Genomic DNA, 105,337 nt, shown 5'->3' on the forward strand with positions numbered 1-105,337 from the left:
TTTACTCACCTGTAAATAACGGAAATAATGAGAAAAAAAAAGAAAAGGAATTCATGCTAGGCTTTTAATTGTTGATTTTTCATCTTGCTTTTAATGCAATCCAACCACACATTTTAACTAAGAGGCTCTTAGAACAGTTTAATTTAAGTAATAATCTTGTGGGCTGGATTCTGAGCTTTTTAATTAAAAGGACACAAAGAGTGAGAGTGAATGGAACCCTGGCTGACCAGGTTTGCTCCTCCACCGGATCCCCACAGCCTGCTTTCGCTTCTCCTGTTCATCTACACGAATATGTGTCACAGCAGCGGAGAGGACGGAACCATTTTAAAATACGCTGACGATTCTGTCAGTCTGCTGCAAGACGATGAGACTAATCACGGTCCAGTCATTCAGGACTTTGTTGAGTGAGGAATCCTTCCTCCTGATGAACATTTCCAAAACCAAAGACATGGAATTGAGTTCCGAAGTAATGGGAAACAACAAGAGAGAAATAAAAACACAAACAAACTAAGAGATACAAAAACAGCTTTGTCCTTGCAGCCATCAGTGAGATGATCAAGACATAATGCAGAAGCAACCTTCTTTTGGAGCATTTTTACTATATTTATTGATCTCTGCACTTTTTATCTTGTCTTTCCTTTATCGGGTTTTTACTGATGGCTCATGTCGACCTTGCTTTTATTCACCATGTTTTATTGATCAGTGGTAAAATCCTATTCTTATCTTGCTTTTACTTTACTTGATTGAGGGTATAATCTTATTTGTATCTTGTTTGTATTTGTATTATTCTTACGATGGGTTACTTTAGCTTTGTTTTTTACTAAGGGCTTTTCTCTTTAGTACTGACCACTGTTGTCACTTTATGTTTTGTCCTGTGCCGTCGTTTGTATGCAAAAAGGGGCCGACTCACGCTGCAAACCAAATCTACCTACAGGTACAAATAAAGTTACCATACCTATGTCAGTCCGTTAATGTTTAGATGATTTGTTGCCGCTTTTACTATTATTTATATTCTTTCAGTTTTTGATTCTGTTTCCATTGTAGCATTTATGACCCCTGCTATGAATGTAACCAGTTTCTTCAAATCCACGCAAACTTTCCCCTCTTCCGTTTGTTCTAGCTGTTTGCTCTTCTGGCCTTCCTTCTGCCTATGTGATTTTATTGTGCACTCTGACTTGTTGCACCTGCACCTCCCTTTTCATCGCCTCACATCCCCCATATGCCACACTGTGATTTCCTCCACAATTACAACACTTAGATGGCATACCTTTTTTACTGTGCTCATACTCATGATCCTCCCCACACGTTGCGCAACTTCTCCTTCCTTTACATGTCTGAACAGTGTGTCCAAATCTTTGACACGCATCTCATTGGTCTTGGTATACTCCCTTACATTGTAGGTCATATATCCCAATATAACTTTCTGTGGGAAAGCCCTGTAGTCTCTGTGCATTCCTCAGTTTCCCTTCTGTTAGATTAGCTTTTAGTTCATCCAAAAAGAACCGCAGCTGGTTTTCCCCAGATCACTCCTTTATTCAACACATCAGCCGATTCTTTATCTAATCTTACTTTTAAACTCTTAACCATGAGTTTGTTAAGGTGCTGTACGCCAGTCAGTTACATGACTCTGTCTGCTTCCTCCTTGGTGGAACTTCCCAGGTGGGCTCAGCCAAATTCCATCCCAATCAGAGGCTGTAACTGTGATCAGCTGATATGTAAGAACCAATGAGAAGCCAATGCGATCAGAAATAGATGTCACAGCCTGTTGTTAGCGCAGAAATACAAAAGAGAGTGATTTGAATGGATTCATCCCATTCAGCTTATTCCAATTTCGGTTGATCTGTGCTCCTTTTATAAAAGACGTCTTAAAAATACAAAAGATAGAACTGTTTTGAATCGTTTCATCCCATTCCGCTTATTCTATAGTATCAGTAGTGCTCTTGTGCTCTGTGCTCTTTTTACAAAGAGCTCTAAATGTGTTGACTGTCCTATGCATTTAATAAATACTTTTGACCTTCCAGAGGAAATTCCGATGGGTACAGACACTCATCTCTTGCAATAATGGAATAACATTTTAGACATAAAGCGTCTGGGGATTTTCTTAAATAGATGGCCAGGGTTTTTGATCTTTGATATCTACACTGTTTATTTCACTTTCCCCTGATCACCAAGACATAGGAGTTCTCATTAAGGAGGCAAAATGTTGCACATATAGAAATTCTGATTCCCCGGGTTGTCCTGAAAAACAAAAGATGTATTTCACATGGTTGTTCATTACTCTGGTGATATTATACATGCCAGATGTTAAAAAAAATTGGGAAATATGCTTAAAGTCAAATGTTGACTTTCCGGTGAGTGAAAAATAAAGATGTTTAGTCAAGCATTCTTATCAAGGTGTGACAATTCCACAGTCCACTGAGTACAGACAAAAGCAAGCCTTAAGAATTAGTCACGCTAAATTCTGCCACTGTGACATGCAACTGCAGTTCACCAGTTCACAGTTGGACCCCAGACATACACAGAAAGCATTGACATTGACTATATATAGGCTACATAATAGGCTACATAAACAAATAAATAAATAAACAAACAAGACTAATATATTTTTTTATTCAACAAATGTTTTTATATTATTATTTTTTAGTATTTGTAAGAAGTTTTTATCTGGTTATTTAACATACTGTTTAAAAGTGTTTGCTTCTAAGTGACATACAAAAGCAAACAAGACCATCGGGATTCATTTTCTAATCCTGTCACTGCTGCTTCTTTGTATGGAACGATCATTATTATTATTACGAGATAAGATCTCTTTTTTTTTATTCGGTGAATGCAATGCGCTTCCATACTTCCGTACAATAGGCCTATCAAAAGGATTTTTGAAATGGGGAAGTGTCATGGGCGGTTCTAGGCAGGGGCCAACAGGGGCCAGTGCCCCTGTGACACTGAGCTTGGTCTCCCCTGTGGCCACCCCTCCAAAAGGAAGAGCCCCCCTAATAACACATACACAGTATTTGACTCAACAACCGGACTCACAATCTAGTATTAAATACTGTTAATTAAACAAATATAAATCATGGTATTTAATGATGTGCGCTTTTATTTGGCATAATATTTAGATATTTTTTCTAATATTTGTCTATTTTTGACCTGGGTTTAATGTTCCCCTCTGACAAAACATCTGGCCCCCGTTTGGCCCCCTCAGTAAAAGTGGACTAGAACCGCCACTGGGAAGTGTTGAGGAGATAAGTGCTGTAATTGCTTTCTTAAGAGGCTCTGGTAAAACAGGAAAATGAATGAAAATTTAAACTTTACTGTGGCATTAATGAATGCATGGGCTACCGTAAATTTCCATAGAAGAAGAAGAAGCGTTATTTTCTTTTAAGCTTTGCTTGACTAACATGAAAAAGAACACCTGATTGCAAAAGCAATGATTCATTTCCAACATGCCACAGGATTACGTTGAAGAATTGAAGTTATGTAACGTAGCATGATTTAGTATCTGAAACAGGGGACAGATGTGATGTTCATGTGGGGTTCCAGCACATTCAGGTATAGCAGGAAATGAAAAGGTGGACAGGTTGGCAAAGGAAGCTGTAAAGAAAGAGAGGATTGATATTAACATCAAATTATCTAAGTCAGAGGGGAAACGAGTCACATGGAGTAAAATTAAACAGGAATGGCAACAATATTGGAACAATCAGACAAAGGGAAGACATTTATACTCAATTCAGAGGGAAATAGATAAATACAGAGGGAGCAACAGAAGAGAGGAGGTCGTAATGACCAGGTTAAGAATTGGTCACAGTAATTTAAATAGCACTCTACATATCATTGGAAAACATTCATCCGGTCTTTGTGAGATATGCAATCTAGCAGAAACAGTTGAACATGTAGTTATTAAATGTAGAAAGTATGAAGCACATAGACATAACATGATGTCAGAAATGGAGAGAGAGGGACTCGTAAGAAGAGATTTCAAAAAGTATTTTGGAGTGTGGGGAAAGGCCGAAGATGCTTGTTTAAATATCTCTTGACAACAGGTTTATTGAGGAGGATTTAGGCATATGAGTAATAATTAAATCCAGAAATTGAAATTAAATTAAATTAAATTGAAATTAAAAACAGAAATTGAGGAGGATTTAGGAATGTGCGTAATAATTAAATCCAGCAGATGGCAGTAATGCAACTTTTTGGATGCCAGCTGCCAATAAAATCCAAAGAAGAAGAAGAAGAAGACGATTTAGTATCTGTCTACCTATGGAGGGCAGTAATACGCTTGTACGCGTCTAAACTGCCGGGACTATCTAAACGAAGAAGAAGACGAAGCGCTACCGGCGGAGTGATACTCTAATTTTTGCACAGCACGTCGAAGCCGGGCAATTCTGCATCACCACAATACGTTCTCCACATTTTTTTTTTTACCGAATTAAATATTATAACAGATTTGGATATACGTTTAAGTCAATTTGTAAAGTAGATATCTCCTTTGTAAAGAAGAAGAAACCGTACCCTGGGTGTTTTATCATCTTTAAGGAGCTTGAAAAGTCTACAGGATGGTGAGTACAGAATGCTAACGTGAACGTGACTACCGTTAGCATTGTTAGCTCATGATTGCACTGTTTTTCATGAAATAATAACAACCACACATGATCGTTGTTGCATTAAAGTTTATATTCTGAAACGTAATTACGTCAACTTCTTCCTCCAAAACGAGCAAGGACAGCCTTCTTGCGGATTTATTATCTTAATAAGTAACAAATACTGACATTAATTAACACGTAACGTTGCAGATAAAACAGTTTATCTCGTATTTTGTCCGGTGGTTTGCTGCACCGAGGACACCAAGCAGGAGTAATGTATTTAATATGTTAAACTGCGCAGCATGCACGACGTGATACAAGCGGGAACAGGCCGCTCGTTTCCTGATTTAATGTAATATTAAGAGTGTTTGTAAATACGTGTTTGATACCTCTGATGAAGGTTAATTATTTACAGCGTTTTATCGGTTCTTTGAGTCAATAGTGGGCGTGGTGGCGAAGTGGGTGCTGTGTTAAAAATAGACCCCCCCCCCCCCCCCCACAAGATTTTCAATCCCTCTCGTTAATCTTCAGAGATTGACATCAAAACTGACAACTGCACTACCATTTTGACATCCAACTAGTTGTTGCAGCTCTCCCAGGCAACCCCAGCAGGATGTTTTGACATGCGCAACAAGCGAATAATGGTTGCCCTCGCCGTCAATTGCGATTACATAAGAGCAATGCCCGGCGTTTAGCAACAATTGTATCGCTGTGGAGATTGTTGCATCGTCTTCGACTGTTTGTTCTTGCAGCACCACAATGACAGCATCTCTTCCGTTACGTATTGCGCCATAACGTTGCACCGCATTCTGCTCCTGCTGAATTCTCCTCTTTGCAACCCCTCCCTTCCCCCTGCATTAAACCAAACCGTGCTTGGTGCAATAGGCTGTCAAGACCTGCAGTGCACCCTCCAAAATGGTAACTTAAGTATTTGGGGTGGGGGTGGGGGGGGCACACACTGCCTCTGTCTCTGTGTGTCATCTCTCATCATCTCAGTAGTGTCAAAGAACAGACACATGGTCTGTGATAGAAAAAAAAATCCTCTTTAGTAAGAAAAGTTGGCTCCTGCGTGCTACAATATCGTTTTCAGTGACAAGCTGGTTGAATAGAATTCTGTATCTTCACTATATTATCAAGCCCCTGTAGTTTTCTGTGCTCACTAAAGAATATTTGGTATGATCTCTTTTTTTTTTTTTTACTGCTGAATCTGAAAGTCAAGGAGACTGTGTGGCTTACAAATCCTCTAACACTCATCTGTGCTCTGATCCACACACTGCTTGCTTCAGCACCACTGAATTGGTTGGCAGTACAGAGAATAGATACTCCGCAGTCTGTCCTGCTCTCTTCTATTTTTTCCCCCACCCCCCTAACCCCCCCCTCGCCCCCACCCCCACCCAACCAGCACCACCAGCAGCAGCAACCAGCATGGTGACTCATTGAAATTGACTCGAAGAACACATGGCATTGCTACCACCTCGAGCTACTGATGTGTTAGCTTTAATCTCTTTGGTTTTTGAAAACGCAAAGGTGTGTTTGAAAAGATATTGTTAATTCGTGAAGTAAGATATCTGCTGCTACATGAGATTAACTGCCTTAGTTGTTTATATACAGCCTTTTCTCCAATAAAAATAATCATTTGCTTCAGCAGTAGTGTAATCAGTTTATCCGCGCCACTTAAATAACATCAGAACCAATCTTTCAGTGAATTTGTTTTATGCAAGCTCACGTTTCAGCTGATTGCCAGTTGTGTGTCAGAGACATCTTAGAATCACTTGCGGACATAATGAGGGAGCACACTGTCATAAAGCAGCAATCAACAGTTTCCACAGAGGTTTGTCTATGATGATAAACTGAGTTTCACATCTGTTCATGAAAAAAGGCACAACGAGGTGCTTGCTCGTGGTGCTACTCAGTGTGCTACATTGGCGACCCTGTTCGAGTCTCACTAATTATAGCAGGCGTGCGTATTTTAGGCCGTAGAGTATTTTTACCCGTCCCTCATAACGCTTTCTCAGTCTGAAGTGGGCATGTTCACTGACTTAGACAGGCCCGGTGAGGCCTCATGTGGACGGCAGCATTATGTCTCGGCTGAAGTTTGAAATGAATGGAGTGTGTGAGAATCAAGTAATGGTAAAAGCAGTCTTCAGAGGAGAGCACATGAGAGCGTCTGTTTTATGAGCTTCCTGCTGTGCTGCAACAAGTCTTACATTTGAGGTTAAACAGAAAACAAGACAAGAGTTTGTCAAAATGTGGATACTTTCTTGTACTTTTTGATACCAGGTTTTATAACAATAGAATGACTGTTTTAATAATTGATTATAAAAATATATTCATTCTTATTTTTAACCCAAAGCTGCCATGAGAGAAAGAAAGAGAGAGCGATGTCTTGAATGCACAAATACTTTGGCGAGAGTTTCAAGAAGTTACCCAATACTGAGTGCCTAGGGCTTTTTTTTTTTTTTTTTTATGTTGCCATGGTATCAAAGAAAGCAGATATCAATATTGTTTAAATTTAACTAGCATTGTATCGAAATTCTAGAACAGTGATTACCCTATTTGAAAATATCCGCTTTATAAAGAAAGAATGTCTGTGTCTAGCTGTTTCATAGTTTCCAAGAGATTTTTTTAGATAGTTGTGATCTACTTTTGTGTAGATAACAGAATATAACAACAAGCATGATCAAATCTATGTCCAGTTGTGGTTTAAATGTCACATGTTATACTTTATTTCAACAAGTTTAAATTAGTCTCAGAGCTCCCCAAAACATGTCTGTGAAGTTTGTTGCCAAAAATCCACTCTGATCATGTATTTTATCATGCCAATAAACCCGTCTATTTCAGCCCTGCTCAGAACAGGCTGTTTCTGCGTCTGTAGCTTTAAATGCAGCTGTTTGACCGCGCCCCTCTCTAGAAGAGGATGTGGCTCAAGCTTTCTTGCGCCATGCCCTGTTGTTGACGGTAAGAAGGCAGACTCGGAGGGCAGAACAGACACATAGCTGTGGGTGTGTCTCCCACCTGGGGGAGGGGTTACTGTCTCTGATGTCACAAAGGAAAAATCTATGTTTAAATGGTGACAGATTGAGCTGTTTATGTAGTATTTAGTTTATAATCATGACGTTCGCAATGCTGAAAACACAATATAAAGAGACAGAATCAACCTGCATGTCTAGAATCAGTGTGAAACTTGATTATTGCTTCTGAACAAATGTAGAATGACATTTTTCTTATATCACTAGAGCGTGATATTTGATGATTTTCTTCTTGTAAATGTTGACCCATCCATGTGTACTTGTACCACCTTTACTCTATTTTTACATCAACCACCATAAGGGCAGTAGCTCAGTCTGCAGGGACTTATGTTGAGAACTGGAGGGTCAGTGGTTCAAGTCCCATTGTAGAAATTGGGCTGGTACCTGGAGAGGTGCTCTTTCCAGTGCCCATTTCACTACCTGAGCACTGCAGAGGTGCCCTTGAGCAAGGTACTAAACCCCCAACTGGGGGGGCTCGGGCAGTCTTTCATGTACAGACTGCAGCCATGTTTGAGCCACTAGTATTTTCTGGTCCTTTAAAGCCCCCCCCCCCCCCCCCAGGTAACTTGGGATCACTCCTGTTGCTCCAGTTTGCACACTATTTCTGACCTGTTGAGTCTGCGTCTGCAGACATTTTTCCCCTCGATGTATCCAGTATGGTCCAGTATCCTCTTGTATACACGGTACACAACAGGGCAACAGCTGATCAGTGCGCTGCAGGCAGAAGAACATGTATGCGTCGTAATTAGATTAATAAATCAAGACATGAGAAATAAAGAGGAAAAAGTGAGAAAATAAATATTTACATGAACAAAGATTCCCTTAATCTGAGTCTTATCGTTGACTACCTGTGTTTTATTAACGTCTTATTCTTTTAACAGGCTGATCAGCTGACAGAAGAGCAAATTGCTGGTGAGTGAACCTTGTTTGTTTGTTAAAATTCAGCATCTTTTAATCACAACACCTCCAGGTTAGAGGAACCAGAGGGGGCTGTGAGGTGTTGGTTCAGGTCTGGTCCTGTTCCTGATACTGACCACGTTCCCATTCTGAAATCCGCCTGGAGTTCCACGTTGTGTCCTTTGTAGATTTAAAGTAGTTATTCACACTGTCAATAATGAAATGTTCATTTATTCTTTGAAATACGTTAAGTAGGGTGTCTGTATCAAGAACAATCTGCATGGGATACTAACAGTGTTATTTGTTGTATACAGAGTTCAAGGAGGCTTTCTCGCTGTTCGATAAGGACGGTGATGGTACGATCACCACCAAGGAGCTTGGAACTGTGATGCGTTCTCTGGGACAGAACCCCACTGAGGCGGAGCTGCAGGATATGATCAATGAGGTGGATGCTGATGGTGAGGATGGCGTTAAACTTATTACAACATTGTTTTTTCCCCACTCATCTGTATTTTTTTAATATTCCTCCTTCAGTATGGTGTTATAAAGGAAGTACAGATTGTGGGTTTTTCTTTTATACTTTTTGTTTAAAAAATCAAACTCAAGTCTCACTCCAGAGTGAAGTCTTGTTTCCTTGGTTTATCTTCCTTCTTAAAGAGAGGAGAATACATTTTTTTCTTTTTTACTACATTGTTACCATAGTCGTGTTTTTTCTGTCATCAAACAGCTTTGAAGTTTGGTTTGAAGACTGAGCCCTAGAAGTGCTTCTTGCAGTACCGTCCTTTCTAATGAACTTTGACCTGACCCCTCAGGTCACTACAGCGAGCCTTCACAAGCTCTGGAGTTATTTATGACACAGAGTTTCTACCGTAGTCTGATAATATTGTTTAGTTTTACCAGCTGAATGTGTACCTGGTGAAGAATGTATGCTATTTCTCAAAAAACAATTAGCAATCAGTATATGTACTCCACATTGTCGGGGAATGACTATGAAATCTCATAAAAATTACAATAACACAGCAGATGGATTTTAGGTCCTCTTGGATTGATTCTCTTTTTTTTTCAGTAAGATTATGTAATGACTTAAGTAACACAACAGTTCTAACCTCTTTGTATTTGTTGGCTGTGTAGGTAATGGTACGATTGACTTCCCTGAGTTTCTGACCATGATGGCCAGGAAGATGAAAGATACAGACAGTGAGGAGGAGATCCGAGAAGCCTTCAGAGTCTTTGACAAGGTACCTCAGGGTTAAGTGTTACAATTCCCTTTGCAGACGCTTTTTATCCAAAAGTGGTCTGAGAATGTAGGAAATGACAACAAAGACTTTCTTTTCAACTCTTTTTTTTTTCTATTCTATCAAATGTCACAGCCATTTCATCTCTGCCATGGCTAGCTTTTTTTTTCTTACTACAAAACACGTTCAGACTCGTTCATGTAATATAGGCTTCTATATGTAGAGGGAGATTTATACATAATACTCTGCTAGTCCATTTGGTTTTCCTTTGCCCCACTTTAAGGTATATTTATGGTCACTGCTGTCACTGCTAGCAGGATTATAATCTATTGCATGCTCAGAGGCATATGTGTCAGCATTTAGCTGTAAATCCAGGTGAAGCGGAAGAAGTACAGTTTAAATGCTTCTACATTACTGCATCTTTGTTTTTTCTTCCCTTGCCAATAACATACCTGATCTATGCCATCAAATTTACAGGCATAAACACAGAAAACCAGTAAACTCTTATTTTTGGCACTGTACAAACTTTGAGATCACAAACTTTGACTTAACTGTCCCAGGACATGAAAGGGAATCTGAAATGAATGATAAGTGATGCTCAGCTATAACTACAGTGTAAACAGGGGAAAAAAACAAGCACAGTAACAACAGCTCTTCTATGTCCATCTGCAGGATGGTAACGGCTACATCAGTGCAGCAGAGCTACGACACGTCATGACCAACTTAGGAGAGAAGCTCACTGATGAGGAGGTGGACGAAATGATCCGTGAGGCTGACATAGACGGTGACGGCCAGGTCAACTATGAGGGTGAGATGTCTTTTTTTCTTCTGTTGCTTCAAAGAAAAATGTGTTACTTCAGTTTAAATTTGAGCAAATTGAAAATGATGCACTACTACCACCGTGAAATAGGGCTGATCCTCGTCTAGTCATCGCATTGTTGAAACAATTAATCGACTTATCGGATTATGTTTTGCAATTACTCAATGACTCTTATTTCTCTATTAGCAGTCACACTCAAAATATGACATTAAAAAGCCTAATTCAGCCGTCTTTTAAACGTAACTAGTTTAATGAGGGGGAGTGAAAAAGAGAAAACATTCTAATTGAAAGGTTTTAAGGGGCGGGGCTGAAGATGTAATTAATAGAAAAATCACAGCGTGGCTTAATCTTTGGACTGTGAATATCAGAGATGATTTTTAAAAGATAGACGTCCAGGGTGCTTTCTCTTCAAATGCCCGCACATTACCAACATGCTGCCATGACAAGCAAGGTCTGCTTTATAGATCCTGCTGGGATCTTTTTCCTCTACTGGGGGTAAATCATGTAGGTGTATATATGTATTTATATTCAAGTCACTGAAGGAGTCGAAACAAACATGTTTTTTTTTTTTACCTTCAGATTTGTCTGGATGTTAACCTTGCAAAATTGTATGAGAAAAAATACCAATGTATGCACTAGTGGAGGTGAAAGGGTTCATCTTTGTCTTCTGTTCTTTTCACAGAGTTTGTCCAGATGATGACTGCCAAGTGAAGAGAACAGTGAGATTTCTCTCAGCGTTGCTTGTCCTCCTAAGATACATGTCTTTAAGAACCAAAAAAGGAACAATTATCAAAATAGAAACACCCAAATCGCCCTTGAAAAAAAAAAAAAAACACTTCTCTGTCAAATTTTCCAATTTGTGCTTCAGTGCAGCCAACTACGTCTAAGGTATCTGTTTAGCAAACACCAACAGAATAACCCCTAGAGAAGCTAATGGACCGAGCTTTTAGAGGGCTGAAGCCCCCGTACTTCAGACCCAAGATTCTGCTGAGTCACCCTGCTCCTGATTAATTTAGAGGAAAGAGCAACACTGAAAAGGCAGCGGGATAGAAACCCCAAGCCACAGTTAGTACAAAGAAGTTGGCTGTTTTCAATCTTTCACATATTCAACGTAACAAACGGACTCTCTTGCACCAGTGGTGACTCTTTAAATACTGAAATGAGTACTCTTCTTGCATGCACCCTTTCTGTGGCGGTCTCTTGTCACAACAAGGAGGCTCTGATGCGGTCAGAGGTAGTGGTCAGATCGTGTACACACTGGAGGTATATACATTACTATATAGCTATATATCTGTAACATTTGTGTCACTATGATTATTGCAAGAGCAAATAGCTGCAACGTAGGGCGTTCATTGGTGCTCGGTCAGAGATGAGCACCGAAGAGTTTGGACAAGGAAGAAAGACTGGAAATTGCTGATGGTTTTTTTCCCCCCTCGGGGATGTGATACTGTCTTGTTTATGGAGGGGGGGGGTGGGCTGTATGTTGCCCACAGCACTGATTGGAGACAGCAGTATGTTGTCATGCTTCAGGGGGATGGTTGTGAAAACACACTCGAGGACTGCAGTTGAAACCTTTTATTCTTCAAACAGATATCCTGATACTATATTGATGTAATGCTTTATATCTGTGTTCTCAAATATTAATGTATTGATGACAAACTTTGGTCACAAAATATATATATATCGATCTATATTAGTGTGTCGTAAAGTTTGCATTGCCTATTGTTGTAGTAAATGACCTGTGACATGTTTTCTCTTGGTTTTGAAATGTGCCATAATACTCTTGAACGCCTCAACCTTCTTGCAAGACTTGTAGTTCATTAGAATATAATACATCTACTTAATATAATAACATGTAAAAAAACATGCAGTTGAACATATTTGCACTTTGGTATAAACCACGTGGATATATATAAAAAAAAAAAAGGTTTGTTCTAGAAGAATAAAAGAAACCAAATGTCACTGCTGCTGTTGCCATGACAAACTCGTGTTCTACTCATTTGTCGTCCTTGTTGGTGTCTGATCTTCAATTTGTAGTCCGGTGATTCAAACTTCAACCTGCTTGCTGTTTATTGAACAGATTAAAAATACTGTATATTAACGAACACAAACTTGTAGTGGAGGTGATTTCATTTGGGCTGTAAGACCGGGGATTTCAGAGACGGAGGGGGTGTTGCAAAGAATTCAGCTTTTAGGGGAGAGATTGGTTTCAGTGTTTGGAAGAGGTTGGGTCAAAATTTAAGAAGCGGGTTATCTGAGGTATCACATGATTCCCTCTAAAACATCATAATTAGATATTGTTGGAGGCGCTTTAATTGGTCATCTTAGATTCAGATGAATGGAAGTAAAAGGTAACTGGACTGTTAACTTCTGAAGGTGTCTCAAAAATGTAAAGATGTGATATATTTTCCATAAACCAATAAACTGACTGAGCTTTAGTTGATCTGCGTTTCATTGTCATGTTTATGGACTCTTAAACATCCTGTTAATATTGTCTTAAGACGATGCCATTTACAAAATCCACTCTTCGATATAACAGTTGTGGCACTGTCTCCCATCCTTGCCTGTGTCCCAGTGCCGGAGAGAGGAGCTCTAATCCCAGACAGTCTCAGACTGGGTCGGTGCAGGTCACCCTGGCCCTTCACTGGAGAAACTAACCCAGGCACAGGCTATATTTAGCGGCTCATTACACTGCTCCAGGAGCCTGAGGTAATCCAGGTCAACCAGGGTCAAGACCCCTAACCCTCGTACTCTAAATGCAAACAAGGAGTACTTGCTTTTTTACTGACAGGCAGGTTCCAGAGCAAATGGGATGAGGTTTTATCTGGGCCAGGTAGATGTGATAGGCTACACGCTAATCGTGTGGTTAAGTAGATAAGGTAAATAAATAAGGAAAAGGATGAAGCACACTCAGCAGAACGATGATAACTGCAGGATCACAGGCATGGGGAGGTGTGATAATCTCTCTGTGTGGTTGTGTAACTGCAGAAGTTCACTGGTTTTATCTCCCACTGTGTTGTGCAATAATTCTCACGGGGAGCAGTGAGGATTACAGACTTTTTTTTTTCCTTCTCTTTACTCCTTTATTTTAATCTTTTATAGCTAAGTTTATCTGGTAACCGTACGATCTGAATGTTATGACAATACAGCATGTTGCATAATAACCTACCCAAGAATAAATAAAGCTATTCAAATGATTGAGTATACTGCTTAGAGCTCCTGTGAGGAGGTTTTAGATAGTTATGAATCAGAGTTAAATTGACATTGATGCCTCTTTATCACCTGCAAAAGCCTTTTATGACATTAACCATGAAGTACCACTGTGTCCACCGGGGGGCGCCAAAGGAGCTTTAAATGATATTGCATCAATAATGACGACACTAACTGTTAATAGGTAAGTAATGTAATAATAATACAGCGCAGTTCACATCTTCACCCAAACTTTTACTTTGATACACAAAATCGTGTTCCGAGTACGACTGGGAAACACAACTGTCAGAAATGTAGTAAAAACATGGAATTTCCATTTGAACAATAGTCAAGTAAAAGAAGCAGCACAACACTTTTGCTGAACCGACACTCTACAGTGACCACAGAAGTGTATGACATGTCGCATACTCACAGAACTTGTACTAACAGGATATGTTTTTCTTCACTGTAATGGAAAACATGTTATCTTTGGCATATTAACTGCACTAAGGTCAACAGGGAAGTCCCACAGCATGATATTGTAGAAATGATCGACTCCAACACTAGGTGGTGCTGTTTCATCATCCACAAAACCAAAGTAACGCTCTCTAAAGAAGGACAGGTGCAGCACATACAGTGTGGACAGGACAGGAAGAGATCTCCCTTCCTGCATCTTATCCCATCTGCTTCTTGTAAAGTGTCTCGAGATAACACTTGTTATGAGTTGACGCTATACAAATAAAAATTTATTGATTGATTGATTGATTGATCAGGCAAAATGACTGAACAGCTCATTAAAATGTAGGGAGGGTTTTTTTTAATGAAAGGTGATTAAATGCAGCTTGTTTTGGGCCGCACACTTTTCTTAAAATGCAGACACGAGGTGTGTTTTTGAATGTGTGAACATGGGTGTGTGGTAGGTTATTAATGTGCTTGCTTGGTGTGCACCACACCCTGTGCCCATAGTTGTGTCCAGGTTGCAATGTAACCTAATAGTCCTTTTGCAAACACTGAGTATTCCTTTTTTTTTGTCTCATGCTTTGAAGAGGAGGCTGTGTAGTATTACAGTATGTAAACTTTACCAAACAATGCAACTGTTCATAGGAGTAACAGATACGTGCAGTGCATTTAATATAGTTATAGATCTTTGCATAATTCCTCCTTTCTGAGAAAATGTTTATATAAAATTGTTGTTTGGAGGTTTTTGCTTTATTTGCAAATGACCCTTACTTTGCACATGACCACAGCAACATTGTGAACACGTTCACAAGATTTATTTTTGGGCTTTTTGTGCCTTTATTGCAGGGATAGGATAGTGGATAGAGTCGGAAATCAGGGAAAGAAGTCATTTAAGGATACCTTTCTGATAGAAAAGGACAGCTGTCATTAAAAGTAACCCATGAACACCAAGATTCCTCCCCCCCCCCCCCGAAAACCTAGGGGAAACACTGGGTGTCCATGTTGTGTCTGTTACTGAGCAGAATGCAAAAACAGAATAAACAAAGACTAATAGAATTAGTACCTGTTTGTTAAGTTAGCCACAGCAGTATCGGGAAAGGATCCACAGCATTGCTTCTGCTCATCATCTAAGTCTTGATGAATCCGTTTTCTAGCTTTCACAGAAAACAACATGGCTCAAAGTAATTTGAAGGTGTGGGTGTGTTGATTCAGCCCTTACATGTGTACATCCTGTACACTCACAGTGTGTGTGGTCATGCCCATCATGATGCATGACCACATTGAATAAAACTGTACTGTTACCTTTAAGGATACCTTCCTGCATAGTGGCCTAAATATGCAGATTTCCTATATTCTCTTTTGTTTGGACTTATTTTTCTATCTTTCTATAGTCACAGAAAGGTTGATAAGAGGCTGTTTTTTTTTTTTACATGTAATACACAGGTTCCTGCCTGAAGCAAACCGGGGAATTCTGCGGTTATGTGGTATCCTACTAGGAATATTCTCCAGAATGACACACAACGCTGCTGTCATTTACAGTATTCACCACTGAACTGGAAACAGATGTTCATAATAAAACATTTCTCAGAGACTTTATTTTTTGACTGAGTGCGTATTGAGTTATTTGCATTTATTTTTATTCTCTAAAACCTGTGTTCAAAAGATTGAGCAGTAAAATAAAAAATGAAAAACAGTGTTTTTTAGGTTTTCATTAAACTGTAAATATTCTTTAATAATGATTAAAATGTCAAACTAAAAATGTGAAAGCAGTTCACCTTTGGAAGTTTAGATAGTTTTTTAGGGCATTGCATTTAAGAATTCAACAGTACTGTTTAGATAGAAGTTCTTTATGTGCTTAAATCGTGTTATTGAGGGGAAAAAACTCCTTGAAAAGTATTACAGTAAACTAGACTGAGACATTGTAGCCTATATGTGTAATATGGTATCATATGTCATGATGTCACGATGGCCATTTGAACATGCTTCTATGACTTTCTCTTGCAACATTTCAGTTATGAGTTATTCAGTCATGTGCTGCAGTACTTTCCTATGACTATATACTGTATATCACTACCACAAAGAACTTTTATTGGACAACCTAAAAAAATCTGCTGAACAAAATCATCTCATACATTTAAAATCAGAAATTAGTCTGGGTTGTAACAACAATTGAGCCACTGTCTACAAGACGATGATAATATTTTAAATAGGATAAAGGACGAGTCACTCCTCGAAAACTTTAGAAACAAAGATTTAATGTGGGACACTCGAAGAAAAAACTTTCACTTTTCCAGAAAAATGTTTCCCCTGGCCTTTCAAGGCTGGTTGGTTCATACAATGTTTTTATTCTATCAATGCAAAAAGGGAAGCGAGGCTTTAATTGGGAAACTCCCTCATGACACTTATTTCACTGAAAATGATGTAAAAGACTTTCTGTTTTTTTCTTGGCTTAACTTGATTTTTCTCCTAAATCAGCGCCACAATAATGTACAGTAGGGAATCATGACCGAGCAAGCTGGACAGATCCATTCGCTCAGTTCCTGATCCTCACTAACTGTCAGTCTATCAATTACTGGTAAGATTAAGCAAAAGGGAAGTGAAAACGTATTTCTTTCAACACATCTACGAAGGGAAACTACAATAAATATAAATGTTTCTCTCTATCCTAAAGAGAAAAAAAGTGTCAAAATGGTATTTCACTTTGGTCGTGTTTCATTTTCCCCTTTAGTGGGATATGACGAACAGCTACCCAAGAGTTCAGCAGAAATCCTCCGAGTGTTGAATTTGTTATTTCTTACTTAGTGAATAATAACCACACCAACATTCCCCTGGCGTTTTTTCTTTTCCTGTCTGGTCTTCCAGTTAAAAGGGTGTGCTGAAACAGTACAACCTTTCATGCAATCACTTCATTAAAGCGTTCAAAATGAGCATCTGTTTTATACACGCATACCAAGCGACATGAGATGTGATGAATGAAAAAGAAAAGGTCAACCCCTGCCTGTTTGCACACTGCAACACACCTATAGTTTTTACACTTCATGAAGTGGCTTCTTAATATTTCAAAATCAATCCGACAGATCGCCCTGTTTCATTCTAAGGTGATTTTAAATCCTTTAGATGAATTGACAACATCTTTAAAGGCCCTGTGATGAGTTTTAAGCTGGCTATGAAACATACTTGAATGAATGTTGATGGAAGTTTATCACCTTCAAAAGCAAATGGGACCACAAGAATAACAAACGACTATTTCTATCTGGTTCTTTTAAACGCCAAGGCACTGCCGCGGGGTAGGTGTCTGACAAAGATATTTACTGCCAAATCAAATTTTCTTCTACATTTTCCACAGTAAGAATCTGAATAAGGGACACATTTGTCTGTTAGCTGAGATTTTTTGTCAAAAAAAAAAAACCCACAACGTGCACATGTACTATACAAGATCAGCAAATACATTGGAGATACAGTTGTGTCCACCACAGGGGGCGCCAAAACCGCCACAAATGAAAGTTCCTCATAAGAGCTTTAAAGAACACTGAGGCCTTGCACTTGCAAAAAACACATCTTGAAAGTTTAGCTCTAAGAACCAAGAATCACCTAGGTCTAAGTGTTCTGTATTTACAGTTCTATGTTCCATTTCATTCTTGTGCTCCCAAGAGAAACTGAGTCTGATGGTGATGGAATTCAGCATCCTAAATGTCAGTCTGTTGGCAGAAAGCAGAGTCTGAGATGACGCCATGCCAGCCGAGGCCTGTTTGGACACAGGCCGCAGCAAGAAAAGCTTCTGTCATCAGAGAAACATCTACAGATTCCATTATGGTTGATCTGCATCAAACAAGGTAAGCTAAAGCAGAGCTGGCCCATTACTTTTGCATTATAGGTGTCTGTGTATCGTCGAGATGGTTAGGAAAAACCTGATCTGTGTCAGTTTCCACAGCACTGTGAAATCTTTAAATGACTCTACAGAATATTATTTTTAGGTAAACAGTTCAGACTTTGGCACACTACTCCTTTATAAAGTATCGAATTAAAAAGGAAAGTAATGGATGGGCTGAGGAGTTAAACATTGTTTTTATCTCATTTAATGAGTCTTGGATAATTTTTCTTTTTCAATTCAGTTCACAGAACTTACAGCTTCACTACTGTAGGTCAACAACATTTGAGGAAGTATCTTTTGGAATACGTGGGAATAGTGGGGTAAAAAAGCCTAATGGGGTTTTAGCTCATCACCCACTACCTCATTTCACTTTATATTTAGCACAACCAATGCACACATTTATTGTGCAAGTTCATTCCACTGTTGCAGACCTGAGACCACTTTTTACCATCCTCTCTTTTATTTATTTGTTTTGGCTTGATCAGTCTTTTGACATTATCTTTTTTTTTTTTTTTTTTTTTATCTTTTAAGATGATCATTTCAACAGATGCTGATTTAACAGGGCAACAAGCTATTGTTTTAACTGCTAAAAATTGTTTATTTTCAACAAGAAAAAGTCTTGTATCTTTAATTTAAGCTTTCCAGTTGTGTTGGAGCTCTTACTTGGTTTTTGATTAACACCAGTTGTTCTGAAGACGTCAAGCAGTTGAGCCTTATCTTAAAGATCAAACTGCAGGACTGCACAAGTAAGCACTGTTTATGGAAAGACTAAATACCATTGGTAATAACTCCCAGACTTCAATACAGACGGTGACGCTTTTCATCACTACTCTCCAGGTCAAAATAAAGCATGAGGTAATATTTAGAATCATGCATGACCTAACCATCATTTGAAGGTCAAATCCAACCTAAATGATTTAATCAGTATGTATGAGTTTGTCCCTGTCCACCCATACTTTTTATATCTGCGCTGAAAACTAGTTTTTGTCTTTGCTGGTTTTCTGAAAGTAATTACAAACAAAAATAACTTGGAAGTCCCTGAAGGTGAAAAACCTCTCAGACATCTCTATGTGCACATCTGAATGGCTATTTGAATGATTTGGTGATGACATTTCCAGGACTGATACTTATCATCAAAGAGGTTCTTCTTTTACTGACATCACAGCCAGTTTCACTCTGTTTTTAAAAAGGAATGAATATAAAAAAGCAGCCAAAACCGAGTCTCCCTGGGCTCCATATGTTTTGAAATTGTGGTCAAGAGAATACAATGCGTTATAATCCCAGTGTCTTGAGTTCTGATAAATGTAAAAGTTATTTTGGAGAGTCATCCATCTACATCAGTTACTTTTATTCTGCTGCTATGTCAAGTGACTTTCAACAGTCATCTCCAGACCAGCAAGTAAACTCTGATGCTTTCCAGAAGATAAGCTAAATAAACAAACCAAACAATCAGATTGAGATGTGACACCTTCTTATGTTTACAATAAGAGAATAAAAGCCTGGAGCTGGGAATCCCCTGAAGGACTAAATAGAACAAGACTGAACATATCCATATGATATCCAACAAGTTCAACAAGTTCTGACGAAACACACACACACACACACACACACGCGCACACACACACGCGCACACACACACACACACACACACACACACACAAACTTGTTGTTTCTTGCAATACTTTTGCAACTTGTCTATTCTCACGAAAAACAGCTGAATTCATCTGGAGTTTGGATTTTCTAATCATCATTTTTCATTCTAATAGAGCATGCACTGTCACCACGTATGTGTTTTTGATTGTTTTTTGATTTGTTCGACGTTTGATAAAAGCATTCTATTGGTGTACCATCACTTGTTTTTGCATTTCTCAGTTTTTTTTTCTTCTCAATTTGGGGAGCTGCTTCTTTCTTTTATCTCCATCCATATTTCTTTTTCTTTGTTCAACCACTGATGCGCCAACCCTTTTTCAATCACTACCATCCACTATTACTGTTATGACTCGGCACGAGAGTACGGACCCAAAAGCAAAACTCCGGACACAGAGGCACAATCCAAACAGTCTTTAATGTGCGACAACATAAAACACAATGCCAAAAGAGCATAGGTAGCGAGAAAAACAAAATCCATAAAGGTAGAGGCTTCCACGAGTAGGCGGGCAGGCACGAGCACAAACACCAGGCACTGAGGCAGAGAGACACAGAGGTTAGCAACACACTAGTAGTTCACACAGAACAATACTCAGAGATGTTTGGCCAAAACGAGGAAAATAGCACAGAGAGATATTGTATACTCAGGCGACGAGTGGTGAAAGGACCGGAGTAGATAAACTGGAGGAGGTGAGGATGATTGATTGCACCTGGGCTGCCTGGGGAGAAAACCACGCCCACCAGCACTCACACACACCTGACACACAGGGGAGGAGAAACGGAGGGTAGAGACAAACAGAGGAAAACTAACAACAAGGAAAACCTGCAAGGATGAACCATAACAAATACATTCCTCCATTTACCCATCCATCCATTTTTCTATCCATCATTTATCATCACTTCTTAAATCTGCCATCCACTTATCTTCCATTGGTCAATCATTATGTTCATTTATCAATTGTTTTGTCAAGCAATCAACTCATCATCCATGGCACCATTTTATTACCCATCCATCCATCCATCCGTCCATCTAATGGTTGATCCATCTGCACACCTGTCAATCCATCAATTTATTACCCATCCATCCTGATCCAATGGTCAAGCCATTCACAATTCTATCAATTTATTCTATTCTATCCCCAATCTGTTCTTACATCCATTATCAATCTATTCATTGATCATCCCTCATCATCCATCTATCAAACTGATTGGGCCATCCATTGAACCATCCATCGTCCATCCATTATTCTGTTCAGCCTTCCATCAACTTTTTCATCTGTCCCTACTTTCACTCATCCTTCCATCCATGCATTACATATCCATACCAACCGCTTAGGTATCATAAAAGTGTTTTAAAACCATGTGTTGTGAAGTTTGTGTCTACAGTAAGGTGGTATGTTCACAAACTTTGGGAACTGTACAAATACATCTGCGTCTGTGCGCGATGTTTATTTAAAGTTGCCAGCCTGCTTTGTTTTATGAGCAGGGCTTCTGTAAACACCCCACATGCCATCTTTGCCACAAGGTGCCTTGTTGTTCAAAGCAGAATACATCTTTGTTTTCCAGGGAAGGACTAAGGGCTGGAGAGAATAAACGAAACTGAATCGGAGATTTGAAAAAACCCCCAAAGTATTTTCATGTCTTTGTTTAATATAACAGCAGTTAGTGCCAGCAAACTACCATCCGCTCTCAGCCATGTGACTGTGAATCATCACTTCAATTTACAGTGAAACAAGGAGAAACCTGGTCTGCAATACTCTGTTGGACATAATTATATTCTGTCAATTACAGCAACAGCAACAGGAAGCAAGCATGTGGAATAACTGAGAGTGGGTACTGAGCAAACAAATGTAATTACTACGTAAAAGTATTGTCTGGAGACTTTTACTGGTGCTAAGTCTCATTTTAACTGTCATGAAATAAAACCATTAAGGACTCAGGAACTTCATTATTACATTCTGTGACTGCGGAAATGGTAACGTTTTCATAATGTGTCAGATGGGTTAACTTCAAACAAACCTTGTTTCCCACTGTTGCTTTCATCCTCAAATCAATTTAAACAAGCTTTAAAGAAATCAGTCAGTGGTGTCTTAGTCATCACAGGTCACACGCGGGTGAACACATGAATAAAGTCAATCTCCCGTGGTACTAAAAATTTAATTAGGGAATTGCAAAACAGCAGAACACCAGCCCTCTCAGTGTAATTATTCTACTAATATTACCCTACAACATTTTAGAGGTAAACACAATTTATATTTTAATAATACTTAATAATACCTTTCATCTGATGATCAATAATGATGAATGTGATGCACAGGTAAGATTTCCAAACAATAAATGCTCTACCTCCATCAGATGCAACATTAAATACTGTCATGTCCAGCTCTGTGTCTTAGGTTATGTTTTAATTTCTACTTGTATTATTTTCTGTTTTGGGTCACTAACCTCTCCTCTCATTTCAGATCCTTCACTTCCTGCCCTCATGTGTTTCCCACCTGTGTGATTGTCTGCCCCGCCCTGATTGTTCCCAGCTGCATCTCGTTGTCTTGTCTTCCCCCTCACCTTAGTATTTAGTCTGTGGCTTCCCTTCCTTCTGTGCCAGTTTGGCTTTGACCCCTGTGAGAAGCGTACAAGCCTTTTGTTTCCTCTTGGATCACTTTTATTGGATTCCGTCTGCTTGTAAGAAGTAAAGACTGTTTTTTTGAGTCGTGCTTTTGAGTTCAGTGACCTGTGGTTTTGTTACAAATACAAGTTCATGTTATACATATTAATTCAAATGCTATTTATATAATCATACAAAATGGACCAATTTATGTTGTGATTTGTTTACTCTTAAGTCTATTATAATAGCTACACTGTCCTTCTACTTTGGCCACTTTTTGAATGCAAGAGATTTACTTGTGAATTTTTACATCAGAACTTTTTCATTTCAGCATTTGTATGTTTTCCCCCCAAGTGCGCCTAAGTGCTGTCACGTGGGCAGTACTTGTATTTTCTGAACAGCTCTTTCTCTGGTGCACAGTCGTTGGCCTCTTCTCAAGAGGGTCAGACAATACTCTTGAACCCAAAGTGACACAGGAAGCGTGCAGTCTCCTCCAGGGTTGTTGCTCCACATTGTTGAGAGGTCTTTCAGCAATCAGGGTTTTCACTCTGAGGATGCACAAAAAGTTAAGATTTCAGAAACATCGAATAAACCTATTGGTCAATGAAAAAAAAAAAAAAAACAGGGAAAACTTTCTTTAAATGTGCTCACCCCTTAAACTACCAAATACATAGGCCAAAATTAAATTTAAACTAATAGAAGTTAATGCTATTCAAAACCTTAAACCAAGGAGACTAGACGCTGCAAAAAAACAAACATTACATTTTAACATTGTTTTTATTACCTCACAATAAGCCAGTTCTAAGCACACTAGAGGCACGTTTGGGCTATTTATAATGAAAATATTAAGACATTTTTTCTTAACTTCTTATTGGATCGGTTGTTTACGTCAAATGCCTTTCTTCTTCACTTGCTCTTGTACACACAAAGGTCTTGTGGTAGACTGCGGTTACTCTAAGTGAAACCATTTATAAGGATGATTTTCGTGATTTACATTTACTTCCCATTTTCCTAACGTAAGATTGAAACAAAAGTTGAGCGTCAGTAAAGTGGGCGGGGCTTCAGACAGAGACTGGGAGGTGCAGTGACAAAGAAGGAGAAAGTCAGCGGAGGAGACCCGGAGCTCGTGCAGTCACTCTCTGTCTCGCGGTGGATGAGCGTGCATCAGCTACTCGTTACCGGCACGCGGCACTTTTAAACTTCACATCCGGGTTTCGGCTCAGGATAAACTTGATTTTTTTTTTCGTACGGAGAGTCTGAATCGTTCGAGAAAGAGGGGGAGAAGAAACAGAAGAAGAAACAGAAGTGTACACTCGTGTTGCTGCCGCTCTACAGCCTTACATGTGAGTGGTTGTTGGTCATCATGAGAAAGGAGTTGAGTGATTGACTTTTAGCAGAATAGCTTCATCAGAAATGTTTTAACTCTTTGTTTAATGAGAGTTTTATGATTCTTAGTTTTTTTAAAGGGTCTAGTTAAGCACTAAGATAATATTTTCTTATTTGTTTTTCTTTGTTCCACAGGAAGAATTCAAAACTCTGTTTTGTAAAAGAGACCCAGACAGTCTGATAATCATGTTTTAAGTCAACGCAGCATGATGGGTCTCACCAATCCCTGCCTTCTCTGTGGTCACATGAAGGTATCGAAAGGTCAGACTTCAGCTTTGTTGTCTGGGGATTCCTCGTTTCTTCCACACTGAGCAGCCATACTTCATCTTCGTGAGTTTAACATGGAATTATGCCATAGCTGCAATGCCACTATGGAGGTCATCGAGGAGGGCAAGCCGGCTATAAGCATCATCATGTTCTTGGCTGGCGTGGTTGGAAACCTCCTGGCTCTGTTCATCCTCGGCGTGCACCAGAAGGAACATCGCTCCAGGTCCTCAGTCTTCTGCATCCTAGTGACCGGCCTGGCCCTCACTGACCTGCTGGGCACCTGCCTCCTCAGCCCACCTGTGTTCATCTGCTACGCCCGCAACGTATCCCTGATCGGCCTGGGTGATGAAACACTGTGCAAACTTTTTGGCTTCGCTATGAGTTTCTTTGGCCTAGCACCCACGCTCATCCTGTGCGCCATGGCTGTGGAACGCTGTCTGGCCATCAGCCACCCTTACTTTTACTCTGTGCACATCCGCCGCAGCTTTGCCAAATTCACTCTTTTCTTTATTTACCTCTTCTCTTTGCTCTTCTGCCTCCTGCCGTACGCTGGCTATGGCAAATTCAGACAGTACTGCCCCGGGACGTGGTGCTTCATCGACATGGATGCGACAGGCGACGAGTGGGCCAGCTTGGTGATGGCGTTCTCTGTGTCCTACTCCTCCCTCATGGCTCTGCTGATCCTGGCTGTGTTCGTGTGCAACGGCTCAGTCATAGTCAGCCTATGCAAGATGCACCGGAACCAGATGATGCGGCGGGGCTCGGCGGGTTCGAATGTGAGGAAGCGGAGGCTGAGCCTAGCCTGGTTCGGACAGGGGGAAGAGGAGATGGACCACCTGGTGCTGCTGGCACTCATCACAGTCATCTTTGTGGTCTGCTCCCTGCCGCTCACGGTGAGATCACTTTTGACATTCCCACAGTGTGTGATGATTTCCCTCTTTTGAATTTCCGCTCCATCTGTTACACTCTTCAGATTTGAAATCTGAATCACAATATGTCAGCATCTTATGAACTAAATAAACTGGAAAAGGAGGTATTTGCTGACACCCGGATGTGTCATAGTCAATTTTCGAAATACGAACCAAACCTCCTCACCAAATCAAAAACAGACAGTTTGCATTTAAAGGGGAACAGAGGACAGAGTTTTTAACCATTGTTTTTGTTGTGTGCTCATTAACATAAGTCTCAGACTGTATGTATGTCTGCATACTGACAATGATGGCTTTTGACTTTTTTCCTTCTAATACGGATACTGATACTTGAATTTGGGACTAGGCCAAGGCTAGCACCGGTCCCATACCAATACTTGACATCATCGTCACACTGGAATGCAAATTTAAAGACAAGTTGAAACAACGAACGAGCAAAGACATAAAACTGTAAACATAAACTGTAGCTTCAAAGCTAGCATGCTGTGTGAGCCATGGCACATGATAAACACAGATTTTTAACATTTATTCAGAGTAGCACCGTGAGAAATGATACATTTAAAATTGAAATTAAATCAGTTTAAAAAAGTTGATTAAAGATTATTTAGGGGGCCTATAAATAGTGCCCAGACTTGTGGATACCAGGTCCCGTAAACATTTCTTAAACCGCTCTATCCTGATCACTTTAGAAAAGAATAGGTTTGTATAAGCCTTGAAGATATTCCCAACCTCTTAAGCTCATAAAAATAATTCCTTCCTTCTTCCAGTAATCATTATGTAAACAGAGAGCTCAGCTGGCATGGTGATGGTTGTTGTTTTTGTCTGTGTGCCTTGTTGGTGTCTTTGTTCTTAATGGTTTGTGTTTGGCTCTACTGACTCGAGCAATAAAAGGTGTGACTGAGAGTGCAGCCTTCACCACGCATGGCACGCTGTCACTGTGTGTGAGTGTGTCTGTGTAGTGCATTTATCTTCTTAGCGCCATTCATTTGCCTATTTGAGAAGAGTGTGCGAAACCTGGGGGATTGGTCCGGCCCTGCCTTCCCCAGTTGGCTCTTTCAGGAGGCTTAGGTATACCCTTCTCCAGCGTTTGCCCCCTCTCCACGTTACACACCAGCTGGAGGATGTGATTAATGCTAGTTATTTCATGAAGGCATCCCTGCTTTATGTTATTCACGCCAGACTTTTTTTTTTTTTTTTTTTTTTACAACATTCCTCTGATGATGAGTGTTTACAGGAAGCAATAAGAAGTGTTTGTTCATGCTCTCGCTCTTCACCTACGACTCATTGTCTGCATCTGGTTACTTTGTAGTAAGTCTCTGCCTGCAGGTCTGACTTAGCCACAGTGCATGCAGCGGTTGTGACTGAGAGGGCCCCGGGGGAATGAACAGTGATGAGGCGATACACTTGTCAAAACTGTCTGAGTAAGAGTAAAGGAAACTGAAACCCCAACTTCATCATTTACAAATGGTATTTGCAATCTAGCTGTGCAGATATATGGGTCGCATGTGTGCTAGTTTAATAAGGAACAAGGTATTTAATAGGGAAAGTAAGTGGTGAAGACATAGTAAAGGGTCCCTTTTTTATTTAGCAACTTCCATTTTGCTCCTTTAAGACTTGGTTCCTTTTTCTTATACATTTATTTAACCTTCACAACCTCAATGTTAGACATTCTCATTTTCTCTACCAACCTGATCAGCAGTATATCACTGTGAGTAATTCAGTACCCTATGATTAAGTAATTAGTGATTCATTTCTCATCTCAGCAGGCGTGTGTGCGTGCGTGTGTGCGCGTGTGTGTGTGTGTGTGTGTGTGTGTGTGCGTGCGTGTGTGCGTGCGACCTCTGGAACTGAAAGAAGTGAGACTATGGTGATGAAGTGTTTAAGTGCATGTCAGCAGACCTACCTTGTTTCCAGACAGATTGGGTCTTATGATTAACATGGGTTGGTTTGCCTGAGGCACAACAGATGTTCATGACCAAAAAAAAACTGATTCTGTTGAAGTGCAATGAAAATGTTTTTATTTGGCATATTTCATGACAGATGTTTTGACTTCTGACACCTTTTTGATACAAATGACATCGAGTCATTATGTACTGTAAGAATGCGCCAACACATATGTTGCAGCACCTGCATGGAAAAAAAAAAAAGATGAAAAATTGTGGACTCACAAATCTCTCACATCTCATAGGAAAGAATAACATTGCACATCTGTATTCACCGATCAGGCAGCCAAATGTCATCTTTGCTATGTGGCTTTTTCCCCCGAATGAAAACATATGAGGATGTATTCACTCTTTTGTTAAGAGTAACTCTTGTTAAGCAAGATTTTCCATCTTTATGGAGACATAAGTTTACATGTGGTTGTGCTATCAGGGAAGTGGTGGAAGACAATAATCAGATGTGTGGGAGTTTCTCAGAAAAGTAAATGTTTTTTTTAAGGTTGTATCTGGTGGCTTGACCTGGTTTCAAGAGCTAAATTCTTTGTCTGTAAATGTTTCACTGGCACGAGTCACACCAGCTTACCCTGGCTTGTCACGCTGCAGCGTATGGCCTTGGATGTTATATGTATCGCCTCCCACACATTTAAACCTGCAGCATTGTGGGTACAGTAGAAAGCTGGAAAAAGATAAGGTGCCATTAACCAGTTAAAGTTGGTGTGATTAATTATATCCCTGCTGATGTCCCATGGGGGAACGTTTGATTTGTGTGATGTGGCGTGAAACATGCAACTCCTTTTGGTTTGTTCTGGCAACGACTGGAAGTTGATGCCATATGGAATAATTGGTTTGGCATGTTAAACACATGAATATACAGCCACAAAAATCCATCTGGAGCCGTGGGATTGGACTCAAAACACCCTCTTACAACACTGTTAGAGCTCCATTATGGGAGGTTACACCACTGAGTTAACAAAAACAACAATCATGAATTAAGAACGAAAACAGTTTGGCTTGCTTGAAATGAGCGCAGAAACATCAAGTTGATTCAATGACAGTTAACTGCTAACTGCTTATTGCTAATCTTTTGCTTGTTGAAGCTTGAAATGTGAAATTTGACATTGATCAATGAATCAATGTTTAAGAACATCATCCTCATTTGAAGCTTCATGTGCAATTACAGTGCGGTCCGTGAATGTGTTCTTTCTATTTCTAAGTATTTCTTGTCAGTATATTTCATGCGTCTTGATGGACGTTTTCCCTTTTTGAAAGGAAAATCAACATCAGTCCATTATGTCTTTTCTTTGCTTCTCTTTGTCCTGTCCTCTTCACTTTCTAAATGATCAAAACTATTCTCCCTTTGGGGAGGACAGGTATGGTCTGATATTGTATTTTGTCAGTGACTAATCCCCCCCAGGCCTCCCAGGTGTTCCCATGGGAACCACAGGAGGTGCTTTGGGAACCATATGATGCGGGTCAATACCTGGATCAATAAAGCACTGCACTCCTATCACAAGCTATTATTAAATTGGAAGTGATTGTATCACTGATTTTCTCCTGTTGTTACATTGATCAGGATAGTTTAGTTTATTAGCTGCAGCATTGGTGTTCTTTGCTCTTCCTCCTGGGGTCCACAACAACCATTACAGTGTGACTGTCATCTTACAACTTCAAACCAAATAACACTCATTAACATAAACAACATTAGATACAGCTTTCATCCTAACACATTACCTTACAGTACTAACAGACGTGACAAAACATGAACACAATGACAGGGTGAGGACAGCTTCCAGCAAATAATATTCAAATAATAAATACGATTGTTCAATTCATGGCAGTGGCATTTGAACCTGTTCATTTCCTATGTACACAATCTACTGATGAATTAAAGAATACATGTAAATATGTATACATGTACCTACAAAATACATCGGCCTAAATATACAGACACATCAATAAATAAATACGCAAATACAACAAATAAAATAATAAGTCCAATAAAATGTATAGCTTGTTGAATGGCTTTCTTCTTCAAAGGGTCTTTGTAACATAGCAATAAGTAAGGTACTCTTTTGTAATGTTAAAAGACAAAGAGTAAGGTATTTTATCTGCTTTTTGTAAAGTGTCTCGAGATAACACTTATGAGTTGACGCTATACAAATAAAAATTGATTGATTGAATGGCAATAGATGAGATTACTCTGTCAAACGATACTGCTTAAATACAAATTTGAATCTAATTTTATTGTTTTCACTGATCCCCTTGTCTCATTGAGTCTGCTGTAAAAAAAAAATGTGCACATCTTTTAATAATAGAATCCCATCTTGGCAACTGTATGGTCTATCTATTTCTTGCATGATAATTTACTAGATGATGCCCAGGAGCTTGTTTTCCTTCACTTGGTTAATATGTACATCATGTATGCAAAGATTCAACACAGGTTGTGACTTGAGCCCAGAACCATACCTTTTCTCTTAGTGATATTCAGAATAGTTTATTATTTTCTATCCATTTAACCACTGATTTCAGTTCTGTGTGTGATTCTAGGTTTAACTCGCTTGATGTGAACACAGCTACCTTAGCCCTATTTAAAACATGTTGGCAAGTAATTTGTAAAATAAAAAAAAAAGAGTACACCCATTGACCCAGACAGCTCCAGTAGCTAGATAAGTAAGAATGTGTTATGGGAAGCCCTATAAAACCTCCCAGCAGCACTCTTTGTTATTTGGCAACTATTATTAGGAGCAGCACTGTGTGACAGATACTCTGATAATGGTTTCTAGAGTAGCACACTTATATTGACCTGTGTTTGTGTGTGTGTAAGGTAAGTTGGCAAAGAGTGTAACACCTATGGGCTGTTAAAAAATATTGTAAGTAGCCGCTGTTAGGAGAGGATTTATTGATTTAAGTGTTCATAAAAAACTCAATCCTTTGATCAACAAAGTGAAGAGTCTACATACAAATAGTGGATTGGTGGTCTGGATGCTGGAAAGGAAATGAAGAATTAAAGAAACCCTGTGGAGTTTGTATTACAAAGTTTTGTTTACATCCAGTGTTCTTCACTAATACACTAGAGTGTCTCCTTCAAAGCACTTTTGCATGCATGTACTTCCTCTGAAAATAGTTTCAAAGCCAAGTTTTGGAATCATGTGAAACTTTCATTGTTTATTTCTATATTTGGTCCCCAGCTGTCTTCTACACGTCCGTGCCGCAAAAATATCAAAGCACGATTTAAAAAAAAAAAAAAAAAAACACACAATACTTGTGCACTAATGAAAAGGAGAAGCGCAAACACATCAACGCGGTCAAAGACGTATCTTTGTGAAATCGTTACAGTTTCGTCGAAGCACCGAAACAACTTGTTTGGCTTCAGGAGACTCGTTCATGGAGCATTGCGTTAAGACAATAGTCTTGGAAAATCCGTAAATGAGCTCTTCAGTAACGTTGTGTAGCCTACAGATGAAGCCACCAAAAACGTCCCCTATTTCCGTGGTGGGACGTTGACTGTACCGTGCCGGGTCCGTGCTAGGACCTGGCAGAGTTTGTGACTGTAAGGCGATCCCCCGCGGTGACGTAGTCGATGGCCTAGTCAACACGGGCGGACCGTAGACTGTAAATATTACGGACTTGTAGCGCCCTTAAGCGCCACTTGTGGAAACTAGTTCCACCCTATCTATCCACCAGGAGGAGCAGTGATAATGGAAGCTAAAGTGATTACTGCGTCTGAAAACAGCTGCGTGTAATCCTTTTTGCGTGCCTTCATCGGTTTGTGATGTTGTGAATGTGATGTTTTGCTTTTAAGGAGAAACTTCTGGTTTTGGATTGAACCCAGAGCTCTTCTACGTAACCCTTTTTGTTGTTATGACTAAAACGTCAACACGGACTGCCAATCCTTTCTCTTTTCTTTTTTTTACATGAGGTAACCTGACTTATGACGCCATGATTACTGAGGCCAACAGAGGTCAGACATAGCGAGTTGCTGGATCTATGAGGGTGTTTTTTTGTGTGCGTGTGGAAAATGTTGGCTTATTTGTACACTTGTATGAGGCGGTAATAAAATGCCTCTCCCGCTTCACTGTGGCTTCCTAATAAAAACTGAAATGCGAATCCCAGGGTTTCACAAGAGCACGACACACTTTGGGATTGGGGGGAAAAGATCAAACGGAAGCAGCAAACCGTTTCCAAATGCCAAAATGGCAGAACAAACTTGGGGAGGGAGAAGTTTGTCATCAAGAAGATGAACACACTTAGAGTCAAAGGGCATCATGCCTTCAGCAGGACTGTGCAGCACTTGATAAATCTGGGGTTGAGTACGTGACAGGCTAGGCAGAAGGAAACCATTCTGACATAATCGCACATGGAATTAAGTTTTAAAAACAACGTAGAGCGGTACGAAGCACAACACTTTTTTTTCTTCTGAAATACAAAAACGTAATAATTCATCTGTTATGAACTCTGGAAAGAAGAATGAAACACTTATGTGTAGCTGTATTAACGTTAACAACTGACACATTAAGAAATTAGTGGCAGTTATATATACTCAAAGGACTCTAACCCTAAGCGCATAACTAATCCTCATTACAATAGTTACATAACAGCCTGGAGCTCTTGAGTCCATCTACTTGCCCTGACTTGAATGCGACGAAAAATATGCAGAATGACAGGATGACATAGACACTCCCCGGTGTCCACATCCAAGACCTAGTAAAGTAAGTGTGGAAAATGGGGAAAGTCCCAAAATCCAGACGCATCCAAGATGACTCAAAGCTGAAATCCCTGTAATACCTCCGAGAAGTTGGATCATCTGATTGTCTGCCTCTGCAACAACTGGAAATGTTGAAATCATTTCTGAAGTTGGTCTTTGTGTAGTCAACGGTGACCTTTGCATATGTTTCAGCTGACAGATGAGTCCGCACAGCACGGGAGTGTTTCATTTTGACATGTAAAGACACACAGGCACGATAAGAGGCAGCTATTGTTTCTCTGCTGTCTGTTATCGTGCCTCAGGTGCTGCAGGAGGATAAATGTCACTGCGAGCTTTCCAGGTTTCCAGAAGGAAAGATGATGCTCTGCAATCAGCAGCTGGCTTTGTGTGCTGAACAATAAGGACTCCTTTTGAATGCTTTATCCTTTATTTAACATGTACACCACACACGCAAACTAGGATGATCATATATACATGCACACATTGTACTCCTCTTACAGCAAACAAGGCTCCAGCTTTTCTGGTATGTGGGATTTTATGTAGTTTTGAAAGTGGACAACACAGGAAAGCAATAAACATTAAGTTAAAAAGGAGCAGATATGGAAGCCCTTTAATGTGTCATTTTGGTGAGCTGAAGAACATGCAGGGCTGCAGGGCTCAATCAGAGGGGAGCAGGTGCTGCAGAGGCTTGTAATGGCTGAGGCTGTGAGGATGATGAAAAAGAGGATGAAGACAGATGTGTAGAGCACAGCGGAGATGAGGACAGCAGAGGTTATTGTTCCAGGTTGTGTTTTGGGTTATCCAAATGAATGGCTACATACATGAGTCAATGGGTATGTGCTGACCTGATCAAAGCAGAATAGTTTGCCTCTGTTTTGTTGCTCAGAACAGACTACATCCTCTGTTGTCTGAGGGCAAATTAACCTTACTACCTTCACTGTGGATTTTGACCTAAATCTGTGTTAACTGAAATTGCTAGCAACACGGTGCAAGCAAACTGAAGCTGTAAATACTGAACATCGTTTATATTGCAAACTCTGTGAGCAGACGGTTCCTATTTACTCTCCAAGGAGACACAGAGAAAAATTAACAATCCCTTCGAGGCTTATTTATGGCCACTTCTTTAATGCTGGTGCAATATTCACCCTCTTTTTGCTCCATATTTGGTCACCACCAGCTATTTATTGTGGCACAGAAGGTGTACAGGGAATGTTTGGAGCTTTTGTGCTGAAAGAAGAGTTGCCTGGATACTTCAATGTTGCTGGAAAAGTTTCAGGCTGAAAAAAAAGAATGAGCTAGAAGACAGTAAAAACACACATTTCATCACAAATGTTTTCTCAAGGCACTTTACAACATAGAAAGTAAAAGGGGAAGCTGAGTGTGAAAATAATCCCTGGTTTCTTGACTAAGCTTGACCCTTTCATAATTCTTATAAAATATTCATTATAAGCATATGAATGGAATCTGGCGTGCTCACTGTGTGTTGGGTAATGTTATTAACTTACCTTCTTACAGGAAGCTGGTTCGCTGTTGTTCTTTCAGTCATCCATTATAAGGATTTTGTTTTAATCATTCTCCCCAAAAACATCTTCAAATTCTTCAGTCGCTATATTTTTTCTATCTCACTCGTGTGTAGTGAAATTCTTTCTTGGACCTTGTGTCAAATCTTTTGTTCAGAAACCAAAACTATTTTAAATGGCGCACTGCCATTGCAACATCCTGTTTAGGTTTTTCACTAGGCGGTTCTTTTTTTCTGTCCATTAAATGATTTCTGTTCATTCAATGGATGGCTTACCACATTTTTCTCTCTGAACACTCACATTGAAACCATTACTGGGGCTGTAAAATGCCCCAGTACTGAACCTATCAATAACCCTTCACACTACAGATCCTTAAGTGCTGAATCTCATTAAAGCCAAACACATGGCGTCATTTATCATGCTTGGTGTCTAATATTACTTAACAGATTATCAGCCATGGGTTTCTGGTTTAGTTTTGTATTTCTTCATTTCAGAGTTCAGCGTTCCTTTGTACTTTTAGTTTGTCTTATTCTTCCCTGGTGTTGCTTGTTTCCCTTGTGCATTTCCTAATTTAGTGTTTCCTGTTTTATTTTGTCATTTCTTATCCTTGTGTTTCTCTTCGTCCTATTGTGTATTGTCACGTTAACATTCTTGAGTTCTCTGTGTCTTTAGTGTTTCCTGTTTTATTTTTTAGTTCTTGTCCCCAGTGTTTCATGAGTGCCCAACCTGTGCGTCATTATGTGATGACAAAGTCATCAAAGTATTTGATGACCAATTAGAAGGTGCTGGTACAAAATCGACTCATCCAGGGCCGTCATCAAACAGGTTATTAAATTGACCAAATGATAAATGTTTTGATCTTGGTAAATGTTATTACTTTTGGGCCTAGCTTGCGTCTTCAATAGAAACAACAATGTCAGTTCATCATAAATCTGTCTTCTCTAATCGATAGCTGCCTCAGGCTTGACTGCCCCCTCGCCGTAACTAAACATGTGCTCACATGAGAGACATTTGGTGGTTTTCTTTGAAATGATGTATAGATTACAGCCTACGTCAGGCTCGCTGATGTGATGCAAACAGTAGGCTGTGTTCTTGTAGCTGCACAGCTTATTTCTGTGGCATTACAAACGAACATTATGATCGATTATAAAAGTGTCCGTGAACACATTCCTTCAGATGAAGATAGCAGAGAACATTTCCAGCTTATAATTCATAAAAATACAACAGTTTACGGCTGATTTTACTCTGAACTCTGATGAACATACCTGGTGTCCACCAGGCTTACAGTAAGTAACCATGGTGATTCAGCCAGGTTAAAAGAGAGTCAGCTGTGGAAACCTCTGACTTTAGGCTTAACAGACCTGGCAACAAAATAAATGTGTTGTTTGTGTCTTTGTATCATTGCGCATGTAGATTTCTCTCTTTTGGTTTTCTTGCGATGCATGTCCCCAGTCAGACTTTTCCATCTATCAACCCCGGCTTATGTTCACAATCTATTGTGGGAAAACGTGCTCCACACCCAAGCGTAGAGTTTCACAATCTCATGGGGTCAAGTTTTTGGGTTAGGGTTAGGGTTGTTATTTTATACTAGAAAAATCAAACTGATATCGGCTTGGGCTACGTTTTTCAATCATCTATTTTGAGCTCCTTAGGGTGAGCAAATGTGATAAAAGTGTTCTATATGTACTAGCTTTAACAACAATTTGAGAAATATTGGTCAAAAATGGATCAGGATCAAAGCGTTAACGGCCACCAAAGCCCTTCCCTGTGATAGCTTAGTAGTTAAATCTTCTGGGATTTAACTGACGGAGAAAACAATAAGATTCTTGTTTCATACCCCGCCTTGTCTGCTGTCTCTGCATATTTATGACCTAATAAAACTAGGCTGGGACACCGCAGTGAAATACAACACCCTCACATCAAACAAACTGCAAGTGGAGCAGAACATCGGGGTCACCTGTGGACCTGCAGCCCGACGTGTGAAAAAGGGAAACAGCTGACATATAGTTCAATAAAAGTCTGATAACACAAAACACGCAATACGACTAGGAATCAGTCGAGGAAGAGAAGTTTTTATAAAGTGTTATCTTTTGTAGATTGTTTAAAGGGAGCATTGGTGTTATTGGGTCCAGCCCTGAATCTTTCCCTTTTGTTCCATGAAGTTGTTTTTGATTCATGAAATTTGCACCGAAAAACACGAGCTGATCAATCGTGTGGTTTTAGAGCCTCGATGAGTATTCCAGTTTTTCGCAGCTAAACTAATCAAACTAACAAACAAACAAAGTAATCCTTCTGATTGAGTGAAACAGCGCGCAATGAATCACTCTTTCTTTTTTTTTCAACAGTTAATCATTCCTGCATGCAGGTTCAAACAACAGGACACACTCAGTTTTTTTGTGGTTTGATTTAGACAAAGCATTTTTTATTCATCGTTTGACATGCTTCACGTTTTTTTTCTTTCTTTTTTTATATTCTGGGAACAGTCCATATGATATCTCCTGAGTGATTTGTCCAAAATATGTTGTGATCCAAAGGAATGGAGATTGGCTTTCAGCTAGAAGAATGCGGTCTCTATAAGAAAAAAAAAAAGAGAGAGAGATAATTGTTACCAGACAGTCAGAGCAGATTCTGATTCAGATTCTCATGTTTACAAGTGCGAAGAACCTGAAAATATGTGATAGGAATAAGCCCCCCCCCCCCCCCCCCCCAATAAGTAGGGCTGGGCGATATGAACAAACATGTTATCACAGTAATGTTCATACCAGTCGATATCTCTAGTTATCACGATAAATCAAATCGTTATTTCTTTCAGAGTTAAAGGCTGATTTTTGCTCCTGTGTCAAAGTTGAAGAACCCAGGTGGTTAATTGTGCTTTAATCATTCTTTATTGTCTGAACATGGCAAACTCTACTTGAACAGAGGAACGGTTCACAACCATAAGCACGGTGCACAGTGCTGGAAAACGCTGAGAAAACTCACGTTGCGATAAGTATTTTTGTCTTGACTGAGCTGGCAACTTAAATTCGAGACATTCAAAGAAATATTTTGAAAAAGTTGCAGATAGTAAGATGAGAATGTAAATATCACTGTTAACTCTGTCGGCTGCTCATTCTGAAGCTTTACAGCCAGCTACTGTTAGCTTAGCACAAAGACTGAAAACACGCTCGCTTAGCTCTGCCCAAAGACATCCAGGTCATCGCTTAGCTCACTTCAGAATATGTGGCATCTCATTTGTGTTGTGGAATTGTGGAATCTTCGACTATTGACCAAAATAATTTAACATATATGCTTCTATATGATTCTGGCAGGTATTGTATATATTTTTTAGGGACGTCTTGTGTGATATCAGGTGTGGGCTTAATGTTTGTCAGGACATTTACTTACCCATAATAACATACTAACACTTTTATGTATGTAGTTTAAGTAACATATGGCCTTAGATGGCTGTACAATCTATTTTAGATTAAATCGGTCTGTGAAGGAAGTCGCTGCCTTACGTGTCCATCCTTCTTAATATTCAAGAGTTCACCTCAGACCCTTGCTGATCTCCAGCTGGCGTCCACCCAGTACACAGCCTGGCTCAAACATTTATAGTCCCAGCAGCACAAAAAGAAACCCTCACAGTTGGATGTTGACAGATAGGAAGGCTGGACAAAACAAATCTCCTGACAGATCATTTTGAAAAAAAAAACAAGGGAACTAGTCAACTTTCCCAGGACAATAAAAAGACGATAAAAAACATTCACTTCTAGCTGCTTGTGAAATTTTTTCAGCGTTTACTTATGAACTTTAGGATTCTCATGGAGTACTTTGTTGTGTGTCTTGTTTCACTTTGGCAGCATAAAGAGGAAACAAAGTCTGACTTTTGCATGATCTGCACACTGCCTGCGAAAAGTAAACTTTGTGTATATGAAACATGAATGTAGTGCATTTTGCAGAAGGTTGTGTAACTGATGCAAACTGTGATGTCAGCCAGGTGGTTTAACCTGCATTTATCCTATTGATTTATCCCATTTTAGTTTGATCAAGAGTATCATGTCGTGTTTGTTTTTGTAGGTCGAAGACAACCGAAACTCTGAAATGGCATTTGTTTCTATCTTGTTGTTTCAGCAATTAAAACCACAGACCCGCAGCGTACCTACAGTGCTTCTGTTCTTTTGTGACGTGTGCACAAACGCCTGCTTTTTAATTAGCCTCTTAAATTTGAAAGTGTTGTTCAAACTCACTTTACTTGCATTGTTGTAAGCATACCCATCCACAAACTAGACAGAGCTGTAACACATAATACGAACATGTTAACAGCAAGTAGAGCCACAGTACACGTGCCAGTTTCAACATCTAACAATAATCCACCATCGGATGACAGAACACTGCCATGTTTTTACCCAAAAGGCTGCACATTGTAGCTTTAACTGGCTACACATCCAGGATATCAGTCCATATGGGGTAAGGAGTAAAACCAGTCAAACATAAAAAGATAATCCCTGTTCAGCCACGTGCACCATTTCTTTTGGAGTCGCTCTGTGTGTATTTCATTTTAAAAAGCTACTTTTTTGTTCAAGTTTGAAATTTGCCACTTAAAATCAAGTGTTTTGAAAGTTTACAAAAGGAATTCCTTAAGTGCCAGTCTGGTAGTCTTTGCCATTTTATTGTCCTATAATGAAGGTGTAACCAATCAGGACGCTGGCTTTAACTACAATGACAGGACCCAGATTTGAAGTCAGAATTATTGCAAGCTCAAGTTGTTCACTGCCGAAAGAGACATAGTTCACGTTGGTCAGTTGAGCTGAAATGTATGGCCCGACTGATAACGATATTAGGGAGAGGAAAAATCAGATACAGATATATTGGCCGATATCTTTTTCAGATCTATCTTCACTCTTTAGAGATAAATAGAGTACTGTTGCATTTTAGAGATCAAATTAGTTGATGCTGATAGTCACTTGATATGTTAATATTATCGGCTGGCCGATTAATCTGTCGAGCTCTATAAATAAGAAGAGTAAGTGTACACATTGTACCACTGGAATCAGAAAATAGGATGTGGCTGCGACAGGATGTGTAAACAACGACAGAAACCAATCTAAATTTGAATCAGTAGTGGAAGTAAAAACAAGATTAGCTGAGCAATAATTACACAAATTCAAATGATGACCTACATAACGGATAACATCACAGTCTCCTTGTTTTTCAATAGATAATCTGCCACTATGTCACAGGGCCAACATAGAGTCAAAACCAGACACCAGCAACGCCACACAGTTACAGTGTTGACATTGGGTTCTTGTCGCTTAATCTCTGTTGAAGGGCAGCCGCCGTCAACGCCTGTTGGTGTCTCAGTTACAAAAGAAAAAAGTTTTTGCGAAATCATCATTGACAACATATTCATCAGCGATCTTTATATTTCACTATCTGTAAGTGGAATTTTCAACCTTACACCGCTGCTTCCACTTCCTGTTATTGTGCTGTCTCTGTTTCCAGTTGTCAAGAAAACAGACACTTGTGTGTGTGAGATTGTGATGTGTGTGACTCTGCTAACGATGACAGTCAGTCAGACCCTAAGTCTTCATTTTACAGTACTAATGAGATGAAAAAGATGATACTTCTAGATTCTGTGCACATACAGGCTGTTTAATAAAGGTATAGATTATGCTATTTTTGCGCAAATAAAATACAAGCATGATTTGTAGCGGGGAAAATGTACAAGTGCATCTTAAAAAATCCGTCATCCTGCTCTTTGGTCATTTGTCTCCCAACATAGTTGACTGGATTCAATCTCAGCAGTCCTTTTCTGCACAATGCTAATGGCTGCAGGTAACTCACTGCAGCCTCAGGCATTTCTTAAAGAGGAAACTCACTAATGGACATCCAGACAGAAGTATTCCCCTGATGAAACTCCCTCTGCTGCCACTTATGAATATTTGATGTTTTCTTTCTCCTGACATATAGCACATTTACTTCATTATCTTTACCAACAGCTTAATACCTAAACGAAGCCTAAGGAGAAACTTCACTAATGAACACATTGATTTCATGCACCAGATGCACGTAAGCGCCTACCCACTCATTCTTCCTCCCTGCTCGTTTTTATGTTCCTCAGATTGCACAAATCACCTCCTCACTAACTTCCTGCTGCCTGTAGCGCAAAGAAATTTCCATTCAATGTAGAAACCCTCCTGACCTTTGCATTAAAGTCTGCACCGTATGAGTCAAAGATGACGCATCCTCAGGTCCTGTAGGAAATAAATGTGCATGGACAGACAGCTTAGGGGTTCTATTTGATTCTCTGACTCTGTGTGGAGCTCAGGGCTCAAAGGCTTTGTCAAGAAATCACTTATTATTGACAAGTCGTTGGCTGGAAGCAAAGATAATGGGAAAATTCGACTTGTTTGTGAGGATGCTGGCTCTTTTTTGTACACATGATAAATTCTAGAGAGGAGTTGCGTTGCGTGAAAAGACCTTTGAATTTGTAATGAACTTGTTTTGCACTCTTACAAGAAATAAGAGGTGGTTAAGTAGATTCGAAAGATAGTGCAGCAGTACACTGGAAAAACTGAGTAAACATTTTTAGGTGTGAAGATAATTGAGGTGTGAGCACAGGGGAAGGAAAGCACTCAATGTTAAACTGTTGATCATTTCAAAGAAAAATTCTAATATTCTTTAAAATATTATCTTTATTTTTTTCACTGAGTGAGAAAAGAAAATTACAAAAAATATTTTAAGCAATTGGGAAAAATAGCTTACCAGCAACACAAGTGATAACCAAATAGAATCAGTTGAGTCACATTTATGGTTTGTGCTATTGGACAATCAAAATGGAATTGACCGTTTTCAGAGGTGTCAATGTCTGCAGGTTTCTCAGAGACTCAGATGAAACACCTGCCGGCCAGAATTAGAAACGGCTTGTTGTGTATTTTGTCTGTGATGTGAAACACAGGGCAAAAAATAATTGGAAACAATAGAACATTGTGTTTATAGCGTCAAACAGGATAGAGATGTAATAACAGATATCCACCCGTTTGTCCAAATACGATCACCGTTGGTCCAAACCAACTGTTGTCATTTCATGGGGTTGACTCAATGTCAGTCGGCTAGATTCACACACATTTTATAGGTGTAATTGATCCTGATTGTTTCATTTCAATTAAAAAAAACCCCTGACTGTGAATTTCCTCTCTCCTAAAGCATATTGTTTTGTTTTTTCCGACTTGTTTCAATTTAAAGAAAACGTTTTCTAACACCACGTTTCCATCAGCAGAAGGCAGAGCTTAACAAAGTAAGCCACTTAGTCAGTATATATATATAATATACTGTCACAATAGTCAGTATGAATACGTGTTTCTACAAATTCACAACTCTAAATAAATGCTTCATGTGTGTGAATAGGCGACTGCTTGAATAACGTTTGCCATTTCAGCAGATGATAATATTTCAATGCTGAGTTCTGCAACTTTATTCAACTGCCCCCAAGTAAACAAGAAAAATATCTTATTGCTGATTTCATAAATAAGACTGAAATTAATATTCTTATTTTACTCTCTAGTATATTTAACGTACTGTTTTGATTATTTCTGTAGCGCTGCAGCAAGTCTTTCTCTCTCTGTGCACACTGCTGTGCATAAACAGTCGTCTCTGAAAGGCGTGCTGTAATCCCCTCCCTTCTTTGCTCTTAACCTCGTATAACGATCCTGAAGTGAAACAGGAGCAGGGAAAATAAAGGTTTGGGAAGACTCCTCCAGGACCAACAAGATGGAAAATAATTAGCCGTCGAGTGTAGACATCCATTACGTGGGTTGTTTCCTGAAAGACACACCAGCCATCCGCCCTAAATAGGATCTCATGTGTCTCTGCCAGGATGTACCCGTTTACGAGAGCTGGGTCCAGGTACATGAAGAGTCATCAAAATATCTGGAAGGTCTCGACATAAAGAGGTTAAGACCTTATAAGATTAGAGTTTATGAGGCCATCATTTTACAGACAGAAAAACAATGTGTGTATTTTGATAATGTAATATTCATGTGAGTCTAAACTGATATAGTTTCAGCACAGCAAGTAAAATAACTCTCTGCTTTTCTTCACCTAAGATAGCGAAACCAAATACTGTCGACAACGCGAGCTATTTCATGATATCACTTTTGTGATTTAGGTTTTTTTAATGTAATTTCACATAAAAACCAATGAATCTTAAATGAAAAAAACTAAAATGAAAATGAAGATTTGCAGAGCAGTAACTGGTGATCAGCATGCTGCTGTTTATAGACGCACAGCCTGCTATGTGTGATGGACCGTTTATAGCTGTTTGTACAGAACATGAGGCTTTGCTGGATTTATGTCTCTATAAGCAGACTGACAGCATCTTCTTTATATCTGTCTGCATTGACATGATTCTTTGTTCTTCTAAATGATCACCATGATCATTGGCTGCTGCGTTCTGTCTCTGGATGTCTCTTTGAACACTAGACTTCTCCATGCTCCTGTTTAAGGAGACCCAGACACCTCATCAGTATTTTTTTGGCCGTGCAGCCGGGCGTGCTTGGAGAAGACAGTTTGTCATGTGTCCTGTGTGCTGAGAGGACCATAAGAGGCAGGGTGGCATGCAGGAACAGAAGCTACGCTGAGGGTGGTAGTGTGTAGGCGAGGATGGTGGCACAGTGTGATTCATGTTTGTTTGAAACGTTTCTTGCAACACTGCATGATGGATAAAGTGTATGTTAAGCACAAGACACGTTTGTCATTGTGTTTGTTAGTGTGTTTTATGCCAGTAACCGAAGCATTAGTCTTACTTAAAGTTGCATTTCCAGCAGAAGCATTTTCTGAGTCGTAGGACTAAGCCAAGAAAGTGAATAGTTTCGGGATGATGGGCCAGAAAAAGTAATCCTTTGTATTGTTTCAAGAGCCTTTAACAGGATAATGTCTTCTGCTGATTGTTTATAAACGCCCCATGGATATGGAGCCCCTGTAGTTAAATACACCATTTAAATAAGATATACAAACTATTACTTGTGCAAAGGTATTTTGCCTTTTTATATTTACCTTGCCAGGTGTTGTTTGGTGGGTTTACTGTAACCCACTGAGCAAGCTAAGGTTAGCTGCTTATATCTTAAACTTTAAAACTAAGAAGTCATACAGAGGTCATAAATGATGTTGTAGGCCTACGATAATATTACTTAGATTTGTATGATACCTGTTAGGTGGGGGTTATTTCTGTAGTAGATGGAGACACAGACTGTGGATCATCTTAGATTTATTCAGCCATGGTCAGACAACACAGAAACACAACACACATATGGCTGACAAAGTGCAGACCATCGCTGACCCATGCTGATCTCACAATCATTGACAATCATTGGCAAAGTGTTCATCTTCACAGTGTTGCTTATATTCTGCCAGAAGGTACAGGACACAAATTCCTGGCTGCCTCGGTTCATCTCTAAAAGGCTAGAAAGAAGGCATCACCTCGACTCTTAAATATCAGACATGTGCATTTCTTCAGTCTCAGAGTCACATTTCCTTCTCTGCTCACGACAGACACTGGGCTCCAATCCAAATATAACTCTGCTGCTATGAGGTCTCTAACACATGTATTACAGCTTCACAAACCTAAAAGAAGAATTACTCTTAGATGGTTGACACAATTTAAAGATATAGCCACAAAATTATCAAGATGAATGAATTCATGAAAATATGTACTAACAAGACCTTTCACAAAACCATTATATCAAAAACCATAGGGCAATGACTTTTGACCTTACAACTTAAGCTAGCTTCAGTTAGCGTTGCACAATGCTTGCTACTGAATCTCAACTTCTGATTCCAAAAGAACTTCCTGTTTTTTAATCAAGATGATTTGTGTTATCAGACAGTGCCAAAATCGTGTTGTACACATTGATGAAGAAATTGCAACAAGTAGGGGGAACATTTACATACTTAATCACAGACTTGAAATTAGCACATAAAAAACATGCAAAGTAGTGTTAAGTGAATAATAATGATAATAATAGTCTATAGTAGTTAATGCGTGTGCCCCATGTACGGAGGCTGTATAGTCCTCCAAGTGGGTGGTCCGGGTTTGAATCTGACCTGTGGCTTCTTTACCGCACGTCATTCTCCACTCTCTCTCTTCCTGATGTCTGACTCTGTTCACTGTCCTATCTCTAAAATAAAGGTCCAAAAAGCCCCAAATGATCTAAAAAGTAGTAATGATAATAAAGGGGAAAACCCGTCCTCAAACTTAAAACACACAACTCGATTATTTGACCTTTTGGTTAAATTCCAATCATTATAAATGTAGGTGGAGTTAACAGGGAAAACTGACTGACTGTTTTTCTCAACAACAAAAAAAAAAAAAAGTTGCTTAAGGTCAAATTAAGAAATATTTCGTGTAGTTTTGTGATTATGTCGCAATCACCATTTAAAAAAAAAAAAAAGTGAACAGGTGCATTGGAAGTAAGCTGTAGCCCCACCTTCTCAAAATGTACAGATCCGGACTCGGACTGTGTGTGCGTGTGTCTGTTTATGTGTGTTTGTGTGTGATTATAATCCATAAGCACTAGATGCATAAAAACCGGTGAAATCAGTGGAAGGTCAACATGGTTTGACAACATCGTTGTTGTGAAATTCAAGAAGTTTCACACACCCTCGAATAACATGACTACTTCTTTAATAGTCACGAACATCTGGTTGCGTTTTGTTGCACTCTGGACTGCAACCACTTCTGACACATCCGAGATGACAATGCTGTTCCAGGGTTCTGACGATTTCATGCAACTGAGCTCAACATCTTTTGAGAACATGATGATTGCTGTTGTTTTGAGTTTTGCATATACTCAGCCTCTTACTTTCCCTTTCTCCGTCTTTCTGTTGGGTGTATCAGTGCATCATTAGTCTATCAGAGCGACCACATCCTTGTTAGCTAAGCCAGTAAATGAGCAAAGAGTAAGATGACTCTTGTCTGGTTTGGCCTGGCTCTGGACCGGTTCTCTCTGTCAGCAGTCACTTTGTCTCCAGCTTATTAGTTTTCAGTCCAGGCCCTAGCAACAGGGAAACATTTACAGCAGTTCACATACTGTGGTACTCAATTAGCACAAGCCGTTGATGAGGTCACAGTTTGTTGGTCATTTCATGGAGGAAATGGAGAACTGTTGACGGAGATGAAGAACAAGGTGACAAAAAAAAGCTCCTGCGTTCCAGCTGATGCTTCTCTCTGTGCGTGATGAAAAGCATCCGTTGCCGTGTGGACCAAATGTCTGCAGCCTGTCATACCTTTATGCACCAAAAAAAAGCTGTGGTTTCACCATGTAGAATTTATACATCTGTTTTCAAGACACTTTGTACTTCTGAAAAATAAATGCATGCTCACAGAGACTGTTTTTTTCTTTTTTTGCTGTTTGTTTAAAGAGCCTGATGATGACATTTTGTAAAGCATGGCATAACAAGACGGACCACAGTCTCAACCGACTCTGAAACTAAACACTCTGTCACGTGTTCTCAGTTTGTTAAAACACCAAAGGGCTGAAAAGTCCATCGTCTTCTGATCTTAGAGCCCTGAATCAGGTTTCATTTGGCTCCAACCAGCAGACGAAATGTTTCATCTTGTGTAATGACACTTTTACCAAAACACTGTCTAGTACACAAGCTTCCTTTTGATTGGTTTAAATACCGGTAAATAATATTTTCTTTTAATTGTAATTTAATATTTCGGTCCGAAAAATGAAAAATGATGTTCCCCATTTACCATAGCTCTATGCAGGGTCTTCAGCTGGCTCACAAACAAGAGTTCAAAAGTCAGAATTTTTGTAGATTTAGGGTTTAAAAATAGTAACTCGTTATGAAACAGTCACTGATTAACTCTATTTCAGTAGAGTTTGTTGAGCTGAACTTGTTAATCCACATAACTTTAGTCAGCTACATTAGTCCTAATTTGCATATAACTAGCTAGCACAAAGCACACATGACCAAAAGACAAAAACACCCCGCTTGTAAAGGGACAACTCCTATTTTTAATAATAACCTCTCCAAGCCATTGTGTATCTAATAACCAAATAAATACCATTATACTAAGTAACTCACATAGGCAAACTAATACAAGTCCTGATCAGAGAAAGAAATCCTTCAACTGACAGGTGTGAGATTGCAAAAATGCACAAACCAGTGCAATTCCTTGAGAGGATTCCTTTGAACACATAGAAATGTACTATAGAAATACACCATCAACATCTAAGCTTAGAAACGACAAAAAAACAAGAAGAAAGAGGGTTTAGTAATGCTCTACAGCGAGTTGTAAAAGACCTGATTTAAGGAAGTAGGAGAGACATGTAGATGAGTTGAAAGACAGATGACGATGAAGAGGGAGCATGAATGTTGACACAAAGCTACAGAGGTGTAACAAACAAAACAATAATACAATTATATTTCAGGGTGTGTGTCTAAACTACGCCATTCACCCAACCTGCTCTGGATATGTAAAGGTTAAAACCCTTCAGCACCAGAATGCAACATACCTGACTGACAGTACTGTGTGTACAAAAGCACCATTTTCTTGCTCTACAGTTTTAATAGTTCACTCTGTCTAATGTCTGTTCTCTTTTTTTTTTTTAGATTGCAGGCTTCATCAACGCCATTGAACCATTTTGTGGTGACACACAGAACCTGACTGCCTTCCGTTTCTACGCCCTCAACCCCATCGTGGATCCCTGGGTTTTCATCATCTGCCGCAAGTCTGTGTTTCGCCACCTTTACTCTCTGCTCAGCTGCCGCTTCAGCAGAGGAGCTGTGAAGACGACATCACACTGCGCCCTGTCTTTACCCCTGGACCATCACATACAGCATAATCCCCCTGATATGAAACTTCCACAGTCCAACATATATCCCAATTTACCTCTGTGACCCAACAGGAACCCTCTGCTCCGCAGGGTTCAGTGGAGGCCATGAGGCTTTCATGTCTGATAAAACAGTGGAACAAAGATGTGAAATGAAACATTTGACTCCTCCACTCGACTCTCCTAGGCAAAAGACTATGACAAAGAAAATATGGAAATCATCTATTTGGGGCAGGTAGAGTTTCACTATGAACTTCTTTTGAAAAAGTGAACACTCACACTGACCAATCACACTGTATCATGTCTTTGAATAATATATTGTAACTTCAGAATATATGCACTTGGATATAGCTTTATTGTTAAATAATTTGCATGAATGTATACAGACTCCTTTTTTCTCTCTAGCCCTTCTTTAAAGCACCTGTGGTTAAGTGGTACGTCTCTCTTTGCTGATTGTGTAAGTCAAAATATTATCCTGCTTTATTTCACCCGTCAAATGTATCACTAATTGTCTGCAAAAAAAGAGGCAATTTCTGCAGCATTTCACTCGTTTGACACAGGTTTGGCAGGTAAGGGTTAGGACAATATAGAAATAATAAATCTTGTTGCTGGTGGCCTCATTTGCTCTTGTAGGTCATGGCGAGCTATCCATTTATAGTTCAGACTGTTTCACAACTAGCTTCAAACTCCTCACAGAAGCTGTAAGACACAGAACAGTAGGTCTTTGTAATTGGATCGTCCACGTCTGAGTAGGCTATGTAACAATGTCTACATATAAATTACCAGCTCGTCAATTTCCCTGTCATTGCTGGATCAGTGACTAAAGAATTACAAGTGTAGTTGTGACAGGTGAATGTGGTCTTTAAGAGAGACGTTTATCCAAGTTAAGACGAGCAAATAAACAAAATGAAAACTAACGAGAAGCGACTTTCCCCTCCACGATGTTCAGTATTTTAACATGGAGACTCCCTGTCTTGACTGTCTGTTTCTTTTTCATAAAACGTTTGTTTCCAACCCAACTTTGTATTCTCACTGATATCTAAGCTATCTGATAACCTGTGAATCTTTTTTTAATGCTGCAAAATGCACTGTGAGAAATTGTCTTTTGTCATGAGATTAATGCTGTAGCTGCATTGAAATGTAGTGTATTTATGCCTTTTACACTGTGCTATGATGTTGTATATCCTAACAATTGTGTTGGTTTGGTTCATGCAGTGGAGTGCAGAGATAGAAATGGATAACAGATGTGGTGATTCAAGTTTTTTTTTTTTCTGTGTGGCACATTCACTTTTTTAAAAAAGTCTTTAAAGTCTTAGTCATGCATGTCTCGAGGTAAGTCAGACTCATTATGACTCGCACATATGGTCTTTGAGGGTCTAAATATTTGAATTGATATAAAATTATTCATTTTTTTAAGGGAAAAAAAATGTATTCACTGTACGGTACACAGTTTGTTCATGCAGAATAAAATACCGGTATGAGAAAAATATCTGTTGTTCATCTTATGGCTATGCATGTTCCCAAAGAGAAACTGAGATTTAATAAATGTCCACAGCGATTTTGTGATGTTTAACAGTCCTACCTATCCAAACACAGCGTTCAGTATGACCGCCATGAGACCCAAGCATGTTTGCTGGACGTGTTCAGATTATAAAAAAGAAGCAATGAAAAGATAAAGTGAATATGTTTAAGTTTAGATTTGTCATTTGTTCTGGACTTGTTACAATCCTAACATGTGCTTTGAATACAGGAGGAAATGTATACACAACTGTAGTCACCAGGTAGTGTCAACTGTAACATTCATAAATGGAAAATGACATGCCAAAAGATGATTTTTCAGAAAAGAGGAAGTGTCAAAGTATACATTTATTCACATTATTGCTTGGTGAGCTTCTTCAAAATTTAGCAGCATCTACCTTCCTGCTAGATTGTTTTCTTATCCTTACGTTCACCAACATGGATGAAATTCAGTTAGACATATGGAGGGCGTTGCATTGAAGAAATTGTATTTCTCTCAGGGAAATTATTTTTATTCTAATAAATTCATGTAGAGCAGAGGCACATTGTATTCACTACAGAAAGATACAGAATTGGATCCCTTATCGTCTAATTACGAGTTAATGATGTCATTCTTATGAGATCTTTTTTCGTAATTACAAGATCAGGAAATATCTGGTTATGAGATCCTTATCTCATAAGAATGACATCAGGGGTCCAAGTTTTTTTTCCATGGGTGGATACAAATGAACCCTTTCTGTTATTTTTGATGTTTTGGCAGCTAAAGTTGTAACTTGCAACAATACAAGAGCTTTAGAATCAGCTTGAGGAAATGGTCTTTCACTGTATGTGTGATCAGTTTGTCATTAGAAACAATTGATTTTTATACATACCCAAAAGGCTCAATTTTATTTTGAAAGCCCAGGAGAGTAATGATGGTACTGTAGCACCACTATGTGGTCAATAATGTGCACTTCAACACCTGAATGTGCAACTCAAAGTCACAAGTTCCCCAAAGGTCACCTCCCTTCAGTGACGGCACAGCGGCAGAAAGGATTGAATTAATATGCAGTAAATCAATACAACTGCAAACCTTTATTTACTATCCAGACGGCTGTTGCTCAACAAAAGATTGCCCATGGGGCTCGATGACTAAGAACACACATCCAGGAATAATTGTAGCTCACATTGTGGTTGGTTTCCTTGGCAGATCAGATAAGGGATTGATTTATTGGCTCAACCACTGCAGATGTTCCTCTTTGTCCATTAACCAGGCCACATGTTGCAAAGTAATACTTCCCAAGAAGTAACTGTGATATTTGTGGTGATTAGAAATATAATCACTCATGCAAAGTTTTTAGTTCTGCTCCAAAATGAACTTTTTTTTTTTAAGGAAATAAAAATGACGCATATATGCCTGGCAATGTTGAAAACATGACCGTCGCCAACCATTTTGTTCAGGGTGTTTCCACATGATTTAGTTATTATGAGTAATAATTGCTCAATGTGCTCACTGACACAGACAGACTCCATTCAGTTTAAGAGTTCACTTCTTTTACTGACATGATGCCACACAAACCATTGTTTTATTTCAGTGATCTCTGAGCACATGCTTTCAGGACCATAAAAGAAAAAGTCAGACATTTGTTATTCTATGAGAGTCTCTCAGGCCTCCACACGGCTGACCACAGAGAGGCTCTACGAGTAGCTTCCAGACTCAAACAGCTTGATGACGATGGCTTCATGAGGTTGCAGTTCCAGCGACTCCAGAGCGGTCGTCCCCAAACGGTCCATTTCTGTGCTGGTCATGAACACTCCGGCTTTGGGCAGCCTCGGGGCCCAGGCTGGATCCAGGGCATGAGGCTCAGACCCGACGTTAAGCAGGACAAGGAAGTGGACACAACCCCATGAGCGCAGGAAGGCCAGGATAGGAGGAGGTGAAGGAGAAGTAGAGTTTGAGGAGGAGGCGTTGGTGGTGGAATTGAAGGGGAGGAAAGTGAAGCTGCCGTACAGGAGGGCTTCTTCTCTGGCTCTGGAGTGACTGAGGGAGCTGAAGAGAGCTACAGCTAAACGCTTCTTCTTCTCTTTGTCCTGAGGGGAGGACGGTAGGAAGAAAGACATTTCAATTTGACACGCGACTTGATTGGAATGAAAAACAGATAACTTTTGTATTTTAAACTCACTGTATCGCTTTCTGATGGCATGTTTTCTCCAGGTGGAGAGACGACGCTCACCGACACATTCTGTTGAAGACAAACTTTCATTGGGCAAAGTTGGATTTTTATTGAGAATGATTGGATTCAAAGTCTGGAGCTGAAAGTCACCTGTCTTTGGTCAAGGTCTTCATCATACTGAACCGCAGGTGACCCGGGCAGTGTCATCATCAGCACCAAGAGTAATTTCTTCAAGTCAGGAGATGCTTTACCTCCAATCTGCAGAGAGACATGATGAGTTTTATGATAGCACCCTTCCACAACCCGAGTGCTATAAAACTGCACAGCAAACGACTTATGCCATGCCGTTAAAGCTGAAACATTTGGTTAAGAAACGTGTTATGCTAGTTGGTGAATAGTTTATATTTACTTTAAATCAAAAACACCAACGTCTTTTGTTTCCTTAAAGGTTATAACACAGTTTACTTTCGCTTTATTTGACACATTATAGGTTAGCCAATTGATCCTCTTTGGATCGTTATGGGGCACAACAAGATATCGGAAAGGATCCCTTTGGGCACTAGGACACAGTGATGGGCATGTCTCACTTTTCTTTATGTGAGATTTGAGGTTGATTGTAAATGAATCTCAAGAATGTAGTGGGGAAAGACTTAGTTTCATGCACTGATCTGATATTAAAGAAGTCTGGAAACTATAAGGTATGCTTTGCATATTTTAAAATCTCAGTGTATGCCATTAAATATGATATAAATAAGGATAGTAAAATGCATTTTTAATAGAAAATGTGTCTTGAAAAGGATTTTCCACACCAAACAAAAGGCACATGAACAAAACCTCATGTGTGTATTCTGTTTACTGTATTCGCCTCATGCACGTGTCTTACTGTCCAACTGGGCCATGTGTCTTCTTCTTTTCTTTGCAGGTCTTTCTCTATAGCATCAGCAACGTCTTTTGTAGACACGAGGCCATTTGAATGAGGCAGAATTGACCTCATGACCACATCCACCAGTGTAGCGTTGTTTAGAGGAGGCAGAAAGTCTCTGGTCTGTTTTACCACAACAATCCTGAAGAGACACAAGAGAGAGAACAGGCACACTTTAACAAGCTTTGAAACTAGTTTTAAATATACAAAAACCATCCACATCTGCACGTATACAGATACCTTTCCTCCTCCTGTGTGTTGAATTCTGTGAAGACTGCCCTCCACTCAAGCAGGGTCTGAAATGGTAATATTTCATGATGTTGTGAAAACTCTGCTTGCTTAAGAAATATGAAATTCTTCAGTATTGAGTTACCTTCTCTGAATACGCTGCATCTGTATCACAGATGGCGAAGCCTGCCACGCCCTGCTGTAACCAGAACCGGAGTCCCTGCTGTAGAAAAAGTCAAGTTTTTAGGAAATCCAACATCTGTGAGAAAAATTCATTATCTTGAAAAGAGTCCAGGTTCTTACATGTACTGTGGCTGACATATTTGAAGGCCTGTCTGCATTCCCTTCTACATCCTGAGGAGCCACGAGATCCACTTCACAAAAGTCTAACACCACTTTGAGACCTGCAGGACCAAGAAAATCCTCATTAAACAAGTCTGCCTGCGTTGGCTGTTTGACTCAAATAATTCCTTTAGTCACCTGCTTTGTTGCTCTCGGTGATCAGATGCTCGATCTGAGGCAAGGTCCCCAATCTTACACCAGACACTGTGACGTTTAGCGGAGACGCCCCCTTATCAAACAGTCCGTCCAGAATAAGAGCCCCTATACCCAGCGACTTGAGGTAGGGAATCTGCTCACAAAGCGCTGGAGAGAAACAAACAGAGTCTGTATAGTTTCTCATTCATGTCATTATGTTTACGTGCTTCATCTCTACACTGTATTTTCCCCAGTAAGGTTATCATCTATGTTTTAAGCTGTTTTTCTTTTGTGTACATGCCTTTTTTTTTTTTTTATGTAAGAGATGCTCATACTCGTACAAGGGAATAGCAAAGGGAACTCACAATACAACACGTTATACATGGCCCAGGATAACGATGACAATCACAATTGCACCTATTCTGAAATAACTGAGATATTCCAAGACAATTCTAAAATGATTCAGAATGTAAAAGTATAAATAAAAGGCTAAATGTATTTATTCACTGAAATTTGGAGTCAGTTTCATTTGCTTCATCTCAGAATTTCTTTTTAGTCCAAAATGATCTTGCTGTCAACTTCATTCATCTTTGGCCAATTAATTTCCATTCACGTCACCCTCATTCGTGTCACAAGTGTGAGATGTCATGAAGTAGTGATGTGGTGATTCAATAATTGAATAGGAGGTCAGGAATATGGTGTATGGTTGTATGGATATTTTGTCCTAGCCCTACTAAGAATACATGTCGTTTTATGGTTTAAAAAAAAGATATCCACTATTTCAGGGCAAACTCAAAACCATTGCTCTCTTTAGAGCCTTACTAAATCTGTTGCAGTCATGTTTTAAATCTTTCAAATACAAGTAGACACAGTGGTATAAGATCAAGTTATATTGCTTGATGAAAGATCTGTTGTGGTCGTCAGACTGATTGTTCTCATACAGTGTGGATACATAAATCTGTCATTACTGACAGCCAGCTGGTTCTCACAGGAAAAACCACCACTAATTAAAAAAAAAAAAAAAAAAAAAAAAAAAACTCTTCAGGTGCTTGCTGAAATAAAGGTGTGTATCCCAGTCTCTGGTTCTCACTCAGGCCTTTTTTAAAGTGAAATAAAAGACAAACATTTGAGCCATAGAGCTGCATGTCCAATAACTAAAATAATATGTTTACAGGGTCTCAAAGTTGTCAACAAGCCGCTTGCAGCTTCTGATCACAAAAGGCTGAAATAAATTGATACTCAACCTTTCACCACCAACTGAAAACATGTTGCTTTCCCCCCATGAATAGACACCGTCCTACGTTTGTCAAATTGTAAGTGTGTTTTTTTAATTTTAAATACGTCAGGAAATTGCAAAAAATAAATAAATAAAACAGTATGAACTGTTGTGAGCCTATGTTTTGTTTTACATGAGCCTGAAGCCCTGTTGTTAGGAGGGTCCCTGTATCAAATTTACTTTAAAAGCTAATCTGGGACTACATGGCCATCTAGTGAAAATACGTTTTTACAAAGTAGTGTGGGATCCCATGAGTACACACCATGGCTTATAAATGTCAGCATTTTCTTTTTACATGTTACTAGTAGGTTTTTGGAAGCATGTTTTGCAGAATCTAAAAACAAACCTAGCCTTTACAGGTTTTTCAAAGATGATGTGGGTCAATCTGACCACCAGGGGGCAGATAACCAACTTGAAATTACAGAATTCTTGTTGCATATTTTGATATTTGCATATTATAATTATTAGTTGTTGAGCTAAAGACAAACACCCATTAAAATATAATGCGTTTTGTTGTGATATGGATATATTTCCTCACCATTGATGCCCTCTGACCCCTCGGCCTGCTTATCCGTCGACACATCTGGCTGCAGCTTATAAAACAGCGACTTTTGCCACCACCTCAACTGCGTCGGGACCGGCCGTGGGCTCATCACTATGATGGCTATGGAGGTGGCGAGCATGGCCACCCAGGCCAGCCAGAACAACACAACCAGGTAACAGCGCACCTTCCTCCACCCAGGGCCCCCAGCGGCCGCCTCCAGCTCCTCCTTGGACATGGGCTTCCACAGCTGGACCGGCTCCGGTTCTTCTTCAGGGATGAGCAGCGGGGCTGACTCCGTGTCCCCGACAGTGCCCACCAGCCCGGGGCCTGGCACGCTGCCGTACCCGGTGTCTCCTGCGTTCAGCGGCATCCTGCCCGGCTACAGGTGGGTGAGATTAGTTACGAGAGTTAGTTTGAAGTGGGTTAAAGTTTAATCTGGACAATGTTTGTTCGGTCTGTCAGCACACCTTGCTAACTGTCTCCTCGGCCTCGGAACGTGTTTGTTCCATGTGAAACAAAAAGGACTACAAATAATAACACCAGAGGACTTCACGTTTCTACGCAAAAATGCGAAGACATTCAGCGTTCAGCACCGCCATGACGGGAACCCAACTTTACCTGGTTTACTCAGGTGTTTCAGCTTATTCATTAGCTGCGTTGGCATGCTGGTGACGTCGCACCATCACTGGTATGTGATTGACAAATTGACAAAGGAATTTCACAACAAAACAGATTCACATATATTGAACAGATTTCTATAAACATTGACTTGACTGTATTGTATTCATTTTGTTTTTGGAGGGGATTTTGGCTAATTAGAGGTCACTTATTTTGTCCATGGCAATGAAAGAAAATCCTACACATGGACTGTTTTTGGCCTGTTCAGCCAAAAAACAGTCACTGAATCATTAGGCCAAAAGATAGTATTTAAATACTGTGAATAAACCCATAAGTTTACCTCTTGTGACTATAGACAAAAATGGGCTTTAATTGTATTACTCTTTAGATAAATGCAGTGGTAAAACCTTGAAACAGTAAACTCCCAAATTCCCTTTCTTACAAAATATGTAATGCATTGAAGCCAAATGCTTGTGTGCATATTGACTGCTGTTACAATATTAATCTGATTTTGATGTCATTGATCACACCCCTCCTGTTTATGATTCATCTCTTTCTTCATATTTGATGTGTTGTTGTTTGTCTATTCATTCTAAATCCTGCAGAAAAGGCCTGTGTTAGACGCATATAAAGTCTGTAGTGAGTCTATTTTAAATCATTAGACTCATAAAACTCCTCCAGAGAATGCTCAGATTTTTCTATGAGCTCCTTTAAAAAGTTAGCGTTATGCACAAACTAGCTTTACTTGACAGCAGCTTCTCAAATTACACTGTAAACGAGAGCATAGTGCACTACTATGTCATGGGTCTGTGTGAGAAATCAGAGCACCTTGCAGAAACTCAAAATTCCACCCCAAAAGGCTCATTACTCACATTTTCTGTCTGATGTTTCCGGGCTTTCTCTCAGATCCTTTTCTTCTTTTTCCAACTTGTCTTTCCTCGTTTTCTTTGTCCACAAGTGATCCAAGCTGAGCCGTGCTATCCTAAGCTGACTTGGATTTCTGAGTCTTGGCTTGTCAGGAGTGTGACGAGAAAGGCTCTCTGTCCAAAAAAAAAGAAGCTCTACACAGTCAATTAATACTGAGGTGACGAGCCTCGCCACACCCTCGCAGCACATTCTGAAAAACCCATGACCGCTGAGGGGAGCCATCTAAAGACCCTCATGATGGAGTCACTTGAATTGAACTACCTGGAAAAGGCTAAGCAGGCTGTGAATAGGCTAAGTGGAGAATTGTCTCATGTGCTAACAGAATTTGTCTTTAACTCGTGTTTAGTTTTCAGTCCGTGACCTGAATATCAAGAAAATCAATGCAGGATTATAAATTCAAAACCCGAAGGTTAAAAGGCCAAGAAGAAAAGATTTTAATAAGGAATAGCTGAAATTAGTGATTGGAAATGATTAACTATTTAGTTCATTTGTTATCAATGTTAGAAACTTTTTGAGCAAAAAAGTCAAAGTACTCTTGGTTACATCTTTAAAAACGGAGCTGTCACAATTTGGGAGTGTGATTTTGTATTTTCTTTTTATTCTGAAATGTTGTAGACCAAACTAAAGTAGCCCTATAGGTCAAAACATGTCAACGTTTTCAGAAAACCAACAATATTTTACAAAATGCATCAAAATCTCAAAAAGCACATCATTTCACAAAACACACAAAAGCATTATTTCCGAAAACATTACAAAATGAAATAAAATGTTGTCCTCAATGTTGTTGTGTAAAATGTTTGTATTTGTGAAATACTGTGTTTTTTAAAAAATGTTTTTGTGAATTGTGTTTGTGTTGTATTGAAATGTCAGCGTATCAAATGGAGTAACAGTGAGAGGTCTTTGTGTTTTGTGAAATGCTGGTTCAGATAAAAAGGCTTCCATAAAGTTGGGGCCTTAAACTGTTTATGCCATCAAAGTACAAGATAAGAAGTGAAATGGAAAATGTTTAGAAATCAGAAATAACTATTCCATAATTGAAATATATTATCATAGAACTATTTTTACTATCAGTGAGCTAAATCCGTCCACACTAATCTGCTTCCTGAAAAAAGATGGCTTTTAAATAACCCAGTGACATCACACATGACACGTCCACTCTAAAGTCCCACAAAGGTTCAAATTTAATGAGCTATGTGTGTGCTAAATCCTGGGAACATCTCATCCTCCTTCCAAGTACAGACCTCCTCCACCCCTCCCCTCCTTCTTCAGCTCTCCCTCTCCTGCTTTCTTTATCCTGTCTCTCCCTCTAGCTTCCCCCTCCTATGCCATATGTTTATGTTTATGTTTTTACTCTAATAAGTCATTGCTATCCATGTCAACTTTAGTACCTGACAGCATTGTGCAAATTACTTACTTAGGGGTTCTGCATACTGCAGTCGTTTACGAGAGGCTCTAACATGCATGAAGCCCACGTGTGCCTGTAAACATGTTGTTTGAAAGAGTGGAATTATTTTCTGAATGTGTGATCAGCTTCTTAAGAATTAGCAGTGGTATCTTTTTTTCTGTATGTACAGTTTGAATACCAAATATAAACACTCATAAACTGAGCTGCTTTATATAACCCTGTATGTGCAGACAAACAGTGCCCCAAGGCACTGTATAGATAATTATTCCTAACAAATGATTAAATGTAGTGCCAATATTACAGAAATACATTCTAGATATTTAATTAGACTTTACTTTATTTGACCACAAAGCAAATCTTCAAGAGAGCATGTTACACGCAGAATCACCCTCATTTCATAGCTCATCTAAAAAAAATCAAGCTTCTTGTTGACGGTGGTTTCCACGGAGACCGCGATGATCATGCAGGTGAGGATTTTGTTGTCATGGCAATAGCTTTAGTTTGAATCCTCCGACGATCCTTCAATGTCCTGAAATGCCACAAAACACAACCATGCTGATTTTTGGTCTCGCTGATTAAAATAATTTCTTAGTTTTTTTGCCTAGTATTGGATAAAGCAAGACATTCAAATTTTATTGGCGTGAAGTGAAAAAGGATTAACAGTGGTAATGAAACGAATCGTTTATTGCGGTATTTTGTGTCTTACCATGGGCTCCTGAGATCTGAGAGCCATGACATGTTTCTGATACGCAGAGATGATGCAGTCTCGCCTACAAAGAGAAAAAGTGGTATTATGTCAAAAGGATTTAAGTTTTACATTCCGTCATAAGAATAGAGTTTCATTTAGGAGGATACAATACTCAGACTCACTTGCTAGTGATGCCGCCTCCTGGTGGCAGCCCTGGCATCTCTTCTGCAGCCAAGGATTTGATTACATACAAAAGGTCAGGGTCCTCCTCTCTAGACCTCATGGTCTGGATTATTTCTGTGGAGAAATGAGGAAGACAGTCAAAACCTTGAGATTAAATTAAAGAGGTTAAGGGTAGTTTAAAATGTAGAGTGTGTTGTTTGGCTTTGAGGTAACAGCAGGAAATCACCCTCCACTTTGATATCGATCATTAGCTCCAAATTTGCCTCCTGCTGCAGTGCCTCTTGTGACACCTGGGGGGAGCCAGGGAAGCAGATTATGATGATGCTGATGTTATCCAAGCTGCCCTGCAGGGGGAGACAGAGTGCAGAATGTTTTCTCTTAATTTGTTTGACACTAGTTCTCACTAATCCTGCAGGATACAAAAATGTTACATACATGACACATTATGCCTCTCTTTCCTGACACACATTTTATAAAACAAAAATACAATCCTCCTCAAGCAGGTATTAAATAAAACTGATATGTATGAGATGGATGTCATGGACACTTCTGTGTGCATAATAACAGCTTTTGCTTTAGATGCCTAAAATAAATCTTGGTCTTTTTTTTACACTATAAATGGTAGTTTTACATCAGTGAAGCATCTTTTTCCCCTCTTACAGAAAAAGTGTATTCTAACAGACCTTTTGATAAAGAAAATTGAAGGGGACTGACAGATATGTAATTTTTTTTGTTAAATAAAGTTGTGACTTTCTCAAACATGCCTGGCTTACAAAATGCAGACAACTTTGTCAAACATCCGATTCATATTACGAAAGTTAATCTTTTCTTCGTATAACAACTACCATTCTTTGATATTGTAGTAGTATAGTGAATTTTTGATCCTTAGTTGGATATCAGTATTGGCCTCATAAATCAAGTGTTGCTCAGCTTTAAGTTTCAGCAGGTTTCTACCATCAGCCTGTTGGTTATGACATCAGAGATGCTAGCTGTGAGGCTCAGTGTGTACTGGTACATAGCAGTCTTTCAACTGCAAGCCTTTTTAGGTGAAATAAATAGCTGCACATCTTGGCCAGGATAATGCCTCTGAGCTGGTATGTATGGATTGGTAATACTGGACTGCCGTCAACAGACTCACATTCAGAGTTAATCCGAGCCATGTGTAGCATTTCTCCCCTGCTATCCCATATCCCTTCATGCCTTAATACATCTATTTATAGGGCGTGCTCGTCACTGTTCAAACAGGCAGTTACTAACAAGCATTAAGACGACCTGCAGGACAAATCGACTTACATAACAACAGCGTTGTAATTCCCCCAAGCAAAGACCCTGCCCACAGTTTACACCTGCCCACAACACTCGGCTTAATCTAAAGCTTCCCATTCAGAAATCCACCTGCTCTAACACGGTTTGCCCTGGAATAACCCTGTGCACTGAGTGTGGACAAATGGATGCTGGGTGATAAACAACATGTACACAGGTTTTGGGTAATTAGGTAAATTAATCTAAATATTTACGTGATATTCCGGAGTAACTGCCTTCTGTTAGTTGGTCAGTAAAGCAAACGTATAAGACAGTTAACAGATGAGGCCAGAATTAAGAATTAACTCTGTATTTAGACCATCTGATATAAAAAAGTGCTTGTGGAGACTAAACTTAATGTGTATCTATCAAAATTTCTTTACAAATAATCCATTTCCATTATTAAGGCATGTTTCCATCTTGTTATATTCACTACATGTTCTTTTGAGATACATTTGGGTAGCTCTTTTTGTCTTTCACCTATCAATTCCATGAGAAGATTGACCGAGAACATATCATTCACATGAAAGTTTAAAAAAAAAAAAATTGTTCAACCTGTCACCACCTATGTAGGTGAGTGTTTGGGGACTGAGTCTGAATGTTTTGTGGCAGAAACTAAAATGTAGTTGTTGCGCAATGTATCAAAATGTGTGCCTGTTTGTTTCTTATTTCAGTCTTGATTTTGAACCATTCTGTGTACTAATATTCTACATTGGTAGTTTTGTGTGTTAAACGTTAAATATTCTGCTATTGGTGCTGAGAGTCAGGTATCAAATAGGCACAAGCATTGCATCTCTGTATAACAGTCTGCATGTCGTTAAGTCATTCTTCTTCCTGGTGCACTGTCAGAATGCTAAAGTTAAACAATATTTGATCATTAATTCATATTTAAGTATGAATCCCACAAAGGTTTAAGTGTATCTACTGCAGAGTATTTTACCCAAGCCTTTCTTATATTTTCATGTGTTTTGTGTGTATTCTGTTCTGAACAGCTCACCTTATAGAGACAGAGGTCAATGACCTGAGTACAGATCTCTCTCAGGTCATTGCACACCTGCAGACGGCTGCGCACAAAGGCACACAGTTCCTCATTACCAATGGCGTCCCACACGCCATCGCATGCTAGAATAAGGAACTCATCTTCAGGCGTCTTCTCCAGCTCATACACCTCTGGCTCTGGCGACACCAGCTGCTCTGTTGGAGGTCTCCAGTCCACCTCCTTGAAGTCAAAGTCCCCCAGCGCCCTGGAAACAGCCAGTGAGCCGTTGACTCTCTGCAGGGTCACGGAGCCTCCAGCATTCTGGATGCGCTCCTTTTCTCTGGGGTTGAACGGTTTGTGGTCCTCGGTGTAGAAGACGACCTGGCCGTTCCGGCAGAGCAGCGTGCGTGAGTCCCCACAGTTGATAAAGTAAATGTGGCGCGGCGAGATCATGACAGATGCGGCGGTGGTGCCACTGCGGTCCCAGTTGTCCTGGCGAGCCAATTTGTGCATGTGGAGATCAATGTCGAGGAAGCCTTCACGGATCCCCTCCTTCACCTGCCCGGGGTCCTCACTAGTTTTGATCACACCTGTTGGAAATGGTTTGAATACAATTATTTATTTATTTCTCAGCACTGACAGAGAGGACAACTAACATTGAACCAAGTTCCATATAAATTAGTATCGGTGTGTTTTACATGTGAAAAATCTGTCTCCAAAGCATCACCTGCGTGTTTAGATTAATATGTTGGCTAAAAATTTCCCCACACAATGGTACTGATTTTAAGATTAGAAAATGCATACAAGAGCTGGTTATTTGTAAACTTTTAGATTGTAAGGAAGAGAGCCTACAAAAAAACTTGACTGAAACAGAAACAGCCTCAACAAGCTTCACAGAATGGCCCTCAAATGTGATTTAAATTGAAAACTTTACTTCACATAGCAAACAAATCTGTCCAAAGCTCTTTATGTCTGGTAGAAAACTGGACATCTGAATGAATGTTAGCACTTGTACTGTTTTACCTGAATGGTCTTTATTACTTTGATAGACACAGAGTTGGGATTGCAATTCTGAAAAATACATTATTTGTATTATGAGCTTTCATCGGTCTTCATAAACTCTGCTATGCTAGTTTAACAAGGTAGCTACACCCTCGAAACTAATCTTTTTTTTTAGCTATAGTAAATCTGCTCTCAAGCAGCTTCTCTTGAGGACTCTGTTCAGTCTCTTTCCATGTATTGGAGTATTAGTTTGCCTATAAACATTATTAATTAAAGGTCCCATATTATGTTTTTTCTGGTTTTATATGCTCTTTAGTGTGTTTTCCAAGTGTCCTGTGCTTGTTTAGGCACATCTATTTGCAAAAATTCAAAGTCCACGGAAACGCGGCTTCTCCTATGTCCTCCTGTTAGCTGTAGCATTAGCCGCATGTAACGCTCGGTTCTAGCCCCCCTCGATAAAAATTTGTCAGTGCGACGTCATTGTCAGTGTGAGATCACTGATCTAAGCCCATTGGCTCATGTTGAAATTTCCGAGACGCGTGCTGAGCAACTGACCAATAACCAAACCCCCCCCCCCCCCCCCCCCCCCCCCAGACCAGAACTACTTACGGTAAGTGCATTTAAGCTGAACAAGAGCTAAACGCAATAGGACGTACATCCTTTCCAAACAAACAATTAAAAGGGATATCAGAAGAAATTCAATTATCCTTATTAATGAGATTCATCTTATTAATTCATTTATTGTTCCTTACCAGTTGCCAGGATGTGATCCAGCAGGTTTCTGGAGCAGTACTGTGCCACTGTGGTGCCTGCATGTCCATCAAAAACAGCAAAGTATGCCCACTCCTTCAGCTCTCCGCTCAGCTGGGGCATGCAGGCGTGGGCATCCTCCATCTGAGCCCTCCAGCCTTGCATACTTGCCAGCGCGTAGTTTAAGCCCGTCTGAGACCCCCCCTCGGACACATGTTTCTCCAGGATGGGGCGGTCCAGGTACGGGCTGGGCATGGAATTGTCCTCATCAAAATTGTCCTCCTCTCCACTGTCCCTTTCCCTAGGTCCCCCTTTGAAGAAGAAGGTGACCACCTTCTCTGTCTCTTTGACCAGCTGACGGAGGAAGGAAGGCACCTCCACATTGCTGGCACGCCTTGCTGTCCTCATCACACCACGGAGCCTGTTCTCGAGCTTCCTCTTTGGCCTGGCAGCAGCACGTCTCCTCCTGGTGCCCTTCCTCCGGCCCTGTGTTTTCCGCAGCAGGTCCAGTGCAACAGTTAGGCTGTAACTCCCCAAGCAGGTAAAAAAAAGTAACTTAAAATAAGGATTATCCTCTTAAATGAAAAACTGAGTAGTTTTTCTGTTTAAACTTATCAGGGCCATCTTTATATCCCTTACCATGTGGGGGAGAGTCCAAGAATCCTTCTTCTGTCCTTTTTATTTTATAATTGGACCATAGTGTGTCTTCCTCTTTGCGTCTGTCTGTTTCTGTGTCTGTTTCTCCCTCCTTCTCTTCTTTACCGATCCAGTATTAGCCCTGCGCTTCTATTGGCCTGTCTATTTTTATTGATTTATCCCTCTGCCCTCCCTCCGTCTTTGTAACTCTGCTTGGTAATCACCTGGCTATCGAGGCAGCCACATGACCTGTGTCTGCACTAATGCATGGATTATGAGCACCTGTTTTACTCAACAAAGAGGACTGCTGTAATTAGTCTTGCATGTCTATATAGGGATTGTATCTACAATGAGAAACTTAAAAACAACTTGTTGTGTGATGTCATTCAGAATTTTGCAAATAATTTTGGGCAATCACAATAGACAAAGAAAACAATACTCATCACTTCTACTGCATTTGTAAAGGCCTTTTTGTCAACGTAAAATAAAATTATATATTATTTTTTTAAATACGAATTAAGGTCCCCAACTCATTCATTCTTGACATAGGGAGAGTATTGGACCCAACAACCCAGGGACAATGTCAATTTAATAGCTGCTCTGGTGCACTCATTCATATTGCGTGATCATCCTTTTTTCTCTTTTTGTCCAGCACTTTTAACCAGTGTCATCCCGCCAGCTGTCTGAGTTTGTCTTAAAAATCAATCTCATTTACCATGACACATCTTCAGGGAACATTTTTGCCACGTACTGCCCGCTAGTTTTGACATTAATAAAAAGCTGTACAGAAATGTATTTGTCCAATTCAATTTTAAAAAAGCAATTTTGCAAACTCTAAAGCTAAAAAACTTTAAAAAAGGCTTAAATATCTTAGTCAACTGTAGGGCCATCTCCAAGTGACCATTTTTAGATCTTTGCACAGTTTTCTTCACTGAGATTCCCAACAGTTGAACAGATCCAACACCTTGACAAATACCATTCTGATTTCAAAGCTTCGAAAAGGAAAAAAAACTTCCTTTCTTCACGTATTTTTTTGCAGTTTTATCTTTATTTGACATTAGAAAGATTAAATGATACAGAAAATGTTGTGGTAGAGCCCAGGAGACGGCATGCACCAAATATTTGTGTCCAGGAGTCGAACCAGCGATCAGTGTGTCGCGGACTGTAGCCTCTGTACATGGGGCCTCCTCTTAAAACACATGGAGAATGAAGTTGTTTTGCAGGACTGAAACTTTAAGGGTTCTAATCTCACCTGAATGACAGAACCTACTCAGTTAGCACTGGAAACTGCTCATCATCAACTGCTCTCATTAAATATGGCATCCCTCAAGGCTCAAATGTAGGTCCCCTATTATTACTGCTACTTTCATTATACATGCGCCACTCTAATTGTTATGGTTTTAGGCAAGGCAAGGTCAAGGAAAGTTATTTATTAATCACCATTTATACATTTAAATTCAAAGTGCTTCACAGGGTTAAATAAATTAAGCCACTTCTGTGACTCCAATGCCAATAACACAGTTTTAACTTACAGTTACTTTTCAATTAACAAACTAATGCTTGTTTAAATGATATAACTCAATGATGAGAAATTTAACAACATTTAAATACAAATATGAAAATAATTTTCCTCAACTTTTATGTTAACCACCAGACCAACTCCACCTTCGTTCAGTTTGTGACTTGCTGATTCCATGTTGTCCAACCATAACAGCTGCTGTCTTAATCTCATTAACTTCTGGGTATTTTGGAGCTCTTGACCTAGTTTAGGTGTTGGAACTCTTGAGGTTGTGATAATTATAAGCAGAGCTAAACCCTTTATCAGCTAATTTTGCTCTCTGCGGGCAGTGTTTCATGTGACGTGTGTGTGTTTGTTTACCTTTATAAACCCTCGCAAGAAGGAGCAAGTACAGAGTTGACAGGATAACACTGAAAGTGGGAGTCTGTGTGACCTTACTACGGCTCAACATTAGTATCGGAATTTTTTTTATTTTTTTTTTTAAACAAGATTTGTTTTTTAACAAATCAAATACAGTAGGTTATACCTCTCCAATTAGCAGATGTATTTGAATATACATAGCCATTCTCAAAAATACATCAAAATGCTGTTTGTGAAAATAATTTCTTAACTTTCTCAACCTCTCAGGTCATGAGGTAGCCACCAGTCAGCTATTTCAGAAACAAACATTTAAAGGGCAAAACTTAGTTAAGAGTCTTTAACTCTGATCACCTCTGAATTATATTTTTACATAACTAGTTTTTAAACTTTTTTTGATGAGGAATAAAATTGATTCATGAGTTTTATAACATAGAGTAGATGCCATAATTGAAATTGGCATACATGCCTTTAAGTTCAAAGCTCCTTCCGTCTGGAACAATTTGCCAGCTGATCTATAAACAATCAACTCATAAGGTCCCTTTAAAAAGTTGTTGTTATGCTTTCTTCAAAAATTGCCACTGCTTTTAATGGTAATGTCTTCCTGTTACCTTTGTCATCTTCTTTAGTCTTACGATAACTCTTATCAGTGTCATTATTACTGGTGTAATATATGTTTAGTGATGTCTAGTCCCTGTTTACATTGTGTAGGTGTGGTGAATGTGTGTGTAGGTTGATAAAAGAGAGCCTTTATGTATGCTGAATATGTTTACACTTGTGTTGTTTACATCACATCACTCAGAAATGAGATGATTCATCTCTAGAGGTTATCCATCAGTACCTTTATAATTTACTGTAATTCCCAATGATGTGCTAGGGCTAACAAAGATATAGTCGCATGTGTACCCATTGGCATGATCATAATGTGAAGCACTATGAAACCAGAGATAAAACCAGCTATGGTCCTAATGGTCCATGACAAGACAGACATTTGCATGTGTCTTTTACCTTGAAAGTGAATTGAATCACTTTGTTGTGTTCAAATATCCTGTCATTTTAGCAGGCACATTGATGATTGTTTAAAGTGATAGTGTCCTATTTTTAGGATTAACAGGAGCCTTTTTTAAATACTTCTAGACTACAGAATCAGCCTTTATGTATTGGTGATACCAGACCAGACAACAGACACCTGATTGTATTAACTTGAATGAAAATCTTTATCAATATACAGATGATTTCACCTTTGACGCGTAAAAGAAATATTGTTCAGTTTTTAGTTTTCATCGAACAGTTTTATTGTCTTGCTTGAATTCTTCTGCTTTCTTGCATGTTCAATGTATTTCTGATGTTTTAATTGAAATTAAATGTAAAGAATAAATCAGAGCAAAAGGCCTCACACGTTGTCCTTCCTTTGATTTTCTTTTTCTAACTTTTTTTTGCATTAAATATGGCGCTTTATCACCTTTAGCTGCACACTGCTGCCCCCTTCTTATGCTGTACCACACTGCTTTCATTCCCATTTGAGAAAAAGCTTTAAGTCTACCATGTGCACTTTTTTTTTTTTTTTTTGTCTTGCATGAGTAGATTTTAAAATAACTGCAAATCAATTGTAAGTGTTTACAGTTAAGATAGGTAAACACTAACCAATGGTATATATAAACATTGTAAAATCTGCAAAACATACATGCTGCTATGCTTTAGACTGCCTACTTTATGTTTGTATACGTTCAAGTAATTCATTATTAATGGCTTGTTACTGCCTCTCCTCCTGCCTGCCCCTATAGGATCCTGAGATGAAATCACATGACGAGGGAGGAAGAGAGACACAGGAGCTGTGAATGAATGGGAGACGACAACAGGCTCAGACAGACGCAGGGACACGCTCTCATGCGTCTGTCGATTTGCCGTATTACAACCCCTGCAGCCATGACTATGCCAGAGGAGATGAAGGGAGGAGGGAGGATGGTGGAGTGAGGCAGGCAGGGTGGGGCTGCTGAGTGACGGAGCCAGAGCCGGGAGAGAGAGGGAGCTGCTCAACAGAGGACCAAGAAACAGAAGGAGGAGGAGGAGGAGGAGGAGAGAGAGAGAGAGAGCGTATCCACAGGACGTGAGAGCCGGCATCAGAGGAGGAAGCTGGGAGGGGGGGTGGGGGGGGCTTCCGTACTGGATGGGCCCAGCGATGCCTTGATGGAGCATGGGCCAGGTTTTAGGATTCTCCCACTGCCGTGAGTCTGTGTTCTTTTGCTGTTTCCTCTCGCATTAGTTTATGTTCTTAACATATTCCAGCTCAGCAATCTTTGCTAGATAACTGCCGTAGGCATCGTATGTGTTAGCTCAGCCTCCCCTCCCCTTCCTGCCTACTCTCCATTCCTCTCTCCTGCTCCTACCTCTAATAAACACATGGCTGAGTGGATGAATGCAGTGCAGGAAGGAGACCTATTCTGTTGTTTTTGCTCTTATTGATTTGCAGACGTTTGTGTGCTTGTGTGCAAGACTCTCTGCATTGTAAAGAATTCTAGTAATTTCTACCTTAAAGCTTTTGTAGGCTTTCATATCAGCCTTATTTATGTATTTTTAAGTGTTCATCCTTGTGTTCTGTGATAGTAAACCAGAGTGGTTTACAGTTTAATTGTTATTTGTTAACACGTGCAGAATAGAGAATTAGCTGAACTATTTGCTCCTTGGCTGATTCACTAGCTAATGTCATGCTGGCTGTCTAACATAGTGAAGGCCTTTACTGCTGCCAGTTCAGCTCTGAAAGGAAATATGTCTGTAGTCACTGACAGACGGTCTGCAACTAAAGTGTCACATCCCTTTTTGTTTGGAATTGATATACAAACAATGTTATGTATCAGTACAGCAGACTATGAACACCCTGACTCATGATACAGTTAACGAATAGCTGGTGCCAAATATGAATATTTTAATTAAAAAAATATATACAGCCTGCTGAACAGATTTCCCTGATACTTTGACTCACCACCTCATGACTCCTCACAGTGACTCTTACAGCATGAATGAGAGTAAAATGAACGTTTGCTCCAAGAGGAAGTTGACAGCGGGATGAAAACAAAAGAAGAAGAGGAAGACAGCAGGATAATGTGAGACAGCAGGATAAAGAAGTTAAGAGATGGAACATGATAAGAAGGGAAACTGACACCTACTATCACGGTTTCAAAGTGGAATCAAACAGATATAGCATACAGATGTAGCTTAGTCAAACAGATAAACCATACTTCATTGTAATTACTCTTAAAAATGAATCATGTCATGTGAGTTCACCTATGCTGGATATGTTTTGAGGCATTGTTAGATTGATCTGCGTCTTTAGTTCTTTTGCCATTGAATGTTTACTCAGATTGATGTTGTATGTTGTTTTCTTTCAGAGGAATATGGCTCAGTGGCATCCACTCCTGACTCCACTCCTCCATGCACCGACGGTAATGAAGCATGTTCATCTACTGAGCAATTCTGTTGGGGAATACTACAACAGAAGAATACATCTGAGAGCCTTTCAAACACTAACACCGAGGATCAACGTTTAAACACAAGGGTGTATTTTTGGAAGGCGAGGTGTTTTTCCTCTCACCAAAGAGGGTTTCATTCATTTTGGATGTCACACTTCTTTTTAGCAGACATCAAGAGACACACCTGGCTGCTTTCATCTGACAAATCTATTTATGACGAGCTAAATAACTCTCCCTGTCGGACATTGTTCTAGTACACACACAGTTAGAGGTTAGAGTGTCTCTATAATTGGGAGCTTTAGGATGACGATGCTTGTTGTTTTTGTCTCCATTCAGGTGGAAATGAAGAGTCGGAGCTGTTCGAGCTGCAAACAGCGAGGGAATGGTCCGACGACGACGACGGAGGAAGTGGAGATCCAGACGATGACGATGGATTGGCCTCATCTCCCTCCATCTGGGGCACGCCACGTCAGCACTCCTACGAGCTGACTTTCTCTTACATTGCCATCGCCGAGGCAGAAGCGGTGGGATCCTCGCGACACACCCGGGACCGGCGCAGGACCCACTCCCGGGGAAGTCGCGCTCCTCTGATCCGCACAGACACCCTGGAAACACTGTTGGACTCCCCCGACGTGGACTGGGACCCTCAAGCCTTCCTCAGCCGAGAGGAAGAAGAGGAAGCGTCCCTGAGGAGAGAACAGGAGAGGGCGGCGTTGAGGAGGGAGCAACACAGACAAATTGAGACTATCACAATCCAGCCCTCGCCCCAAAATCTGGAGCAGGAAAATCAGGAGAGAGACGCAGAAACCCAACGAGAGGAGCCACTGTGCAGTCAGACTCAGACTGTCCACGACCCCTCTCGATCTCTGTCTTCCCAGGATCCCTCACAGACACTTCAGGGTGAGAAACACACAGAGGAGGTTGTTTGATTCTGTGTTGTGTAGCGTAGTATCATAACTGAAGAGGCTATTTGCGCGAGTAACACTTGACTTCAAGTTGGTTGTAAAGCACAGTAAGCAAAAGACAGAAGTGTAAATCGACTGGACATCAACATAAACTTTCTTTAATTAGCTGCATGTATCTATTTCTAACCAGGCAGCCATTAGCTCTGTCCACATAGTCAAACATTACTATCAAACATCTTACCAAGTATTTACCTGATAAAATTAGGAAAATAAGCCATTTGATTATAGGAGTGTGACTCATTTAACATGTTCACATACAGTTTACATGATTGACAGATTTAGCTTTCCTTCTCCAAATAATGCGAATGTTCGCCCATCTTATTTTCACAGATATCTTTTTCTACCATCCTGTCTCATGGTTGGATATAAAACCATGACGTGCAAGGAGCTTGACCTGTATTCCTTTTCTTTATGACGTTAAATGTTTTACTTAAGAGCATCATAGAAGCCGACATTATGACGACACATGACTTAATGTCAACTGTGCCAAAATTTTATTGGATCGTTTTTTTTTTTGTTTTTTTTTTGGGGTGGTGGGGGGCAGAGGCCGATCATGTTCTTAATACATGGGGATATGTAAGTGTCATATCATCAGATTTTTCACATCTTCTTCTTCTTGGCTAGCTGTGACAAATCAAACATGTGAGATGAGCTTTTAGGTAATGTTCTGATGTCTAATCAGCCCAGCATTCACCACAGTCCTCACCTTGTTGTTTTTTAGTATTTAAGAGACATTTCAACGTAATATGTTGAGAAAACTTAATCCAAACAACATTTTTAATGTGTAATTAAATATGCGGACATAGACAGTTTCTTAAAACTTTTAGTATAAATAACAAATCAGCTTCAATTAATTAGTTTTAATGAACATGATTCATTTTTAATTGTAACTTCAACAGTGCATTCATATTTATATTTGAATTATATTCATAAACCCATTCAAAACTGCATTGTACTTTGTATTTTGTGTATTTTGTTTAAGTATTTAAACTTTCTGGACTTGTATCTCACAGTCATATCAGACATGTTCCAGTCTAAATACTCTGGCAAGTTAAGGTCCTAAATGTTCTCACATTTGACTTCAGGTTGACGATGTGCAGATACTAAGTGGTGACGTCATCATGAACATTGATATCATCTTTTGTTTCCCAGCAGCGGCATCCCCCGAGCCAGAGTCTCCTGTCTCCAGGGAAACCATTTCGGTCAAGCTGCTCACATCTGTGCAACCCAGAGGCCCGGCGTCTTCATCGCAAGCTGCCATCGGTCTAAACTCTCAGGAACAGCTGGTCAGCGAGCACTGGTTTTCAGCACTCAACCTATCAGAGGAACCGACAGTATGCATGCGAGTAGCAGGTACGACAGTCACATCAGTCCTCTGTCCTCTTAGAATGACCTCCCCCTCCTCCTCTCTGGTGTCTTTGTCTTTGTTGCTGAGCGAGTAGCTTCTACTCTGCTGGTTAATCGATGCTTTAAATAAAGAAAATATCAGATTTCGCTTTCAGGGCCTTCAAAGGCAGGCGGACAAAGATGGACCCTCCCATTCAGTCCTTGCTGCGCATTGTTACCCTCTCTGAGAATTTCAGGGATGGTTGTGCTAATTGTGAGGGAAGCATTTCTGGCATTGGCAGACTTTTTTGGATTTGTATGACGTCACTTCTGATGTCGGAATGAATCACTGTTAGTGACAAGCAGAGAGATAGTCACGTGTGTGTTTGGTTTTTTCTCGACTGCAGGCTTCTGTGATTCTCTTTGTAACTTAAAAGTGATTAAGACTGAGAAATGGAGAAAGAGAGATAACATCCTGGCCTCCACGTTTCTGGTATTTTAAGTGGACAGTTGGTCTTTAGAGAGCTCAGTCTTATTTTAGTGGATGTGGGGGGCAGTAAACCTTCACACTGATGAATGTGTGGTCAGGCTGATGACAGAGTTTAGGGTGTCCTGAATAAATAGCACACATGCATCCATTGGAGCATCATGTTTCATCTGGTTTTATAACAAACTTTTAGGGGCTGCAGATTAAACCTCAATTCTTCATTGGTGACTGATATGTGATTCTCGCACAGAGTTCAGGAAAAACCAAAACACCAAAGTGAATACTACCTCTACAGTATACAGTGTAATGTAATGCATGAGGATATCAGGAAAATAGTAATTCTGTGTATTACCTCTTCGCATTCAGATTTTCTCTTTTAGGTTTTTATGGTGATTTACTTTACCCTGAGTCAAGCTCATCTTTGTAATGAATTGTAAGTACAGGTTGCACTGTCACTTGTGGTGACATAACAGAAAATAGACCCTGGTTCTCCTGTTTCAGGTGTTGGACAGAACATGATGATGAACACAGCCCAAAATAACTCTACATTAACTCTATAACTATCTGAGTTCAAAGGAATAGAAAATATTCAGTCTGTTTCAACGTGAAAACTTTTGCTTCAACAAAGATGAAGTCATGTAGTAAATGTTGTGAATCTTCTTTTCTATCATCATCTCACTATGTGTGACGCTCTTGGAGTCTTGCAGAGAGTGGTGGGCGGTGCTGCGAGCAAGATTATTTTGGGCCTTTGGACTGCTGAGCGAGCAGGGCCAAAAACAGCTCAGAGGGGCGAGGGGGATCTCAGCGGGACAGAAAGAGGTAGCGGGACAGAGGCTGTGAGCGGAAACACTGGGAGCTGTAACCAAAATGGCCAGTAAAGGTGAGACTTTGGACTTAAAGTGAAAAACAAGACAGTTTGAAGTACCTATGCAGACTATGTCTTGGTATTCACTTGCAGTCTTCAGCAACTGCAAAGAGCTGTGTTTGAGTTCAGCGAGAAGAAAGGAGGCAGAGGAGAGTGTGAAGGGGAGGAAGACACTTTGAGTCTTTAGGAATTGACTGTCGAGCTTCTTAACTTCAATGTTTTCTTGAGTAAGCAGGACTTTCAGGGGACTGAAGGTGGGGAATTGACTGGATTTCTCTTCTCTCTGATCTTGTACATGTCTAGTCTCTGGATACAGCAGCTTCTGTCAGCGAAAACTTAACTTAAGAGCCGGCTCGTTCAGATGTAGCGGCGTACACGTTGTATCAGAGGCTTTAATGTAAATTTCCTTCGTTCCATTCAAATGAGGGTGAACTGTCCTGCTGTGGTGTGCTCATTGCAGATAGCTGTTGTAGTGTGTAATAACTTTGGCAGCTGGCCTCTCTTACATTTTAGTGCTTCCTCTTCAGGCTGAAGAGCTGGCACGAGCAGAGACATTTCAGACTGGACTACGGAAAGACTGTGACATACATGATGCTGATGTTAAATTGAAAGGATATCAGGCTGGGTTGAAATGAAGTGTAACTCATTGTGATTAATGTACTCACTGGATAATTGATTGCTTCAGTTACCCTGTGGGCTCTATTCTCATATACATTTATGTTGATTAGTTCACACTGATCATAGATGGTTGTTGATAGAAAAAGAGGGATTGAAGAAGTTTGTCCAGAGCGCTTTTAACGGCACCAATGTTTGTTTACTCCAACAACTCAAAAGAGTTCACAAGTACAGTTTATTTTTCTCCCATCAGGTTTTCAGATATTTCCTGTTTATGACACAAATTTGAAATTGGGCTTCAAGTCTCTACTTTTCATTGTGGCAAAAGAGTCATTGACTTTCTTGCTTACAGTTCTATGAGAAGATTGATACCACTGGCTGAATATGAACCTGGCAGTTAGCCTAGCTTAGCATAGAGATTAGAACGCTAACCTAGCTCTGAGAAAAGAAACACATTCAACCCCAGAATACGTATTGAGAGAGTATGCTTACAAACATTTTATCAGGGAATTTGTATCTGTACTAAAAGTCTAATACTACTCGTTGAAAATGGACCAGTGGAGACTGAAGGAAGTCACTTGGCAGAATAAGGTAAAAAAAATATATAGTTTAACGTTAGTTTCATAACAGAATTGATCCATCCATCCATTGTGTATACTGCTTACCCTGTTCAGGGTCGCGGGGGGGCTGTAGACAATTCAAGCTGTCAATGGGCAGGAGGTGGGAAACACTGGACTGGGCTGGTCACCAGTCAATTAAAGGGCTGATATACAGAGACAAACAACCAGTTACACTCACATCCACACCTAAAGACAACGTAGAGTCCCCAAATAGCCAACCCAACCAAATCATAACGAGCATGTCCTTTGACTGTGGGAGGAAGCCCGAGTATCTGAAGTGAACTCGTGCATGCATAGTGGGAACATGCAAACTCCAGACAGAAAGGCCTGTCTGAGCGGGATTCAAATCAGGAACCTTCTTGCTGTTAGGCAACGGCGAACAGCACCTCGATGCAGCCCCTACAAATTCTAAAACATACAGAAATGAAAAAATATGTAGAAAGTTCAGTGTGCTAGTATCAGGAGTTTGTTCTCTTTGGACACAATGATGTTTCCTGAATTAATGCTAAGCTAGCAGCTGCTCTCTGTAGACGGATAATTACAGTATACAAACATATCAAAGAATGATGTCAATCTTTTTGTCTCACTCTTGTTCGGAAAGCAAATCGACTCATATCCTTATTTATAGACTCTGCCATTTCTAGTTATTAAAACCTTGTTAGGTGACTTTCAAAACCGTGAGTTGGAGTTACAGATGAATGCAGGACGTATGTAGTTTTACATTCAAGTACAGTGCCTGTGTTATCAAATATAGTAGCTGTCTGATCTATGTTTCCATTGTGATTAATTGTGTCCGAGAATAAGAGCTGCACAAACAAACATGTTGGACAGGTGTGTTCCCGGCCAGGGGCATCATGGGTATTACTTGTGTGCAGTGATGCTTATATAAATAATCCATGTGCTGTCAGTGCAAGCTTTTCAAAGAGGCTTCCCTTTATTGTTATGCTCAGGCTTAGCATTATACTGAATGACGAGCACAAAGCTACAGAATACACTGTCTGACAGTTCTGTACTGTAGACAACATCCCCTGTAATAACACAGCACAGAAATCCCTGCTTTCACTCTGGGTTGCATGCAATTCTATTTAGTATTGTTGTTGTTTAGAAATGCCTCAAGTTTTCATTCATAAAGGTTTTAGCATTATTGAAATATTCACTAGTGTACTCGTGCAAACTTTAATCATTTGGCGCCTCAGTCACCATGGCAGTTGTTGCTGGGATACCATAAAGATTACCAATAGGGTGTGGAAAGGGGCCTGCTGACAACCTGACGTCCACCAGCAGGTGCTGTGAAATGCTGCATTTAAATTCTCCTCGACCACTCTCCTCCCTCTTTCATCTGAGGGCTAAATTTAACTTGAGCTGGAGCCTGACGCGTCCTGTTAGCTGCTGCTGTGTGTCCTCTCGTGCTGGAGGCTGGAAATCCCTCTCTGCCTCATGTGTCATGTCCCTGTCCCTAAGTCTGAACTGCTGTATTTCCCGGTATGTCCCATAGGCAACAGGAATTCTGTTGCCCAGAAATGAAAGAATCTGTGGTTGCCAACGGATCTCGACTCTTGAGTGATGTTGCTGCAGCTGCTCTGTGAAAACTAGGAAGGACGCAGTGATGCTGTCAGCTGTTTGAAGCGAGGAAACCTCCCATTTCAAAATATAAAGATATATATACATCCCCCTGTTTTTTTCTCCTCTTTATTTTTTTCATGCAAACTATACACTGCGTGTCCTTCATAATGTCACCCTCTTCCTCTCTTGTGCTTTTTCACCTTCCTGTCTGACCCTTTTCTGTCCTTGTCCCTCAGTGATGGACCTGATCTTCTGGAAGGACACGGAGCGAACAGGCATGGTGCTCACAGGGTTGGTGGTGGGCCTACTGGCCCTGTTCCAGCTCAGCATCATCACTGTGGTCTCCATGGCCTCCCTGGCTGTCATGTGCTTCACCATCTCAGTGAGGATCTACTACCAAGTCCTCCACATCCTCAACTGGGGGGACGGGAAACACCCTTTCCAGTAAGATGCTTTTCCTTTTTATAGTTCTTAATTTAATTTTCTTTCTCTTTTTTGTGATTTTTTTTTTTTCATACATAATAAAGACAGATCTCAGCACAGTCACAGTGCATAAATGTTTTCCAAAACTCACACCTGAGATCATTTAGCCAAAGGCCTGTCCAATCCACTCTTCATTATCCGTCAGCTGTGATGAAGAGATTAAGAGATAAAGTGAGATTAGAGGTGAAACCAAGTGGCAACCTCCGGTCTCCGGAAAAATTAAGCCAATGCGGAAGTGCAAAATCCTGCAGTTTGTCGAGTGTCCGCTTGAGGCTGGCTCCAGGAACAAAGAAATCACATTCACATGACAGGCAAAAGAGACATTTTTACAACATAAATAAACATGTTTACAGCCTGGTACAAAAAACGAAATAGGTCTGATTAGTTGTTGTCATCACTGGCACACACTGTACGGGGGGGGGTGAATATTTTTTAAATTTTTTTCAAAGATTTTGAAAACAATTTGTGTTATCCATAGTTAGGCGCGTAGCTGACATGATTGACATGTGGACGCGATGTAACGGTTCATCAAGAGGCTTAAAACCCGGCTCAGCTTCGGCTCTCAGCGTGACGTTATGTTGACCATGGCTGCCGCTGCTGATGAGCCTCCGGAACCCCCTACCGTAACAGATGGCTGACGTCACTCACGCTTCGTCTATTAATATTTACAGTCTGAGTGAAACTGACCTTAAATCGCAGTTAAACATTCACGTTAGAGGGCATTTAAAATTCTTTAATCAGTTACTGTGATGTCTTACAATTTATCAATGATTGCAATATTACTGTTAGTAATATTATCATTATTGTGGGCCACATATTGTATAGTATGTTACCCTCTCACTGCTCTTACAACCAGTAGTAGAATCTATTTATGGCTGTGTGCTGGCGAGATGCTTCTATAAAGCTGGGGTTAAGTTTAGATTCAAGTGGTTAAAACTTTGTAAACACAAGGCTTGTAATTATGATGTGCTATGTCAGGTTATGTAGCTTGTGTTTTAACGTTTTTCTCTTCATTATTTAGTTGAGTTGTCTTTGATAAATAGAAAGTTCTGTCTGAATCATTGATCAACAGTTCTCAGAGGGGGTTTATATTTGAGCCTGATGGATTTCTGTCATGTAATACTGTGTCTCTTAAAATCCTTATTTGATAAAAACTCAAGGACCGATGAACCTCACGTCCTCTTTTCATTGCCTTATTTCTGCTCAGGTCATACTTGGATCTGGACATCAGTTTCAGCGGAGAGGAAGCTGACGGCTACATGCAGAAAGCCATCGTCATGGCTCTGTCTGCAGTGGACTCGCTTAAGGGACTTTTTTTCGTTGGAAACCTCTTTGAGTCCCTCAAGGTGAGCTATAATTAAATATGTCCTTGTGTGTGCGTGTGCGTGTGTAGTTGTGTGTGTGCTGGCTGTGTTCACTGTCTTAACGACCTGTTCTCAAAGATTTTCCTCACCCTGTCCACAACCTCTCCTCCTTATTAACCCACGCATCAGCACGTCTCTACTTTCTTTCATTTTGCTCTTTTTTCCATTAACCTCTTCCTTTTATCACTGACGATGCCATCGCCATGCCAACTGTCTGTCAAATTATGCTAAAACCTGAAGACTGCTCCTAAATTTTGCTTTCAAAATCACTGAAGGCAACTGTGAGCCTCAATGACGCTGTCTTTTTGTGATCATGTGGAAAGCAATGTCTAATAGAAGGCAGTCTGCCCTCGCCTTTACACGATTTTCCTTTTCCCCCCAAAATATACGTAATGTCATTTTTCATGAATAACAACACAGCAAAAACACATTCCATATATTCTTTGAGTTTAAGCCATTTTTTTTTTTTTTTATCCAGCCTCTTGCTATGCTGCTCATCCTAACACAGCCAAACAGTTCTGAAGATATTTATGAAATCAATCAGTCTGTATCACATGTCATCATATAACTAACATATAGACCAATGTTTCCATATACAGCATATATATAATCTATGCTTTTATTTGTCTGGATAACAGTTCATAGGATACTGTTGCTGTTCCAAGGACATGAAACTTCAATTATTCCCAACCTGTGATATAAATGCACCACCGCTGCTTTGGATTGAAATAAAGATCTGAAGTGTTTTTAAAGCCCTGGTACTTTATGACATCATCGATCATAGAAAAAGTCGTACAATTGACAAACTCAATCAAAACCATACAGTTTATATAAATGGCTTTCTTGCACTGTTTTCGATTGTTGCAAAGTGATATTATATTAAAGGGTTCATATCAAGTATTTTAAATGTTCTGAGTACAGACAGGGAGTGTTTGCCTGATGAGCATAGACAAAGTAATGTTGATATGTTTAAGTGGAGCAGTCAAAGCACATACAATAAATGTAAGCATCGCAAGGGCTACTCATGACATGATACCATAAGAGAGCATTAGACAGCATTAGATACATGGACCAGGATAAGTTAACCATAATATCACTGTACAGTGATCTACAATAACTGATATATGGAGAGACAATCGTATGAGGGTGAATAATTCAGACACTTTTCTTACCCTGATTATTTTTTAAGTGATTTGTGTTTCATTCCCTCATGGACTGAGGCTGAAATGTCCAATGAGTTTTTGTTTTCACATCCGATTATAAATCCAGTCCTATCAATACATTTATGACTGTTCAGTACTGAACAGTAGCAGTACGGCAGCACGCAGACTCTTAACACATTTACAGTAAACGCTGAGTAAGTGTGAACTGACTGAGCCCCCTAAACCCCTGCACCCCCCACTCTCAACCCTGACCTGGCCGGTATGTGACATGGCACACAGACGGAGGTACGCTGGAGACGCCCGGGATCAGCTGGAATCTCTTTCCATCTGAGACAGGGGTGTCCCATATCAGAGCAACACTGGATCCTAGACCAGGAGTTGTGACACTGTGGGGTATAAGGGGAAACACTGCAAACCATATTTGGAGTCTCGGACTGTTCCAGTTTTTCTTCTTCAATGAAATAAAATGGATGTGAGTCATGACTCGTCTGTTGTTAACCGGCTTGTGTATCTCTTGGTCTTAGCTCCTGGTTCTGATGTACCTTGTGACGTACCTGGGAGAGCTGTGCAATGGCCTTACTCTGCTCATCATCAGTAAGAAGCTTTGTAAAAACAGGATCTGCTAACAGACTGAATGGCAGCCGCATTACTTTCTCCTTTTCTTCTTTTCTTCTTCAGGTGTGATCGCCGTCTTTTCTCTGCCACTTTTCTACAGACAGCGCCAGGTAATAACTCTCTTCTTCATTCTTACCACTGCTCTTTTATATGTCACAGTCAGTAATCGATTGTTTTCTTTCTTTCACAGGAGCAGGTGGACGCCTACATTGGAAAAATCCAGGCCCAAATTGACAACTTTAAGGACACGTGAGTATGGCGCCATCTTCTGGCACAATGTTGCCATCAGCACAAATATGACGAGTTTTTCAGTTAGATGGCTGGTTTACTGATCACCCTGAACGGGATAAGTGAAATAAAAAACAGATCGATGGATAGTGTCTTTAGTTCATGCTGACGACACTTGGTGTAATGTGTGAGTAGTAAAGTGCTAACATGTTCTTTCTTTATTTACAATAGATGCTTCCACTTTAAGGCAGATGTACTGTGCATCGGCAAAAACATTTTAGAACAATACAACTTGTAAAAATCTTTCCCGCTCTTTCCTGAGTCTTTTTTTCTTTTTTGTCAGAAAAAGTTGGATTTCGGTAAAACCCTGTTTCCAAAACTGTTGGGACGTTGTGTAAAACATAAATAAAAACAGAATGTGATAATTTCCAAAAATAGAAACCCCATAATTGTTTGACAAAAGCACAAAGACAACTTGTCCATTATTGAATCTGAGAAATATTTTTTTTTTTAAATTGGTACGAATGCAGGAAAAGAAATGATTGCTGGTTAAAAATTTCCTGTGGGAGTCTCTCAGGCCCAATCACCTAGACGTGAAAACTATTTACCAGTAAATATGTCACTGTTTCTGGCTTTAAAGTATGAATGTAGGAGGTGCAGGTAGCCTTTAGTGCGCGCGTCCCATGTACGGCCTGGGTTTGAATCCGGCTCGTTTCCTGCACGCCTCTCTCTCTCTCTCTCTCTCTCTCTCTCTCTCTCTCCAATTTCTGACTCCACTGTCCTGTTTCTAAAAAAAAGGCATAAAAAGCCCCAAAATAAACCTTAAATGTAATATTACCTTACAAGAATCTTGCTTATGACATTTTTTGCAGTTAAAAGTTATATTTCTATACTTTTAGCAGTCCCAGATTGTTACTTGTCTTTAGCTGTTCATTGTTTGTCATTTGTTGACTACTGACTACTCTTCTATTTGTCTTCCACAGCTTGCATAGACTTGCCCAAGGCGGTGGCCCTCCTCCTGACTCAACTCCTGGTGGCGCTAAACCCAAAGCCCAGTAAAAACTGATGGACAAGGACTTACAGAACAATCTCCCAGAGTTACAGGCTGTCACTCACATGTCTTACCCAGCAGTCTGCGCTCAGAGCTCCACAGAATGGAGCTCCAGAGACCGAGGAAGGGACGGGAGGTTACTTAATTGGACAATGATGAAGATGACGCATGGTACTTTATACTCTAGCTGTATCTTAGTTAAGGGATTGGAGGTTGGGGTGTCGGTTTGAAAAATAATCAAGGTGTATGAATCCTGGATGAGACTCTTGCTGCTGACATCAGAGATGCAAAGATGCAGCTCGTCGTATTCTTTGAAATAATCGTTGTTTTTAATATGTTAATATGACTCAAGAAGTGTCTTAGATAGAGGAAAGCTGTAGTCCAAATGAGGTACTAAGACCAAGAACCAAGAATGGAAAGTTCCCACACCGATGGCTACTCACCTGAGAAAAAGAGAAGTGAGTTGCTATGGTGACAAAAACAAGGGTAAACATTATTCATGGCAATTAAGGATGCATGTGTCACACTTGAATGCATTCTCAATCTCATGACAGTTTATGTGTGTGTATGTGAGTGTGTCTGTGTTATGCCTCACACACTGCTTGCATTATGAAAAAAAACATACCAACAAGAAATTAAAGCCACATTTCTCTTTTATTATCCAACACTTTCTGTTTCTTCTCATCCACACAGCCATTCACCTTAGGCCACTCAAGTGTTCATTATTTTAATTTTTCATGTTGTATTTTGTCACTTCATCACTTTCACCACAAGGGGCAGCTTTCCTTCCCCCGTTTGAATAAATAGGAAGTGTAAACCTAACATGTTTAAAGAGAGACAAAGAGATGTATTCCCTCCCTTGCTACAGCCTCTTTTAATGTACATGTATCATAATCCAGTGAAATCACTTTTCAGTATGTTCCCCTCTGATCCTCTCTGAGCTCTTTGTGAACATCTCCAGCCTTGTGAAGGAATGTGGGAGTGAAATACAGCAGGTGCCTTTCTAACTGCAGGTTATAGTGCATGATCAGATTCACAGTGCTCACGGCTGCTGACAACAGCTTACGTCTCCTCCCATCGCCTTCCTGAGAATGGTGTTATGTATGTGTGTGATAGAACGTGTGTCATGACAAGGTATCTTATACAGAGTTGTAAGTAGTTCAGTTTTAGGAATAATAAAAATAATTCAGGACACTCTGCAGTTCAAGTCCACATTTACCGTGCTTTGTAGTCCTCGCTAAATATGTGTTTATTCCTATGAAAGCCTTATTTTGGTCTAGTTAGCACTGTTACGTTTGCAGACACGTTCCATAAAGAAAACCCCAAAATATGTTGGCTTTGATAATCTTCATGAACTGCTTAGCTCTGGACGCACACACACATATACACACACACGCACACACACACTGGCCTACAGTTTCTGAACCGCTGCAAATTAAAAAATGTGTCTCTGATTTTCACCCATCAGCAAAGACTATAGCTACACAATGAATTAAAGATCACCAGCTCCTTGTGATTTATTTATTAAAACCAAACTGCTGTAAGTGTAGTCGTGTAGCTCTGTCTCAATAAGTCGAGATACTTTTTGTTTGTTTTCTGCATGTCAGAAGAAAGAGAAACTAAATCCAAACATAAAAGTAACTCTTAGTTTTATTCAAAATCTGTCAACACATGCAATATAGTTTATTATTTACTATACTTAAAAACAACTAGAGTTTTAATCAGGGTAAAATAAACACACTCAGAGAAAGCAATAGATAAAATAGACTTCAAATATAATCTGTTTCACTTTGCAAAAGACCCAAAAGAAATAATACAAATAAAGAAGGTAGTCCTATATCTGGCCCCACAACTTTACATTAATTCTACCTTTATGGATTTTCAGACTTGTCAGTAAAGGTTCAGGTCATTTTAGTCATCATCGTAATCTGTAGGATATTAGGTTCTAAGGATATGACACCAAAACATTCAGTGGCTGTTACAGGTTGTTTGTTTCCAATTTTTTTTTTTTTTTTTTACACTGGCAGGTCAGATTTAAAGTCACAGAGATGAATAGTTTGTTAAAACATAAATTTTTTTGAAACTTTAGCCTACATCTTGCAGGTCAGTTTTTCCAGCATCCAACCACAAGGAGGCGCCAGAATTCAAAGCATTGCTTAGAAGGCTTTTTTTTTTCCAAGTGTGACAGTTTAAGGTAGAGAAATCAGTGAACACCTCGGATATAAGTCTGAAACACTCTCACATGTCTCATGAATATATAATATAATATAATATATAGCCAATATAAAGTCATGTGTTGTTCTGTTGCAGCTATACAGTCTTTAGCTGACCTGCTCAGGATCAGCAGGCTACAAATTAAAGTGGGTCAGGGGGTCTGAGCTGAGACGGTTTTATGTGACGTTCTCAAAATGGACATCAAGGTTGTCCGCTTCTCACCGGTGAGAACAAGTCAGGACTTGCCTGCAAAGTCAATGAGGCCTGGGAAGTGACACAGTTTTTAAATTGTAAGAGTTTCGGATTAAAAAAAAAAACAAAAAAAAACAAAGATATGGAAACAAATGTTTTTCATTGTAAAGATTCACAATTTTGTTTTAATTAAAAAAAGGCTACACTTCCAGGTTGGCTTTACTTTCATCAGCCTGCTCAGAGGTGGGCGGGGTTAGTCAAATGAATGTGAAGCTACTAAAGACCCGCCCTCACAGTGTGTATCTCTCATAGTAAAGTGCCACAGTGGATTTGGCAGGACCGCGCGCAGGATAAGAGGAGCGCTTTTTCTGCACGAGCCTACTCGCCATCATATAAGGATTAAGAGCTTGTTTGTTTGTTTTTTTTAAAAGAAGAAATCGTCTTCTCATGGTGGGTCCTTTATCTTCCCCGCTAAGGAGAGCGCGGCGAAAAGTGGACTGATTGAATGTCACCTCCTGACACCATGGATTACAGCCGGACCTCGGCCCCTCCGGTGCCCCCCCACAACCCCAAAACCGACCGGCCGGGGCTGGCGCAGGAGCGGCTGTTAAAGTGCATCCTGCTCGGTGACGGAGCAGTGGGCAAAACCAGCCTGGTGGTCAGCTATACGACGAATGGATACCCGACCAGATACGTCCCTACTGCATTTGATGATTTCTCAGGTAAAGCAAAATACAAAAATGGAACAGTTTCACATTTGAAACATTTTGCCTTATTCCTTGATAGCCCTAAACACGGGGTCTATTCAAGGCTTACTTGCCCTGATTTTTCAGCATCAGAGGTTCTCACGGACCTCTTTTCAAAGTTGAAACTAACTTTAGAAGTGAGTCTGTTTCTTTCTAACTGCCTGATCCATCTGCTTTTCATTTTCTCTAAATTCTTCATCAGCTTCCTATTTTAAGCAATCTGTCAACCTGCCTGTTATTCCACTGGTGTGTTGGATGTGTTTGTGTTTCCTATTATCTCTTTTCTATCTGTGTCGATGCAGAGGACTTATCCTCCCTGATGGAGCAAGCAGGTTTTCATTTGGCTCAATTCCACCTTCCACCTTCTGTCTCACTTGTTCCTTCAAGTTTTGTTTACTGGGGGAAAAAAGTATAGAGAAGTCTTCAGAGGGGAAACTTGTTTTTAACTGATCAGTCTTGAAAATACACCTGTGACCTGCTGATCACCTTCATTGCTTCATGATAACGACATAAACACTGTCGACGCCTGAGGGACAGTTTGATTCACATTTGTGTAAACATTTTAAAGTGAGAGCTTCATTATTATGAAGTCACATGTTTAAAAGATCAAATGTTTTTCAAGAAGAAGAGTCAAACACTAGGCGTTGTTTCCTGTAAACTGACGTGTCAATTTATGCGTTTTCACCATTAACCTCTGCAATTTTCTATCATTACGCCGATGAGCTGTAAAACTAACAACTTGGCCCGAAGAAATCCAATAAAAACACTCTCTGAGAACGCACGCCGACCCGCAGACAAGCACTGTGGCTCAGCCCTCCTGTACAGAGCAGAGAGCGTCTCTGGTTCAGGGGTTTTGGATTGCACAACTCTGCCTATTGTTGTCGGCCTTGACCCATGGAGCCCTCTCCTCTATACTGGAATGGGCACATCTGTTGCGTCGGCTCAGAGGCAGCGATTGTCTTTCAGCCGGGGGCCTGACAGAGACTGATTGTGCAGTTCGGGGAGGGGGGGCCCTTAGTGGTGATGTCATTTCTCGGTGCCTGGAATCAGAGCGTCCTCTTGAAAGCTGACGTCTGGGCTGTTATGCAACGCCACAGGTGGAGGCAGAAAGGCAGAGGAGAGGGGACGATAAGGGCCAGTTTTGGTCTGGAAAATCAAAAGAAGTATCATATGTCAGAGATTAAGAAATGATTACACGAGGGCAGCTCACTCTCTTGCTCTCCTTTCATCCAGCTTTCTCCTTTGCTGTAGTTGAAACCCGGGCGCTATGATGCCTGTCCTACTACTTGAGTAGTTCCAGCAAACTCTTTGATCAGGTGGCACGACCCACCACACACTCCAGGCGCAGTGTAAATGTTTCCATGTGCCTGCTGCTCGGCATTGTGCTCGCTCTCCTGAAAAGAATAAATGGCTCCGTAATGAAACTCGCTGCAAGATGACTCATCCACTTTTCCAATCCCGAAATGGGGCCTATTGGAGGAGAGTCATTGCACAAACAACAATCTGCTCTGGTTTACCCCCCCCCCCCCTATAAGACAACCTTTGAATGGCCTCTGTCAAAACACAAGAGAGTACAAAGCTCACAGAGAGGTCCCACAGACTGTAAAGTGTTATGGTCTCGGCAGTGACAGAGGCAGGCAGGCAGGCAGGCAGGCTGGGTGGGCAGGCGAGGCAGAGGAGGCCGTCGTCTGTGAGCTGGAAGAGCGGAGCAGGGGGTCTTTGTGTTTTCAACTGGCAGACTTTTGTTTATTCCAGAAAATATTCCGCTGGGTGGTTAAGTGTGTGTGTGTGTGTGTGTGTGTTAACTCGGTAAGTGTCAGGTGGGAACTTAACAGCGTAGACAGCTTTATAGTCGTTACAACAGCTGTGTCTTATTTTCTCTGTCTGCCCTTTTCTGTCTCTACAGCTGTGGTTCAGGTGGATGGAAACCCGGTGAGACTCCAGCTTTGTGACACAGCGGGACAGGTGAGTTCTGTTTACACACAAGCACATCGCTGCCCTGTGAAGTGGCCTGCTATCAACATCACAATAGTCCCTCTCACATTCAGTTCAAGGCAGGATACCTACACCTCTGTTACGCCTCGTCTGCTATGTAAGATCCACAGAGTAACCACTATCCACTGTAATGGTGGGGCATAGTCAGTCGGCCTCAAGCTGATGTGAAGCTCCTTCCATCGTGCCTCCTGTGCAGTAAAGAAACGTAGAATCACACACTGGGACACAGATATTTCACTGTTGCATGTTCAATGTAAAAGTACAAAGGCGGAGTGACAGTGAATCTTCTTTTTGGGTCTGTTACAAAGGGCTTATATTCCTGATGCCTCACAACCTTTGCTTCATATACATATCACAGTTTAGCAATATAGCGTTCTGTCTTTATGGATGGAAATGTCATTTGGTCTGTGACGAAACTACTTTTGTTCAGAAATCAATTAATATTTACAGAAAGTGTTAAATTTGACTGTTAAAAGCAGCAGGATGAGATTATTTGTCAGAAATCCCTACATACACATGTACAGGGCAAGATCAACAAAGAGATAAGAGGTCCTATTGTGTCCACAGGAGGCGCCAAAATCAACCCAAACCAAAAGTCCCTCACAGGATCTTTTAATGACGAAATATCTACAATGCTCGTAAATGTCACATCGGCCTCAGCACTTAGAGCTAATTAGAAAGTACGACTTAGATTACACATTCAAATATTATTTGAAACGGAACAGATTAAACTAGTTTAACATCGGCATTTCAGGGTTTTTTTATTGTAATTTTGTATGCTAAATTTAGCATTTAGGCCAAAGCACTACTGACTTTCCTGTTGACCTCAGCACTTTGTCTTCAATGCGAATCAGCAACCCTGCTAAGTGCTAACACATTACAATATGAATCTCAACATAGCAAATGCTTTTATATCTGCAGGTTAATTAACTTTCTGAGCGTGTTAGCATGCTGAGGTTAGCATTTAGGTCAAAGCACTGTTGTGCCTGAGTGCAGCCTCACAGAGCTGCTGAAAACTATCAGGCTAATTATAAAGCATTAATACCAAAGGTGTAGCCTACCAGCTTTCTACTCTTTTCTGGAGAATGTGTAGGAAGCAACTTCACACATGAACAGATTGAACAAATTCATTACGTGAAAAAAAAAAAAATAGGGTCCTTACATTCTTCATATGAGTCTTTGCCTGCTATTTCAGTGAGCTCATCCATATAGGAAATTCTTTGGCTCTGCCGTCAGTCTTAGATACAGGTAAAGGCTAGTCTAAGGCGTTGCATCAACAGGGTGCTCATGTTGAGGTTGGACCGGGGTTAACAAAGCAGAGAGACATGAAGATGATTTCTCTCTGTGGTTCAGGGAGTGTGCCAGGCAAAAGTGATTGACTCACTATTATGTTTGTACTGTGGGGCAATGTTGGTCAGCTCTGTTGTGAAAGTGTTTTATATAATCCAATTCCGTGGAGCCGCGCCTGGGAGGGAGCAGAATATTTGACATTCACAAACGCTGCGAGGGCCGGTTCTACGCAGAATCAAAGACAACTTGGCTGTAAAGTGGAATGAAGCATTCAAACAAGCCCGAATACATATAAAACCTCACAGCATGTTGCAAGCTGCACACTGTATCAAAACTGCACGCACAGAGGCACACACACACACACACACACACACACACACACACACACACACACACACACACACACACACACACACACACACACACACGCAGACAAGCCTGGGCGAACACGGGCAGATAAAAGGCGGCAATCACCTTCTGTAGTTAAGCAATTTCATAAGAGGGGAGCTTGGGCCAGAAACAGGTTGGGGTGTGCCAAAAAGAGAGATATAGAGAGAGAGAGGTAGAAAGTGAGTGAGGGAGACAAAGAGAGAAACACTCCAGAGAAAAGAGATAACAGCTGCCGTCAGAGCTGATAAACAAATTGGCTCCTTCTCCTGAGATGTTGACATGTGTGTAATGTGTGCAATCTGCAGATGGACTCACGTCATCAGATTGCAAAGTACAGCCAAAGCTTGTGTGGGATACGAGTTCAAAAGTGCCCGCTGTGTTTGTTGATCCTTAAATCCACGTTTTAAAGTTTCTTTTTTTTTTTTTTATATTTGAAAACCAGAAGGAGGTGGAAAAACAGGATTATGCAAGCAAATGAGAAGTTAGGGAATGAGTTGTGGATAGGAAGGGGTTAAGAAAAGGAAGGAAAGCTTTGTCTGCACACCTTAATCTGTGTGCTCGAAGGTGTGGGAGGCCCCTTGTTAGTCAAAGCCCTGTGGCTCCAAAGTGTTAATTTAAGAAATGACTGTAGATTATATAAATGGGTAGGTAGGGCTTGTGTATACTGTTGAGCACAATATAAAATCCCTGGAGACAGTTTTTGTAATGAATGGTTATAAGCATAATTCCCTTTCCTGTGATGTTATTACAAATCACTGAGCGCACATTAGAGCGAGTGAGGTAAGAAGTAAGGGAAAGTTTGTCACCATAATGTAAAGATGTGGAACAACTTAGAAATGTTGCTGGATATTCCTGAAACTTGCACATTAGCACAGTGCTAACTATCTGTTTCCTTCTCCATCAGGATGAATTTGACAAACTCCGCCATTTCTGCTACAGTCGCACCGACGCCCTGCTCCTCTGCTTCAGTGTGGTCAGCCCCGCCTCCTTTCAGAACGTCTGGGAGAAGTGGGTCCCCGAGATCCACCGCCGCTGCCCCCTCACGCCCATCCTCCTCGTGGGAACGCAGTGCGACCTGCGGCAGGACGTCAAGGTGCTGATCGAGCTGGCCAGGCGGCGGGAGACGCCCGTGCTGGAGGAGGACGCGAGAGCGCTGTCGGAAAAAATCGGCGCGGTGACGTACGTCGAGTGCTCGGCGCTGACGCAGAAAAACCTGAAGGAGGTGTTTGACGCCGCCATCGCTGTGGGGCTGCGGCACTCTGACAGGAGAGCTAGGAGGGAGAGGAAGGTCCGCAGCACGGCGGATAAGATGAAGATGCTCTCCAAGTCCTGGTGGAAGAAGTACGTGTGCGTCCAGTAGGGAGAAAGGAAATACATATCCAGTGCCTAATAATAATAACAGTGAAACTGCTGACTTATTTCGGTGACTGAGTTGGATGTAAGAACTGTCTTTACGCTCTCTAGGATGACCCAAGATGTGGTGGTCAGAATGACTTTAATTCAGGGAAGCAAACCGCAGCAGAGCGTATACCTGCCTGAGCTAAGTTTTTTTTTTTTCAGTTTGACCAGAATTGATTTCTTTCTTGATGCCTAAAAGACAGAGATTTTATGGCTGTAACCTTTGTCTAATCCTCGAAGAGAGTCAGGACTCTTAAATATGACTGTGACCAGCATTCAACCAAAAGAATTGAGCAAATAACGTTTGAAGACGCACGGACTGCAGATCAAACTGGACTTGTCCAAATGAAATATGAGCTGACATTAAGGGGAGCGGATGTTGTAGTAAAAGTGTACTCCTCCTGTGTGTCTAATTCAATATAATTCATTAACAAAATAAATTATTTGATGTGTTCTACACTGAAAATCAGCCCCAACACTTCTGATCATTTTTAATCGGTGAAATCAGAACATGATGTTTCTATAAACTCCTGAGCTTTAACCCCAAATAGAGCTTTAATCATAATGTTCTTGTCTAAAGTCGTTAGCAGTTGTGCACCTTGTTCTGTTTTTTTTAAATCAGAAGCATCTACAACTTCAGGTTGATGTGTAGGTGATCACATTTCTTTGAACTCATTCTCTTTTGGATTACAATCAAATGTAAATGAGTATAAATTCTTTACAGTTTTTTTTGGAGATGTGGTTTGAACATGTTTCTCGTCCATCCATTCAGGTCTGTATTTACCGAATGCTCCTGTAAGGATTTCTCTACACACAGCCTGTGTTTGTTGTTTGTGCCACATTTTGATCAGTTGATACAGCCGTCACATTGTGAGTGGACCACACAATTGGAGGTCTGTAAGCTTCCCGCCAATACACGCCTACTGCAAGAGATTAACGCAACAAAACATGGAAGGTTCGGAAATTCAGGCGTTTACTTCTTTATGAAAGCTTCGCCTGAAAGACTGCCATTTATTTTTTATGATAGAACTGTTACAAGATTACAGCAATAACCTGGGTTGTGCCACTGTACACTGCACTTATCAAACACAGTCTAAACACGTCACTCAACTCCTGCCATACAATGGCCTTTGGACAAGTGACGTGAATAAGTTATATAGCAGGAAAATGCAACTTTAGTGCTTGAGATGGAGGATGATTTCGAGGCACTGAAACCAAAGTGGTTCAGCGCCCTGCCCGCTGTTTTTGGATGATCACAGGGTCTTTCTTCGTCATCACAGACAGGGCCTTAAACAGATCATGTTACGTCTTTGTCGGTCAGTTCATTGGAGCGCTCTCCTCTTTTGAATGATCTGGTAAATGAGGTGAAATCACCAAAGAGACTGATTTTATGTTTGCTTCTTATTTTTCAGAAGCCTGTCGGTCAGCTCTGTCTGTCTGGGCCAATAAATGATCAACAGCAATACAGAGCAGATATATGAAATATGTATGTCATTATGTATGTTACATAATAATCAATTTTGATGTTTGTAATGTCATCAGGATAAATCTGTGTGTACGTGTATAAGTGACTCAGTCATTGTCTAAATGGTACTTAACAGTATGAGTGTCTTTGTTGGTGTCTGAGAGCAGGTTGTTGAGCTGTAAGAGCGGAACCAAATAAAATGTGAAATATTTAACCTGGTCTCTCTACTGCCTACTCTTCCATGGAGATAATGCAATCTTGAGTGTCACACTGTACGGACATGTATGTGACGATAAGAGTGGAAAGTCAAAGGGCACCAGAGTCTCAGTGTTTATTCTAAAGGTTGTCATGTGCTTGAATAGGAAATTTACCTCACAGAAAACTGGACTTTGTCCCCATTAAATACAGAATACATAAAAAAATGTGGGTTAAAAGCAAAAGTTTACCCAACCTTTATGAGGTATGAGGCTCCCTTAAATAGGAAAACACATTCATCCTTAGTGAGGAAAAGAGAACATTAAGCATAATAATGAATAAAAAGCTTGTTGGAAGTATAACAAGTCATGTTATATTTAGTTAGTCAAACATTTATACAAAACAGTAAAGAATAGCCAAAAACTTATTTCCATTCGGGTCATTGTTCAAAATAAAACATTCCCTATAAATCCACTGTATCGCACTCTTGCTAGTTTTGTTGATTGACTGTCCATTAAGAATGACTAAACTCGATAAAGTTGACTCAAATTTAAAAAAAATGCAGTGAAAAAGTAATGTACAAACTTGCTAGTAACACATAAAGAGTAAAAACACACTTACACATACACTCGTCAACTGAGTAGAAGGAACGGGCAGAGTAAAATACAATATCAAAGATTTTGTCTCAGAGGTTAAGTTAGTACAAAGACTTCTTACTATGCACATTCAGATAGTTATAATTGCCTGAAATGGGTTTTTTATCCTATTCATAGCCTAGTGTCTGCACCACAGTATACAACAATGGGCAGACAATGACAGCTAGCTAGGTATCTTGTACTTGTTTGGAAGCGCTAATGACAGGCTAGGCTGCTAAAAGAGATTGTGTGTCGTCTGGCAGGCTGCGGGTGAGTATTTTGTCCGGCCTCAGACTCGGTGAAATTAAGGTAGGAGTGGTGCCAACTGGTTTAATTATGATTGTCGGGATGGCTGCAATTTCCACCCATATTATAGAAGGCATTGTTTTGTCCTAGCAAGGCAGCCATCTTGTGAAACATTTAGCGTTGCGGTTTGTGTGTTTGACTCTACCTGTCCATTAGAAGTACAGGTTGTTGTCTTAGGATATTTTTAAGCTGTCAGTCATGAAACTAAAAGACAGGAAACACATCAGTGGTGACGTGTACATCATTCTCAAATAACAAAACTGCCCCAGAGGTAGAAAAGGGTTTGAAATCTCAAGAGACCTAAAGCAGGAGAGCTTGGTGTTACGCAAATACATGTGGGTTTTTCTTTCCCCTCATATGTAAACGTAAAGCATACTACTGAGCCAATAACAAACACTTTAGAGCTCATGTGGAACTGACCAAATATTATCTTTCTGTAGTTCTCCATGCATTGGGTCTTGAAGGAAAAACTAACATTTAAATGACCTTTGTTGCTCAACATGACGGCTTCCACTGTGGCAGATATAGAGTTCATTCCAACAGAGCCACTCAGAGAAACGGGAGCTTTAGTATCTGTCCTTGGTTTGGTCGACACCTGCTGAAGGGAAAGGGACCAAAGTCAGGTTTGAAGCAATCCTAAGGTCACCAGTACAAAATCGTGAGGGACAACTCCTATTCGCCTTGGAGATGTTTTTTTTTTTTAACTTTCTACAAATTAAACTATAAAATTAATTAATTATTCACTGAACTGTTTAAATATATTTTCTGTACATTTGAACAGATTATTGTTTTAAAATCGTATAGACATTCTTTACAGCGCCATGTTGGTGGTAGGAAATACAATACATACTCCTTTATATAAAAATAAATAAAAAGTCCAACCTAAACAAACAGTGCAACAAGTATATGATACAACTTTCAAAGCTCCATTTAGCCTCCTGCTGTTTAGCTTAGTATAGCATAACTTAGCCTAGCTTAGCATAAAGCTCTAACACTGGATGAATTGGAAGTGCATAATACCTTTTCAATTTTCATATTTCCTTATTTTTATCAACAAAGTGTTGGTATAAAAAACAAGATACTGTTAGCTAGAGGATCATTGTTGGGGATTTTTTCTTACCTTAAGAGGGGGAACAGGTTACTGTTCCAGTTTTTAAGCTAGTAACTACTGGCTCAGCTTCATATGTAATGGCAGTTGTATCCATCTTCTCATCTACCTAGGTAGCTGTTTTAGTTGTTATAGTATTTGAGCTAAATCTAAAAATGATTAGACAATGCCTTAAATGAAACCATGCGTGACATGTGTGCTTTCACAGCATGTAGTCTGTTCTTTTTAGGTAAATCCCCTCAGTTCTATTTCTAGGTGTTAGTGGAAGCTATGGGTGTAATGGAAACTGTTTCAGATATCCCTTTTAAATTAATGGTGGGGAGATAATGGCGTGGCCCAGTCAGCTGTAGCTTGGTCCAGCTGTAAAAACTTTGATGGTGGTTGAACTCTTGAGACCTGTAATCCCACTTTCTTACATAACTTCAGAGAAACATTTAGGTAACAACTGAACTCTGACTCTACATGAAAGAGCAGCTCTGTAATCAGTTTTGATTTCTTAAAGTTGGTGAAAGATTTCTCTGGCACCTCTCAGATAATTGCCCGCATAATGACTGGAGCTCAGCCTATTGGCTGGGATTAGTGAGCAACATGTCTATCAGGTCTGCAGGGTGGGAAGGGATCAAACCGGTAGTATGTGGTCCACTTTGTACATTGTCTTAAGGATTAACCGTTGCTCAAGCTCTTGTAGTGTAATGCGATATGTCTGGGGTACTGATTAAAAGACAGCCACACGTTGTCTTAACCAGCGATTGAGTACAGTTCATTATTCTTGACATAAATCGGTTTAATAGTACATTTAAGAATTCAATCTCCCTCATTTAACTCTTCTGTATCCAGTTATTCAAGTGACTTTTTCCAATGTTCTCATACTGTATGTTCACAGGGATATTAGCATTCAGTGCTGGGTCTGAAATTGACATCAGGTTTATTCAGAGGTCATTGGTGTACATGGTTTAGTGTTCTTAAAAAGAGGGCTGTAAATAACCAAATGTTTAATATCAAGAAATAAACAGGAACTACTAATGGCTAATCCAGTCTAGATGCTGAAGTGTAAGAAATGATAGTCCCAAACAGTGGCGTTAAAATTAAAGCTCTGGGCATCGATAGCTAAAGCCTCCATAGCAACATTGCACTGGTTACAGCCACCAAATAATGCATTATGGGAACTGTAGTTCAAGAAATTAGAGGCTGAAATCACGGTGTTGGTTCTAAAATGATGTAGATGTTTTATTGAATAGGCCATGACATGCCCTCCATCACTTTTCCCTACTTCTGTGAAATAGTTGTGTCGCTAACACTGTTTGACGCCAAGCGGCAACCTCCAGTGTTGAAAAATGATGCCAATACACAAGTGCAGAAAAAAACACAGTTCCACTTGACAGCAAAAATAATAATGTTTACACCCTGGTACAAAAAACAGCTTTGTTTAGAATAGTGCATGTCTTTATTGGCACACTGTACGGGGGGTGAATTTGTTCACAACTCATTTGTTTTGATTTTATGAAGAAAAAGAGTTATAATTAGGGGATTGACTGATGAGACTGCAAGTGGTTGTGTTGCAGCTGTCTGTCATGAGGCTAAAGTCTGCCTCAGCTCCATCTCTTTGCCTATTACTAGGTTGATCGAAAGTTAGGTTGAGACAGCATTTTCAATATGGCCACTGCCATCATTGGGCTTCACAACTTCCCTCCAGTAACTGATGGATGACATCACTGAGACTTTATCCATGTTGATGTTTGAAATGTTCAGCACCTGATTTGAAACATTTAAAAGGGTCAATGTTCACACCCACCTCCTTTCTCCTTTCTCCTTTCTCCTGTTACATTTTGAACTCACTGTTCTGCAGTAGAGTTATCATAGCTAATATCAGCAGTCTATCATTAATACACAACTCACTCCTCTAACACTCTGTCATTTTCTGTCTGCGCATGGTGAGAAGGGTGAAGTGAGGGCCTGGCCACAGAGACAGCAGGGACGATTTCTTGGGTATGATTCATTTCCCCTGCAGGTTGGAGAGCAGAGCTTAACTAAGGCTCCAAGTCAGAGGATAAAGTTTGTCCTTTTTTCTCCTTCGCCTCAAACATTTGCATTGTACTGCATCTGCTTTGGGGGAATACAGAACTATGTGCTGCCGTTCACAGCCAATGGCACAGAAAAAGGTCACAAGCATAATGTGAGTAGAGTACCTAAAAATAATATGTAAAATCAACAGAGATTACTGAGAGATTAAATCTGATTTTGTACTAAAAGGGCAGAATCTGATGGAATGAGAAGTTTATTTATTTATAGATAGTAATATTTAGCTTGAGCGTAGAGGACACAACCTGCTGTTGCAGGACTAGCCTCTCCAGCATGCTACAGTTCGACGTTGCTAGCAGGATTATGTTTTAATAAGCTTATATAAACGCCCCCCCACAGTGAGGTCTCATTATGGGGAGCTAATTGAGTCGGTCTGTCCCGGGGTCAGAGGGGCCTCTTTGAACAGCTCTGTGTTTTGCTATAAAGAGGCCCATCCCTGCCTCCACAACATCTGTCCTGTGGTTTGGGAAACATGTGTCTTTTCTTCAGGCAAACTGTTCCGATGTGCACATTATTGTTTATATTTGCCTTCGCACATGTTCACTGTATTGATGTACAGGTGCTTCAGCTCTACCCTCCAGGTTCATTCATGTGTAAGAACCTATAAATTACCTTACTGCCCAAGCAGATTCTTTGTGAAGTAATTTCAGCATCTGTCAACCTGTAATAGTTCTTTAATGTTGATTCACTCAAGAGTCTGAGTGCTGAGTTTCCTGGAGCCATGCTTGTATATGCCTTAATGATTTATTGTAATTCTTTTTTTTTAAATATATATATATATGTGGTTTTAAATGCAGGTGTAATGGAGGGAATATCTCCTCAACTGAGGCATGACATATGGTTATGTCATCTTCCACTCAGGATGAATTGCAAAAAACTTTGAATGGTCTGGTTTTAATGGCTCCAGTAACAGGTCAAAACATTTATCCAATGCCTTTTTAGTAACCACTGCACTTGAAAACCAAAGTCATTGGCATCAACCTCAGCTATAGTTTCTGTTTAGTGCTAATAATCACATTATATCATTGTAACATGTGGTTAGCATCAGCATTTTAGCATATGACCATGTGTGCCTTTAGACCTGCTCTGTGAATTTAAAGCATTAAAAGGTTATTGCACTTTATTCACAAACACAACACACCCAAGTTGGGGATGGGGGTGGGACGTGACAACAAACAGAACAATACTGTGAGGATGTGAGTTATGTTTGAATACAAACAGTGGATGAAAGTCAGGAAGAGAATGAAGGACATGAAGAAATGTTTAGAACCAGACATTTCTCCAAACAATTTGTAAAGCTAACTACAAACTCTTGTGCTGAATAAAACTTACTCACTTACTCTTTTTACAACAACTTCCTTCATCCCATGTCTTTGAAAAGTCTGAATACATATCTCCTGAATGCCATGCAGCCATGACCTTCCCTTCATTACTGTAACACTTCATTGTTTTTTAAAGAGGTACTCACAGATAAAGGTTCTGTAACTTCCTTTAGTTTATAGCTGAGCACACAGCTGAAAAGACAATAAAGCAGCTTCAGAGACAATGACAGAAGTGGCTTTGTATCAGCTCCTTATCTGCAGCTCTGCCACACAACAGAAATCCCTCACCATTCAGGATTGTAGTTAATAACTGACTGGAGTTATGTCACAATTTCACATGTTTATCTCTGAGGTTCAGCTGCTAACATTTTGGATTTTTTATAATCTCTGCTGTGGCTGACACAAAGCAGATGTTGTGACTTGCTTGATAAGGAGAACATCTGCTGTTTGCAGAACATCTCAAGTTGCCTCCACTGTCCTAACGTTTCAGTGCTAAGAGCCAAATTGTATCTGGGTCATGAAAATGACTCTCAAAAGTGAAATAGCCGATGGAAATGGAGCACACAAGTAAAGACGTTGGGGTCTGATTCAATGAGGTTTTGATTTCAAAGGGGAACCACCTTTTTCAAGTTTTTTTCCCTTTCTCTGGGAGATCATATTCCCTGGTTTCAATCCAACTGTTCGTCTGATGTCACCAACAGAGATGGTGATTGGCTGACACTACAGCCCACTTGGCTCATGTTATCTGATTGGCCTCCTGAGACTTACATTGTTTTCTGTGTAGAAATGGCTTATGGATGTTGTGACCTCATTTTCTCTGGGACATATGTGCATATTTTCTTCCACTTTCTTTACTTTCTCTCTCCGTCCTTGGCTCTTGTTTAGGCCTCTTCTTCACCCTGTGCTTCCCCTCGCTCTCTCTCACTCTTTTTCAGTTTATTTTGTTGGTGTTCCCTCATTCTCTGTTTGACTGCTGGCAGCCTGTTGTGCTTTGATCTCCCATATGGGACAGATAAGAGAACATGGTGTGGGTGTTTTTGTGTTTTCCACATACATAGACGTACATTTATGCACTAGTTTCACTGGCCTTGATGTCATCCGATATTTACCACTGTTTGGACTGAAAATCCAATAACCTTCAGTTGGACTAAAGCACAAAGAAACCTCAGTTAACCCATGAGTGACTCACTGGTTTAAATATTGATTGTTCACCCTGACTGAGTGTTCACAAACGTCGCTGCAGATTTGACGTTATCAACTAAAGTGGGATTTAATTCCTGGAGTAAACAAAGGCCAATGAAATAAGCGCACAGGTTTAGTGGTCAGTGATAATGTCAGAGGTGGAAGCTGATTATTTACTCCCCTCTGTGACTCATTAGAGGTCTGACCAGCTCAACTGCACAGAGGGAACAAAGTGTCCCTGGTTGCGAAAGTAAACAGAGATAATTTTGCTCCACACATGCAAGATTGACTGCACATGTGGTCATCAATTCCAAAGATAAATGCTAAGACCGTCCTTCCGCGACTTAATGACACCAGCAGTCATTAAATCACAAGGGCTTAGGTGACAGAGACATAGAGTGGCTGTCGCAATCAGACTCAGGAGGAAATAGTTTGACATTATTATGAAGCCACAAAATCCGCAGAGGGAGGAGGTCAGGGTGATGGATGTGTCAACAATATGTCTTTATTTGACATGAGAGGACAATGAACATTGTTTGTCTGTATTTAAACAGTGACCGCTATTGTTCCCTTACCTTAACCAAGGAGGTATTTTAAGCCTGCTGGTGGCAAAGCAATGGCTGCGATGTCAGGCAACGATGGTTGGCTTGTCTGTCTTGAGGCTCTCTCGTCGAATATTTCGTGATTGTCATGATGGTTTGTACAGAAATTCATTGTCCCAAGTGGATATAGACTTTTATGTTCCCCCTTACTTTTCCCCCCGAGTTACACCATGAAGTTCGTATTTGTGATAATGAGTTGAATATCTCTACAACTTTTGGATGGATTGCTGTTAAATGTACTTCTGTTAAGGCCTGTGTCCACTTATTGCGTTATTTGTGTGAAAGTTGGTTCTCGGCACATTCACTTTCCTTAGAAGTGACCGTCGAGTCTGTTTTAAATTGCCCTGTTTGCTCAATATTGGTTTTTTATTCAAGGATTTTTTTTTGATATAGGATATTGATTGGCTGGTGATGGAGAAGTGACATTGACAAGCATGCCATTGTTCAAAATGTTTAACTTTTTTTAATTGTATTCTGTGAGCGCAGTGGAAAAAACAGCTGAACCTGATCGAGGGCTTTTTTGCATTCCAGATGCTGAGCACTGAAAGTGTTGATCTGCATTGGTTTTGTAAAGAAAATAAGCACTGCCACTGCAAAACGCACTGTTATTAGACACCAGCTCATATCCATGTCCTACATATGATTGATAACAACTTTAGTGGTCATCCTACTTTTCATACGAGTACTTTCAAATGGTTACATTTACCTCACATCTTTTGTTCATCAACAGTTGACTTCATGTTGATGTTTGAACAGCTGTGTGTTACAAGAGTTTCACTGCCTCATCATCTGTTTACAGCAGTTTGAAATGAATGAGTGATTAGTGTATTATAGTGACAGTGGTTTTTGTCTGATCAGCACATCTGCTCTCATGCTTAGACTGAGAGGAGTCTCATCCTGACAGGACACAGAACCTGTGACAGTGAAGGACTGTCTGTTCTTCTCTCTGCTCTAAGGTACTTATTGAGAGACATATGAAATCTGGATCTGGACCCACCAAGGCTTTAGGGTTGAAAGCCCTAACCAGGCCGGCTGCTGGCAGTTACAGGGCCAGTTATGTAAGCATGTCCTTCTCTCACTATGAAGCCCCGCACCTCACAGCACGCCACGCTGGGCTTAAAGCTCTTTATCAGTCACTGAGATAACACCTGCAGAAGCGCTCCACTTCTCCCATGTCTTTACAGCTGGACGACAAACAACAGGGTTCAACTTGTGCTTCTGATGTGCTTTTAGGTCCTCCACTACTTTTTTTTTTTTCATTGTGTTTTGGTTTGTGGTCTTCTGCACACTCTCTCTCACCCTTCTTATCTTCTATTGTGTCTTCCATAACCACATTCACTCAGATCCAAATCCAATACAGAAAACAATCACCCATTCTTCAGGCCCCGGCCAGCTGAATTGATCTTATTCACCAAGCAGCAACCTCCGGATTTAAAAAATAAGTCAGGACAGAAGTGCAAAAACCTGCACTTCCTCAAGTGTCCACTTGAGGCTGGCTGAAAACTCTCTGGAAGTCACATACACACCCATTCAAAAATGCTGTTTTAACAGCAGATATAAACATGTTTACAGTCTGGTTAAAAAAAACAAATTCTTCTGATTTGTATGGAGGTGAATTTTCTTTATAATTCATCTGTTTTAATGATATTAAGAGTTATTCATGTCGTAAGGTCTGTCTCAGCCCCAGCTCTTTGCCTGTAACTAGGTTAACAGAAAGTTAGTTTCAGACAGCATTTCCAATATGGCGACTGCCACCGATCAGCTTCAAAAGCCTGCTTGAGAAACCATTTGGTGATGTCACTGAGACTACGTCCATGTTTATATACAGTTCATGTGGCGGCCATTCTTTTTTCTAATATCCCGGGGAAAGCTTCAAGCTGTTACTTTGCTGTAGTGCTTTGTAGCATGTTTAAAGTCAAATTAAGTTGGGATATTGAACAAGTCATTATTATTTCAAGGTTTCCCCATTATCAACAACGGAGAAGACAATAAACTGAGACATTGGGTCGAATTTGGATTTAAAACAACATTACCCATTAGCTACTTTCAGTTATCAGTTTATGTGAGCATTACGCCTCTGCCTAGCTAATATGACTCTTGGCTATGTAGTGGCTAAATAATAAAACTATTCTTGAAAGTTTTTAAACATTTAAAACATTACCCATAACGTTAGTGAGACATTTACAGCCTTCCTACTGTAATGTACAACACATGTATTAAAGGTAACATGAGCAGTCAGTTCCTTGTTAACGATATTATTTTCTAAGAAGTGGTGCAATGCTAACTTTAACTGTTTTCTGCTTGAAAATAATGGGTTATCAAATATGTTGACAGTCATAAATGTGATAGAAATTGTAGTATTTTAGTCCCAACAGTCAGTTCACACCGAGGCTGTGTTTGTCCGCTGGAGTCATTGCAAATCCCGCAGAAACAACACATTAAAACCACTGTTTCAGCCTGTGTCGAACACCGCCTTGTGCGTACAATTCTCTTCCAACCGCACTCCTTCCAACCCTGACTGCACAGGTAACGAGAACACGGTAACGAATCACGTGATTAGACGACGAAGCAGTTACCCTGACGATCATCACTGCCTCCCCTCTTTCACCACAGGATATGAACGCTTCCATTTTTAGTGTTTAATTGCGGAAACCATTACCGTCATCCACAAAGACACAGCGGCCCTAAATAGAGTCGAACTACCCTCCGTGACCCTGCGACCGCGGCCCTGAGCGAGCTTTGAAACCTGAGAAAGCAGCCCTGACCTCTGACCTCCAGGCTCACCTCCCACGGTAAACGGAGCCTCCTTTTTCTCCCCCTTCGGACAGGATGTGACCCATGAGAGGAGCTCTGTAGGAGGGCCTTGACCCCAGACACTGTCCAGACTGGGTGTCTGGACCGGTCTGATCAGAGACTGGCAGGGTGAAGGCAACAAGATGACAGAGGTTAAGATAAGTGTTAAAAGAACTATCTGTGTTTGTATGGGTTTATAAACAGGTTATTCACAGGTTGTAGTTTAGTGACTTTCTTATGTAATCCAAACTATTTTGTGTTCTTTTTATAGCAAAGCACAGAAAAAACTAGTGACAAAAAAATGTCACCAACAAAAAAGAATTTAGAGTAGAGACGAACTGTTTCTGATTTCAAATCTTTAACGTAGACATTGATTTAGACTATCGCATGACCCTATGTTTTGGTAAAAGTAACGCTATCGTTGCATATTTTGGACAGTTGAAAAGATCATGTAATCTCTGCCCTCTACTACCAGTCAATGATAACATATCTTTGACAACAGACACTCGTGTCGTTAACTGTGATGGATTACTGATCTTAAGTCTGTTTCAAGTGACGGCAAAAACGTTTTTTTATCGTGATAAAGTGAAGGGAAGGTCATGGCTGCATGGCATTCAGGAGACATGTATTCAGACTTTTCAAAGACATGGGATGAAGGAAGTTGTTGTAAAATGAGTAAGTGAGTAAGTTTTATTCAACACAAGAGTTTGTGGTTAGCTTTACAAATTGTTTGGAGAAATGTCTGGTTCTAAACATTTCTCCATGTCCTTCATTCTCTTCCTGACTTTCATCCACTGTTTGTATTCAAACATAACTCACATCCTCACAGTATTGTTCTGTTTGTTGTCACATCCCACCCCCATCCCCAACTTTATAAATCTATCCCGTCACTGCCGGTAAAGTTTATAAGAGCAAACGCTCTTTGTGATGCAGCTGGCTATTGTGAATCCGCATCATCCATTTTCTTTTGTTTCTGTATTTAGCTAAGGCTTCTCTCAGAGTGCACCACTGGAAGGTAGTCAAAGCACTTTTAAGCCTCTCTATTCAATTCAGAAAATGTCTTTGATGCTATTGGTTGGGGCGTTTTTTGTCCGATTCCCTTTTCAGGTTGGACTGTTGATTGTTTTCTTTGTTTGGTCTGCAGAGCGTCAGCCAACAAAACATCAGGAGGAGCTGAGTTGTTAAGAACAATTTGAGGGTTTGGACGTGTTGGGAAACGAGGTCATGACGTCTGGTGTGTGTCAGCAGCAAAGCAGCTTTCACCACCAGAAGAATGAGAACAAAGACCTGCTGTAGGATTTCACTAAGTCTAAGTACTAACTGTTTGATAACATGACGTGTTGTTGTGGTAAATGACAAATTACTGGTTGGATTTTTTGGTTTGGTGCAACAGTTCTCGTACTAAACTTCAGGGTACATTGTGATCTGTAGTTCTCCTGTTTGTTAGCAGTTAGCATATCGTTCCCTTTTCAAATCCTGGCCAGGTAAGTACAAAAAATGTAATGATGGGCAATGGTGTAAATTAAAGCTCCTGTGAGGATCTTTAGGATTATATCATGGCGCCCGCTGTGGACAAAGCGATACGTCCTATCACTTTACTGATCTTGTCTTCAGCTGATCCCATCCTGCCGTCTTTTAACCTTCAAATGTAACACTCAGTGTGAACCTGTAATGTAAAATTTGGCTGTTTCTTCAGCATGCTGCACATCTTCTCGTCACCAGCAGTTACAGGCATTAAACGTTTCTAGATATAAATAGTCTATCTTGTCGCTGAGGGTCTTGTTTGCTTTTGTAAGTCATGAGGCATCACTTTTATTTTCAATTTGTGTCATAAGCAGTTACAAACTTCTCACAGGAGCTTTAAGGAATTTCTCTTTAACTTCTCTAACTTCTAACTCTCTACTTTTTTACTTCATTACATAATTTGAAAGTTACATCAACTGGGATCAGAAAAAGGCAACGGTGAATGGAACATTGTTCAATAAAGAATTCAGTATTAACGCCCTTGAAGGGGGAAAGAGCCTTCTTGAAATGTTACTGTAAACATGGCTGTTAAAAGGTGACATGACGGGGACGTGGAGGGGAGAAGCTGCATCAACTCTGACATTTTTAAACTGTCGACTTAAGTGAGTAGATTTTTTTTAACTACTACTTAAAATCATTGTTACGACTTTAATATTAATACTGTATATGTAAACTTGTGGATCTGTGTGTGGGTGGTTAACGCTTTGTGTGCATGTAGTGGATGTTATTTCTATTCTAAGAAAGAGACAGTAACTCTGTTGTACAATGTGCAATGCAACATTTCTGTCAAATTATATCCAAGAGACAAGGTGAATAAAATGATGATAAATAAAAAAAACAGTATAGTCTGGCTTCACTTCCTTCACTTCCCACAATGCAACACAGACCTAACCTACTGCCTAAAGCTCAATATATTTAAACACCAAAATGCCAGTTTGAGATTCTTATAAAACTGGACCTGTAACTGCCATGTGTAAATATTGAAAAAAGTGTCCATTTAAATGTTAATACTTTAGTTATAATGTATTCTTATGCATAAAAATATAAATGTCATTGCACACTGCCCCCCTGATATAAATATAAATACTGTAAATGTCATGATTTGGTCTTCTCTAGTTTTGTTTTTCAGTGTTTAGTGTTTCTTTATGTTCTAGTGTGTTTTGTTTCATTCTTGAGTTCTGTGTGTCTTCTGTGTTTCATGTATTTATTTTGTAGTTGTCCTCAGTGTTTCTTGTCTTGTGTTCATTCCTTCCTCTGTGTGTTTACCTCCATTGTGATTGCCCTCATTGTCTTCACCTGTGTCGTTAGTCTCACCTGTGTCTGATTACTCCCTTGTCTATTTAGCGTATGTTATGTCAGTGTACCGGTGGCGCCCTGTTTTTGAGCCCTGTGTTTTTGTTGAACTTGTTGAAGTAAGTTTTTGTTTGGCTTTTTGTTCAAATAAATAGTTTAGTTAATTCTGCACTTGGGTCCACACCTCCTTGTTTTCCAGGTGTGACAATAAATGAAATGAAACTGACACTGGCCATGAAACATAATCATACTTTAAGTGCATTTTTCCTTTAGCTATTTTACATAATTTTAAGTTAAATACAATACTGATACTTCTACTTTACATTTTTTTATTGTTATTGAGGCATTCTGAAGAGGTTTATTGTCTCAGTCAAGGTTGAACAACAAATCGTCTTTTATGGACACATACCAGGCTGCTATGGTGTGTGTGTGTTTGTAAGTGATTTCTCATATGGGACACTTGAATGATGGGAGTTAACCACAGAGAGACAAGAAGGGAGGGAGGGAGGTAGGGACCGAATGAGATAGAGAGGAGAGACAGAGGGAGCAGAGCAGACAGACAGGGAGTGTGATGTGAGCCAAAATGAAAGGGCTGATCGAGAGCGGTGCCATGATGCCCTGCTGTGGGAACAGAGTCACGTGACATCTCCAGCCCTCAGCGAAAGTCAAGTAGAAGCTGTATTTATTGTTTTTTAAGCTTTTCGTAAAAATGAGGATCATTTCCGAGGACAAAGTAAGGCCTTATTCCTGGTGGGATTTGAGAGGGATGGATACAGAGAGAAAGAGAGAGATTGAATACCTCCTTGCGGCAGCCTCCTAATTGGTCTCATTACTGTGTAACTTTCCGGTGAATGCGGGCCGCTCTGACCTTGGCCTTTGAAAAATAGACCCGAGGCGTCTCATAGCTGCCGGCCGAGGGAGGAACAACCAGTCTCTCTGTCACACATGCATGCCTCTGTGTGTGTGTGTGAATGAGCTTAATGTGTGTGTTCATTGGCTGGATCATACATGGGAGTTTGTGGAGATCTGTGCAACATAAATCTGCTTCTACGACATTGAATTCCTTTACCTGCTGAAAGCTAACATTACTACTGCTACTATGTGGGTTGGAGAGCCAGCAGCAACAATTTGTGTCCGTAACTTAATTTCCCAGATTGACTTACCTTGATGACTGCTGACACACTCTGTGCTTCGACCTGTAATGTGCGTGTTTTCCTGTAAAAATAACAAACAAATGCACTTTCCTCCTCCTTGCTTGTATTTTAAGTGTAACGGTTTGAGTTGGGTCGTTTTGTGCGTGGTACAGATTCACAGTGTTTTTCTCTGCTGTCACACACAGTGAACAGCTTGTTGCATGCTTGACTGAATAGTAGAAAATGTCCCTCAGGCCACTAAACGTCCCGGCTCATATACTGAACCCAACGAGCACTGCTCTGCTATAATGCACCATTCATTCTCACAGATCAAAAAATTCCTTGCAAATTTCTAGTCATTCTCTTTATTTATCTCTGGCTTTCTTTCTCATTGTTCTGCCTTTTGGTATTTATTGTTTTTAATCTTTTCATAAAAATGTGGCTCATTTCCTGGACACAGGACAAAGCCAGTCTCATTTTGTCCATTTTTTTCTTCCTCCTTCCCTTCAAGATCTGCAACACAAATCTGGAAACTGGTAGCGGCTGGTCTACTGTACGTGTTTAGTTTGCTCATAAGTAAACAAGTCATGTCACGTGCTTCAAGTCTTTGTTGACTTTTCTGACATTTGGCCAATACCACAATCATTTCCTTGCCTTGACTAAGTTCTTCAGTTCTTTAGCATTGATATTTTTTTTTAAATAACATACAAACTCATGGCATAGAAAATATAGTACAAACATGGTGCGTCTTACATTAAAGCTCCTGTGAGGAGTTTTTAGCTGGTTATGAAACAGACTGAAATTAATACCAACTCCTCTATGTGACCTACAAAAGCAAACAAGACCATCAGTGAAGATTGATTATTTTAATAAAGCAACATTTAATGCTTTTTACCACCGCTGCAGGGTAGATGTGAGATGGTGGAGATGAAGGGAAAAACAGCTTGCTTCCTTTTGGTTGACATTTTCCACAGCAAAGAATCCCACAGTGAGTGAAACATTTGACCATATGACAGCAGGATTAGATTTGTCTTTAATAAAACAGTTTTAAAATAATCAGTAAAGAGATAAAGAGTAGTGTAGCACATTGTCCAAGAGGCTCACCTAAATCATTTAAAACTGAAAGTTCATCACAGTGGCTTAACTCAAGTTCAATTTTATCCTGTTTCAAGATGCTGGTTTCATGGGGACAGATTGATTTAGAATCTATTTGTAATTGGCATTTCAGCAGCGATTGTGATTTAATTTTATTTAAATCATTAAACATTCAACTTTAAACATTAAACTATCTTAATTCTCTGTGATGTGGTGCTAATTCCCAATGACAAGGTCCACTATTACTGTACTTGGATCGGTGCCAACAGCAACCACAAGCTGTTTCTCAGCAAGGTAACCTCTCTCCTCTGTTATAGTGTGTTCCTGCCCCTGGAAAACTACTGGTACTGAGTGCAGTAAAGCAAGTGTTCTTAACAGAAGAAAAGAGCTCTTCTGTAGTTCTATTTCATTTGGTTTTTCAAAAGGCTTCTCTGTGCTTTCTTTCCATAATAATCCACACGTCAATTGTTACAACAAACCAAGAAATAAACCAAGAGGCCCAGGCATAATATCATGAAATGTTTTAAGTCATGATGTTGATAAAAAATTTCACTCAGCTTTCAAATTCTCTTGAATCACTTACAATGAGTATTTCTGCGATTGAAAGGATCCTTCAGCAGTGTGTCTGATCACTGCCCTGCCTCAACTCTTTCTCATTCAAGTAAATCAGAGTTTAGCAGAAATGTTAACAGCAACCTTCTGTAACAGTGAAGGTCAGGTTTGTTTAACTATTATTAATAGTTTTCAGATCATTCTCTTCCTTGTGACATCCCCTTTCTCTTGTTTGGTCTAACAGTGGGTTAGCTTTCTCCCCCTCTCTCTCTCTATCCCTAATCTCATTCACTGAGAATGACTTTCTTATTCTGCTTATTCCTTCTCTCTCTTATTCAGACCTGATGCCATCCCGTGCAGCCGTCTGCTGCCTAAAATTAGCCTGATGACTGTGTCTGCCAGCTGCTGCAGATGTCTTAGTTTGCCCAAAGATAGAATCCCTTCAGACTGGGTCAGTCCAGTCTGCCTTCTTAATCCAGCTCATCTAAACACACACACACACACACACACACACGCACACACACTGCACACTAACATTTGACATGTTGTTACTCTTCTGGACAAAATGATGCATCATTCCAGTGTTTACTCTGTAGTCTATAAAATACCTGTCTCTTGTCGGTGGTATCACATTGCCCTGGAGTGACATACGGCTGAGCTGGAGCTCTGTTAGCCATGGAAAACCTGAGCTCATGTGACACCTGACATCTGTTGAAACAGTGTTATCATCAGGATGTCTGTCTGCTGTTGTGAGTAACACTGTGTCTTTATTGTCCCACTCTGATTCATTATCTCCTATCTCAAATGATGCAAGCCCAGAGCAGGCAGCTGACTGTACCAACAACATACTGTAAGTTAGCGGATAAGGAACCAAAGAAAAACAAAGCAGGTTTTTATTTTTTTAATTTTTTTTATGAAACATGGGCGGGAGGCTTATTATACCAGTAATTATAGTTTTCTGAATGGATGGTTTGTTTTTTCCAATGGAGGTGGGAAGCAGGTGGGAGGGGTGTAGGGGTCGGAGGGTGGGAGTGAGCAGCAGGTCGACGACAGACATAAATTGCATCTGTGTGTCTCTGTCAAAGGGGCTTATTGATGAGTCGTGGAGTGTAGACGCAGATACACAAGAGGTGCCATTCTCTCATCCTGACATGTCCAAGCATGGAGAGAGATCACACTGTATGTCCGCCCTTATGCATTACTCTGTTCTTCCATCAACCCACCCTCCTCTTACATAACCCACCCAGACCTCACTATAATGTACCGTTCATGAACACTCACACTGCACGAACAATAGACCTACAGATAGACGCACATGCACACAGCCCGCGATCTTTGCAGACAATGCAGGAATGCCTTATTTGTGCATGCACATGACTTAACGTGTACTCCCTGTTTTGCTGTTTAAATTTATTGAGCGGACCCTGCTCAGACATTTATCCAATAATGTACTTGCTGCCGCTCCAGACCCCTCGGATTGGGGAGCAGATGAGAGACTAGAAAGAGCCAGCAACATAAATAAAGCAAGACAAACGGACTGGGCAGGCTGCTGCATGAAGTTGCTGCGTTATATTAAGCTGACTGCCTATTTAAGACATGCTGGCTAATGCAAACGCTGCCCCAATTCTGCATTTCAAA

General features: G+C 40.2%; 6 protein-coding genes across 9 annotated transcripts; 4 read left to right on the plus strand and 2 right to left on the minus strand.

The window, feature by feature from the left end:
• The first annotated feature begins 4,330 nt into the window (after window positions 1-4,330).
• Window positions 4,331-13,004, plus strand: calm3a (calmodulin 3a (phosphorylase kinase, delta)). Its single transcript, XM_061046879.1, has 6 exons — window positions 4,331-4,556; window positions 8,491-8,521; window positions 8,821-8,964; window positions 9,638-9,744; window positions 10,414-10,549; window positions 11,244-13,004. The coding sequence occupies exons 1-6, from the start codon at window positions 4,554-4,556 to the stop codon at window positions 11,270-11,272; spliced, it is 450 nt and encodes a 149-aa protein (XP_060902862.1). The 5' UTR covers window positions 4,331-4,553; the 3' UTR covers window positions 11,273-13,004.
• Window positions 13,005-23,402: 10,398 nt separating this feature from the next.
• Window positions 23,403-47,452, plus strand: ptgir (prostaglandin I2 receptor). Its single transcript, XM_061046880.1, has 3 exons — window positions 23,403-23,672; window positions 23,851-24,875; window positions 45,674-47,452. The coding sequence occupies exons 2-3, from the start codon at window positions 24,057-24,059 to the stop codon at window positions 45,959-45,961; spliced, it is 1,107 nt and encodes a 368-aa protein (XP_060902863.1). The 5' UTR covers window positions 23,403-23,672; window positions 23,851-24,056; the 3' UTR covers window positions 45,962-47,452.
• A 1,476-nt stretch (window positions 47,453-48,928) lies between these two features.
• Window positions 48,929-54,658, minus strand: si:dkey-202g17.3 (amino acid transporter heavy chain SLC3A2). 2 transcript variants are annotated; one of them, XM_061046883.1, is made up of 10 exons: window positions 54,503-54,658; window positions 53,007-53,391; window positions 51,196-51,360; window positions 51,019-51,119; window positions 50,861-50,938; window positions 50,728-50,783; window positions 50,449-50,629; window positions 49,716-49,823; window positions 49,575-49,634; window positions 48,929-49,482 (listed from the first exon to the last, which is right to left on the minus strand). In XM_061046883.1, exons 2-10 carry the CDS (start codon window positions 53,380-53,382, stop codon window positions 49,090-49,092), a joined length of 1,518 nt encoding a protein of 505 aa, XP_060902866.1. In that variant the 5' UTR covers window positions 53,383-53,391; window positions 54,503-54,658; the 3' UTR covers window positions 48,929-49,089. The 2 variants fall into 2 exon arrangements, with proteins under 2 accessions (XP_060902866.1, XP_060902865.1); XM_061046882.1 differs by lacking the exon at window positions 54,503-54,658 and adding an exon at window positions 53,480-53,650.
• A 1,610-nt stretch (window positions 54,659-56,268) lies between these two features.
• Window positions 56,269-61,645, minus strand: ppm1na (protein phosphatase, Mg2+/Mn2+ dependent, 1Na (putative)). 2 transcript variants are annotated; one of them, XM_061046884.1, is made up of 7 exons: window positions 61,506-61,645; window positions 60,869-61,352; window positions 59,133-59,704; window positions 57,060-57,177; window positions 56,833-56,947; window positions 56,669-56,732; window positions 56,269-56,491 (listed from the first exon to the last, which is right to left on the minus strand). In XM_061046884.1, exons 1-7 carry the CDS (start codon window positions 61,506-61,508, stop codon window positions 56,459-56,461), a joined length of 1,389 nt encoding a protein of 462 aa, XP_060902867.1. In that variant the 5' UTR covers window positions 61,509-61,645; the 3' UTR covers window positions 56,269-56,458. The 2 variants fall into 2 exon arrangements, with proteins under 2 accessions (XP_060902867.1, XP_060902868.1); XM_061046885.1 differs by having other exon boundaries at window positions 60,869-61,389; window positions 61,506-61,643.
• Window positions 61,646-65,476: 3,831 nt separating this feature from the next.
• On the plus strand, window positions 65,477-79,384 carry rtn2a (reticulon 2a). 2 transcript variants are annotated; one of them, XM_061046886.1, is made up of 10 exons: window positions 65,477-65,603; window positions 66,765-66,818; window positions 67,182-67,745; window positions 68,963-69,163; window positions 73,523-73,730; window positions 74,977-75,115; window positions 76,821-76,890; window positions 76,975-77,021; window positions 77,102-77,160; window positions 78,123-79,384. In XM_061046886.1, the coding sequence occupies exons 1-10, from the start codon at window positions 65,573-65,575 to the stop codon at window positions 78,196-78,198; spliced, it is 1,449 nt and encodes a 482-aa protein (XP_060902869.1). In that variant the 5' UTR covers window positions 65,477-65,572; the 3' UTR covers window positions 78,199-79,384. The 2 variants fall into 2 exon arrangements, with proteins under 2 accessions (XP_060902869.1, XP_060902870.1); XM_061046887.1 differs by lacking the exons at window positions 65,477-65,603; window positions 66,765-66,818; window positions 67,182-67,745; window positions 68,963-69,163 and adding an exon at window positions 70,352-70,503.
• A 1,514-nt stretch (window positions 79,385-80,898) lies between these two features.
• rhoub (ras homolog family member Ub) lies at window positions 80,899-88,094 on the plus strand. The gene is made up of 3 exons (XM_061046888.1): window positions 80,899-81,318; window positions 83,249-83,307; window positions 85,922-88,094. Exons 1-3 carry the CDS (start codon window positions 81,102-81,104, stop codon window positions 86,375-86,377), a joined length of 732 nt encoding a protein of 243 aa, XP_060902871.1. The 5' UTR covers window positions 80,899-81,101; the 3' UTR covers window positions 86,378-88,094.
• Window positions 88,095-105,337: the final 17,243 nt, after the last annotated feature.

Source organism: Labrus mixtus, chromosome 9 (assembly GCF_963584025.1).
Source record: "Labrus mixtus chromosome 9, fLabMix1.1, whole genome shotgun sequence".
NCBI lineage: Eukaryota > Metazoa > Chordata > Actinopteri > Labriformes > Labridae > Labrus > Labrus mixtus.

What these genes read in the sequence shown, in the direction of transcription:
- calm3a (XM_061046879.1), top strand. An exon ending in GACAGAAGAGCAAATTGCTG is followed by an intron (nt 8,522 to 8,820) that starts GTGAGTGAACCT and finishes TGTTGTATACAG; the next exon opens with AGTTCAAGGAGGCTTTCTCG. An exon ending in CAATGAGGTGGATGCTGATG is followed by an intron (nt 8,965 to 9,637) that starts GTGAGGATGGCG and finishes TTGGCTGTGTAG; the next exon opens with GTAATGGTACGATTGACTTC.
- ptgir (XM_061046880.1), top strand. Translation starts at nt 24,057, where the DNA reads ATGGAATTATGCCATAGCTGCAATGCCACTATGGAGGTCATCGAGGAG. An exon ending in TCTGCTCCCTGCCGCTCACG is followed by an intron (nt 24,876 to 45,673) that starts GTGAGATCACTT and finishes TTTTTTTTTTAG; the next exon opens with ATTGCAGGCTTCATCAACGC.
- si:dkey-202g17.3 (XM_061046882.1), bottom strand. Translation starts at nt 53,521, where the DNA reads ATGGAACAAACACGTTCCGAGGCCGAGGAGACAGTTAGCAAG. An exon ending in ATATGTCAGCCACAGTACAT is followed by an intron (nt 50,939 to 51,018) that starts GTAAGAACCTGG and finishes CTTTTTCTACAG; the next exon opens with CAGGGACTCCGGTTCTGGTT. An exon ending in TGCCATCAGAAAGCGATACA is followed by an intron (nt 49,483 to 49,574) that starts GTGAGTTTAAAA and finishes TCCTCCCCTCAG; the next exon opens with GACAAAGAGAAGAAGAAGCG.
- ppm1na (XM_061046884.1), bottom strand. An exon ending in GGAGGCGGCATCACTAGCAA is followed by an intron (nt 56,733 to 56,832) that starts GTGAGTCTGAGT and finishes TTCTCTTTGTAG; the next exon opens with GCGAGACTGCATCATCTCTG. An exon ending in TCAGATCTCAGGAGCCCATG is followed by an intron (nt 56,492 to 56,668) that starts GTAAGACACAAA and finishes GTGGCATTTCAG; the next exon opens with GACATTGAAGGATCGTCGGA.
- rtn2a (XM_061046886.1), top strand. Translation starts at nt 65,573, where the DNA reads ATGGGCCAGGTTTTAGGATTCTCCCACTGCC. An exon ending in CACTCCTCCATGCACCGACG is followed by an intron (nt 66,819 to 67,181) that starts GTAATGAAGCAT and finishes GTCTCCATTCAG; the next exon opens with GTGGAAATGAAGAGTCGGAG. An exon ending in ATTGACAACTTTAAGGACAC is followed by an intron (nt 77,161 to 78,122) that starts GTGAGTATGGCG and finishes TGTCTTCCACAG; the next exon opens with CTTGCATAGACTTGCCCAAG.
- rhoub (XM_061046888.1), top strand. Translation starts at nt 81,102, where the DNA reads ATGTCACCTCCTGACACCATGGATTACAGCCGGACCTCGGCCCCTCCG. An exon ending in TGCATTTGATGATTTCTCAG is followed by an intron (nt 81,319 to 83,248) that starts GTAAAGCAAAAT and finishes CTGTCTCTACAG; the next exon opens with CTGTGGTTCAGGTGGATGGA. An exon ending in TTTGTGACACAGCGGGACAG is followed by an intron (nt 83,308 to 85,921) that starts GTGAGTTCTGTT and finishes CTTCTCCATCAG; the next exon opens with GATGAATTTGACAAACTCCG.